This window comes from Dasypus novemcinctus, chromosome 12, assembly GCF_030445035.2.
Source record: "Dasypus novemcinctus isolate mDasNov1 chromosome 12, mDasNov1.1.hap2, whole genome shotgun sequence".
NCBI classification, from domain to species: Eukaryota; Metazoa; Chordata; class Mammalia; order Cingulata; family Dasypodidae; genus Dasypus; species Dasypus novemcinctus.
In genome coordinates, this window is record NC_080684.1 from 14,521,588 (window position 1) to 14,665,766 (window position 144,179).

Here is a 144,179-nt window from a genome sequence, read left to right on the forward strand (position 1 = left end):
AGCTGGGTGTGCAGACTCCAGTCATCGAGACCATGGTTGTGAGCGAAAAGGAGTGGATTCCCCTGCAAAGGAAGATTTGTTAGGAGGAAATAACAAACGACCCTTGGAGTGGTGATGGCTGAGAAGAGTGAAGAACTCATGCAAGGTGGTTTCGAGATTAAACGTTTAAAACATTCAGCATAGGAAAAATGGGAATGCTAGAAAACTGGAAATGAGAGGCCAAGCTGGAAGCATTCCTTCCTCCCCCAAGCAAACTGAGCTGCTTTCTCTTCTGTGCTCCCGCAAAATTTACTCACTTCTCTCTTTCAGCTACTACTCCCAGGTGTTAAGTATTGCTTCCTTTACATCTGAGAACTCAGCTTAACCCTCCAAGTCAAGATCCACCAACCCAAGGTCTGAATCCTGGCTCTATCCTGGAGGCGCAGTGTAAACTTAGGTAAGTCAGTTACTCCTTTATGCACCTCAACTTTCTCAACAGCAGAAAAAGATAATAGAATTGGTTTTAGAGACTGAGGTCATATGCATAAAATGCTTGGCAGAATGTGTGGGACATATTACTGTACTACTCCTCAGAAGACTGTAGTAAGATTAAATCTGATAATGTGAAGAATTTAAGAATGTCTGACATAATAGGCAAGTATTATTTGAGAAATGATTGAACGGAAGTTTATTACCTTATGAAAAAAACTGAATGTGAAATCAGTAATTAAAGGAAGATTCAAGTGCTGTGGTAGGAATACAAATTAAAATACTTAAAAAAATGTGGTAAGATATACTGTAAAAACTAACATATAGCCATTAAGTGGCATTAATTTATGTTAAGCAACCATTATCACTCTTCCCAAAATTTTAACACCTTGAATTCTGTACCCATTAATCAATAACTCTCCACTCACTCTTCCCCTATGAATGTGCCTATTCTAGATAATTCATGTGAGTGGACTCATACAGTATTTTGTGTCACTTATTTTACACAACATATCTTCAGGGTTCTTTCATGTTGTAGCATGTATCCATCAGAACTTGATTCCTTTTTACGGAGGAAGTTGTATGTATATATATGTGGTATATATATATCACATTTTGTTTATCCATTATCTGTTTTTTTAAAGATTTATTTATTTATCCCCCCCCCCCCCAGTTGTCTGTTCTGTGTCCCTTCGCTGCGTGTTCTTCTTTGTCCACTTCTGTTGTTGTCAGCGGAACGGAAATCTGTGTTTCTTTTTGTTGCGTCATCTTGTTGTGTCAGCTCTCGTGTGTGCAGCACCACTCTGGGACAGGCTGCACTTTTTTCGCGCTGGGCGGCTCTCCTTATGGGGCACACTCCTTGCGCGTGGGGCTCCCCTACGCGGGGGACACCCCTGCGTGGCAGGGCACTCCTTGCGCGCATCAGCACTGCACGTGGGCCAGCTCCACACTGGTCAAGGAGGCCCGGGGTTTGAACCGCGGACCTCCCATGTGGTAGACGGACGCTCTAACCACTGGGCCAAGTCTGCTTCCCTATCCATTATCTGTTGATGGACTCTTGTCAGTATACTTTTACTTAGAGAAGTTGTCGGTTGACAAAACAATCAAGCTTAAAATACACGATTTCCAGGGAAGCGGACTTGGCCCAATGGATAGGGCGTCCACCTACCACATGGGAGATCCAGGGTACAAACCCAGGGCCTCCTGACCAATGTGGTGAGCTGGCCCATGTGCAGTGCTGATGTGTGCCAGGAGTGCCCTGCTATACAGGGCCCCCCGTGTGGGGGAGCCTCACACGCAAGGAGTGCGCACCGTAAGGAGAGCCACCCAATGTGAAAAAAGTGCAGCCTGCCCAGGAGTGGCGCTGCACATAGAGAGCTGATGCAGTAAGATGACGCACAACAGAGAGACACAGATTCTGACAAGAATACAAGCGGGCACAGAAGAACACACAGCAAATGGACTCAGCAGACAACTGGGGGGCGCGGGGAAGGGGAGAGGAAAAAAAAATCTTAAAAAAAAAAAATACATGATTCCCATACATGAGCCCACCACCAACACATTGCATTGGTGTAGAAAGTATGTTCAAATGATGATAGCACATTTTAATAATTGTACTATTAATTAAAATTCATGGTTTAACTTAGGGTTCACTGTGTACTGTAGTTCCACGGATTTTTTAACGTTTTTTATTGTTACCATACAATCTAACATTTTCCCTGGAATATACATTCAGATACATAGTTCAGTGTTGTTAACTGCCTTCACAATGTTGTGCTACCATTACCAAAACTCTTCCATCATTCCAGACAGGAAACCTGTATATTAGGATAATGAAATGTGGTTTATACATACAACAGAATACTACCCAGTCATAAAGGGAATGAAGTCCCAATACGTGAAAACAGGGATGAACCATGAAGACATCATATTGAGTGAAATAAGCCAGATACAAAATGGCAAATATTGCATTTTTGACTTCACTGATTTGAAACAATTAGAATAAGCAAACTCACAGAGTCAGAATCTAGGCTACAGGTTATCAGGGCACAGGGTGGGGATGGGGAATGGGAAGTTAAAGCTTAAAATGTATATACTGAAGTTCAGTGCAATCTAGTATACAAAAATCAGAGGTTCTTGAGACAGTCACAAACGGTGCTCATTATAGCATTGTTTTTAATAGCAAAAATCTGCACATAACTTAAATGTCTATCAACAGTGAAACACACTACAGCCATTTCCCTGTCGTATACTAATGGACGAATGTTGGAAGGTACGTTCGATTTATTAAGGGGGGTGTGGCAGTAATAGCTTAGAGTATAATTCCTGTGCTGGAGAACAACATCTGTGAGACCTACATTTATTTCCCTGGAAACTCACAACAGTTTTGTAAATGCATTGGCGTTTGGAAAGACACACACACACATTTTTCTGGTAGAGTTCTCTGGACAAAGAAATCAGCTAAGGAATATAAAGGGAGTCTTATACTAAATATGACTGAATTTTAAAAAATTATAGAAGTGTGTGTACATAATTACATTTAAAAAATGTTTATGGGAAAAGAAACTGACCAAGAAATTATACTTCTAGGAATTCATCCCAAGTAAACAATCTTAAATGGGCACAAAAATACATGGGCATACCTTGCTTTGCTTTATTGTGCTTTGCAGATAACTCATTTCTTTACAAATTTTTGTAACTCATTTCTTTACAAGTTTTGTGTCTCTAAGTGCCATTTTCCCAATTTTTATTATCACTGAAAATGCTCAATATACTATTTCTCTCCCCTTCCCCTCCCCCCGCCCCAGTTGTCTGTTCTGTGTCTATTTGCTGTTATCATCTTCTCTGTCCGCTTCTGTTTTTGTCAGCGGCACGGGAATCTGTGTCTCTTTTTGTTGCGTCATCTTGCTGCGTCAGCTCTCCGTGTGTGCGGCACCATTTCTGGGCAGGCTGCACTTTCTTTCGCGCTGGGCGGCTCTCCTTACGGGGCGCACTCCTTGCGCGTGGGGCTCCCCTACGCGGGGGACAGCTCCACGTGGCAGGGCACTCCTTGCGCGCATCAGCACTGCGCATGGCCAGCTCCACACGGGTCAAGGAGGCCCGGGGTTTGAACCATGGACCTCCTATGTGGTAGGCGGACCCGCTATCTGTTGAGCCAAGTCTGCTTCCCAATATACTTTAAAAAAAAATCAATTACATTGCTTTACATTTGCAATGAATAGTATGAAAATGAAATTAAACAATTCCACTTATATTCTGATCAAAAAGAATAGAAAACTTGGTAATAAAAGTACAAAACATATCTGAAAATTATAAAACATTGCTCAAAAAAAGATATAAATGGAAAAACATCCCATGTGCATTGATCAGAAGACTTAATATTGTTAAGACTGCTATCCTCATAAAATTGATCTACAGATTCAACATCCCAGCTGGCTTTTCCCCCCATATAACCCAAACCCTCAACCCCCTACATCATTTTTGTAAATTGTATTTTTTTGAAGATATATACATCACATAAAAAATGTTACATTAAAAAATATGAGGTTCCTGTATCCTCCTCCCCCCCCCCCCCCAGCCCACTCCTCCCACACCAACAACCTCCCCCCTCATTGTGGCACACTCACCGCACTCAGCGAACACATTTTGGGGCACTGATGCACCACATAGATAAGTTTGCCCTGTAATTGGCACTCTCCCGCAGGACATTCAGTGAGTTATGGCCGGCTATATGAAGTCCTCAACACACTATTAAGTGAAAAGGATGTTATAAAATAGTTAAGTACGTTTGATCAGTGTTGTTTCCCTCGAATGACAGAATTATAGGTGATTTTTATCCTTTTTTTCAATCTCTTCCCCCCACAAACTTTATTTACTGAAATTTTTCTACTTTCTTACAATGACTGTGCTTTAAGGCAACATGGCTATAGCTAACTCTGAGCTTGCTTCAGAGCTTGAGCATTAACGGTAACCACAATCCTACTAACTGGTACAAATGCAAGAAAAACTTCAACATACATGTTTGTGAAAAGTTAAGAGCTTCCCAAAGATTCATAATTTCTTTGGGAAAGGTAAGATCCATAATTTCTCAGCAATCTTAAGAATAAAATGCCAGGAACTACTTTTGTTTATCAAAAGAATTTATTAGAAAATATTACACACTACACATTTAAGAGTATTGTTTCAGTAGACAGCACTTCATCCTCATACTACAAACAACGGTTCATGAAGCGGGGGCAACCACTGTGATACTGAAGCTACATCTTTTGGATGGTACATTCAAGTAGTACACACTGTGGCCATTTAAAGGAGAATAATGGAGAAAATACGGTAATCATCAGAAAAGAAAACGAAACGTTTGAGTCTTATTAGTCTTAATTCTAGGCATCTCCATAGCCTAAAACACCAGTCAATGTGACTGGTAAGTTAAAGGGACCAAGGTTTCAAAGGTTAAGTTAATACTGGATCTTTATAAATAGCAAGAGAAACTTGTAACCCCACAAAATGTTTGTGATCAAGTCTGTGCACATGCAAAATTAAAGTGAATTCTGAAAAAATCAAGAATGGGGAATGTTAAAGAAATGTATTTTATTAACATAAAGCATGCATTTCCTGGTAACATTCTTAGATATTTCATTTTAAAAAGCTGTTTGAATTCTAATCCAGTAACATTCTTACAACTACTTTAAATGCAGCTATCTAACCAGTACTCCAACCAGATATTGAACAAATGCTTATTGTTTCCAAGAAAGCTGGAAATAATTTATTGGACTACTATCAAATATAAATAGGACTTTTTGACTTTTGACCACACCATCTTGTTTGATTCTTCAACTTTAAGCTTGCTTGTAAAAATTAAATGGTATAAAAGCAGAACTTAATGTCACCTAATTCTCAAATGCCACTGAAAGAATGCAGGAAAAGTATGTGATGCATGATTAGGCACAGCAAATTGCTACAAATTTTTCAAAGTGTGAACCAGCATTAACTCAAAATAGACTGAAAGTTCACACAATTGTTTCTAGAGTTCAAAATAAACAACTGAAGAGGTGTGGGTTGATATTAGAAACACTGTCTTAATATTTTGTTAGAATATATTTCCAAACTTCTTTCCCCATCATAATCTAAACACAAGTTTAATAAAAATATATATAAATCAGTAGAATACCATATTACAAATGCCGAGAAATACAGAATAAAGATCAAACTGCTTGGAAATAGTTTTTTTAGGATTATATACTCATAACCTGACAATGATTATGAACTAGAACAATCATTGGGGCCAGCATTTCAAAAATATTTTGTCTATCAAAGCTAGCACCAGGAAAATATTATGCACATAAAATTGAGAACAGATCACCTCTACTTCAGGAAATATGGTCCTATAGAGTATTGCTTTCACTAAATAGTTCAACTAGTAAAAGGGTCAGTCTGTTTCCTTGAGGCATATATCTACCTTTGAGCCATTAATATCTTAACAGTTTCCAGGTTATTTGGCTTCTATTCAAAATTGTTATTCGATTGAAAAAAAGTTTATCATGAAGAGAACCCATTTTTTCTTTCAATATGCCAATTAAAATAATAGCACTGTAAAACTTTCTAACTTACCTTTTATAAAAATTAACATTCTCTAGTACTTAAAAAATAACCAAATCCCTTACTCCTGACAGCCTGAGATTCCATTATTTAAAGCCTCTCCCTTTCCAAAAACAGGTTTGAATGTCTGGAATTTTGCAACATGGTTAATTGGTTGCCATATGGTCATCAAATTAACACTTTATTCATTGTAAAGCATTTGGGGATTTCTGAAGTGTGAGAAGAATTCCATTAGCGATTAGATAGATGAGCAGTACCATGAAAGCCAGTGAAGTGGGTCTCTCAACTCTATCTCAGTCCCTAGGAAGGGAGGGGCTGTCATTTAACAGCAGTTATCCAGCTGGCACAAATAATTTATCTTTGGGTAGAAGGCATGAAAAAGCCTAATTTCTACAAAGTCAATACTTGGTCCAAATTGGTCTTCTAAATTCAGCAAAGACTTTACTCTGCCAAAGTGTAATCTAGCAAATCAAACGGCTTCATCTCAACTGGGTTTATTATTAAAAAAAAAAAAAAAAAAAAAGGCACAAAAGAAAAACAAGCAGCATAACCTTTATTTGGTGATACAATAGGTGAAGAGTTTTGAACACTAAATTTTACTAATGTATAATTTTAATCTAAGCAGATGTGTGCTTCTTTAAAAATACACATTAGAAACCCTGTAATTGATATGTTCTGTTAATATTAGAAATATGTTCCCTGGTAATACATTATTTAATTTTCTATAATTAGAGGGAAAAACCATACAGATATTTTATTTTTTAGCCTGACAGAATAAATGTATTATATATATCTTCCAAAACCAGCGCACTTAGAAGTTTCTAACTTATGCACTCCACTGTTGAAATCAAAGCTATACATCTTCCAGTATCCACACTATAGCACAGTTGTAGTAAAAATGCATTCCTTTAAACCCTTCACTTTCCCTTGATTTTTTTTTTTGGGAAAAAAAGGATATAGAAGTTGCAGTGCAGACTATATTTATTTAGAACAAAACATATCCTACATTAAAAAAAATAATTTTATCAAAACCAGATATCAATCACAGTTGTTTATGATTTTCAGTTAATGGTAAATCTTGAAATTGCACTTTGCAGAAATCTTGATAGCGTCCTTTTAATGCTCCCTATTTCAGACTATGTTTTTTTCAGTAGACACAGGTTCCTCCAGATTTTTCTTTTGGCTCCCCTTCCGTGAATATTTGTATTTGTCTACATAGGCTTTAACAAGATTTGCCACTTTAGTAGAATTTACTTCGCCACTCTTACTATGACAAACCTATGAAAGAAGGGGAAAAAACGTTTTTCATACTTTTCAGGCATAAAAATCAAAGTAGAAAGCTCTGTGAAAAGTTACCCCAAAGAGATGACCAGAGTTATTTTTACTTATTTGACTTTCACACCTCATATATTAACTAATTCAAAAGTAAAAAAAAAAAAAAAACAACAAAAACAAAAACAGACAAAAATTAGGAGCAAGCTTTTATTATTAATTTTTAAATAAGGGAAGGGGATTTGGCTCAACTGATACAGCATCCGCCTATCATATGGGAGGTCCAGGGTTCAAACCCAGGGCTTCCAAACCCGTGTGGAGCTGGCCCACGTGCAGTGCTGATGCGTGCAAGGAGTGCTGTACCACGCAGGGGTGTTCCCTGTGTAGGAGGGCCCCACACGCAAGGAGAGCTGCCCTATGAGAAAAATGCACAGCCTACCCAGGAGTGGCGCCACATACACGGAGAGCAGACGCAGCAAGATGACACAAAAAAGAGACACACAGATTCCTGGTGCTGCTGACAAGAATACAAGCAGACACAGAAGAACACACAGTGAAAGGACACAGAGAGCAGACAACTGGGGGGGTGGGGGGGAGAGAAGGAGAGAAATAAATAAATCTTAGAAAATAAAATTTTAAAAATTAAAACTTACTTTATCTACTGCTTTCCGTACAATCTCCTTATATTCTTCCTTTGTGATATCTTTATTTTGGTAAAATGGCTTAATGGCCAGTTTTACCTCCTGTGCTGCTTTTTCTTGAATTTGCAATTTCTGGTAAGAGGAAAAATGTATAATTATTATTTGTCAATCATGTACTTTTCAAAAAGTGTCTTTATAAATATGAAATTGAAAACAATGCACATTTACATTATTGCAAGGAACATGACTAAGCATTCGTGTGGCAAATAGAAAATATTTACTAACATATAAAACATTAAAAAAAATAATTATGCAATAATACCAGTAGCTCATTGCACATCAACATATCTAGATGGAACCCTTCAAGTAATAATGGAATTTACAACTCTCAACAATAATTTCCCTTCACTAGTCACAAAACAGAAAGCTGATCATTTTTAATCTTTGTTTTTATCACATACAGAATTATGTAGGTTGCTCTCAACTTTGAACTTGCCTTGTCTGTCTTCGAGCTATCTGCGCTGGCTTCCACTGTAACACTTACTTTGCTTTCTGCCAATTTTATAGCAGCATTAGAGGCTTTGCTGTGACTTGATGACGAAGTGTTACCAGAACTTGGTCCCTGAACTGTTCCCGTATTTCCTGGGGCTGCTGTCGGAGCAGGCAGGACTGGTGTACCCATGTTATTACTCACATGAGAAGCACCAGGAATACCCTGTTTTAAAGAGTTGCCATCAATTAATTTATTACTTATGTATGTCTTTTAGTCACATATTAAAAATACCATTAAAAACTACAGTGATTTAACTTTAGCATTTGAGAAAAATACAAATAGCAGGTCATTTATATATAACGGCTTTTTGAAGAAAATGATTTAAAATTTTAAACAGCCCTATTTAAAATATGTCAAAATGACTTTTAAATTATACATGTGTATTGTAATGTTCTGACAGTAACATCGAAAAAAAAAATAGAATTTTAAAAATATCTTGCCTGCAAGTCTCTTTATGAATATTAAAGTAAGTATCCCCCTTTTAAAGAAATGAGGCAGTGAATTCAAATGGCTTGAAGAAAAAAGATACAAGATCCCAAATTCTGGAATCCCATTGTCTTGGTCTTCCCATATATCTTAGCTATTGGTATTTTAGAATTTCTGAAATGTAGACATAAACTATCAGCAGCACTATGATTTGCAAATTATTATTCAAACTTCCTATATGTTCTTAATATACTTCTTTTTGGCATGGTAAATTAATGAAAATGAAATACAGAAAGTAATGGAAAACAAGCAGTCTTATCTAGCAGTTGTCCAAAAGAGACAATTACAAGTTTAGTACTTAATGGCTAGTTCCCACTCTCCCCATATTCCATTAAAATAGGGAAAAATCTTGAAGTGCCCACTACTGGATTCTAGTTTGGCTCATAATCTAATTTTAAAAACTCATATGGATATAAGTAACAGCAACTTTGTACCTTAGGTTTGGCAACTGTTCATTTTATTTTACTGGGGAGAGGGACTGGGGGAGGATAACCAAATAATTGTTTTTGGATCCCAGGAAGCCCTTTTAAATGTATGTCAGTAATAGCTAAATTTTTACAATGGCTATGTAGATTTAATTTCAGTTGCTAAAAACCTACCTGCAATTGCTTTCCATCTGGCTGTGCAGCAATGTAGTTGACTTGCTGGGATGGGGGGGGCGGGGGTGGTGGCGGGGGCAGTCCCTGAGATACACTGGTAGGAGCCGCTACCTGCATGAGAGGCACTCCAGTATGGACGTGCAAGGGGAGCTGAGGATGAACGTTAAAGGGATTGCGCTGGATGTTCACGAAAGGAGCATGAACACCCACTGGAAAGGGGAAAATATTCATAGGCTGGTGTTGTGCATTCATTTGTTGCTGCATTACATTCATTTGTGGTTGCATCATATTTACAGGTAGCTGAGAACCATCACCTTGTTGGTTTGTTTGGTCTTTTAGGTTAGAATCTATCAAAAGAAAAAAGGCTGGTGAAAAAAATCATGTTACAAATCTCTTCAGACAGAGAAGCAAAGAACCACTGGTTAAGAGAATTAAAAATCAATAATAGACTAAATGCGCCATTTCTAAATAATGGCCTGATTTTCTCAAATAAAACGTTCAACTAAAACTATTTAAGACTAGGTCACATGATAACATATGTCAACATTAGCAATGAATCCGTAAAGAAATACTGACTAAAAAAACAAACCTATAAAACTTAAAATTAAGCTACTAATTTGGAAGTCAAGTTAATCAATTTTTATCTTAAACAGTTTGTTCCTTGCAATGTTCTTAACAAGATAAATCTTTAAGAGTGACTTATTTGTCTAAGAATAATTATCAAAAAAATTCTCAAGTGCATACATCTGAAATAAATGAAATATAAGTTAAATCCTCAGAGGAACATCCTAAACTTGTCTATGATAGCAAATAGTACTTTAAATATTTACAACTTTGGCAAGATTGGCACAGGGGTGAGGTGAAAAAATAATAAATAAATATATGTTCATATGTGTATGTGCATTTATGTAATGCAAAGTGATTGTAAACACCTGGGGTTCAATTTAACATTACAAAAACGAAGGCAGGGATTTCAATTTATACAAATAAGACATTAAATTTATAATCTTCAAAAAAAAGAAGAGTGTCAGTAAATGAAGGCAAAGCGCGTTACCCTGCTCGGCTGCCTCCTCTTCCTGCCTCATCCATCCAGACTGCGGGCCTGACGAGTCCCTCCCTCGGCGGGAGTAGTAGTTTTGCACGTCTGCTGGCAGAGTCTTTCTCACAGCCCAGCTAGATGCAGAGGTCCATCCCGACCTATCTGCTGGCGTATCAAATGAGAACTCCTGCTCACTTTTCCGTCTGTAGGGTTGCTGCTCCACAAACTTGAAAGACTCATTCCCTGAACTATTTGAATTCCCTGAGAGGGGTTTTCGGTTTTGCCACCGATTTTCATTCTGATCTGCATAGGCAAAACCACCTCTGTAAGTGCCTCTGCCACGGCTACCTCTACCACGGTTAGACATCCAACCTGATCCTATGTTTTTATTCCAAGAATTCCCTGAATTTTCATTTCTGTTTTCTTCCCAGTGGGAATCTTTTAACTTTTCTGGATTCCTGGTCCTTGGGTCAAGTCCAGAATTTATTTTTTCTGTTACCCAACTGGGACAGTCATTTCTTTGTTTGTCAGCAGAATTAGGATCATCAGTACCTGCATCGATGTTATTTTTTTCTTTTCTTGTATTTTCATTCTGTTTCTCTGGGTCATTCTTTCTGTACCGATCATTTCCTCGTGGACACCTCCAACCGTCATTTGTCCATCTTTCTTTCCACCGGGGAGAGCAACTGTCTCTATCATTTCTACCAAACAATGAACTCTTGCTTTTCGTTCTAGATCTTGATGGTGACCTAGAACGAGATCTGGACCTAGACCACCTTCTGGTTCTCCTTTCTCTATCTCGATCTCTTCTCTGCCCATCTCTATCACTTTCTCTTTCTCTGCTCTGGGACTTGGATTCTTCTCTTGAAGAGGAATCTTTTATTCTTGACTGAGATCTTCTGCTTTCTCTAGATGTGTCTCTTCTTGGGGAGAGTGATTCAGATCTTTTGCCTTCCCTAGTATTCTCTCTTTTTGGAGACCGAGACTGAGATTGCCTCCTTTCTCTTGCAATATCCTTTTTTGGGGACTGGGAACGTGAGTTCCTCCGTCCTCTTGCAGATTCTTTCTTAGGAGATGGTGATCCAGACTTCCTGCTTTCTTTTCCAGTGGCTCTTTTGGGAGATGGAGACTGAGATCGCTTCTTTTCTTGTGCTGTGTCTTTATTGGGAGACCAAGTTGTAGATGGGGAATGAAATCTAGATCTTCGAGTACGAGGCTTTTTGGCTTTATCTATTGTATCGTTTGAGCTTTCCGATGGTTGAGACACAGTTTCAACCTTCTCACTTGAAGGATCAGGTGCTGGCATATTATTTTCAGAACTGTGCTCTATGGAATTTTCATTCCATTGTTTTGCATCAGAATTTAGAGACGATTCAATTTCAGATTCATTCTGGTCATCGCAAAGTGAATCACACTCCATAGGTATCATCTCATTATTGTCCTCACTAAAATGCTTCTGAATCTGTTCAATGTGTTTATTAGGCAACTCTGTAGATCTCAGATTTTCAACCAGAGATACAGTTTTTTCTTCTAAAGATTTGCCTAATTTGGTATTGTCAAGATCATTTTTTAATAAGTTATTTTCAGAATCTTGAATACTACTGAACTTTTCAGTCCCTACACTATCACATGTTGCAATTATTTTGGCATCTTCAATTTCAACATGCCCAAGCAACTGGACTTCTGAGTTTTCAATAGATTTTTTGTCCACTGTTTGCATAATTCCACCCTCAGAAGATTCTAACATGGGGCTCTCTACAGGCTGTTCTATTTTTACTGTATCATCTTTATGATCAATAATTTCTACTATGGGATTCTCTATATCTTTTCCTTCATTAACCAATGACTCTGCATTCCCAGGTAACTCACCTACGGGACTAGATACAGGTCGGGGTATTTCAATTTCAGATACTGAACATTTAAGAAAATCACTTGGAGGGTTATCTGGGCCGATATCTGCTTTTACCTGTGATTCTGAAGGTCCAGATATCTGGTCTTGATTTTCTAATGAGTTGTCCCCTTTTTCAGAAATATTTTTAGAAACCTCACTTTCTAAACACAAAACATCAGCCTCAAAACCAGTATTCTCAGCTCTTTGAGTTTCTTCCTTCTTGCCATCAGGTACAGGAGGATCTTGGGTACAAGACTCAGAATTTGAAGTTTCCACTGTTTCTCCTCTATCATGGTTTTCAGTATGTTCCTCACTTTCTTCTATTTTCTCACTGCAACTTGTCAAGCCATTAGCAGAGTCATTTTCTGTATATCTTGTTGCAGTACAAGTGTTACTTTCTATATCTGATTGGTGCTCTTTCTCTAACACAGGCGGTGTGTCAGATTCTGCTGTTTCTTCATCTACTGAATCACTGGAAGATGATTTTTCAGGGGGAGGTACAGAGCTCCGAAGTTTCTTTTTCAGCAAAGGTGGTTTTCTTCCTCTTCTTACAGACTTCCGTTTTGGAGCCTGTCTCGTGCGCTTTTCTGACTCAGCTGAAGAGGAAACACTCACAGATGGATTGCTGTTATCTGGTGCACCACATCCAGAATTATTTGATACCGGGGACCTCTGAGACTGACTGGCAGTTTCAGCTCTTGTGTTGCGGGTAGATCTCCTTGTAGGAGTGGTTGCTGCAGGCTTTCGCCGTGATCCTCTGGTGCTTGATGTACCAGAAGTTTGCTTCTTCTCTTCTCCTTCTTGGGTATGTGCTAATGCATATCCCTTGCAAGAAGTATCTAATAATAATAATTAAAAAAAAAAAAAGTTAAAATTGAATGATTCAATAAATGAAAAAAGGTTTGGCTTCAGTTAATTTTAGTGTAAAATAGACTGAAACAAAATACACTAAAGAACCAAATTATGAACAAATGCATAGATACACTTCATATGAGGTATAATACGAGGTGTTTATCAGTTACTTTTAATGCTACTGACATGAATAATTACCAGATTTCCATCCATGTGGGCAATTTTATTACTATAAGAAAAAAACAAAGGAAAATATGTTCGGTCTGTTAAAGGCCATTTGCTTTAGTCAGACAAAAGGCAGAAGGAAACGGAAAAGTTACTCACAAATAAAGACCCAAGCTATTTGTTCATAAATAATTAATAGGGGATATTATTTCTAAAGTTCTGTGGTTTGGAAACTGAAGCCTTAAACAAAAGGGAGACTTCTAATCAGTTATGTGAAGACTTGAAGCAGTAATTTTTTAAGGTAAAGGGGTTGTTGGAAAGATTTTAAAGTCAAGTCACTGTTCAAACACATATAAATGTCTAGAACTTTCTACACTATTTTTAAAAGTTTTTCTAAAATACTTTTTAAGAGTTAAGGGAGCTAATAATAATAAAAACTATAAAAACACTTACCAAAATTATCTAAAGATATGGTACTTGTTGGAAAAATAGCTCTTGGCAACACAGAAGAGATGAGAGGAAGAACATCAGTTTCAATATTCCATGGTATAAAACCAAATCTGAAAATTCAAAACAAAATTAAGACTTTTTTAAAAAGCTGGTCTAAAAGGATAAACCAATAATTTATAATTATTAATTCTCCAAATCGGGTTTGCAATTTAGAAATACAGTGCTTAAACTCTTTTTTTTGTCCAAGTAACTAAAAATTCAAGATTACTTATTGTTCAAAGATGGCTAACAACTAGCTACAAAGGATAACTTTTGACCAATGTATATATCTGTGTAACTACCACCTCAATCAAGAATAAAGCATTTCCGTCATCCCAGAAAGCTCCCTCATGTCCCTTTGTGATCCCCCACCCCACTCTAGGTAACTAATGAATGGATTTCTATTGCATATGAAACTCTGAAATTCCTCAACCTGAGGAGGACGGATCTTTATAGTACCTAGCACATCTTGCTCACCCTCCAAGTCACCTAAATGTTTTTTTTGCAGCCAAACTCAATCCACTCTCAGCCTCCCCTTTTTCTGATTCATCTTTGTTTAATTCAGGTCTCCTAACACAAGATTATGTTTACAAACTATAAGGTATGTTCATCCACTACAAGATGACATTCTGAAATAGGAGAAAAGCTTGGAAAACAATGTCCAACTTGTATATGTATAAAAATATGTAATTGTAAGGAAAAGTTTCATATTATTCATATCTGGACTTCCTAATTTTACTTCTATTGACGTTACATTATTCTTCCTAGTGCATGAAGGCCTTATGCAGAACTATATTATAATGACATAAAAAATAAAGCCATAGCATGTTACAGAATGAATACAAAACTCAGGCAGGGGCCTCAATATTTACCTGGGAGCTTGATTAAGTATATACTGCGTCCCTAGCTTTGCACTATGAGCTTCAGGACTTGAAAGAGTAGAGGTAGGATGACAGGTCTGAATGCCATTCCTGATAATGACTCTTACCATTCAGTTGCTCTCCCTTTTAAATGAATCTAGCACATAATTATCTACTTTTATTAAATAGATAAATTAAGGATTCTTTACTTGTCAAGGGGTCCTTTAAATAGCAATCTTTGTTAGGCATTTGAAAATACCAAACTTTGATTTCATAACTCCCTTAGGAATATACCTATTGAATAAAGTATATATGTGCTTATGTATTAATGATTTCCTGTGTTCATGTTAGCATGTTTTAGTAGCTTTTTTTTTTTTACCTTCCGATTCCAGGTAATGTATCAGGAAACCATGACAATTCCAGTTCCTGTCTCTTCTGTCTAATCACTGCACTGATTTCATTGACTTCTACAAATTCTGTACTAAAAGATAAATTTTAGATTTCCATCAGAATTTTAAAAATCTAAGTTCAGAGGAACAACTGGATTATTTCAAGAATAGTATAAATTTTTGTACCTAGCATTATGAATCACATTTGAGAGAGTAATGTTTTTCCATTTAATTACTTTCAAAATGAACTTGTACTTAAAGTTTATAAGAATTTATATTACAAATCAAAATTATATTTATCTGATGGTTCATAAATATAATGCCTTAATTTCCACCTTAATTGACAAATTAAAAAAAAAAAGTTAATTCAGACTAATACCCTCATTATTGAGGGAGAAAAGCAACACTTTTTCTATGCCATGTACCAAAGCTACAGCAAGCAGTGCAGGCAGAAAGTTCAGGTGCAGAGGTCTCCCACCTGAAACTAAGCATAAGGCAAAAGAAAAAGGTACAGGAGGGAATGGTTACTGTCACTGAAATGGGGTAGTTCAGCTTTTCAAAAGTCTACTTATATGGCTGTTTTCTTTAGTTCCCTGCCAAGCTCTAAAATTAAATCATATAATCATATTCTGTGTTAGTGGTTTAACCCATTCTGTATGATTTGAAAACTCCAATTTAATTTCAAATTTCACATATCTACTTAGTGTCTACATGCTAGTCATTACGGATTCAGAGATGAATAGAATCTGCTTTGCTACAGTAAGTACTAGTCCCCTCAATTTAGCAAGGAGCCTACTTCTCTATCATAAAAAGCTTGTACCAAACATCTTATTAAAACAAAGCCCATAAGCAAAGGCAGTCACTGCATAATAGAGAGGCTCCCAAAATAACAGGCTTTCTCCTTGTTAGAGCTAATTTATTTTCTAATTTAGAAACAAAACAAAAAAAACAAGGTGGGCCTTGTTTAGAACCCAGAGTTTAAATTTCTCTCAAAAGTTAATCATAATGATTAAGAGCATAAATTAAAAAGCAGAAAATACTAACCAGTAAGCTCTATAGGTATAAGAAGATTCTCCAGTGTGACTATTAGAAGAAACCATATTGGAGAAAACATTTCTGAAGCACTGATTTGTACAGTGTGATCCTCGAGGCTAGAAAAGTAACAAGTGGTTAGTGAAACAGCAAACAGAAAACCCTCCATAACAGATAATTCATAGTACAATATCTGGATATACCTGAGGCACTCACTAGAGTTATGTCCTAAATAACCACGAAGTGTTATCTGAAAAAAAAAAAAAGATTTTTTCCCAACAAACCTTATTAATCTTTATTGCTGTATTTTTCTTTTCCCCTATTTCACTATATGAAGAGTTTCCTGTACAAAGACAGAAAAGGATACAGTTATCATGTCTTAATTTTTATTTTAAAATATTATAAACCAATACTGATTCTAGCATATTGGCAAGAGAAAAATTAAAATATGTAGAAAAGCTGCATTTCAAAACATAGTCCCTTCATTTATACACTTTTCCAAAACGTTAAATTTACCTTATCTTGTTAAACAGCAGCTAGATGGAAATATGAGGCAGTAGGAGAGAAAACTAGCAAAGCATGTAAAACTGCTATGCTCAGAGCATGAGTATTACATTCTAGTCAACATTTTCTGCCACCTTTTGCAAACTTACGCTACCTTGTAACAAAAGGCACATACAAGTCAAACTATTTAGTATTAGTAATGCAGCTAATATTTCCTTTCCAGCTATTACCAGAAAAAGTTACTATTAATTCTTCTCAGGAGGAAGCTGAGCAGGTGTAGCTTTTTCATGGTCCAGCCCATGAGATATGAAGGGGAACGAGGGCCATCAACTCTTGACAACCATAATCACCATTTAGTCCCCGCCAGCTGGCACTCACTTCAAGTAAGTACCCTACTTCCCCTCAAACTTTAGGAGAGGGGAAAGTAGGTGTGTTGTTTGAAACAGCTTTCTGTTACACAGCAGTGCTTTTGGCTGCAGTGCTTATGATTTTTTTGTTTTAACTTTCCCATTTGGAGATTTATTTCTATCGGTTCTTCCAGATTAAGGAAAATGAAGGATAATTTCTGCTAACCACCAAAACCGTGTTGGCATCTTCACAGATTTTTGCTGTTTTTCTTTACCATTAGGTCTTTGTTAGTCATCTTTACCTGTCGATATATTTGTGGTTTGCAATAAACTGCACTGCTGGTCTCTGGGAAAAGTTTACAGTGCAAATAGTCTTCAACGCTGCCTACCTCACAAAGTGCCTATGGTTCAAGTCAATTACCGTGACTAGCAGGCCTGTTTCCTACTAATGCAGACAACAAGAACTTGGGGTTTCTTCTGTCGGTCCAACTAGTGATAGACTACTTTTTACCTAATTTCAAGTTACTATACACCAACTATTGGTTTTGTACTTATATCCATTATTCATGTGTCCCAGCCCAAACTGCTAACAATGTAACTGCAATATTGCAGGAGAGGAGGGAAGCGAGGAATTCACTAAAATTTTTTTTAAAAAGATTGATTTCATTTTTATTTCTCCCCGTTCCCTAGTTGTTGGCATTTGCTGTATCTGTTTGTTGTGTGCTGGTCTTCTCTTTCGGACTCAAACCCCAGGACTGCCCATGTGGAAGGGAGGTGCTAACTGCCTGAGCCACTTCCACTTCCTGCGTTGTTGCATCTCTCATTGTGTTTCTTTGCTGTCTCTCTGTTGCATCATCTCATTGTTTCATCTTGTTGCATTACCTCTCTGTGCCAGCCTGTTGTGCCAGCTTGCAATCTTGTGCATCTTCTCTGGGAGACACCAGGAACTAAATCCAGACCTCCCATGTGGTAGGCAGGAACTCAGTTGCCTGAGCCACATCCACTTCCCCTGAATAACTTTTGATGTATACTTAAATATTAAAAATACTGATATTTAAAATTGTTTGCGAATCAGGAATGAAAATGTGTGGAAGCCATATTCTTAGAAATCATCAATACTTAATGACTATGAGTGGTTTACATAATGCGCTTTTACTTGGAAGCCAGTGTCAGGACACCAACATTAGAAAGGATGCACTCCCTATCAGAACTACTAAGTTTTCTGGCCAGTGCTAAGTGTGGAAATCTGATCTTAAACCTATCTTACATATTTCTGGGATAACTCTCAGGCAGCATTGATGACAATCTCCGAAGTATTCAATATTTGTGGTTTTGTCTAAATTGTGGATTCCTATAGACTGTTCACAAATCCATCCTATGATTCTTATTTGGACAGTAGTGATACACTTTTGGTTTCATTTAATTTTTATCAAAATAAAGCATGTATGTATTTTAATAAGCTGAAGATCACTTCTAGGCTTACAAAGAAAAACTGGAGTCCCCATACCAACAAATCCCACTCCAGATTTCTGGTCCCCAAATGTATTCATCAAATCTTCTAGCTGTTTCTTCTCAGTTATGCCTTTATTCCTAAACAACATCTGTATACTACTCTCTCTCTTTTTCTTAGGTACTGGAGCTGGGAATTGAACTCAGGAACTTGTACATGGGAAGCCAGCACTCAACCACACTGCCTCCTCTGAGTTCGCTTTTGCTTTTTTTTTTTTTTTTTTAATGGTGCACTGGGAACAGAACCTGTGACCTCCCATGAGGGAGCCATATCTGCTCCTCTACTCTATCATGATTAGGTATTTTGTAATGATATTTTTTTTTTAACATCGGAAGATAAAGATTCTCCTAACCCCTCTGCCACCTCCATTGCAATGTCTATATTGGCCTTTTTTGAGATATCATTGTTTGATATAATATTTTAACTATATAAACATTATTCCCAGCTGAACCACACACTGAATTATTTGATTACTTGTTCTGTATACCTTCTTGCTTGGGTTAGTAACTGCTTTGTTTTCTCTTTTCCTTTTATTCTATTTATCTACCATTAATCACACTAACTCTACAGGAAAAGTTTAAGTCTTACTACACCCAAACACTCAACTCACCCATCAAGTTTGTTCCCCACTTTCTTGAAAATATTCTTCCTTTGTCCTGCTCCAATCTGAACTGGTAACTCTCTAGAGTTCAGCTGTCATTCTGGGACTCTCTTCCATCATTTTGATATGCCTTTTTTCTTTTCTGAGTTGGAACTCATTTTTTGAATCTCAAATTGCTCCTTCATTTACTTTCTCCTTTTAGTGAAGAATACACATTCTCCAGCAGAATTCTAAGGATGGGTGGGTAAGTATTAACTTGTGAAGTTTTATGTGTTTGAGAATGTTTTTATACTACCCTAACACTTGCTTGATAGTTTGGCAAGGTAAAGAGGTTTCTAGGTTAGAAATTATTTTTTACAGAATTTTCAAGGCATTGCTCCACTGTCTTCTAGATTTCATTGTTATTGCTGAGACTTCTGATGTCATTCTCTGATTCCTGATCCTTTGTAATGTGACCCGTCTTTTCTCTAGAGGCTCTTAGGATAATTGTTATCCTCATATTTCTAGAAGTTTATTGTTTTGTATATTCTTTCCTATTCACTAGAAATGAGGTTGGTCAATTTAAATGGACACTCATGCTTTTCTATTCTGAGAAATTTCCCTTGGTATTACTTTTTGGAATAACTTTCCACCTTCTGTTTCCTTTTTGTCCAAATCCCTGGCCAAACCCAGGGAGAGCAAACTGGCGGCACTTGCTTACTGCCCCTATGGCGCTAACAATTCCCTTCTGAGGGGCTGAATTTTAAAAATTTCTACTATAGTATTTTTCATTTCTTTTTGCTTATTCTTTTTTTTGCTGTTATTGGTATAATATTTTCAATTTCCAGGAGATTTCTCTTTTTCTTGATAGGTTTTTTCTTGTTTCTTTGATGAACCACCCCTTCTCGTATCTCTGAGGATACTCATTTTAAAAAGTTGTTTCCAGCGCTGGGTCTGTTCTATCAGGTTCCTTTTGTCTCTTTTTGATTTCTATCATGTTGGACATTTTCTGTAAGTGTCTGATGATCCTTGGGTGTTTGTGGGACACTAAAAGATTGAATGAAGATGGTATAGGACAGGCAGACACAGATCACTACAGAGTGATAAAGCACAGACTTGGCTAATTTAGTGGGATATTCCCAAATGTCATTATCTCAAATTCTTTTTTCTTGGGCAAAGCAGTACCACCAGAGAAGAGACCTTCCATTTTCTGCTTGGGAGAATATAAGCAAGACTATCAGTGCTCTGGGAAATGATCACAGGTAGAGAACTAGATATCTTACCAAATAATTTTCCTCACTTTTAATTTGTTGTCCCCCCACCCTCATTTGTGCTAGAATTTAATCAGGTTAAACTACTCACTATAAGTAGTAAACTTCCAGTCTTTGCCGGGGTCCCCCTAACTTGTTCAGTGAGCAATCTATAGGATAAACTGCTCCTTTAAAAATTTCAACCAATTTTGTTTTTCAGCACCACCACATATCCCTGCACTTCAGAGAAAAGAAGCCTCCAATCTTTCTAAAGTGTTATAATACGTAAACTGACTGGATTCCAGTTAACTTCCCTCTCTGAGTGAAAGGCTTTTTGTTTCATCATTCTGCTAAGGCAGTTTACCATTTCCCTCATACAATCACTTTCAAGCATCTAGCATTTTGTGGGTATTTTTATTTGCTGTCCTCTTTCTCTGGTTTTTCTTGTCTTTGTGGTTTTCAATCTTTCTTTCATTTTTGTTCCTTTATTGTCATTTTAGTGGGTTTCTGAGAAGGGTCAGAGAATTTAACAAGTGTTCAATAGGCTATGCGTAACTGGAAGCATCTCTTACTCAATTCAGCATATCTCAAAACATATTTCATGAAACAATGATCCCAAAAGATGTTCTGTAAAAATATCTCTTTATAACTGTAGTAGTTTGGTACTGTTTATGAATTCCAAAAATAGATAATAGGAGATAGTGTTTGAAAGTGGCCTGTTCCTCTTGGGCATATTAGGTTATATTATCTTCAGAGGTTTCACTTTTACTTGATTAAATAATGATTAGGGCTTTGATTGGACCACATCAGCAGGAGTTGAGTTCCTGCCCCCTTGTGGGGGGTGAGGACTCACAGAGAAAACTACATGGCAGAGGAGGAGCAAGGAGTTTTAATGCTGGAGCCCCAGAAGTAAATACACAGAGAAGGCTCCAAAAGACATGGCAGAAGCCCCAGGAAGAGAGATGAGCCATTTGCCTGATAGTTTACAACTGGCCTTGTGGAAAGAGCAGAGCAGCTGAGCCCAGAGAGCAATGAGCCCCGGGAGAAAGATGAGACTTATCCCAGCCTACAGCCAATACTGGAAGAAGCTGTGACCATGGAGCCTGCAGAGGAAGAGGAAGCCCGAACCCTCGTAGAAGTCGGCAGTCATCTTGCTCCAACACTTGGCAACAGACTTTGGTGAGGGAAGTAACGTATGCTTTATGGCCTGTTAACTGTAAGCTTCTATCCCAAATATACTTTTATAAAAGCCAACAGATTGCTGGTATTTTGTATCAGCATCCCTTTGGCTAACTAATACAATAATACAAACCAGGATAATAAAGGCTCTGAGCTTAGAGGCATTCAATTTAAGTTTAATCAATTGTACAATAAAATTTTCTATTAGGCCTGTTGGAATTTTAAAATGAAATGTTATATATTAATTTCCAATCCAGATATAAGAAAACTTAGGCAATTAAAAAAGCTAAACTAGAAAGCGAAAATGGCCCAATGGATAGGGTGTCTGCCTACCACATGGAGGTCTGCAGTTCAAACCCTGGGCCTCCTTGACCCGGGTGGAGCTGGCCATGCACAGTGCTGATGTGCGCAGGGAGTGCCGTGCCACGTAGGAGTGCCCCCGCATAGGGGAACCCCATGCTCAAGGAGTGCACCCTGTAAGGAGAGCCGCCCAGCACAAAAGAAGTGCGGCCTGCCCAAGAATGGCACTGCACACACGGAAAGCTGACACAACAAGATGACGCAACAAAAAGAAACACAGATTCCCAGTGTTGGTGATAAGCGGTCACAGAAGATCACACAGTTAATGGACACAGAGAGCAGTTAACTGGGGGGGGGGGGGGGGGGGGGGGGGGGAGGATAAATAAATAAATCTTAAAAAAAAAATGAAGAAGTTAAACAGAGTTGCTTCTAAAATCTAGCTAAATAATTGTAGGTAACAAGACAGATAAAATTTTCACAAGAAATTCTTTTGTAAAAAATAATAAAAGTTATCCTTAGAATACCATGGTTTCTGTTCAGTATAAATAAAAAAGTTCTCAATTTGTACTCTCCCTCACTAACTCTACCTCCACCATAGGTTTCTCTCTCAGTTCCTTGCTGAGAGGTATCCAGTTTCAATACCCAACCGTCGAAGATTTGTTATCTACTGCATGATAGGTTCTGACCCTGAACTTTTTTTTTTTTTGAGGTACTGGGAATGGCAATTGAACCCCAGACCTCATATGTGGGAAGCTAGCACTCAACCACTGAGCCACATCCGCTCCCCTGAATATTTTTTAGTTTGTTTGCTTGTTGTTTGTGTGTTTTTGTTTTTAGGAGGCACCAAGGACTGAACCCAGGACCTCCCATGTGGGAAACAGGTGCCCAACTGCTTGAGCCACAACTGCTCCCCTGATCCTACTGAGACAATTCCAAGTAACATTTAGGGGTTCTCTTAGTGTCTCCTAATGGGGCACTCTATTAATAAACAATATCTAAGAAACCTCATTAGGAATGTAAACATTAAAGGTTAAAACTCTTAAAGGTTCTATTAATGTAGCTGTGATTTATGTTCTTCAGTCTGGAGGAAAAAAAAAAGACTGATACAATAGCTGTCACATTTCAAAAGGTAAAGCATGGTAACCATGGTTTAATTGGCCTATTGAGAAGCAGATATTATACTAACAAAAATAACAAAATGGTAATTTTACATCCAGAATTATTTCTGAATTTAAAAGTGCATTGAAACAAAAGTCATCAGAGTAAGGCAATAATTTGAATTATAAAGTTATGGTTGTTTGCATACAACCAAAAAATGAGGCTTAAGATGGGCAATATTAATAATGCCAGGCTTTATTCTGTACTAGAAAGAGACATTTGATGCAGAGTGAGAAGACTGTATCAAATTCTACTGTCACAAATATTACCTGGGTGACTTTGGCCAAGCTAATTTACAAGTATTCTAAAGTTTTAAATTATGAATGATTTAAAAAGTCTCCAAATGCGCAAAGAATGATGTCCGTAAAGCAGATTTAACATTTAGCCATTTTTGCTTTACATTTTCCATTCGAGATAACAGCTAAAGTTTGCTGCCACCAATCCCAAACTTCTACCTTCACCAGAGGAAATTACTGTCCTCAAGTTGGTGGTATCATGCCCATTTTTTTTTTTAATTACTTAAGTTTTTGGATTCTCAGTTTCCTGTTTGTTACATCTTTAGACCAGTTACTTTATTATCAGGTAGCTGTGGCCAAGGTCAATCAAATTATAAGTACTTAAATGACCATTACCACATTATATGATACCCGGGAAGTGTTATATAGAAAACATTCACCTCCTTAAGCAACTTAAAAGCTTATTGGGAAAAAAGCACACACAGACAAAATGACAAAATGCTATATTTCACTGAAGATAAAGACCTATAATTATTTTATGTATGGGGGAAAACTGTCAATTAAATTCTCAATGTATCCTTTTTTTAATTACAGAAAAGTTCAACTAAATATAAAAGTAGTGAAAATAGCATAATGAAACCTCATATACTCATATCCTAGCCTCCGCAATTATTAATTCATGTCTAATTTTATCTATTTTCCTGCCCTCCAAGATCATTTGAAACAAATCCTGGATATCATTTCATGTGTAAATAGTTCAGTATATAATATAACTCTAAAAGATAAGTACTCCTTGAGGAAAAGGTAATACCTTAATACCATTCTCATACATGAAAACAACAATTGCCTAATATCAAAGAGCCATTCAGTGTTCAATTTTTCCCAATTGAGTCATATAAATTTTTTTCTTTTCTTTTTACAATATGTTAGAATGGGGATTCAAATAAGATCCAAACCTTGTCACTGCCTGAAGGTTTGTCTTTCTTTTAATCTACAGATTCTACCCCTCCCCCTTTTTATAATCCTTGCAATTTTTTGAAGAAACCAAGTCATTTGGTCTTGTGGATCTGGGTTTTGCTAACTGGACCCTTTTGGTGTTATTTAACATTCATCTTTGTCCTCTGTATATACTGTAAATCAGTAGCTATTAACTTTTGACCAGATGATGGACTTTTTTGGCAACAATACTGCATAACTGGTATTGTATATTTCCATAAGGAAATATTTAATATGTTTGATTGTCTCTCCTTTTTGTGATGCTAACAGCCATTGCTGATGACTGCAAACCACTGAAAATCATTAAATACATTAATTAATTAAGGGTTGCAAAGTGGTGATATTCAGATTCTATAATTCCTTCAATTATGTGCTGAAATACTTCTAAAAAACACAAAATTCCCTTTATCATTTGTTTGACTATCCTGAAGTATAAAGTTTACTTAGGGAAGGCAAGATAGATGCCTGCCCTTTTTATTTACTAGTTTTCAAAATGAGTTAGTTTCCTGGCATCCTCCAAAGGTAAACAATTTGTGTGTTTATTTATAAAGTATTATGGTGAACTACAGATTTAAAATAAATGTGATAGGTTTCAATAATTGCAGTATCTTTCTTGATGCTCAAACTGTACCATTTTAAGCTAGTGGGAGCCTAATTAAGTTGATTTCTGAGGCTTTCTGTTACAAAAGTCATAGACTCTGATAGCTTCCTTACTTTGTTATGAAATAATGTCTGGGTGCATCTTGTTACCTCAAATCTGGAATCAGCTATATTTTCCAATAAGCTCTGGTTTCTTTACTGGAGATGGAATTTAGAGAATACTACCTGGGCACCAGGCATGGATGACAGTGCCTTCTTATCACTTATAAGTTTTATTTTATAACTACTGAAAGATCTCTTCTAGAGCTTATAGTGGGTTGAATGGTGTGTCCTGCCCCCCCCCCCCAATTCATGTCTACCTGAAACCTCAGAATGTGACCTTATTTGGAAATAGGGTCTGTGCAGATGTAATTAAGGTAAGGATGGGTATGAGATCATTCTGGATTAGGGTGGACCCTAAATCCAATGTCAGTGTCCTTGTGAGAGAGAAAAGGACAGAGAAGGACAAAGAAGGACAGGTAAAGACAGAGCCAAAGACATTCAACTATAAGCCAAGGAACATCAAATACTGCCAGCAACTGCCAGAGCAGCTAGGAAGAGTAAGACAGGATTCCTCCCAGGGCCTTCAGAGAATGTATGTAGCCCTGCCAAAACCCTGATTTCAGGATTGTAGCCTTCAAATGTGTAAGCAAATAAATATGTTTTTAAGCCACTAAATTATTATTATTTTTCTCTCCCCTTTCCCTCCCCACCCCAGTTGTCTGTTCTCTGTGTCTATTTGCTGCGTCGTCTTCTTTGTCCGCTTCTGTTGTTGTCAGCGGCATGGGAATCTGTTTCTTTTTGTTGCGTCATCTTGCTGTGTCAGCTCTCCATGTGTGCGGCACCATTCCTGGGCAGGCTGCACTTTCTTTCACACTGGGTGGCTCTCCTTACGGGGCGCACTCCTTGCCCGTGGGGTCCCCTACGCGGGGGACACCCCTGCGTTAAAGCCACTAAATTTGAAGTAATTTGTTATGATAAAACTAGGAAATGAATACATAGCTTTTTCTGTTTTTAAATCAAATCATAAATATAAATGAATATACAAGCAAAATAAATTGGTTAAGGTATTCCTAAAATTATTTTAAATGTAGAATTCAACTTTTTGGAATTACTTTTTAATTCAAAGTTTGTCAATGTTCATCTTTTTACACATCACATTCTGTGCTACCAAGAAAAGTAGTGACTCAGATTTTCTTCATTAGTCCATTAAAGAACTAAATTATTGGTTCGGGACTCTTAAACTGATTTTGCAATTAATTATTTCAGAATAAGCTAACTTTTGGCTCTTACTTTACCTTCCCTACTCCTGATCAACTTCCTTTACCTCCCCTACTCCCAATCTGGGGACGGCGGTTAAGAAAATTCTATTATTTTCTTCTAAAATTTATTGATAGCACTCTTTATGTTCATGTATTCCCAAGCAGTGACAGTGACTGCTGCTGTTTAGTCAACAGTAATCATATGGGGCAAATGGGAATCCTCTTTCAGAGATGTCAAAATGCGATAAAGTGGGTTTATCAGAACTGCTCAAATTAGAGATGTGCTAAAAGGGCCACAAAGACAAAAGGCAACACACTCTCATGACAGAGAGAGCATATTTCTTCCTATTTTGACAGCTGTAGAAATGTTCTAACAAGTTACCTGGATTTCCACCCTTTTGGAATACCTCTACCTGATTATTTTTCCTAAAATGGGTTGACTCCATTGTACCCCAATGAAAAGACCTTTAATGGTGTCTTCTTGCATCGCATTCATCCTTATAAGATGTTGAAATTTTAGCTTTGTTCATTAAAGCCCTCTATGATCACCTGAACCTTCCTTTCCAGTTTTATTTCTTATCATCATGATCTTAAACTTTGTTTTTAGCATCACCTCAGAGTAGAGAAACAAATGATATCTCAAACACAGATCAACATAAACTGATCACCACCAAAATAACCTAAAGATGAACAGAATCTCATTTGTATTTGAAAGGACATGCAAGCATCTATAATATATTTCTTCAGATGCTATTTGATTGCTTAGTAGACACCTTACATGTCCAAAACAGAATTCTTGATTATATCCTCCCAAACCTGTTCCTCTCAGTCTTCTCAACTCAGTAGTTAACTCCACTTAACCAGTTGTTCAAGTCAAGACCTTGGTGTTACCCTTGAATTTAAAATCAGCAGTGTGGCTAGAAGTCAAAGTGTAACTCCATCTAGGAATTATGAATTAACTTCTTGATTATTACAGGCTTCCCTTGCTACTACTTACAGTTACTGGCCCATAAAGTATTTTATCTCTTTTCCCCTAAGGACTTCTGTACGAATGAGTGGAGTAAGACCACAATGTAGGATGCTAAATGCCATGCAACTGGGAAACACTCTACTTCTTTTCCTTCCCCAACACTTCCCTCCTTCCCAAGCAGAAATATAGGACAGGAAACAGCAAAAATGACTCCATGAAAGCAAAGTTTATATATGAGTTAATACAATAAACATAAAGAGCTCAGGAGATTTCTATGCACGACTGTTTTCCAAACCAAAATGCTACTAATGAGAACTCTGGCACAAGCATTACATTTAAAAACAAAGTAGAATACATAAGCAAAAAGTCACTTACTATGTATTATCTTCAAGTCACAAAATTTTGCACTTAATATACCTTCTCTCATAATGGCTTTGTTTCTGTAAACATCAACAAAGAGGTAAAAGAATTAAGAGAAAATTGTTAAGCTGCTTATTTTCAATTCACTAACCTATCAAAATGAAATCCATTATGCAGAGTTTTATGAACTATCCCAAACGTCTGGTAAATGGTTTAAATATGGTTTTCAGATTCCTAGGACATATTAAAATGTCAAGCTACATATTTTAATACACAGCACGTTGTAGCTTTTCAGTCTTTAAGCCATAATCTTATTGGTTAATCATGACTGGTTGGCTAACAAAGAGGTGAACATATATATATATATATATTTTAAAGATAAACAGATCACACAAAATAATTTGTTCTTAAAGGCACAATCCCTTCCCTGGAACTCGTAGAAAGTATCAGTGGATGAGGGTGAGGGTGAGAGTTTACTGCTTTAGAATGGAGAGGCAAAACTGAATAGATTTTGTTTACATGCTAGAGAGACTGGCATTAAGACATAAACGAAAGACAAAGACAAGAAATGCTAAAAGACGTTCAAAAGACTCCAAAGAAGAATGTACTGTAAATATCCAATAATTGACAAATAATTTTCTACCTTGGAAGTTTGGTGGGCAAAAGCAAATTATTATTTTGTACTTGTTATTTTCTCACTTAATCCCCCTACCATAAATCCTTGAGAAAAAGCAGTCAAGCATGTGGACAATCTCAGCTGCACTAGACCCAGAAAGATATATGAGCCTTATAGGTCCTACAATAAGGACCAATGCACTCTCAGTAAGAGCCAAGAGAATTGGAATAATTCTGAGAGAGCACAAAAATACATATCTGTGACTGCCCATGATAGGAGCTGTATCGAGAAAGAAGCAAGAAAAGTATTTCTTCATTATGCCTGGGAAAAGACTGCTACTATTTACTGTGGAAGCATAAAAAGAACAATCAGATCTGATTCAGAAATAGTTACAGGAAAATTCCAAAAAAATGTGTTCTAAGTCAGGTTTTATTAACTTTGGGGCTCATGGGTAGACTTTTGGAGTAGGTATTCCATGAATCCCTTGAAATCATAACTAAAATTTTGTGTCTATGAACATGTGTATTTTTCTAGCAGAAGGGGTCTATCTATTGCTTTCTTCAGATTCTCAAAGAAGCCCATAACTCCTCAAAAGTTAAGATCTAAAGAGTTACAGTGTTAAGAATTAATAGCAGGATTCATTAAAACTTAGACTATTATCAACTCTTTTAGTAATTTATTCTCCTAAAAGATTAGTATTCTGATGAAATGAACTAATGAATCATAAATAATTATAAATTAGACAATATATGGCTTAAAAATTCAACTTTAGGACAACTCTAAATACACATCAGATCAAATTGAGCTTAAGTTTTAAATGTATGAGAACAGTAAAGTATTTTAAATGTATTTTAAGCACTAATTTCTAGGACACTATTAACATTCATCAGCTCAACAAATTTTTAAATAGCTATTAAATTTGAGTATAAGCACTGTATCACTGGTAATTATGTTAAAACCAAGCAGTAGTTTTAACAGCATCAGTTAAAGTAGCATATCCAAAAAAATTACATTTTTTAAAAACATAAACATTTGCTACAGTAGGTGGTAAGTGCCTGATACAACACAAGGAAGCAAAATGTGAGAAGCCGTTAAGTAGTTTCAATCATAATTGCCTCATGAAGAATGTTGTACTGTATGCTTTGATACTGTCCAGTTTTTGTCCACAAATAACTAGAGCAGTGCAACTCAAAACTAGTCTGAGGACTAGTACTTCTCCATTAACTGGTTTGCTATTAGTTTGTGATAAGTACAAAAATGAGAGTAAGTACAAGAAATTTTCATAGAAATCTTATACTGTGTAATATTTTCACTGTATTTTCAAATGAAATGGTCCAAAAATCAGATTAGGGAAAAAAAACAAAACAAAATTTAGTTCTTCATACCAAGGATATAGAGTTCAAATTATGTTCTTAGATTTCAGTGGGTCCTTCCTTAAATTACCAAGTGTGTGCTTTCCAAGAAGTAATTAAATACGTTTAAACCCCACTTCATTAGAAAAAAAGAATACCTTTCCAACTGGCTAAATTCTGGTTCTATTCATTTAGATTCCACTTCTAAAGTCCATCACTAACCTTATACGGCTTTTAGAATTTTCATGACAGGAGAGCTGTTTCTTAAAAGAGTTTTCAATTTCCTTGTCTTTTGTTTCTCTCAACTGTCTTTTGACTTGAACCTATGAGAAAAGCAAAATCAACTATTTAAAGCTAGAATCCAGCATCACAAAAAACCTTTCATTCTCTTGAATGATAAAATATTAAAGAAAAAAAGCTAACTGAATGAAAAGTGTAGTCCAAATACATATGCTTATTCATTCAAGCACATTAAACCGTAGTATGCTAAGCACTGAGGAAACAAAATAGCAAGAGGCATGTAAATAGACTAAGTGCTTACAAAAGAGATGTGACTACAGATTTGTATGTACATGCAGAACAAGAGAGTATATAAGAATGTTAGAGAAGATGTGATTGTGTAGATGATTTATGAGTTGTTCTTAAAGTATAAGTGGGAATTTGTCTAAGGAAAAAAATATTCTGGATAGAAGAAAGAACACTGAATTATGAAATAATATTGTGTGACTGAGGAACAATGAGAAGCTGATGTAGGTGGAAAAGAGTAGCAGGATATATTAGGTTGGTGAAATGTATTAAGACGAGCTTGTGAGGGGCTTTGAATTAAAAAAATAATTCTGTAGGGATCAGAGTAAATTTTTCTTTTTTGAAACAAGTGAATGAGATGATAAAATTTGATTTTTAGGAAGACCATTTTGACGATGTGGAGACTAAATCAGTAAAGGAAAGACGACACAAACTAGGAAATCAGAAAGATAGCTAGATCTGTGCTGTCCAAGACCACAGTCATCATGGCCGCTGAGCACTTGAAACATAGCTTGTCTGAACTGACACAACCAGACTAGCACTGCACCAAACTATTAATTTAAATAAAACACCAACCCTGTTAAATAAAACAAATGTTTATTCCAAGCAACAGAACAAAATCTGACAAGAAAATATCTTTGGAAGCTAGTTGGTGCTAATGAACTTTAGTAACATAATAATATATTATTGATAGAGAATAATACATCTTTCAGAGAAGCTATGCTTTAGTGTTTATTACAATAAAAATTACACACATATACAATGTTTTATCTTTTCTCTAAAATATATAACTGAGTAGTAGATGGCCAATTACAAAAAGAAAGTCATTTAAAAAGTGTCCTTTTACTTAAATTGCAGTCTTGTCTATAACTTACTTCATCCAGAATTCAACTAGTAAAAATGTATCAAAAATCATAAATACATACACTGTTAATGTCTAACACACAGATTGTTGTACATTGCTTTCATCCCCTTTCCTATTCACACAGACCGCAACCAAGTTGTCATGGACTAACAGTGCTGACAAGAGTTTGTTTCTGCCATCAATGTCATCAGATATGTATATATTGAAGTCTTATTTTTAGCTATTTATCATTTATGACCTGTTAATGATATCTCAAGAAACCTCTTTTTCATACAACGTATATAACCAATGTTCCCCTTTTCTTTTAATTTTTACTAATTAACTCAGAAATGTTTAATTTTTTTAAGCAAAAATTAAACCTTAATACTAATCATAACCATGGCTCATAAAGTAACATTAATGAGATGTGTGTATATGCACCTCAACTATGCTACAGAATTAAACATTACAATAAAACTGTACTTAATCAAAGACCAGTCGTCTACCCATGTCACCCTTGAAACCGTGAGAAGTCTCTCTTAAGGTCTCCAGAAACCCCCGCATCCTTCTCCAATTAAACTCACTCTCCTTTGAGCACCAGCATTTAAAAAGCAAAAACACCATTTTACATTTTTTTCTTTTTGGCCTAATCTTCTCAACATTATATGTTTTTCATAAAAACATAATTTTCAGGTATTTTGTACTTAACTAAGTTTTTGTGGAAGTTGTCCTTTGAATCTAAGCTTTCATTTTAAATACTGTTTCAATGAAAAAATGAATTCCAAGTGCCACCCATCTGAATAAAAAATGTTTCTGAAATAGAGTAAGTTCTCAAGCTAAGGGTATTTTAAAAATTTAGGTATTCTGTAATAAGGTAATGTAAAACTTCTCTTAGAGCATCAGAGATCTAATATGCTTTGTGAAAAATCATAGGGTGATCACTACTTCTTTGTGGGGCAAAGGAAAAAAGGTTCAGAGTTTCTGCACTCTTGTTGAAAGGTTGGGGCTTGGTCACACTGAGGAGGAAAGATAATCACACATTAAACTTAAACTGAACAATTTTAAATTAAAATATACTCAAATGGAAATCTAGCAAAACAAAATCACCTCAATTAAGTTTATACAGTTCATGTTGTAAAATAAAACCAAAGGCTTACCTTAATGCAACCTTCCAATGCACTGAATTTAAACACAGCCTGAAAAGGTTTTCGATCAATAGGACATGAAGCCAGAGTCTGAAAAAGGATTAACATATTATAAATTTACATTTCTTTAGACTAGATAAAAATTAAACTAACCAAACACTGTGATGGTACGTTTTCCATAGTAACAGGAAAAAAAGAAAAATAATGCTTTTTCTTCTTTCAAATGTAAAGGAGATGAAATCCTTTCAGCTTGTATCAAGTTCCAGAAAAATAAATACCTTAAATATTTGTTTCATTCATTGATTTATTTAAACATTTACTGAGCACCTACTATAGACAACTGGAAAACAATGATGAACAAGACCTCTGTTATCAATATCTTATACCATCTATCCAGATTTGCTGCCAGGTTGAGAATAAGTGGTAGAATGGAAGGAGGGCTGGGCTAAAAGCAGCGGCTCTGATCCCGACGCTGGCTTTTGGGAAACTCTACATCAGCTGTAAAAGGAATGGTCTGGACAGGGTTCCTTAAAGATTTTAATACTCAATGACTTATTATTTTGAACAGGCAGTATATGACCATGATAAAAAAAAATTAGAAAATCATAAATATATTAAGGATTCCTCATATCCTTTTCCTCAGCCACCTAGATCCTCTCCAGGGGCAGTTTCTTATATATCCTTTCAGAGATATCTAATGCATACAAGCATATAAATATGTATATATCTTTTAAATACAATATAAATTTATATTTTGCTTTTCCCTTAATTATGTATATCAAATTGGTTAATACTACTAATTCAGAACTACCTTGTTCTTAACAGCATGGTATATCAATAGTTTTAATTTACATTTCCATTTTAATGAGTAAATTTGAACATATTTTTAAAGGCTAGTCAAAGTTCCTTTTCTTTAAACTGTCTAGACATGCCTCCTGCCTTTTTTTTTTTTAGGTTGATGGTTTTGATTTGTAGGCATTTTTATATATCAAGGAAATTTGTTCCCTTTGCTCACTTTATGATTTTAAATCAACTATTTATTTTGATATAAATATATTTCATAATATATAAATATATTACATTAAAATTAATGTAACTCAACTGTAAGAGCTTCTCTGATGATGCTATTAAATATTTTAAGGAGAATGGGTACATAGTATTTAAATAATTTAAGATGGAGTATATTTTCTACTAGGAGAGGAGAGAAAACACTCCAGCCTAGAAACGAAATACCACAAGGTAATATTAATACCTACAGTTAAAAAAAGTAAAATAGGATTTTAACAATTTAAGAGCAACAGTCTCAAAGATCAAAAGGTAGTAACTGCTACTAAATAATACCTCATGAGTCTTTTCTTTGTGAAATGAGAAGCAAGTCTTTTCCTAAAACAAAAGTTAGGATTTAAAGATGAACAAAATTAAACATTATAAAAAAAAATCTATACCTTTATCCTCATAACAACTTCCTTCTAAGGGAATCTAGATGTTGCCTTATTTCTTCACTAAAAATGTTGTCATCTTTGACTATCTGGGTTTTGGCACATAAGATAATGCTTATACAAATACAAATAGAACAGATTGTGTGGTTCTTGATCATATACTACATTTTCACAAAGCTCAAGAATCATTATAGGAGAACCCAAAACATAAATGGAGATCCCTTTTACTACACAAAAGTTAAGTGGGCCTTGATAGAAAAATGCTTTACCACATCTGAATTAGGAAATGTGACCTTACAATATTAAATCGGTTCAGAATGGTAGAAACCAGCTCAACTTACTTCCAAGTAATATAGATTTAACATGTTATTATTTCCCTACAGAAAGCTGACCTTAAGAAGCTTTGCTTTAAGTAGTGACAAAGCTGTCCACATCTTTTTATTAATGCATTGCAAAAAAGCAATTCTAGTTCAAAAGATTCAATATCATAACTATCTCTGTAATTGTTGTTTATCACATTAGCATTTACTGTATGAAATTTCTTAGGCTAGGGGGTTATGTCAACACTATTTTAAATTTTTAAAAATATTTAAAGTAAAAACTTTCAAATTCTCATTTTCACTGAAGTTTCAAAAATATTTTATTTTCCACTTTTAAATGTAAATTTAGATTAATATTCATAAAAAGATAAAAGAGATGAAACTTTCTTTCAATACTTTCATAAAAACTATTAAGACAGGTGTGTAGAGATTCTGAATTTACTGACTAGTATCAAATCACGTCCTTGTGTAATCCAGAGGAAATGAGTCTCTCTGTACCTCAGTTATCTCATTTGTGAAAATGGGAGTAATACTAACTCTAAGGTTTTTATGTGCATTAACTGAAATATTAAGTGTAAAGCACTTAGAAGAACGTATGGTATATACTTAGTATTGTGTAAGGTCTTATAAACTTTAACTAGTTTAAATATACTAACGATAAAAGAGCTTAGCTCATGAACAAAAAGATAACCTACAACATGATGAGAGACGTGATGGACATGTAAGAAATGAGTCCTTGATTTTTTTATTGGTATTTGTAAACTTCATGACATAGGTAGAAATTAAATATTTCATTTTATTGTTATATCTATTTCAATATGTAACACTTACTAAGATCCAAAGAAAGTCACTGTGTTCAAGAAATTTATATCAGATGTATCAAATCTTTCAAAGACTCTGAAATTACAAATCTCATTTTCTTCTTTATTAAATTTCCTCTGTTGATATCAGCTAAAAGGCACGTTTTCCTCTACAATTTTCAAACTGACATGGTTTTAATCGAAGCCATTCCATTTTGATCTGTTTCAAATAATGTGGTTCTGAGTAAGATTTCATTTTCACTTTTCTTTAAGCATAGCTGCCATGGATTTATCTAAGATTTCATTTGAAGAAAGGATTCCACTACTATTATAAAAACAAAAAGAAAGAAAACAGAAGGAAAAAAGTACTCTGAAAACCACTGCTATATATTATCACATCTGTATTTACTTAAATTTCTAATATGAGATTTTCTTTGGCTGAGGCTCAGCCATGAGAAAATTTCTTAAAACCAAATTATCATCCTCAGTTAAGGAAAGCACAGATCAGGAAAGTATTTGTAGACAAAATACCTTTGCTATGGCTACTGAGAAGTGATGCTATCCATTGCTGACATTAGAAAGAACAGTTTAGCAAAGCAATTCAAAGGAAAAACAGAAATTTCAATTATTCTGAGTTAAGAATTCATAGCAAACTTCAATAAATTAAGAGTGATTAAAAGAATAATTTAATGAAAATTAAATAAAAACACTTAAAAAAATTTCATGGACCCTTAGTTTTTTTTTGGTCAATGTATAAACACCAGAAGAAAATTTATAAGACTACTATAACACCTGCCAAAGACATCATCACTCATAGGTATTAAAGCATCAAATTACACACAATATGATAATTAAATAACTTTAATAGAAAAGTTTTACAATAGGTTAAAAAGAAAAAGGGTTCAGTTGGCCTATTTTGAGGAATTCCCTAGGGCAACCTCACCTTTACACCCAGCAGATATCCATCCAGAATATCTCAAAGGTATTTTAATTTTCCAAAAAAGAGTTTGTCAGTAGAATAATTTATAAGTTATGAGGTTTAAAAATTTCACATTTAATATATGAATGCAGAAAAATTTTAACATATTCTATTTTAAAAAAGTGATTTTAGTTTTGAAGACAATGATTTCAAATTTTGTTTTCCTTTATATACTCAACAAAAATACCCTTCAATTATCCACCTGTTTAAATTAATATAGCTTTCACCTCAATAACTTTTAAAGTATCTAATTCAAATAATTTCATAAAGTAGATGAATAAGACCATTCAACTTTGTGATACAAAGTCGACAGGATTAAAAGAATCTGATCGCTGCTTTACGGTGTTATGTGTATTAAAAAGCAGAGCAAACATAATACCGTGAATATTCTGTACTAAGTTATATCAGTTTAGGAGGCAATTCTGAGATTAACAAAAAATCTTCCTGATGATTTCAGTAAAACATACCCTAGTATTCTGAAGCGTTGTAAATTCCCAGTTCTGACAAACCCATATTTAAATGTAAAACAGGAAACCTTCCTTATTTGGGAATTCAGGATTCTTGATTCCTAATATTTCTTGCTTCCTGCTGCTGCTCTATCCTCAATCACATAGGCTGCCTACAGATAGCCCTCCTAGAGAGAGAGAAGCAAGCGTTAAAGGTAAGTGCTTAAAGACTAAATCTCAATACTAATGCTTATAAGCAGGTTTGTCTGTTCATGGGAATCTCTAGAATATCTATCTTTCCTATTAACAAACAGGTATATTATATAAAATTGCAGTTCAAAATCAAATATAAATGATTTAGGAATGCATACCATTAGAGCTGATGCTTATTTTAAAACTATTTACCAGGTTCTATCCTTTCTCATTGCTCATGGTTCCAAGACACCAAGCTTGGATCATTAACATAAAAAACTGTAAAGCTATGGTTTTTATACCAGCTTTAAAGAGTGTATTCTAAAGGACAAATGGTTGTCAATGATAAAATTAACACCAGGTAAGGATGTATTTCATCCAGCTTCTCAAAAGGAACACTTACTTCTTCAAGGTATTTTCTAAGTTGGGTAGAATTACTTTATTTAAAGCATTTTTTTTTCAATTTTATTGATACATATTATAAAGCATAAATCCATCCAAAGAGTACAGTCAATGGTATTTGGTGTCAAAATTACTTTTAATCTTAAATTTTTGGTACTTTATTAAGACTTAAAACTTTCTTGTTCTAATATAAAAACAGAAAATGCAGTAAATTACTTGTAGAGAACACTTCACAAATTTTGACATTTAAAACCAGGCTTCACAGAAATACCTATTAATTTACCCAACTGGCAAGTAGAGTTGATAAATGAAAATCAAAATTTATTACATATATGCTTTAGGTAGTGTAAAAATATTCTTTGCTTTATCAAAGGATTAAATTATAGGGTGAAAATAGCTGGGGATCTGGAATAATTAGCCCCAAATTTAAATTCTGGAACAGAACTAGCAATCATTCTAACTCACCTTAAAGTTGAAGACACAGAGTCCTGATCACCTTTTGCACATGTTGTAACAACTCAATGAAATATCTATTTGACTATGCTTTATAAATTATAAAGATAAGGACTAATATTAGTAGTGCTCCACAGATATGTTTAAATTATTGCTCACAGACTTAACTATTAAACAGAGAGGTTTGGTTTAGTATGGGAGTTAAAAAAAAAAAAGTTAATTTTAGGAAAAACCCAAAAATAAATCTTAGCTGAACCATTAGGTAATTAAAAAGTCATCTGTTCACCATAATGATGTGCAAACTTATACTCATTGCATAAAGAGAACCTGTACATAAAACACATCAGTAGTCAGGGCTTAAGCAAACCAGTCATATCTTCTTTTGCATGTATTAATTCAAACATGTACTCTTTACCTATCTGCACCGAACATCTTAATTTCAACACTCTTACTTAACTTCAAGAACTTTGTCTCTCTGCAAGATCCTCTCAAACTCCATTACTAGTCTCATAAGAGAAAACATGACTTTGTTAACTAAATTTTGATTTCATTATTTTACCTTCTCAAATTGAAGCTGTAAGCAAGCATCTGATACAAAACAAAAGATTCTGATAAGTTGAGGGAGGATAATTTGCTTATGGTAGGAAAGTTAATTCACATTAAAAATAATAATTTGAAAGATAAGGGCAATATTTTTTTTACTTAAAAGACAAGGGAAAAGATCCCTGGTGGGTATCAAGAACCTCAATCACATTCATCAAATGTCCCTTTATGTTAGGGGTTCTTAACCAGGTCCACGGACCCCCAAGGGGTCCATGGAAAGATTACAGGGGATCCTTGCACTTGAATTTTGAAAAAAAAAAATCAATTTATTTTCTTTTATTTTCTCCAACTTCTAACTGAAATCTAGCGTTTTTTTCTTTTATGAATGTACACAATAAATAAATTACAATGGTATTCATTTCACCTGATTGGCAAAGGAGACCTTGGAACAAAAAAGGTTAAGAACCCCTGCTTTAAATACAATAAGCTGAACTTAAAAGTTTCAAATACAAAATGTTTCTAAGTCCCCAAACCATAATCCTTTTAAGTGCCAAAATTTTAACTACTAACTGGCAACTATGCCAAATTATAGATTCATCTATTAACCAATGTGTGTGTGTTTGTTGGGGGGAGGGGCATGGGATAGGGGAGTCTTGCTGTAGGGCATAATTAGTATCACCTGTCACTACTACCATTCATGTATCAGACATCTCTAGTCTTTACCCTTCAAATTACTTTAAATATGCAAACTCAGAAAGTAAAAGTTTAAAAAATGGTTTTAGATTGTGTTCTTGCTCACAAAATGGGTAAAATAAATAACTTTCTAATTGAATGTCTGATATAATTTAGTATACTGGTTCCTTGAAACTAAACATAATCATTGCTGACATAATTTATTTGTTCTCAAACTGAATGTCCCCACATACAGATAATTGGACTGTGGGCCATGAAGACCATCAGAGGTCCCATTATCCTGAACCCTTCCATGCCAGGTAAAGTAGAATCTATGAAATACCTAGAGATTACAGAAGTTCAGTTACTCAGTCACTGTAAAGTTCTCATGCAACTTTTATTTCAAGCAGCCACAGGACCAACATTTTAGAGCTTGAAGACAGAAACTGATTTTGATTTTGGGTATAGCTATATTATGAAAGCAAAAGAAATTCAAAATCTATCCAAAATAAATATATTACACTCCTATACATCTCAACTTTTCTAAATATTGGTTCCTTATAAAGCACAAGTTCTTCAATGCCTAAAATATTAAGGTGAAAGTTAAAAAATTTTGAGTCCTCTTTTCTGATGCTTGATATCCATTCTGAATCATATTTCAGTGAACCTTGAGTACAAATTCCAGAAAATTCAGCTGAATCTTCTCTCTGAAAGACATAGAAGTCTAGGAAGATGACCCTGAATACTTTATATATTTTCTTTTCATGTAGATTTACAACCATTGCAAATCTCACTTTGATTTCTACCCTCCTTGGAGAAGTGAAACATTAGTAATTTAAACAATAAATAAATTTTAAAAAATAATTTTTAATTTCAGGTCATACATGGAGATATTTGGAAACAAATTACCAGAGCTGAGAATCTTTGCCTATAAATCAAATAAACATTAATATAGTGAATTTTAAAAACTTTAGCGTAGGACTTTGCCCATTAGAAAATTTTGATTACCAATACTTATTCATAATCCTGAACTCAAATTAAATTGCATGCTTCTTTTTAAAAACAGGAGGTTGAGGAGAATGAGAGGAGACATATTAATCACTAAAATGACCATGCAAAAAGCACTAGTGAATTTGAAATCTGAAACTATTTGACAAAGTGCTTAGGTATTTCAAAACATGCCTAATTTTTGTCATAGCAATAAAAGATTCAAACTGAAAATTTAGTTCAAAACCTAAATAATTTTGTTAACCACTACTCATTTATAATTTATAATGAGCAATATATTAGTATATTATGCTCTTGCTACTTCTCAGCCTAAAGGTTATTTAATGGATGGCTGCAATCCTCATTAGGAACAATGAAAAAAATTAGACTATTTTCCTTATTCTCCACTTTCAAAGTTAATTTTTTTGTGTGTAAACAACATCACAACTCCCTCCTGCATCAAATTTATGATAGTGGTACAGCTGATAGTATTTTCATTTGGAAAGCAATCTGATGTCAACAAAATGTTTATATCCAAGGGAGTAACACAAAAGGAAAATAGTACATGCCAGAAAGTTGCTGACTGCATACTATGTATGTTATCAAGAATTTTCAACTTGAAAATATCCAACAGTGGTTAAAAATAAAGGAAGTCTGGTACTGCCAGTAGAGTTGAACATATGCATACTCTAAAACCTAGCCATTTTCTCTTTTAGATATATACCCTAGAGAAACCTAGCACTTGTGACACCAGAAGATGGACAAGAATGTTCGTAACAGCATAAGAGCCAAAAACATACGAAGAACCCAAATGTCTAACAGAATGGATATGCTGATTATGATCTAGCCATATATGAATATGTATGAATAGCTTAATGAGCTACATGCATTAAAATGAATAGGACTTCAAAAACATATTCAGCAAAAAGAGCAACTAAATAGACAATGACAATTAATGCCATATATAAGCTTGTACTGGATCTAATAACGGAGAATAAAAGGCCAAAAGGGTATTATTGGGACATATGAAAAAATTGGAATGTAGATTTAAAGTTTTATGACAATGCTAAAGTTCTTGCAGTTGATAATTGTACTTAAGGTGGTTACATAAGTAAATGTACATGGTAGCACATGTTTAAGAAGCATGATGTATACAACCTACTCACTAATGTTTAGAAATCTGATAACCTGATAGACAAATACAGAGATAGTTGGATTACAGATGGATGGATGGATGGATGGAAGGAAGGATGGATGGATGGATGAAGATACTGCAAATGTGGCAAATGTGGTGGATCTGGGTATCTTGGGTGCGGGTATGTTGGAGTTCTCTGAATGGGTTTTAAATTATTTTTGCAAATACAGTTTAAATTATTTCAAATAAAAAATTTTGGGAGAAAAATATTTTGAGCAAAAGAAGCAGGTTTCTAAAAGAATATTTATTATTCAGTTTGTATAAAATTTGAAAACAAACAAAATTAAATATATCATTTAAGAATACATTCTTAGGAGGCAAAATTAAAATTAGAGATTAACACAAAATGGAAGTCTATACTCTAGTGAGGAGGGCATATAGAGGGCTTCCAAGGTATGGCAATGTTCATGCTACTCTTCTCAAAACTGCAATATAAGGTTTTATATACTCTTCTATACATGACAATTTCATAATAAAACAAAAAACATAAAAAATGTGGAAAACAGTGCTTTGGTTCCACAAACAAAATAGCATGAAATAGTAAAAAGTCAAAATAAAAACGTATTCTCACAGTCCACATATATACACAGAGACGAGGGAAAATAAAAGCAAATTTATTCTCAAAATTAATTTTAAAAGATATCTTCCATAAACGGTTTAAAAAACGGGGCACATGTATTTAATAATACCCTACTACAAGTGCCATTTTGCTGGGGTTTTTTTCTTACAGCATTTCTTAAAAGCCTAGGTCAAAATCCATTCATGCACTCAGTAAAAGTAATTTGGTAGGGGGTATGGGGAGAAGCAAGATAATGTGGCACAAGAATAGACATATAATATCTAGGAATGTATAAACTGTACCTTTTAAAAATAATTTCCCATAATAATCCCTTTTCTCAGTTGGGCTTTGGACAAAATATGTAAATTAAAATTAATCAACCCTGGAATAAATTGCAGCCATTAATAAGTTTATTAGCTTGAAAAGACTTATAATGTAGTATTACATATAAAAAAAGAAATAACCAATTTTAACAACTGCATCTAAAGATTACACAGCATGTAAACAAGGACTGGAAAGAAAAAAGTAAAAGAAAACTGGTTAATACAAGGACAGCTGAACAGTGAATAATTTTTTTGGTATTTTGTTATTTGAACAAGAATTGAACATTTTTTACAAACTGTTTTTTGTTATGCTAAGTTCCTATGAAGGCAAGCTCATTAATTTAAAAAGCCATTAGATTAAGGGCAGAATTATCAATATAATACTTGTAATTTATTATGCTATATACTAATTGCTAGATAACAATTATGTATTTAAGGAATTCTTATATAAAACATATACTTAAGTCAATATAGTCCAGGCACTGTAAATAAAGAGATGAGAGACTCAGACCCTCAAAGATCCTATAGGCCAGTGGAGGAGAGAATGAAGTACCAGTTAAAATAAACCATTATTTTACGTGCTATTAAAAGCAGTTTTGATAAATGAAAGAATACATGTCACTTGTACTTTACACTGTATGTGCTAAAGTATAGACAACCACATATTAACTCAAATAATAATGTAAATATACTATATTCTCCTATATAAGGACCATGAGAGCTTGTCTGGAGGTTCTAGAAGAGTATATAATTACTTCTATATCATTGGTTTGCCCCTATCTAGGGAAGTCATCTTTTTTTGATGAAACTTATAGTTGCGTAAATAATGCATGTGGTGTATAAGGAAAGTTGAAGATCATGTCTATTTTACAAATTCTAATCCTCTTAGAGAAAAACGTGCATAGATCATGTTGTTGAACCTCACAATTATGTGGTCACTAAATACAATATTATGAAAAGCAATGAATTAAAGCATCCCACCCAACCAGTGGTTCTCTACCAGAAGCAAAATCTCTGTTTTTAAAAAAAAATTAACCACAAAGCAAACCAAGGTATACCAAATTCAAAGCAGATGAAATCTTTAACTGGGTGCCAGACAAAAATTTGCATTCCTATTTCATTAGTAAATACTCCTTCAAACACAAAGATTTACCAATCATGTTAACTCGGCAAAACTCAAAATACTTTTCCCCAAAATACATTTTCATCTATCCTTAGTCCCTTCTCGCCAAAAATCAGTTTAGGTGTTTAATCTAAATTAAAACTGTTTCCATATAGACATACTATCAAGAATTCCAAGGCTTAACAAAATTTTTTCCCTCTTCCCAGAATTCAGCCACAGTTACTATAAAGATATTTTCAGGAGAAAAAACATTACAGAAAATACAAGTAAAACATCAATCCAAAAAAACCTCAATTTATGTAAGATGCAATTCCAAAGTGCTTCATAACCTTGAACAATTTAAATGTACCTAATGTCAAAAATATTTTTGAAATGTATCTCTTTTACTGAGTTTTACTCAAGGACAAAATACTAACTCAGAAATACAGCAAGATGGATATGCAGAACAATTAATTATTTCAAAATTCGTAACATGGGGCTTTTAATTAATTAATATTCACTTCAAAGTATCAGAACCACAATTTACTTGGCCCAAATTGAATCAAAATATATTAAAAGTCCAAAATATCCTGTTTCTTAATAATTTACTATCTTGGAAGAACCTCTTTAATATCTTTTACTCAGATGCTAAAATTAGTTCATTCTAAATTAAAAACAGGAACTCCAAATTCACTTCTGCCACTTAAAATTATGGGACCTTGGCCAAGTTATAGAACATTAAATCCAAGTCTCCTCATCTGTAAAATGGAAGGAAGAACATGATTGTACCTGCTCTTGTTATCCCACAAGGCTGACATAAAGAAGAAGTCAAATAACCTGTGTGAAAATCCTCTGGAAACTCTAAAATGCAAAGCAGATGGAAGGTGGTGGTAGTAGTATTAAACAGAGAAGGTCAAGTACAGTGAAGATGAATTTATTGCATTTCTACCAAAAAAGATTGATCTGTAATTCCTATAAGGTTATTAAGTTAAAAAAAAAAAAAGTATTCATTAAAATTTTTTAATTATAAAAGAAAAAAATGAATGAAAGAAAATTAGAAGGAAATATACTGTTAGAATTTGGATAATACAGGGACCTTTTTTTGGTCCAAAGTAGGGAGGAAATACATTACTGTGAAATGTTGTATAAGGCATTATCAAGTCTTTAGACTAGGTGGAATTAAAGCATGCTAGGGAATTAAAATATAGTAATATATCACTTAAGTCGAAAGAATAAAAAATATGATTATAAAATATCAAACTTTAATACACTAACAATTATGGTTAATTATTCTCAGACTTACCTCTGCCCATTTAAGAATACAGGTCATGCAGAAGATATGATTACAGTTTTCTGGAAAAGCAACTTCCTTCTCTAATAGATAATTAAGACATATTGGACATCTGTCAACTTCACTGTACAATAGCACAGTAATAGCAGTATTATCTCTGTTTTCTTCACCTGTAAATTGAAAGAGCCAGATGCTTTCAAGTTCTCTAGACCAAAATTTTACTAGCCAAGATTGCATGACTTATGTTTCTGGTAGTATGATAGGCTAGATAGATACTCTAAAGGGCCCTCCTACGACAAAGCAGTTAGATCTTGGGAAAAATGTCATGAATATACTCCTTTAGCTCAACCTTCCAACCCCAATATTGACTATGTTATATTCTGGGAGATGGGGTGGGAAGTGAGAACCTCTCATTAATTTAAATGTCAAAGTAAGCAAAACACATGGTTCAAAATGAAAAACTAAAAAAAACTAAAAAGAAAAAAAAAGTTATAGTGAAGTCTTGCACTTAAATCTACTCCCATCTATCCAATTTCACCCAATCCAACAATAAGTAACAACTGTTAGCTTCTTCTGTGCTCCTCCAGAGATTGAAAAAAAAGGCATAGAGAAGCAAATCCCATGTGTATGTGTGTGTGTGTATTTATTTCTGTACTTTTTACTTCACACAAATGCTAGAATGCTCTGCCCCGTTTTTTCAGAAACCTATTGATGCATAGTTACTTGCTTTCAAACTTTCACTATTACAAAAAATGCTGCAATGAATAATTTTGTCAATTCATATTTTTAAAGTATATATAGGATAAATTCTTAAAAACAGGATTGCTAAATCAATGTGTATGTACACGTGTAATATGAATATATACTGCCAAATTACTCTCGATAGAGTTTGTATCACCACCAACAAAACAAACACATAAAAAGTATGCATTGTTGGCTCATAAGTAAATAAAAGAAACTCCAAGTTCAACATAAATATAAAACCAAATAAAGGAATGCTCAGCGGAAATACACAGAATATACAGCAAACAAATGGAAATGCTGGGTTGTCCTGGGCGCAAATGTCAATACTAATGCTCGGATCTGGAGATTAATAGGAATACAGGTAGGGAAGAATGATCCCGATAAGCTCCAGTACTAAGTCAAGACCCTCAGTCTGGTCTAAAGTGGTCCCAGCATGTGGGTCCAGGAATGAGCAAATCCAAATACTCTGGAGGAAAAAAATCCCCAATTTAGGTCATCAGGATTCATGAGGGATTAAATTTAATGAAATATAAACTCATAAATCAAATGTTATCAAGGCTGAAAATATAAACCACCTTTGGGTAAGAACCAAGAGATTTAGACACCCACTGGCTTTTCAGAATTTCCAAATACTACAGAAAGATTAAAGAGCGGATTAGATCCAGAAAAGAATGTGTGTAAACTACAAGACAGATTTAAAGAAACTACCTAGATACCGTAGGAAAGGCAAACAACCTCTGCAAAAGAAGGTTGAGAAATGAGGTCAGAAAAAGGTCTAACATACTCATCAGAGTCCAGAGGAAGTGAATAAAGGAGAGGCAACATTTAAGAGGTAAAGCATGGGAAACGACAGATAAACAAACAAACCATGAACCAACAAATAAAGGAAACTCAGTTGTATACTAAATAGGAGAAATTTTAAAAACCCATGCCTAGAAACAATGCAGCAAAATTGCCTAACGTCAAAGATTAAAATAAGATCTCCAAAAGCAGAAAGAGAGAAAAGACAGATCATCTATGAGGGAATCACAGTTAGATTTATATTTCTTGACAGCAACAACAGAACCCAGAAAAATGGTCAAATATCTTCAAGGTGCTAAGATAAAAAAAAACAATTATCAGTTCGGAATTAAATAACCAGTAAAACTATATCTGATAGTTTTGAAGAAGATAAAACAAAGAGAAAAAGTTAGAGTTTCCCACAAACAGACCTACACCAAAGAAAAAAAAATTTTAAACATACAATATGTTACACATTATATTTGGTTCATAGTAATGCAATCATACAGTATCCTTTTGTGTCTGGCTTGCTAAAGAAACTTTTTAAATTTTTTTTTTTTAGTAAGAAGAAAAACATCTTCAGAAAAAAAGACATGAGATATAAGATGGATGGGTGGTTGACCAAAGAAACCCAAACCCTATATAAAGTATCATCTAATTTGTAGTGTTTGGGAAAAAAAAGGGGGGGGGGGGGACGAAAATAATAGATCACCGGTACCTAAAAGTAGAGAGTAGGATGATCAGAGTTAAAGGTTCTATCTAATATTCTTTTTTTGTCTTTATTTTTTAAATATTACATTAAAAAAATATGAGGTCCCCATATACCCCCACCCTCCTCCTCCCCCCATCTATCTAATATTCTTGATGGTGAAGATTGAAATATTAATTTTAGATCTTAAGTAAGCATTTAAATCAATGCGAACTATTGGGGGGGGAAAAAAAAAAACCTTTCCCTGCCCCGCAAAAAAAAAAAAAACAAAAAAAAAACACATAGAATGAGTAAACCAGTAGAGGGTAAAAGTCAAAAAAGAAAAAGAAAACAGCTCAACAAGTCAAAAACTTCAACCAACTGAAAATAATACATGAGGGGAAAAAAAAAACCCTGTGCCCTTTTTAGGTAGTTTATTTTAGAATTTAAGAACAACAAAAATAAGTGAAACAGAAAAACCTGTGTATTTTGAAATTATACAAATTAACCGTTTAGAAACACCAACTTTTGCTTTCAACACATAATCTGTATAAAAATGAAGTTACCTTCCATATCTTCATACTCTTGGTCTCCTGCATTTAGGGTATGTACAGTTTTCTTCTCCATTTTTCCTTGGAAAAATGTTTCCTACAGGATGAATTATAAAAGAATTTTTATGTTTGCCTTCTTCCAATGACACTAATTTAAAAAATACCTTGTATGGTACATTATTTTACACATAAAAGAACAAAGCCAAATCTATCACTCTTATAGATAATCCAGTTCTCTTTTGTACTCCCATCAAGTAGCACACAGTCATACTGAAAAGAAAAGGCTTATATAAACATTAAACAATAAAGACTAAATGATAAACTTTGTGATACCGACATAAATACAATGGCAGCTTAGGGAAAAGAAATCAACTTGAACTGGAACTGGAATTGTTAGAGAAGGTGACCCAAACAAGATAGCCTAAGTTTGTATTGAGATGATTAGGACATTAAAAGAGCAACATAGTATGAAGGAGTAAAAGTGCATTTAGGTGGGCCAATCTGAAAAGAACAAGAATACTGAGAGAGATGGGGGGAGGGAAGGAGGGAAGGAGGAATGGGCATGTAAGCAAGAACTTCATCTGAAAGATTACAATGACGGGTAAAGAGAGCAATAAGTAGAGCTAAGTAAATCAAGCAGGGCTAGATTACAGATGGCTCTCTAAAGAATAACTGAGAAACAGATTCAGTCTTACGGTTTCCTCTGAATGACAGCGACATGGTAAAAGAGATTTAAGTGGATTTTCAAAAAAATGATAGACTTGCCAGCAGAGCACAGAATAGATTACGTGGAGAGACATTAGAAGCAGAGAGATTGACACAGTCAGCTAGAGTAACTGGTAGTGAAGTAAAATAGGGAAGTGAGAAATTTAAGAGTTGAAGAAATTGGGGAATGAACATAAGGGAAGACTCCAACTATGGACTAAAGTAGATATATTATTTTAGTAATGGAGAAACTTGTAACACTGATATAAAGACAGTGGTCACCAGAGGTTTCTGAGGGGAGAGAGAGGGATGAGTGGATGTGATGTGGGCATTTTGAGGAAACTAGAATTGTTCTGCATGGTATTGCAATGATGGATACAAGTTGTTACACATTCTGTCAAAACACATCAAACTGTGTGGTGCAAAGTGTAAACTATTATGTAACCTATACACTATACTTAGTAGCAATGCTTCAGTATGTGTCCATCAATTGAAACAAATGCACCACACTAACAAAAGAGGTTATCAAGGGGGGGAAAGTGTGGGGAGTGAGACATATGGGAATCCCCTGTTATTTTCAATGTAACATTTGTGTAATCTAGAGATCCTTTGAAAATAAAGGGGAAAAAAGTATATAGCAACCAATGAACATGGAATCAAGAAAAAGGATACCAAAAAAATGGTATGAAAGTTGACTAGAGTTTTTCCTTGCACTGGCCCCAACCCCTCCCTCTCTCAGATGCTGTCTGTGGGATGGTGGCCTGCACTGACAGTATTTGGCCTGCACTGACAGTATTGGTCTCTGGTATCTGGTTATGGAAGGAGAAACAGAGTACACCCAATGCACAAAATTACAGTGTCTGTATCTGTTGCAACCCATCTGGAGTTTCCCTGAAAGACTAACTCAAGGTGTGCTTCTGCGTGCAGAAGACTGTGGTTAAGACATACAATAAAGTGCCTGTGGCCCAGGAGGAAAGATGGGGAGAGAAGTTTTTCGTGAGATTAAGACATCCAGGAATATTACCCATGCTCAAAAAGACCTGAGAAGAATCTAGGTATTCACCTTGGGCTGATCTACTGACTCAGTATAAGCTGGGGTATTAAAAGAGAGCCTCAATACAGAGGCAAAGTGCAAACATGTTAGAAATTTTTGTCTGTACTTTTGTGGCTGTTGTTTTTTGGAGCTCAAGAATTTATCTGTTGGGAATGGATGTGGCTAAGTGGTTGAGTGCCAGCTTCCCACATACAAGATTTCGGGTTCAATCCCTGGCCCAGTATCTAAAAAAAAAAAAAAAAAGTATCTGTTGAAATACTAGACACTAGTTGAACATAGGCTAAAGGGAACAGAGGCTTCAGTGAACACATCCAACAAGGAATAGAAACTACGTAAAACAGTTTGGAACAATCACTAAAAAGATTACTGCAGTCTTAAATGATCAAAACAAAACAGCAAACCCTGGAAAAAGGGGAGAGTCTGACTGGCAGACTTACATTATAATATTAAAAGGTCCAGGTTTCAACAAAAATATTACAAGGCATACACAGAAACAGAATAGGATGGCCCATTCAAAGGAACAGAGTAAAGCAAAACAAAAACGAAACAGGAACAATAACCCTGAGGAATCCCAGGCATGGAATTACTCATCAGAGAATTAAGAAAACTCTCCTAAATAAATTCAGTGACCCAAAGGAAATCATAAGCAAAGAACTGGAGGAAATCAGGAAAATGACAGAAGAACAGAAGGAGGAATTTTAAAAAGATAGAATTCTTAAGAAGGAATCAAATGAATTCTAAAAGAACTGAAAAGCACAATAACAAAATTTCACCATGGGGGGGGGCAGCTGATGTGGCTCAAGCAATAGAGTGCCTGCCTCCCACATGGGAGGTCCCAGGTTCAGTTTCCAGTGCCTCTTAAAAAAGACAAACAGTGAGCAGACATCGAGCAAAAACAAGCAAGCAACAAGCAGACAATGAGCAGAAACAAAAAAAACGAATAAGGAGTGGATGTGGCTCAAGCAGCTGAGTGCTTGCCTCCCACATGGGAGGTCCCAGGTTCGGTTCCCAGTGCCTCCTAAATAAAAAACAGACAGACAATGAGAAAGAAAAATAGCAGACAATAAGCAAAAAAACAATGAAAACAATGAGCAAAAAAGACAAGGAACTCTTGGGGGGCAGGAAATTCATCACAGGGGTTCTACAGCAGATTTGAACAGAGAGAAGATCAGCAAACTTGCTGCTAGAAAAAAATGAAGTTATTCAGTTAGGGAAACAAGAAGAAAATAAAAAGTGAACAAGGCCAAAGAGATCAGTGGGACACTGTAAAGTGTACCAACAACATACACATTACAGTGTCCCAGGAGACAAGAAAGGGGCAGGAAGAATATTTGAAGAAATAATGGCTGAAAAGTACACAAACATGATGAAAGACAAGAACATGCACACTGAAGAATCTCAAAGAACTCCAAATAGGATAAACTCAAACAGATCCAAATTGAGAAGCATTACAAATGGTCAATGAACAAAGAGAACCCTAATAGCAGCAAAAGGGAAGCAACTCATTATGTACAAGGGATCCTCCTTAAATTAAGTACTAAATTCTCATCAGAAACCACAGTCCAGAAGGCAGTGGGATGACATATTTAAATTTCTGAAAGGAAAAAAAAAAAAAAACACCCAATAACCTGTCAACAAAGAATTCCATAAGCCAGCAAAACTGCCTTTAACATAAGGGAGTAATCAAGACAGTCTCAGAAAAAAATCTCGAGGGAGTGTGTTACCACTAGACCTACCCTATTCACTAAATTGAGTCCTTCTGGATTAAAGGAAAGGACACTCCAGTAACTTGAAGCTGTGTGAAGAAATATCCATGGTAAATCCCAGTCCTATTAATATTTTCAGTTTGTAGCTCCAACTTTTATTTCTTATATGATTTAAAATTTAAATGTATAAAGAGTAATTATAAATATATATTTAGGGGCAAGCAAGGTATAAAGACATAACTTGTAACAAGAACAACATAAGGGTGGGGAGACAGAGGGGTAAAGGAGTAAAGATTGGGTTAAGTTCACATGAACCCAAACTAGATTGTGATAGACTAAAGATATTAAATGTAAACCTGATGGTAGCCACAAAGTAAATTTATAAAAAATACAAAAAAGGAAATGGTTCACTACAAAATATCAATTAAATACAAGACAGTAATGGAGGAAAGCGGACTTGGCCCAGTGCTTAGGGTGCCTGCCTACCACATGGGAGGTCTGCGGTTCAAACCCGGGGCCTCCTTGATCTGTGTGGAGCTGGCCCATGCGCAGTGCTGATGTGCGCAAGGAGTGCCATGCCATCCAGGGGTGCCCCCTGCATAGGCGAGCTCCATGCTCAATGATTGTGCCCCATAAGGAGAGCCGCCCAGCGCAAAAGAAAGTGTAGCCTGCCCAGGAATGGCGCCTCACACACCGAGAGCTGACGCAGTAAGATGATGCAGCAAACAGAACCATAGTTTCCCGTGCCGCAGACAACAACAGAGTGGACAAAAAGAATAACACACAGCAAATGGACCCAGAGAACAGACAACTGGGGCGGGGGGCAGGGGGGAATGAGAGAGAAATAAATAAAATAAATCTTAAAAAAAAAAAAAAAAAAAAGGCAGTAATGGAGAAAACTAGGAACAAAAAAGGTATAAGACATACAAAAAAAATGGCAAAAGAGTTGAAGTTCTGTTTTATCAGCAACTTCTTTAAATGTAAATGAACTAAACTCTCCAAAAAGCAGAAATTGGCAGAAGAGATAAAAGAGCATGATTTGACTACATGCTGTTCACAAAGTCACCTTAAATCAAAAGACATATAGTTTGAAAGTGGAAGGATGAAAAAATAGTCCATGTCAACAATAACAAAAGAGACCTAGAATGGCCATACTATTACCAGACAAAATAGACTTATAGATATTGCTCAATATCTCTGTTTCCTTTTTGACCATTTGTCTAGTTGGTCTATCCAATGATTTGAGTAGTATGTTAAAGTCTCCAAGTGTTATTGTAGAATGACAACAACAAAAAAGTGAGAAGATGCAAATAAGTAATATCAGAAATGAAAGAGGTGAAGTTGCTACTGACCCTACAGAAACAAAAAGGATAAGAAGATACTAAAAGATATTGTATGCCACAAACTAGACAACCTAGATGAAGTGGAAAAATTCCTAGAAACGCACAACCTACACTGATGCTACAAGAAATACACGAACTTAAAAATAATCACATTTAAAGAGATTGAATCAGTTATCAAAAACCTCCCAATGTAGGAAAGTCCAGACCCCATGGCTTCATGGGTGAATTCTACCAAGCATTTCGAGAAGAATTAACAACAATCCTGTTTAAACACTTCCAAAAAATTGAAGAGAAGGGAAAATTATCCAACACATCTTATTAAGTCAATATGACCCTAATACCAAACTCAGATAAAAACACTACAATTACAGACCAATCTCTCTAAGGAACATAGGTACAAAAATTCTCAACAAAATACCTGCAAATTGAATCCAACAGCATATAGAGACTGATACATCACAACCAAGAGGAATTTGTTCCTAGTAGCAAGGCTGAGTCAACATAAGAAAATTAATTAACTTAATACACCACATTAAAAAACTGGGGGGGAAAATCACAAGATTGTCTCAAATGATACAGAATAGGCATTCAATGAAATCCAACATCCCTTCTTGATTGATAAAAACACTTCAAAAGATAGGGATAAAGGGAAAATTGCTCAATATGATAAAAGGCATAGATGAAATACCCACAGCCAACATCGTACTCAATGAAGAAAGGTTGAAAATTTTCCCTTTAGATCAGGAACAAGACAAGAATGCCCACTGTTACCACTGTTATTCAACCTAAGTTCTCGCTAGAGCAATTAGACAAGAAATAAATAAATAAATAAATAAAAGGCACCCAAATAGGAAAAGAAGTAAAACTCTATTTGTGGATGACAGGATCCCAGATTAAGAAAATTCTGAAATGTATACCACAAAACTACTTCAACTAATAAACGAGTTCAGCAAAGTGGTAGGTATAGAAGATAAACACACAAAAATCAGTGATATTTCTGCACACTAGGATTGAACCATTTGAAGAGGAAATTAGGGGAAAATATTGAAGACTCAAATACCTAAGAATCAATTTAACTAAATAAGTACAGGACCTATATGCAGAAAACTACAAAACAATGCTAAAAGAAATCAAAGAAGACCTAAACAAATGGAAAGAGGTTCCATGTTTATGGACTGGAAGACTAAATATCATGAAGATGTCAATCCTACCCAAATTGATTTATAGATTCAATGCAATACCAATTAAAATTCCAACAGCATCCTTTTCAGAAAAAGGAAAGGCAATTACCAAATTCATTTGGAAGGGGAAATGCTCCCAAGTAGCCAAAAGCATTCTAAAAAGAAGAGCAGGGAAGCGGACTTGGCCCAGTGGTTAGGGTGTCCGTCTACCACATGGGAGGTCCGCAGTTCAAACCCCGGGCCTCCTTGACCCGTGTGGAGGTGGCCCATTCTCAGTGCTGATGTGCGCAAGGAGTGCCCTGCCACACAGGGGTGTTCCCCGCGTAGGGGAGCCCCACACGCAAGTGTAAGGAGTGCCGCCCAGTGTGTAAGAAAGTGCAGCCTGCCCAAGAATGGCGCCACACACACGGAGAGCTGACACAACAAAAAGAAACACAGATTCCCGTGCTGCTGACAACAACAGAAGCGGACAAAGAAGAACATGCAGCAAATAGACACAGAGAACAGACAACTGGGGCAGTGTAGAGGGGTGAGGGGGTAGGGGGTAGGGGAGAGAAATAAAATAAATCTTTTTAAAAAAAAAAAAAAAAGAAGAGCAAAGTGGGAGGAATTTCACTGCCTGACCTTGAAACCTATTACAAAGCTACAGTGGTCAAAACAGCATGGCATCAGCACAAAGACAGACACTGATCAATGGAATAGAACCGAGAATCCAGAAATAAAACCTCACCTCTATGGCCAACTGGTTTTCAAAAAAACTGACCAAAGCCATGTTAATGGGACAGTCTCTTCAACACATGGTGTCAAAAGAAATGGATATCCATAACCAAAAGAATGAAAGAACACCCCTATCTCACACCCCATACAAAAAAAAAACTCAAAATGGATCAAAGATCTAAATGCTTTAAGAGCCAGGACCTCAGAAATACTAGGAAAAAAAAATGTAGGGAAACATCTTAAAGATCGTATGGTAGGTAGATGGTGGTTTCTTGGACCTAACATCTAAGCACAAGAAACAAAAGAAAAAAATAGATAAATGGGACCTCCTCAAAATTAAACAATTTTGCACCTCAAAGGATTCTGTCAAAAGGATGAAAAGGCACCAACTCAGTGGAAGAAAATATTTGGAAATCACATATCCGATAATGGCTTAGTAGCCATGATATATAAAGATATGCTACAACTAACAACAAAAAGACAAATATCCTGATTAAAAAATGGATACAAGACTTGAACAGACATTTGTCCAAAGAAGAAATACAAATGGCAAAAAAAACAACTGCATGAAAAAATGTTCACTGTCACTGGCAATTAGGGAAATACAAAACAAAACTAAAACGAGATATCATTTCATACCTAATACAACAGCCACTATTAAAAAGACAGAGAATTAGAGAGGATGTGAAGCGAAAGGAATACTTATTCACTGTTGGTGGGAATGCAGAATGGCACAGGCACTGTGGAGGACTTTTTGGCAGTTCCTAAAGAAGTTGATTATAGACTTGCCATGTGACCTGGCAATCTGTATATATACCCAGAACTGAGAGCAGTGACATGAACAAACACCTGCACACCAATGTTCACAGTGGTGTTAATCACGATTGTCAAAAGATGGAAACCACCCAGGTATGATGGTTAGGCTATTATGTCAACTCAGCCAGGTAACTGGGGCCAGTTGTTTCTTCAAGCAAGCACTGGGCTAACTGTAATACAAGGGCATTTATGGACTTTAGTCACCATTGACTTGACCGCAGTGGTAGATCACAGATAGCTGGTTATAATTACATCAATCATTGCCATCAGCAATGAGTGATGCTTAACCCAATCAGCTGAATTCATTAAAAGGAAAAGTGATTCCAGCATTGAGAGAGAATTTCCCAGCTCGTCTTTGGACAAACATCTCCCAGAGTCGTCAAGAATCTTCATTGGACTTTCATTGGAGCTCCTGGTTGCAGGCTGCCTGTGGAACCTGGACTTGTGCATCCTCACAGCTGTGCGAGAGACTGATAAAGCTCTTGTACTATCAACAGATATCCCTTGTTGATTGTTTCCCTATAGAACCCTGGTTCTCTACGAATCCTGCTTGGTACCGGGAGTGGTTCTTAAGGAACAGAGTCTTAAACATGCGGTGTCTGAGGTGGTTCTGGGAGTTTTGCAATAGTCTCTCTACCCTAATTGGACTCCAGGGTACTCATGACTTCCTTTCCAATAATGAAGAGGCTGCTAAGAGGTCAATGGCGCGAAGTGGCAACCGAGATATGAAAAAGAGCATCACTGGATACCCCTACTTTCAAGCTCATAAGCAGCAGGATCTGGGTGAAAGTGCTTTCAACACCTTAACAACTCTGTGGAGTCAAACGGTATAATAATGTTGACTGGCTCCTCCTAGATACTCTGGATACCGTTTTAAAAAGAAAGAGATGAGTTTAAGGCTTCAAAATTGAAACTTAAACACCAAATGGATGATGCAAAAGTTTCCATGTGTGCTCTTAAAGAAAATCTTGTCTCCTGTTGCCACAGGCTTGAAATATCTGAGAACCAAACTCAGACTCTCATTGTTCGAGGAGCAGTTACAAAGGAAACTAAAATCTCAACTCTGCAGGGTTTCTGCAGTTAAACTGAAGGCACTGATTGGAAGAGTGGAATCCAGAGAATTGGGTTGGTGACATATGGGATGCTGATGATATGGATGGAGACACTGGAACCCTGAATTCTGCTGAGACTTTACCAGATAAGCCTGCCATGGCCTGCCCTGTCCAGACCACACCTTGTCAATCCTGTTTCATCTAGTTTCCAGTCTGCCCCAGTGAGTATGAAACAACTTTCAGCCTGGAGATGGGTACCAGCCAAACTGAAGTCTGTCCTGCCCAGCCTCTGGCCTGCCCCAGGGAGTCTGGATCTCCTCCCAGCCCTGAGATATGTACCAGCCAAATTCCAGCACAGCACTGCCCAGGCTCTGTCTGCCTTGAGGAAACTGCCTTCCAACCCCTGCCTGAAGAAATTAATCCTATCTCACCAGAAGAAAATGCAAGGGAACACCCTGAGGCCATGAGCTTGCAAGGCATTTCTAATTCTTCTCTTTACCCACCCCCACCACCTCGCTTGTCTTCGTGACCTGTTACTAGACTAAAATCACAACAAGCCCCAAAAGGTGAAATACAAAGTGTGACCCATGAGGAAGTTAAGGTATACTCAGAAAAAAACTGAGTTTTCCAACTTATATAGGCAGAAATCAGGGGAATATGTGTCTGAATGGATACTAAGGGTATGGGGAGGGGGGGTAGCAGACTTGGCCCAATGGACAGGGCATCCGACTACCACATGGCCCAATGGATAGGGCATCCGACTACCACATAGGAGGTTCGCAGTTCAAACCCGGGCCTCCTTGACCCATGTGGAGCTGGCCCACGCGCAGTGCTGATGCACGCAAGGAGTGCCGTGCCACACAGGGGTGTCCCCCATGTAGGGGAGCCCCACGCGCAAGGAGTGCGCCCTGTAAGGAGAGCTGCCCAGCGCGAAAGGAAGTGCAGCCTGACCAGGAATGGCGCTGCACACATGGAGAGCTGACACAGCAAGATGACGCAACAAAAAGAAATGGATTCCAGGTGCCACTGATAAGGATAGAGGCGGTCACAGAAGAACATACAGCGAAATGGACACAGAGAGTAGACAACTTGGGGGGGGGGCAGGGAAAGGGAGAGAAATAAATAAATCTTAAAAAAAAAAAAGGTATGGGATAATGGTGGCAGGAATATTAAGTTGGATTGGGCTGAATTTATTGGGATAGGCCCACTAAGCAGAAATTCTGGATTCAATGCTGTAGCTCAAGGGGTTAGAAAGGATCTAACAGTTTGTATGGGTGGCTGATGGAAACATGGGCCAAAAGATGGCCTAGCATGTCTGAGGTTGAGATGCCCAATTTGCCCTGGTATACAGGAGAAGAGGGAATTCAAAGGCTTAGGGAGATCGGAATGCTAGAATGGATTTACCATTTGAGAGCTGCCCACCCACCCCAGGAATGTCCAGAGGACACACCTTTAACCAGCACTTTCAGAAATAAATTTGTAAGACTAACTCCATCTTCCCTGAAGAACTCTATGGCTGCTCTTCTCTGTAGTCCACAAATTACTGTAGGGAGGGCTGTGATGGAATTAGAATCCTTAAATATTATGGGGATAATCTGATGTCAGTCTGGTAAAAGTGAAAGAATCAGAAGTTAATCGCCAAAGTCAAGGTGGGCGTGGCTACTGCAATGAAAGGCAGATTCAAAAAAGCACTCAAAATAGTCTGAGTCATGCAGAGTTATGGCGTTGGTTAATACATTGTGGGCTACCTAGCAGTGAAGTAGACGGGCAGTCAACTAAACTTCAGGATCTGTATAAACAGAATAATTCTGGGTTGAGTGAATGAAACCCTAATTCAAATTACAGACCCAGATAATCACAGCCCCTTAAACAATTCCCAGACTTGAGACAGTTTACAGACCCAGAGCCCCCTGAATGAGGAGGAGGCCAGGTCTCCTTGGAGAAGGATCCTCTTAAACTGCCCAAAATTTATACTCTTAATCTTCCTCCTACCTTTCTCCAAGGACATCTACAGCCTTTTACCAGAGTAACTGCATTAGGGAAAAGGAAATGATTAGACATTTTGGGATTAGACACTGGCTCAGCAATGACATTAATTCCAGGAAACCCAAAACGTCACTATGGTCCAACAGTCAGAGATGGGGCTTATGGCAGCCAGGTGATTAAGGGAGTTTTAGCTCAGGTCCATCTCACAGTCCAGTGGGTCCCTGGACTCATTCTGTGATTATTTTCCCAGTTCCATAATGCATAATTGGAAAAGACATATTCAAGTAACTGGCAGAATCCCCACACTGGATCCCTGACTTGTGGAGTGAGGGCTATTATGGTTAGAAAGACCAAGTGGAAGCCACTAGCACTGCCCCTACATAGCAAAATAGTCAACCAAAAGCAATACCAGATTTCCTGGAGGGATTGCAGAAATTAGTGCCACCATCAAGGATTTGAAGAATGCAGGAGTGATGATTCTTAACACATCCCCAATCAACTCTCCCATTTAGCCTTGACAGAAAACAGATGGATCTTGGAGGATGACAGTGGATTATCGTAAACTTAACCAGGTGGTGACTCCAACTGCAGCTGCTGTCCCAAATGTGGCACCAGTACTTGAGCAAATCAACACATCCTCTGGTACCTGGTATGCAGATGTTGATTTGGCTAATACTTTTTTCTGAGTTGCTATTAGTAAAGACCACCAGAAACAGTTTGCTTTCAGCTGGCAAGGTCAGCAGTATACCTTCACTGCCCTGCCCTCAGGGGTAAATCAACTCTTCAGCCCTATGTCATAATATTGTCTGTAGATTTCTGGATCGTCTCTCTCTCCCACACGACATCATACTGGTCCATTATATTGGTGATATCATGTTGATAGGACCTAGTGAGCAAGAAATAGCTAAGACTCTAGACTTATTTGTAAGGCATTTGTGTGAAAGGGGATGGGAGATAAATCCAACTAAAATACAAGGTCCTTCCACCTCAGTGAAATTTCTAGGTGTCCAGTCATGTGGGGCATGTCGGAATATTCCTTCTCAAGTGAAGGATAAGCTGTTGCATCTGGCTCCTCCTATGACCAAAAAAGAGGCACAACGCTTAGTTGGTCTCCTTGGATTTTGGAGACAACACATTCCTCATTTGGGTGTGCTACTCCAGCCCATTTATCCCATGACCAGAAAAGCTGCTAGTTTTGAATGGGGACTGGAACAAGAAGAGGCTCTGAGTCAGGTCCAGGCTGCCGTGCAAGCTGCACTAACACTTGGGCCATATGATGCAGCAGAACCAATGGTGCTGAAAGTTTCCAAGGCAAATAGAGATGCTGTCTGGAGCCTTTGGCAGGCCCCTGTAGGAGAATCACAACAAAGACCCTTAGGACTTTGGAGCAAAACGCTGCCATCCTCTGCAGATAAATACTCCCCTTTTGAGAAACAGCTTTTGGTCTGCTACTGGGCCTTAGTAGAGACTGAACGCTAAACCACGGGCCATGAAGTTACCATGAGACCTGAGTTGTCTATCATGAGCTGGGTATTGTCTGACCCATCAAACCATAAAGTTGGGTGTGCACAGCAGCACTCCATAATAAAGTGGAAGTGGTATATACAAGACAGGGCTCAAGCACGTCCTGAAGGCACAAGTAAGTTACATGAGGACGTAGCCCAAATGCTCATGGTCACCACCCCTGCCATGTTACCTTCTCTTTCCCAGTCCACAGCCTTGGCCTTTTGGGGAGTCCCTTACAATCAGTTCACTGAGGAAGAGAAAACTTGGGCCTGGTTCACAGATGGTCCTCCATGATATGCAAGTACCACCCGAAAGTGGACAGCTGCAGCACTGCAGCCCCTTTCTGGAACATCCCTGAAGGACAGTGGTGAGGGTAAATCCTCCCAGTGGGCAGAACTTCAGCAGTGCACCTGGCTGTTCATTTTGCTTGGAAGAAGAAATGGCCAGAGGTGCATCTGTACACTGATTCATGGGCTGTTGCCAATGGTTTGGCTGGATGGTCAGAGGCTTGGAAGGAACATGATTTGGAAAATTGGTGACAAAGAGGTCTAGGGAAGAGGTATGTGGATTGACCTTTCCGAGTGGGCAAAAAACATGAAAATTTTTGTGTCCCACGTGAATGCTCACCAGAGCATAACTTCATCAGAGGAAGATTTTAATAAGTGGATAAGATGATTCGCTATGTGGTTAATGATCAGCCTCTTTCCCCAGCCGGCTCATGAACAAAGTGGCCATGAAGGTAGGGATGGAGGTTATGCATAGGCTCAGCAACACAGACTTCCCCTTACCAAGGTGGACTTGCCTTCAGCCACTGCTGAGTGCCCAATCTGCCAGCAGCAGAACCACACCCAGCCCCCGATACGGCACCATTCCTCAATGTGACCAGCCTGCTACCTGGTGACAGGTTGACAACAATGGACCACTTCCACCACGGAAGGGGCAGTGATTTGTTTTAATTAGAATAGGCACATACTCTGGATATGGGTTTGCACTTCTTGCATGCAATGCTTCTTCCAAAACTACCATCTGTGGGCTTACCGAATGTCTTATCTATCACTACGGCATTCCACACAGCATTGCTTCTGATAAAGGAACCCATTTCGGAGCAAATGATGTGTAGGAATGGGCATATGCTCATGGAATTCACTCATCTTACATGTTCCCCATCACCCTGAAGCAGCTGGATTGATAGAACAGTGGAATGGCCTTTTGAAGACTCAATTACAGTGCCAACTAGGTGGCAATACCTTGCAGGCTCGGGAAATGTTCTCCAGGAGGCTGTGTATGCTCTAAATCAGCGTCCATTCTATCATGCTGTTTCTCCCATAACCAGGATCCAGGGGTCCAGGAATCAAGGGGTGGAAATGGGAGTGGCACCACTCACTATTACCCCTAGTGACCCACTATGAAAATTTTTGCTTCCTGTTCCTGCAACCTCAAACTCTGCTGGTCTACAGGTTTTAGTCCCAAAGGAGGAGTGCTGTCACCAGGGAACAAAGCAATGATTCCACTGAACTGGAAGTTAAAACTGCCACCTGGCCACTTTGGGCTCCTCTTACCTCTGAAGCAACAGTCAAAGAAGGGAATTACTGTACTGCTGGGGTGATCGAGCCTGACTATCAAGGGGAAATAGGATTGCATCTACATAATGGGGATAAAGAAGAGTTTGCCTGGAATACAGGAGATCCTCTAGGGCATCTCTTAGTACTGCCATGTTCTATGATTAAAGTCAATGGAAAATTGCGACAACCCAATCCAAGCAGAACTAACAATGGCCCAGAATCTTCAGGAATGAAAGTTTGGGTCAACCCACCAGGCAAAGAACCACAGCCAGCTGAATTGCTTGCTGAGGGTAGTGGAAACACGGAATGAGTAGTGGAAGAAGGTAGTGATACATATGAACTTCGAACACATGATCAGTTACAGAAACGAGGACTATAAAAGTCATCAATATTTCTTCCTTGTTTCATTATGATAACTGTATATGTAGACAAAACAAATTTGCCTTCTTCCCCACACCTTCCCCTTATCATATAATAAGCTGTATCCGTTTCATGTCATAATATTTGAGGATGTCAAGTTTGAGAGTGAATATTACCCAAGAACTTACACCCTACTTTGTATAGAATTAATGTGTTTCCGGTTGTACGCAGGAGAGTTGAACACTGTTAGGCAGAAATATATATACACACATGCCTGTTACTGTTTTTACTTAGAGACTAAGTATGGTTTAAGGTAATGTGCATGGATGCCGAGTTGACAAGGGGTGAACTGTGATGGTTAGGCTATTGTGTCAACTCTGCCGGGTAAATGTGCCCAGTTGTTTGGTCAAGCAAGCACTGGGCTAACTGTAATACAAGGGCATTTATGGATTTTAGACACCACTGACTTTACTGCAGTGGCAGATCACAGATAGCTCGTTATAATTACACCAATCAGGGAGATTGCCATCAGTAATGAGTGATGCTTAACACAATCAGTTGAATTCCTTAAAAGGGGAAGTTATTCCAGCACTGAGAATTTCCCAACTCATCTTTGGACAGCCATCATCTCCCAGAACTCATCAAGAATCTTCATTGGACTTTCATTGGAGCTCCTGGTTGCAGGCTACCTGTGGACCCGGCCTTGTGCATCCCCACAGCTAAGTGAGAGACTCTGATAAATCTCTTACTATTGGCAGATATCCCTTGTTGATTCTGTTTCCCTAGAGAACCGTAATACACCAGGCGTCCATCAACCGATGAAATGATAAACTATGTATACATGCATGATGAAATATTATGCCACAGTAAGAAGAAATGAAGTCACAAAGTGTATGACAACATGGATGAACATGGAGGGTATTATGTTGAGTGAAGCAAGCCACACACAAAAGGACAAATACTGTATGATTGTGCTATTATGAACTAAATATATTGTGTAATTTCATGGAGTTAGTAACTTGATTATGTGTGTTAATCTTTGGAAATGAACAGAAAAGGTGAAAACCCAACAAAATGTAACTGGAAGTACTATTATGTGGATATCAAAAGGATTTAAAGGGAATGTCTAATGTTATGTATATTACTAAAAGGAAAGCTAAAAAATGTAACATGGAATTGTACAGCATATAAAAGCACCTGTGAAATATGAATATGGGTAAAAGTGCATATAAAAGAAAGTTTTTCTCGGAAACTGAATAAATGCATGTAACACTATATAATGTTAATACCAGACCAAAAAAAAACAACAAAACATGCTAAGTGAAAGACACCAGACACAAAATACTACATATTTTTTTATTCCATTTATATAAAATGTAAATATAAAACAATTTATAAAGGTGCAATTAGATTAGTGGTTATGGAGGGCTGAGAAAGGACTGCTTTCCATACTGGTGAAATTGTTCAAAAATTTTTTGTTATGAATGCACAACATTGTGATTATAATAAAAATTTATTGATTATACACTTTGACTAAATCATATGGCTTACTGATATATCTCAAAAAATTGGTTAGTTAAAAAAGTAATTGCGCAAGAATAGTCAGAAATAGCAGCTATGTACAGTGGGGGGAAACAGATTGAGGGTTGAAGAATTTTCATGTTTGTTTTGTATTTATTGTTATTGAAAAATGAAAATGATCTGATGATTGAGGCGATGAGTGCACAACTATGTAACTGTATCAAATACCACTGATTGTATACTTTGGATGAACTGTATGCTTTATTAATATGTATCAATAAAATTTGTTAAAAGAAATTAAGTGTCAATTTCTCATCGGAAACCTTGGAGGCAAGAAGGTACAGTGGCATAACATTTATTAAAGTGCTTAAAGGGGAAAATGCCAACCAAGAATTCTACAGCTGGCAAAACTGTCTTTTAAAAATAAAGCAGAGATTACGATATTCCCTGATAAACAAAGGCTGAGGAAGTTCATCGCCACTAGACCTGCTCTACAAGCAATGCTAAAGGAAGTTCTTTAGACTGAAAGGGAACAAAAAGACATTAGGTTGGATCCACATAAAGAAATAAAGACTTCCACTGAGAATAACAACATGGGTAAATACAAATGCCAGTGCTATTGTATTTTGGTTTGTAATTTTGCTTTTTTTTTTTTCAGTACTGGGGCTGAGGATTGAACCAGGGACTTCATATGTGGGAAGCCAGTGGTCAAACACTGAGCCACTTCCACTCCTCTGAGTTGATTTTGTTTGTTTGTTTGTTTGTTTTTGTTTTGTTTTTAGGATGCACCAGGGACTGAACGAAGGAACTTACATGTGGGAAGCAGGCGCTCAACTACTTGAGCTACATCTGCTCCTTGTAATTTTACTTTTTACTACCCACAGGATCTAAAAGGCAAATGCATAAAAATGTAATGATAAATCAGTGGTTTGGGACTCAATGCATAAACAGGTAATTTGTGACAAGAACTATATAAAGGTGGAGGGGAAGGGTGTAAGAACAGAGTTTTTGTATCTTTTGAAGTTATGTTGTTCTCAAAATAAACAAGAGCACTATAAATTTAGGATTTAAAATTTAAGCTCCATTGTAACTACAAAGAAAATATCATAGAATATGCAAGCTAACAGAGACAGTAATTAGAGTACAGATTGTCATGGATGGTGGGAGGGGAAATGGGGAATTAATGCATAATGGGTACCGGGTTTCTGTTTGGGGAAATGGAAAAGTTTATTAGTAAGAGAAAGCGGTGAGAGTATCATAATACTGTGAATGTGATTCAATCCTCTAAATCATATCCTTGGAATACCACTGAAAATGAGAAAGTTTATATTGATATAAGTGTACACATGAACGTGGGCCAGGTGTACATTTACACTTCCACAAGGCTGCCACTTTTCTTGGTACCTCAAAGCATCAGAGTGGGTAATCAAACTAGACATGGGCAGGGAAAGCACTGCTTATCTACCCCTGCTGGGGCAGGGTTTCCTGAAACTTGGGTTAATTATTCTTTATAGAAATGTGAACACTGAATTAATTTTTAAAAATAATAAAAATAAAATAAAAGTATATACAGGAAAAAAAAAAAAGGAAAAGCAACCAAAGAAACAACGACAATTAAAGGCAATACACACAATGAGATGGGATCTAGGAAGGGAGGGGAAAAGATTCAAAGAGACACTACTGGGGTATACGAAAAACTTGATATATATATTATAAACTTTGTACCTGTGATAAATTGCTTCAACTTGGTAACTACACTTAAGGTGGTTACATAAGTGAATATCCTTGCTCTTAGGAAATGTACATGGCCTATTAAATATTAAAAAAGCATGATGTGCAGAACCTACATTCAAGCATTCAGAAAACAGACTGAACTGACAGACTGATAGAATGACACAGTAAAGGAGGCAAAAAGTTAAATTTGGAGGAACTGGGTATCTGAGGAAGTAGAGGTATGTTAAACTTCTCTGCTGACGGCACTCTCTTTAGTTGACTGTAGATGTAACCAGCCATCTATTCAGTCAACTCACTGATGATTAAAGTCCATGAGATGCCCTTTTACTACAATTAGCCCAGTGCTTGCTTGACCCAACAACTGGGCACCATTATCTGGCCGAGTTGACATGTTAGTCTAAACATCACACCTGGCAATCCCACTTCTAGGTATATACTCCAAAGAAGGGGAAGCAGGGACTTTAACATTTTCACAACAATATTTATAGCAGCATTGTTCACAATTGCCAAAAGATGGAAAAAACTCGTGTCCATCAACCGATGAATTGGTAACAAAATGGTATACATACACAAACTGAATATTATTCAGTCATTAAAAGGAATTAATTCTGATACATGTGACAACATGAATGAACTGTGAAGATATCATGTTGAGCAAAATAAGCCTAACACAAAACAACACATATTGTATGACCTCACTAACAGGAAATAATCAGAATAAGCAAACGCAGAGAGTCAGAATCTAGATACACGTTACAAGGGGCTGGGGTCAGGGTAGGTAATGGGAAGTTAACGCTAAATTGTAAAGTTTCTACTTGGGCTGGTAGTAAAGTTTTGGTAATGGATGGTGGTGATGTTAGTACAACATTGTGAACATAATTAAAAGCAATGAATTATATATTTGAATATGGTTAAAAGGGGAAATTTTAAATTGTGTATGTTACTGGAATAATATTTTAAAAAGAAACAGGGCTATATGACACAGTGAATCCTACTGTAAATGGTGGACTATAGTTATCAGTACAATTACAAATATGTTCTTTCATGAATTTCAACAAATATATCACAGTAATATAACATGTTAATAGGGTGGTATATGGGAATAGTATTTTATACATGATTTTTCTATAAACCTACAGCTTAATGAGAATATGTCTTCAAATATGAATACACACATAGGTTCTTAAGTCAAACAAACAAAGGAAACATTCTGTTCAATGAGACAGAAGCACAAGAAAATCATATTTCAGCATATGGAGAAAAAAATTGAAAACACAGTAACAGAGAATTAGAAAAAGTCAATTCCAACAAATAAACTGATTACATCACCTAAGAAGGCAATTTTTAAAAAGATATATACAAAAAAGATGTTTAAACACCCTAGAAATTCAACAATCTACCAGTACTTAAATTACTTCTTGAACCCCAGTTCTTAAGTATCTGTACCCAGTCATCAATTTCTTTTATTTTTTCGTCTCTCTTCAAATAGGCCCTACACGATATATGATATCCTTACCTTCTGTAGACTTTGTTTATCTATTGATTTATTCATTCAATAAATATTTATTCTACTTCTTATTCCAGGCACTGCTAGGTGCTAGGCACTGACATACCTGACAAAAAAAATGAATAATACAATACAGTATAGTGAGTGCTATAATGAGGGCAAGCAGAGCATGTGTTGAGCACCAAATCCTTTATATATGTGTGTGTGTGTGTGTGTATGTGTAAAAGGCTTCCCAAGGGAGAGTAAACATATTAAAATATATTTTTATAACCCCTTGACCATTCAGCACCACCATTTCCTCAACAAAGCTTGCACTGTTGCACTTAGGACTATAGGTATGTTTAATAAAATGATAGACTATAACTGACAAACCATATTTAACTATGAACATAAAGAAGTTTAAATTGCCATTATGTTCACGGCATCACATACATACACTGGAGAGTTCTGGTTCTGGGTAAAATGGAGCAAGCACATTCTACTTTATTAATCTCACTAAACTCAACTATAAAACCTAGACAGAATGGATGAAATGGATATGTGAAGACTCTAAGCAGTAAACAGTAGCAGGTGATTTGGGAACAAGACCAGAATCTAAAATATTATCAAAATGACAGTGACTCTTATCACTTTTTCCCATCTGGCATTTCCAGGCTGGGCTCAATGGAGCCTGAAACCTCCATGGACACTGACTATAACAGAGAGAAGCCCTCTAACTCTGTTCTAAAGGAATAGGAAAGGGGTCTTCTAATGCTCAGAAAGAATTAGGGAAATTTCTCATTTATTTCCCCGTTCTTTATTTCTCAAGCTTCTGCTCTGAGGTAATCTTATGGTTGTGGATGGCTGCAACAGGGTCACCATGAACCTAAAACTCTAAGGGAAAAGGATCATACTCAGTAACTGCAGCAACGCCAATTTCTCTGTTGCTTTATCTCTTCTCTGTCTCCCGTCACTTGGCCTCAGAACCAACCATGGGAAGTACACACCACAGTGGAATAAAGACCAAGCTTTCTGGGGGTTCCCAGGAACCTAGAAAATGCCAGGGATATAAGAGACAGAAGAACATGACAAAGAACCCCCTATGTTGTCTTTGATTCCCTATGCATACCCCCAAGCTGCACATGCATGAATCTAACCCTAAATAGCATACCATAGACTCTGAAAACTAAAATATGGGATAAACTCCCACACAGTTCACAAACTAGCTAATGGGATGTGCACACATGAGAAAGAACAAAATAGCACTGCAAAATTTGAAAACATATATTGAAACGACAATCCACAGAAAGATTATAGAAACTTGCAATCTGAACTAAACAGAGTCAACTGTCTGAAAAGACCAAAACACCAACATTCTCCATATTATTTAAACAAGATGCAAAATTTTGTAACATAATACTCAAAATGTCCAGAACACAATCCCAAATTACTTGGCATACAAACAATCAGAAAAATCTCAAACTTTCATGGGAAAATAAACAGACACTAACACCAAGATGGCATAGATGCTGGAGCACTAGATGAATTATTTGACAAAGACTTTTTAAAAGCAGGTGTAAAAATGCCTCAACAAATAAGAGCAAATAGTCTTGAACAAATGGAAAGCTAGAAAATCAAGAAATAGAAAATATAAAGAACCACCAAATAGAAATTTTAGAGCTAAAAATCACAATAAACGAAATTTTAAAAATTCAATGGGTAGACGTAAAAGCAGATAAAAATGAAAGGGAAAAGAGATAGTGAAATTGAAGATAAATCAACAGAAATTATCCCATCTAAATGATAGAGAAAAAATATTGAGAAGGCTAAATAATATCATCTATCCTTACTGAATGAAAATTTGGGGTATGTTCTTCATGGTCAAGCAATCTTCAAATTTCTGAAGTTTTATAAATGTCTGATTTAAATTTTATCTTCAGATGTATTTTTAGATTCTGGCCAAGATGGAGGAGGCCCTCTATAGTCTTTCTCTCTCTCACCAATTACACTAAAAATTCTGGACAAAATACTAAAAGCAAGTATCTGAACACTCTAAAAAGTTAAGTAAAAGTAAGTGGAATACAGAGGGGAGTAAAAACTTGGAAGAAGTGACTTGTACTGAATGAATTTTCCTGTTAGCTTGTTTTCTTTCATTTTTTTCATTTTTGTCCCGAGTGTGGCTGCATAATGCAGATGGCACAGGTGGCACAATGTCAGAGAAACCCCATTTTTCTAGGGGTTTCTAGCCAAAGTAACTAGGAAAAAGGGTGCCTGAATGAGGGAGAATATGGGGGAAATCCTGGAAATGTGGAAATTTGGACAGCAGGATTCTCTAATTCTATGTATGAACTTACAAAAGTCCTAGGCTCACCCCTGGGCTACGCATGCACAGGGCAGACCCACATCATCATAGCAAAAAGCTTTTGAAACTAGCTTTTGAAAACTGAACTATGTTGGAATTGTCACCCACAAAAGGGGGAAAAAAAAGCAGTTGTCTGAACTTGACCTGGGCTGTGTGCTAAAACAAAACAAAGGCTATAATTCAAAATTACCTGACATACAAAAAAAAACCAGGAAAATGTGCCCAGTTTTTTAAGGGAAAAGCCAGTAACTGCCAAAACCAAGGTAACCTAGATATAGGTATTATAAAATATATATATTTTTTTACTTCATGAAGTAAAAATACTCCTGAAATAAAAGGAAAAAATAGAAGTTTTCAGTAGAGAAATAGTAACTATAAAAACAGAAAGAAATGGAAACTTTAGAATTAAAAAATACAATATCTGAAATAAGGGCCCAATAACAGAATGGAACTGCAAAAGAAAGAGTCAGTAGATGTGAATATAGATCAATATAAATTATCTAATCTGAAGAATGGAGAAATAAAATATTGAGAGAAAAGACAAAGAGCCTCAGGGTCCTGTGGACAACAGCAAAAGGTCTGTTCATGTCACTGCAGTCCCAGAAAGAGGAAAAAAATATATATTTGAAAGAATAGCATCCAAAAATCCCTCCAACTTGGTAAAGACAAACATTTACAAAATCAAAAAGCTCAGTGAACTGCAAATAGAATAAGCTCAAAAGAAAACCATGACCAGACTTCATAATCAAACTGCAAAAATGCAAAGATAAAATTATACCTAAACTTTCATTGTTTACTTGGAGAAATTTGGGATAATTTGAATCATTAATTCCCCTTGTGCGTCATGTTTCCCTGGCTACTTTAAAGGGTTTTTTTTTTTTTTTTTTTACACTTATGACATATCTCAAGTCAAACTAGCTGCTTTTCAAGTATTTGTTAACTACCTATGTGGCTACTGGCTATTCTACTGGACTTCACAGCACTAGAGCAACCACTAAAACTAACAGAGAGATACAGCCCAAAGCCAATAGATAGATAACTTAAAAATGAAATACCAAAATATATTCACATAATCCAGAAGAGAGCAGGGAAGGAGCAGAGAGGAGCATATCATAACAATTACATCAAATGTAAATAATATAAACACATTAATTAAAAGGGAGATTATCAGTTTGGATCAAAAAAGACCCAACTACATGCTGTCTACAAGAAACTCACTTTAAATATAAAGACAAAGATAGGCTAAAACAAAAGCATGAAAAAACATATGTCATGCAAACAAAAATCAAAGGAAGTTGGAGTGGTTGTATTAATATCAAATATATTTTAAGCTTCTTTTAAGAATTTAATTGGATATGTTTCCCCTTCACATTCAGTTTTAATGTTATCTAGTGTTGTGGCAGTTTTGAAACAAGAAGGCTATATTCTGTTCCATGCATCTCCCCCATATTATTCATCTTTCTGTCTAAAAAACTGTACATGTACAACGGTTCCTAAAAAAAATATGGCCTATTGCATTAATGCTGTCCTATCTAAAGGCTTTTCTATAATAAAGTTTTCAGATAAATGAATTTACAAATGTTTTGAAACTATTACTATTTTATTCCCCATTAGAACAATTTTCTTGACAAGCCATGCAAGCGTACGAAACAGCGATACAAGTATTTGTACAAGATCGTATATTATTTGTAAGCTGTTTTTCAACAATGCCAGACAATTTTCAAAGCAGTGTTGCCATAACTGCTATCTTTTATGTCTATATTTCTGTTTTTGTTTACTTTAAGCTACTGAACAACTACTGTGATCGGGATACTGAGTTTGGCACTGGAATACAAAGACAGACTAACATACTATACCGTTCCTGGTACAAAGAGTACAGGTGGAGAAATAGGATAAAAAAGATGAACAACGAGATAGCATATGCATAGCATATGCTAAGTGCCAAATGTGAAGTATAGCTAGAAGTTCCTAAGAAATTCAAAGGCAAGCAACTGCTTAGTAATGACAGTAAGGAAAAAAATTAAAGTGCAAATAGGTAATACACGCAGATTGAGGAATCTTTCAGGACTATTTAGTCAGAAAATTCATTTAGGAAAGAAATCATCATTAAGGGCAGAGAAATAAATATGGGCAGAATGTGAAGGTTCATGGATTCCGAACTAAGACATAAATTCTATTTAATAAAAAGAGAGTCAATAAGGAGAAGTCCATCTCTCCCATTCAACTATTTTGAAAAAGTGGTTTCTGGGATTTTTCAACTACGAGTTTGGAGGTTAATGTAGTAGCAAAAAGGGGTGAAAAGAAAGGAAAGCATGGAAAACTAGTTAGGAGAAACTGGAAAGAACACTGGGAACAACAAAGAAGGCCTGATTTGGACTAGGCTCCCCAAGGGTAGGGACCATGCTTCATGACCAGATGAAAAAGAGGTATCAAAAAAGCTATCTAACAGGCACATAGCTATCAACAAACCTGCAGCATAGGACTGTGCCTACTTTGTATCAGGCAATACACTAAATACTTTGCTATGTCTTTCCACACTCAATCTTCACAATAACACACCATGGCACATTATAAAAATTAAAGTAAGTGAGGAAATATATACCAATTATGCAACCAGTAAAAGTGACAATCAGTATATCAGACAACCGGAATTCAAAGCCAGGTATGATCAACTTCAAAGCATACATAGCCTGAACTAACTTTTACCTTGAGGTCAAAATTTTAGACACTCCTTAAAAAATGTCTGAGAACTCTAGGGCAAAAGGGAAAATGAGGAAAATTAGTCTTATCTCTAATGAGATATCAGAGTCTTAGGAAGATTTAAAATAAAAAATTGAGAACATTTGATCAAATTTTTTGGTGAAATAATCTTTTATAAAAATGTTAACTGCAGTCTTTAAAAGAACATGCCTATATGTTGTTATTGTTTGTACTCTCCTAAAATGAAATCTAACAAGTTACTAGAAGAAATGGTAAAATTTCCTATGAGTGATGCAAAAGCCTCAAGAGGTTTAAAAAACAAAGGTATTCAATGATAGTTCAAATGAGATGAGGACAACATCCCTGTAGAGACAGCCCGGCAAGGGGTCCAAGTGGGGTGAGAAAAGTGTCCATTTAAGAGACTGTGGGAGGTAGTGAGGGGGGGATCACAGTGAAATATTAGGGCCCAAGCAGAATGGTGAGAGCATCCCTGCATGGGATATGTGAGCAGTGTAAAGTGAGAAGTGAGTTCAGGTACAAGGTGCCAGAAACTAAACAGGGTGAAAAAGGTACCTATGTTGGAGTGGGAACAGCAGTGGTAAAGGGAAAATGGCTAGATACAGGAAGGTTGGTCAAATTAATATATTAAGGATAAGGGGAGCCAGATTTCTCACTGTAAGAGTTATAAATGTAGAAAGGGAGCAACTAGAACAACCTTGTGGACTGAAATTGGATAAATTAGTATGAACTCATGGGTTTAGATAGAAAGATCTACTACAGACTTCCTGGGCTTCTGACTATGGAAGAACTTTTATCATTGATATGGAGGCAGTGGCCACCAGAGGTTCTGAGTGCAGCGAGAAGGAAAAATAAGTTTATTTTGGGGGCATTTTTGGGACATGGGAATTGTCCTGAATGATATTCCACTGACAGACACAGGCCGTTATATATCTTGTCATAACTTACAAAATTGTGGGGGAGAGAGTGTAAACGACAATGTAAACTATAATCCATACTTAGTGGAAGTGCTCCAAAATATGTTCATCAATTTTAACAAACATACCACACTAATGAAGGACATTGTTAATGTGGGAAATTGTGTGAGGAATAGGGAGTGGGTATCCCCCATATTTTTTATATAACATTTATGTAATCTAAGTATCTTAAAAAAAAAAAATTAAAAAGCATATTACATATATATATATATATATAAAAGAAAGATACAGAGAGAAATATATTGCCCAAATTTTGATTTCTATATACCCTTCTCCACTAAAAGAAACAACTCCTTGGAAGAATGGGTGATTCCAGGGCTGTGGCAGGGAAGGTATAAGGTGAGCCTGGAACTTTTTCTCAGGCCAAAAAGCAAGCAAGAGCTGAAAATAAGTAAAAAGAACACAGAAAACTAGCTTGAAGGGGGCTTCTCTGGGACAATATGAGCAAGTTTGACAAGGAATGGGCTATTTACAGAGTCTCAAAAATAACTCTCCATAAAATACTTATTAATTACTAAAGGAAAAAGAATAACTTTACAGTAAAGAGATCTGGGAGACAGCTCCTTAATCAAGTGATCAAAGAACAGATCATCAGTAATAAGACTAACTGAAACTGTATGCCACTTGACAGAGGACACAAAGAGAAGAATCCAGCATCATTCTGACAGTCCTATCAAAAATGCACAACTCTAACCATGAGGAAATAATAGGTAAACCCAAATTGAGAAACATTTTACAAAAAAACTAACCCATAATTTTCTTAAGTGTCAAAGTCAAGAAAAGAAAGGAGAGACAGAGAAAGTATTCTAGATTGAAAGAATCTAAAAGACATAACAACTAAAGGCAACACTTAATTCTGAAATGGATCCTTTTGTTACAAAGGAAATTATAGGAGAAACTGGCAAAACTTGAATAAGATTTGAGGATTAAACGGCAGTAATATAGCAACGTTAATTTCTTAATTTTCATGGTTATATCATAAATATGCAGAAGAAAGCCCTTATTTGGGGTGATGAGACATGTCTGCCACTTATTCTCAAATGGTTCAGTGAAAAAAAAGTTCTCTGAATTGTACTTTGTCTTTTTTCTAAAGTTTGAGATCATTTAAAATAAAATTTTAAAATCATCTGCAAAATTCATTTACAGCATCTAAAACTGGCAGATAAGCCAAACAGTATGCCTTTCATATATAAAACAACATGCGCTTCCACTTCTTTTCATAATACTGTGCTTTATTATTTATGGAATTCTTAGTGACTCAGTTGCACTGGCCACATATTTAAAATGCTCAACAGTCACATGTTGCTAGCAGCTACTGTACTGAGCAGCACAAAATCAAAACATTCCCATCATCACAGAAGGTTCTACTGCACAGCACTCCTCTAGAGCTTGGGAGGCCAAGTGACATAATGAATCACTGAAGACCAAGGATGGATCCAGGTACAGATACTTAGCAAGTGCTCTGACACTTAGTAAGTCATTTAACTTCTCTTGAGGCTTGCATTCATTTTCTGTAAAATGGACACAGTATGCACTCAATATTTATTTAATGAATTAACATGATTTCAGCTAGAAAGTACCTACTATGCTGCCAGGCATGATTCTGATGTTTGGGGATAAAATAGTAACCTAAACTGGCAAACCCTGTTCTCATGCAACTTGCATTAGAGTGGGAGAGAAACAAGATAAACGTTAGTGTATTATACAAAATGCTAGAAAACGACAAGGGCTGTAAAGAAAAATCCAGCAGAGTAAAAAGGGATAGGAAATGTGGAGGGAGGGACTGATACAGAATAGTCAGGGAACACCTCAGAACCAGAGTAGAGTAGCTGGAGAAAGGAAAGGGTAAGGAGATGAAGTCAGACAGGAAGAAGAGACTCAAATCATTCAGGTTCTTGTAGACCATTGTAAGGACTATGGATTTCACTAAGAACAGAAGGGAAGCCATTTGAAAAAGAAGTAACATGAGTTGAAATGTTTTATCAGGATCACTCTGGCTGTTAAGCGTTGAAGACCAGCTGGGCAAAAGGTCAAATTAGTGAGATATGTTAAGAACTATCTTGCAAGTGAGAGATGATGGTGGTGTTTTACATTTTATATTGAATTTGTGTCTAAATACTAGGAATTCATAAAGCCACAATTGAAAAAAAAAAAAAAAAGACGACAATGAAAGATGAGTTTTGGAAATAGCAACACAGAGTGATGCCAGATATTTAAACTCTAGGCTCTTCTTAGTGCTACTAACAGTTATTGTCTTTCAGAGGCAAGACAAGGATATTAAGAATTTTGTTTTTAAGTTTATGTCACTTGGCAAGGTAAGTTAAGAACCAATTTAATACAGGAGCAAATGATGGCAGAGCTTGCTAAAGTGAAGTTACAATAACTTCTAGGGTTGACTTTCTTTTTTATTTTACGTCCACAGCCCTCTTTAAGGTTTTACAACTAATTCTCACTGATGAAATAAAAAGTTCAGTATTAAGTAGTAGTAGATTTAGTATTAAGTAGATAGGTAGATGTGCTTTCTTATTACAAGATGCATCAACAGCATCATAAATATAATTACACTGATTCATCCTATCTCCGCTGACTAACAGCATAGCTTTTCAAGAAAATTACTTAAGGATTTGTTAGTGCCCAAAGGATGATGGGAAAGCTGAGGGACCCCTGCAGTGTTCCAATTTTAATCCAAGGGCCCCATTACCACCACACAAAGATATTACAGAAAAATATTCTCCTTAAAAAATTTTCCCTTGACACAAGTTTTCAGGCAGCCTATTTAGCAGCAATTTTCAATTTTTATCTACAGTTTTCTTCCCTCTTGATACAATGAAGAATGTCACTGAAGTAGGTGAGTGCATTTAAGAGTGAGCATACATTCAAATGTAATCCCACCGAAGCCTTAAAATATACTCAGATTCTCAGGCAAAGAAAGTCACTTTCTGAATGTAAAACTGAAAAACTGTTAACTTATTTGCAAACCTTGGTGAAAAATATTACAGCTAAGGTACAATTACAATAAGAATTGCTATTTTTATTAAAAAACTCATATTGCATATACATTTCACAAAGTAAATTCAGATTATCTTTGATAGAAATCCAAACATAAAAAAATTTTATTTCTTCTGCCTACTCAGTTAAAACAACAACAATAAAAACAAAAGCCCCAAACTTTTTACTGCGGCCTTTAACCAACCGAAAATAGCGAGATGATTGAGACAACTGCCAAAGCAGGAAAAAGAAAGCACTGGTCAGGAAAGAGATTTGACTACAACCCCAAATTTTAGCACAATTATCAGTAATATACAAAAAACGCCAGTTATTTAAGAATGTTTTGCCTTCAACATTCTGCTTGGTGAAGTAGTCAAGCGAATGAACTTTTCTTTTAAAATGAGAAAATAAGGCATCTATTAATATGCTCGTCCCCCAAATTCGCAACGCAAAGTGATAAGATCTTAACAGCATTGGGGAAAATTTAAGGACAGCATCCACCAGCCAAAACAATGTTAAAAACTTTTTAGCCAGCTTTGTTTACATATCCTGGTTTACTGGTAGGATGAGGGTGTTAGACAAAACGTACGCCAAAATGAATGAAAACCGCTTAGCTCGCAGACACTAGGTAACACGGTATAGAATATACTGGGGGAGGTTTATAATCCCCCATTCGAATCCGAGACTGTTTTATCAACTACTCTAAACCAGGCGTTTACTTTCAAAACAATTTTTCAAAATAACGTGTGGGTGGCAAGACCGCCAGCCATCTGAAAGAAACCTCCCGAACGGTTCAAGATTCCTAGGTCTGAGGAAGGACCAACTGAAGATTTAAATGCAGTTTAAATCGCCTGGCCCTTTTGTTGTCAACCCCAGGCGGCGGGCTGGGAAGCCCGGGGGTGGGAGCACAGTCTGAAATGCAGGGCAAGGGGTAGACGCCGACGCGGAGCCGCGCCAGCCCTTCCCTATCCTCGCTCCCGAGAGGTCACGGCGTAGTAAAGTTTGGTTTCACAAACGAGGTTGGTCGCCACCGACAAAAGCGAAGTCTCCCAAGTGAAGCAGACGTGGGGGTCGGGGAGCGCCCGGAAGCCCAGCGGGACACGTTTCCACTGCAGGGAGGCGGGCGTCTGCGGGGATCCTGGCGCGGGGCCCCACGCCTCCCCCTCGGACCCCGCGCCCGGGCGGCGGCAGGCGGATAGGCCCCGGGGAGGAAACGGGACCGGGTCGCGACCGAGCGGCGGCGGCCGGAGCGGGGCCTCCCTCGAGGGAAAGGGCCGCGGCGGGGCGCAGCCTCCCCCCGCCTCGAGGGGCTGCTCCAACTTTCCGGCGCGGGGCGCCGCCTGGGCCGCGCGAGATTCCGAAACTTTGCCCGCCCTCCCGCGGCGCCGGGCCGGCTCCCCGCTCTGCGCCGGCCCCTCACCGCCGTCGCGCCCCGACGGCCGCCCGGGCACATCCGCCCCCCGGTGTTCGCCCGTGTTTACCTAAGGCCGAGGTCGAGGCGCGCGCTCCGGCGGCGGCCCCGCCGCAGGTCCCTGGGTCCTAGTCACTCCAAGTTGCCCAACATGGACTCCCTCGTCCGCCTCGGGGTGTTCCGGGTCGCCGGCTCTGCCCACCCAGGTCGAGAAGCGGCGGCGGGGCAAAGACCGGACCCGGGCCGCGCTCCTCCGCGCGGCTTGCGCCACCGCCGCTCTCCCTCCCCCCGCCTTGTCTGGCCTCCTCCCTCCCCTCCCCGCACGTCTCCTCTCCTCCCCTCCTCTCCGCTTCGCTCAGCAGCGTGGCCACAGGTCGGCGCGCTACGGTGACGACGGCGGTGGCAGCACCCACCGCGCTCTGCCTCCTCGCTCGTTTTCCGGCCCTGCCTGCACGGCCGCAGCTGCCCGCAGGACCGTAGGGGGGCGCTGGTAAACCACCGCTTGCGACGGAGGAACGTGGCGGGCGGGGTCACGTCGAGCGGCGCCTGTGCGGGAGGGAGGACGGCAGCGGGTTGCGGAGGCTTCTGGGAAACCTCGTCTCAGCCTTCGCCAACGTTGGCGGGTGTGCGCATGCGCTCCTGGTGGAGCGCTGGAACTCGGTGCTTTGGCAACCTTCAGGCCTGCTTCCCGCGGACCGGAAAGGAAGCTCTGAGAGGACTGAACCTCAGAGGGTTTGCGTGATATTTATTGTCCTATCTTCATGGTAACCTGGTCTTAAAAAGAGGGCTAGCGTGTTGTTTGGCGGTGGACTGAGTTTTCCCTCAGCTGAGCTGCCCATTCACACCTGAAATACACCCTGCGGGGAAGCTGAAGTGTCAGCAACTTGTGAACGCAGTTCTTTCTTCCCTGCTGGTGGGCATCTTAAAAATTCTGAAGGGAGAGGATTCCCACGAGACGCCTGAGCCAAGGCAGTGTCCCCATGTCTTAATTCCCACATCAGAAAATTAAACGGCATCACCGTTAACTTGGAGAACCTCCGCTCTGTCGTCAGATAGTGACTGGCGATTATTCCTTCGGTCGTTTGTGGGAGCCTGCCCTCTGCAACGTGTGTGCCATTCTCGAATCCTACCCCCGTCGTGCGGTCGGATCTTTTGTTTTATCTCAGGAGTATCTTTCCAGACTGTTTCTCGAAGTCAGAGTCTTTAAACTCGCAGTTTCTCCGTGTCAGCAAGCTCCTTCCGGCCCTGCTGCTCCGACTCTCCCTTCTGTCTCCTCCTCCCAGGCCTTCTCCTACGGGGTCGTCCTTTCAGGCGCCCCCGCCCACCCCATTGGCCCGTTTACAGCTCCCGGGGGTGAAGCTCTGCCCCCAGGTCATCCAGCGGACGCGGCTCGCCCAGGGCTCCGTGGAGGTCGCCTCGCCGCTCGCACGTTTCCCCCCCTTGGTCCCCTGGGGCACTTCGCACGCGCTCTGCGCTCCTCCAGGCCCGCCCACCCCTGCCCGGGTAACTACCGCCCCTCCCCTCCGGGCCGACCCGCGCGCTGCCGCTGCTCGCCGCGGCTCCGCGTTCTCCTGGTTAGGCTGCTGGCCGCGTCGCCTGCTGCCTGCCGTGTTTGCACAGCTGCTCTACTCTCTTATCCTTTGCATTGTGTTTGGTCGGCTCCTGCGGCTCTCACGCTGGAAGGGCTGGGGCAATGTTGGCTCACTTTTGTAACAACAGCACCTGACACAACGCCTGGCACGCAGTGAATAAATAGTTGCCGAAGTAACGACTGCATGGCAGCCTTGCCTCTTTCAGTCTTTGGGGTTTTACAACGTATTGTTTTGAAGTTTGGGAATTTAGGTGAATTTTACTGCACGTGGGATATTTGAAAGAACAATGATCTAGAGGAGTAAAGATGTTTTCTGATGGAGGAACAAAATTCTTGTGAAGGGCTTTTCTCGACTATCAGAGCAAACAGCAAATTGTAAAGAACACTATAAAGGGTAATTGTTTAGAGAAACAGTGAAAAATTTGTTGAAAGAATTATGTGATAAAACCAGATGAACAAGCACTGTGATTCTGAGCCTCGCAACAGAAAGGGTGTAGCTTTGTTATTACTATTTATACATGCACGACTTCACCCTAACAGATTTGTACAGTTCCAGACATTCTAATGTGTGTGTTTTATATAAAAATCTCCATTTTGTTTTTGGGAAAATGTTCTTCACAGAATGTAATTAAGGGCCAAATGATAGCATTTGCCAATGAAAAACTATATTTAATTTTCACCTTGCCATAAACAATATGCTGTTTCAGCAAAATTAATACTGAATTTTTTGCTGTATTTTTCACTTGTAACTAATTAAATTTTCCCCCTTTTTTCAGTTAGCTTCCTAGATACTGTGTGAGCATGCTTTAAGAGAAACTGGCTTCTACTTTCACATGCAAATAGGAACCTGGTGGTTTGTAATCTGGCATCTTTTGCCTCCCCAGGGAAAAGACCATGTATATTCCTGTACACATATAGCATCCTCCTCATTATGTTTGCATCGTGAAGAGTTACTAGGCGCTGTATGGTTTAATATTTTTATTTACAATATAATAAAGAGGCACAGAGTTTTAAATAAATAAAAGATGAACTCTAAAATGTAGATGTAAAGATTGATGTACCAACCCATCATTGTCAATATCCTAGATTTGATTATAATCATAAAAACAAATGATATGCATCATAAAACAACATTCACTGAATTGGCAGGTTGCACTTTACCAGGATCTTAAAATACCAGTCACTACAGAGCAAAAGAAACCCACAGTGGCATCTTTAAAAATGAAGAGTAATCAATATATTGATTTAGCAGAGCTTTAGCAGAAATAACTGCTTTAACTCATTTAACTATTATGAATAAAATACAAAATAAAGTTCAAATTAAGAAAGGAAATCATGGTATAAAGACACTGGATTGAAGGGGAAACATGATTCCCATACTGACTCTGTCACTTTAAGTCTAGTTTTGAACAAATCTAATTTTTCATCCTCAGTTTCCATATCTATAAAGTAGGAAGTTTTATTTTAATGTTTTGTGGCATTTTTATGGTAATAAAAGTGTATGAGCTCAAAGGGTGTCCAGTTTAAAACTTATAAGCAAAATCTGTCTAAATATATCATGTTCTTGTAAGGAATGGAAAATAAATACTATGAGGAAAAGTTAGTTTAAAGGAATTTTTTTTAAAAACCCAAAGGTTTATTTCTGTTTTCACAACTATGAAGAGTTTTAATCAGGATGATACCATCAAATTTTTCCTATGTGGATTAAATTTATTTCAGCAACAGTTGGCAGTCTTATCTGGGATGTGCTGTGTATATATAGGTGAATGAGCAGTGTCTCAACTGTCAAGAAAATGACAGTTTAGTGGGTGCAAATAAGGCAAGTACAGAGACATACAGGTTCTGCAGTCATGGCAAATGGCTCTGGAGTTCAGTGCCTTGTCAGTTGGCCGTGCTTTGGAATGTGTGCTCCTGAGTGTGACGGAGTTGGACTCAGATGTGACCTCTCTACACATGCCTCTTCTGTTACTATTACTGAACCTGTGGTTGGTGCTGGGGTTGGTGTATACTCAGGAGACTTGAAGCTCTGGACTGGCCATGTGCCAGCTGGGCCCTGAGCCTCAGCAGAGTTGCAACTTCTGCTCTCTGGTTCATTGGACTTGCACAGGTCAGCTAACAGGGAGGTGAAGATGGTCAACCACCACACCAGGGAACTGACGGTGCCTACAACTGCAAGCAAGAGAATCACATCCATCAACCATGTGGGATCTAAGCCCCTTCTCAGTTTAGAGGTGGAGTGGACATCACCATCCCAGGATCCACAGAGTAGAGGAATAAAATATGAATTAGAGTGGACTTACTGGTATTCTACTACAGAGCTATTGTGACTCTAGCAATGGAAGAAATTGTATGATTGATGTAGAGACAGTGGCCACAGTAGTTCTTGAGGGCAGGGAGAGGGAAGAAGAGATGTGATGTGGGGGCATTTTCAGGACTTGGAATTGCCATAAATGATATTGCAGGGACAGATGCTGGACATTATGTGTCCTGCCATAACCTACTGAATGTACTGGGGAGAGTGTAAACTACACTGTAAATTATAATCCCTGTGGTGCAGCAGTGCTCCAAAATGTATTCACCAAATGCAATGAATGTGCCACAGTGATGAAAGAGGTTGTTGATGTGGGAGGAGTGGGGAGGTGAGGGTGGGGATGTATGGGAACCTCTTATATTTTTTAATGTAACATTTTTGGTGATCTATGTATCTTTTTTAAAAAAAATAATTTAAAAAAAAACTAAGGAAGCATATAAATACCATGAAAGTGTGAAAACAGCGCTGTGGGGAAGGTATTAAAAGAGGAAGAGAATATGAAGTAGCCAAGGACAACATAAACAGCTGGTGCTCTGAACAAACCACAGGAATTATTCCAAATTTGGAGGCTCCAGGACACTCTCAGGTTGGTCTCCCATTTCCCCTCAAGGCTTGTTCCACATTCTCACCTCTCCCCTCAAGTCTCCAACCTCACAATCACTCCTAGTGAGCCCCTCAACCCCAGGCCCAGCGAAAGACCTCACCGTAGGCTTTATAGGAAATTCATTTCCCCAGTGTCTTTCCCTACACCTGCAAAGTCGTCTATAACTGTCTGCACCCACTCAGAAACGTTTTTCTCCGCCAGAGAGAAAGAACTCTCTCCTCTCATTTAAGGCTCACCTTTCCACTTGTGCTGCCAGTCTGTCCTTTCCACACTCAGGGATTTTATAGACCATTAAAATTTCTAACAACTCTGGAACAGACATTGGCTGGTAACTGTTTAATCTTGACAAATAACTATATATAGAGAGAAAATTCTCCCATTTATTATCACTACAATTTCCTAAAAGAAATGAATTTTCAACACCAGAAAAAGTAAATTGTTTGGAAAGCTTACTGCTTTGTTGGTTGGTTTGGTTTGTACTTCCCTGTGGATCAGGGGAGCCATCACAGCCCTTCTGCATTTGGGACTCTGCTCTGAAACAGCCCCCACCATCCCCTCCTGGCCCTGCAGATGGGTTGATCTGTCTCCAGTATTCTCAATCTCTCCTTTGCTTCCTTATAAATCTGAAAATAGTCTACATCTGAGAGTCTACTTCCTCATTTCACTTTCTGTTCACTTTTTTAAAGGTAATCAGCATTCATTTTAATAAGCCAAACAGTACAGAAATATATTGTTTACTCAGGAATATATAAAGAAAAAGGTAGTTTTCCTCTCCCCACCCCAATCCTAGAAAAAAATCAGTGTTAAAAGACTGACGTGTCTCTCCATATATTTTTCTATGTTTATAGAAACACATACATAAAAACAGAGGGGCTTGGGAAGCGGACTTGGCCCAGTGGTTAGGGCGTCCATCTACCACATGGGAGGTCCACGGTTCAAATCCCAGGCCTCCTTGACCCGTGTGGAGCTGGCCCATGCGCAGTGCTGATGCGCGCAAGGAGTGCCCTGCCACGCAAGGGTGTCCCCCACGTAGGGGAGCCCCATGCGCAAGGAGTGCACCCATAAGGAGAGCCGCCTAGCGCGAAGGAGGGAGCAGCCTGCCCAGGAATGGCGCCGCCCACATGGAGAGCTGACACAAGACAGCGCAACAAAAAGAAACACAGATTCCCATGCCGCTGATAAGGATAGAAGCAGACAAAGAAGAAGACACAGCAAATAGACACAGAGAACAGACAACTGGGGTCGGGGGGAGAAATTTTAAAAAAAAATAGAGGGGCTTATATTTATTTTTCCAAATAAAGACTCAGATCATATGTATTTTTCTGCAACTTTCTTTTTCACCCTTAACAGTTTGTCATTGATACCCGTTTATCTAGCTCATTCTTTTACCTAACTGCACAATATTACATAGTATTAATGTACCATAATTTGTTGAAGCCATTCCTTTATTGATAGATAATACAGGTTGTCAGATTTTTGCCATTATAAATACGGTGCAGTTAAGTATCCTTATACATGTCTCTTTTTAAAACTGCAAATTTTTTTTCTGTGGAATTGATTTCTAAAAGTGCGATTGTTAAGACAAAGGATATGTGCATTTTTTATTTTAATAGCTACTTCCTGTAGAGGATATCTATTGTTTTTTTTGCCATCCAACATCCATTTCCCATTTTGTGGTAGCAGCACTCCAGTTTTCCTTAAATGAATTAGTCCCTCTCTTTTCTCAATCTGTGGGATTACAAATGGCTTTGACTCCTCCACTGGCTTCCACATTGGACTTTGTCTCAGAACTGACCAGTGAAAGTATAGTATCTCAGTAGTTACAATGTTCTGGAGTTTAGGGACAGATACATGACCCAACTAATGCCTATAAGATTAGATCTAGGACTTTTGTGCACTGAGGAAGGCAGAACTACGTTAAAGAGACGAGATTCTAATGATGTCATTTGCATAGGCTTACCCAGTTGTGTCTGGAGTTTCAGTTATGTGCCTCAATAACTTTTTTTTTTTTTAGTTTAAGTTTGTTTTCTGTCCCTGTGACCAAAGGTGTCCCAACTGATACACTGCCAGATGACTTCTAGAACTATAGCAGTTCACACTCTAATCAAAATGTAGAGGAATTATCTATTTCCTTACACCCTTGCCAGGACTTGCCTTGTCAGTCTGATGGGTATTAAATGCTATCTCACTGTTGTTTTAATTAGCATTTCCCTGACCACTTGTGAGATTAAACTTCTTTTCATATATTTTTGGCCTGATATAACCTCTGTGTGTTTTTTATTTGAATTGTTTGTCATCATCTTTTTCTGATCTTTCTATAGGATCCCTTTTGTATTAGCATCCTTAACTCTTGGCCTTTCATTTCTGTAACTACTGTTCCCAGCGCCCCCCCCCCCCCCCCCCCCGCCAATATTCTTTCATCCTTTGACATATCTTATAGTGGCTTTTGTCAAAGTTTTACTTTTTCTATTGTGAAATCTCTCCAGTCACTCCTAATCATTCTATAATTAGGATTATGTCCCCACCACTCCATTGAAACAGGTCCTGGAAAAGTCACTAGTATCCTCATACTTGCCAAATATAATGAACTCTTTAAAGCCCTCAACAAGCAATTGTCTTTTATTGCATGCCTACTATGTGACAGGCTTTGTGCTAGGCCTGGTATGAAGATAAAGACATTGTCCCTGGCCTTAAGGAATTAGTGAAACAGACAGATGAACATAATTTCAATAAATAATGGATGCTGATGCTGGATTTGCATCCCCAACATCCATTCTATCTCTCCCCCTTGTGTAGTTCCATGTGATTTATGGAGAGAAAGACAGATCTTATGGTAATGAAAGACAAAAATTTTTTTTAAATTTTATTATGTTTTTAATTTTTATTTTTGTATTTCATTTGTTATTTATTATTTTATTATTTTTATTTATTTTTTTGGCTTTGTGTTTTTGGGAGGTTTTGGATCACAGAAGGGTTACAACTGTGTCAGGGGAGGATCACTGATGTGGGTATCAGTATTGGGGGGATATGTGGGGGTGGGTGCACCTGGGGCATACCTCTGTGGCATATGAAATGTTCAAGTGGTCATAGGACATTGTCTTGGTGGGTAGAGACCCACACAGAAACCAAAAGAATATTGAATTCCCATCCTAGGGAGTTCTGCTACATTCTCTAATAGAATGGCAAGAATCCCCCAAATACAAGGGCAGTGTCTAGAGAAGGAGGACAGACCATTATTGATGGTTTTACTTATGAACCTTTTCTTGTGAAATTGAAACTTAAGCCTAGTATTATATATTGCTTAAGAGTTACCTCCTGAAAACCTCCTTGTTGCTCAAATGTGGCCTCTCTCTAAGCCAAACTCAGCATAAAAAGTCACAACTCCATGCCCCCCAGCGAGCCTAGGACATGACTTCGGGGATGAGTCTCTCGGCACTAATGGTTTATTGCTGAGTCCCTACTAGCAGTGCATCTGGAAAGAGAGCTTAACCAAAAAGGGGATATATTAAATATAAATGAGTTTTTATGGCTAAGAAATTTCAAAGTGAATCAGGAGGTCATTCCAGAGGTTACGCTTATGCATGTCTTAGCAGGATCTCACTGACTGCCACAATAAACAGTGCCTCAAACAACAGGACACCTGAGGGCTCTAGAGACATCCAGACACTATAGTCAGGGCAGACAATCTCAGGAATTCAGCACCCTATCAGTGGGCCCTACTTTGGAATATGTGCTCCTTAAAGTAACAGAGTTAGACTCAATTTTAATTCCCCTACACATGGCTCTTCTACCCCTTTTAATTGAACCTATAATTAGCACTATACTTATTAAATATGTGTCCCAGAGACTTAAATCTTCAATCTGTTCATATTCCAGTTGAGTCCTGAAGCTCATCAGAGTTGCAACACGCACTCTCCAGTTCATTAGACTCACCCAGGACAACAAACAAAAGGATGATGATAGACTACACCTATCCCAGAAAAAGAGTATCTACAGCTGCAAGCAAGACAGTTCCATCCATCTGCCCCATGGCTTCTAAGTCCCCTCTCAATTGAAAGCAGAGTGGGCATCACTGCCCCCAATCCTCAAGATTGAAGAATGAACAAACATAAGGGGGGGGGGGGGATGCAATTATGGACTAAAGTAGACTTATTGTTATTCTAGCAATGGAAGAACATGTAGTGTTGATATAAAGGCAGTGGCCACCAGAGGTTCTGAGGAAAGAATAGGTATAACAGGGGGGCATTTTCTGGACATTGGAATTGTCCTGCATGACACCGCAATGATGAATACAGGCCATTATACATTTTGTCAAAGCCTATAAAATTGGGTCAAAGTGTAAACCATAATGTAAATTGTATCCATGGTTAATAGCAATGCTTCAGTGTATGTTCATCAGTTGTAACAAATGTACTGCACTAATGAAGATGTTGCCAATGGTGGGAGAGGGAGGTGGTGGGGTATATGGAAATACCCTATTTTTTTTTATGTATCATTTTTATAATCTAAAGCTTCTTTAAAAAATAAAATTAAAAAATACATTTATAAACTATGCACTTCTATTTAATGGCTTTTAATTTCTTATTCTTAATACCATTTGATTAATCAGTCTTAAACAATTAAAAAAAAAACTGAATGAGCCCTGATTATTCTAAATTTTTAAAGGTAATCCCATAACTTTTGCTACAGTGAGTGTTTAGGAAACCCAAATATTCATTTGGCCAATTTGGTTCAATGAAACTTGAAGAACTGATGATTCTGATGAAGACTTTTTCTTGTCCTTCAGATGAAGCTATTAAAAGCTTTCTCTCTTTCTATCTGAATGGTGAGGTGTGAGGATGTAAACCCTGGAACTATTGCAACTATTTTGTCATCATGAACAGAGCTAGCTTTAGAATAATGCTGCATCTGTGGAAGCAGAGCAGAGTGGTGGAGCAAAACTGAATCCTTGTTGACATCATTAAGCCATTGGATCATCAACCCTGATGCCTGAACCATGCCTAGTTATGTGAGCCAATAAATCCCCTTCATTGTTTAAGCCATTTTTATAATTCTTAAAACCTAGAATCCAAAGAGTCCCAACAGTTAGAGGCTACAGAAGGGAAACTGTAGTAGACTGAATTATGTAACCCCTCAAAAGACATGTCCTTAATCTTCATTCTCATTTCTGTGAGTGTGACACCAATTGTAAATAGGACCTTATGAAGATGTCATCCTTAGTTAAGGTGTGACCCAACTGAATATGGGTGGGTCTTAATCCATATTACTGGAGGTCTTACAAAGAGAAGAAACCTGAAGCTAGAAGTCGGTAAAGTGGTAGTAGTTTGATATTATTGATGAATTCCAAAAAGAAATATTGGATTATGTTTGTAAACTGATCTTTTCTTCTGGGCACATTAGATTATATTGGATTCATAGATTTAGTTGATTAAGTACTTATGTAAACCTCTTGTGCCAGTAGTGGGTGGGGACTCACAGATAGAAGGCATGGTAAAGAACAGAGTTGAGGATTTCTGATGTTGGAGTATTGATGTTAGAGTTTGATGCTGAAGACTTAAGCTGGAGCTCCAGGAAGTAGGCTCACAGAGGAAAGAGAAGCCAGCCCCAGGAAGAAAGGAACCTTGAATCCAGAGAAAAGCAAACCCCAGGAACGTAGGAACACAGGAAGCCTGAACCCTCACAGACATCAGCAGCCTTCTTGCTCCAAATAGACTTTGATGAGGGAAGTAACTTATGCTTTATGGCCTGGTATCTGTAAACTCCTACCCAAATAAATACCCTTTATGAAAACCAACCAAATTCTGGTATTTTGTATCAGCACCCCTTTGGCTGACTAATACAGAAGGCTAGAGGGAGAAGCTGGAAGTCAATAGAAATTGGAAGAGCAAGCACAGGAGGAGATCAAGGACATTGCCTTGTGACAGGAGGCAGAGATGTAAACCAAGAAACCCCAAGGATTGCAGCAAGCCAACATTGGAATGGTACAGACTTTGGGGAGAAAGCATTACCTTGGTTTTGGACTTCTAGCCTCTGAAACTGTGCACCAATGAATTCTGTTGGTTAAGCCAATCCATTGTGTGGTATTTGTGATACAGCCTGGCAAACTAAGATAGGAACCTGTCACAGGTCAAGTTCCTGGAAAAACAGACTTTGAGGTGAAGATAAGGGTGCATAAATTTCAACTGGGAAGTGCTTTTGGGATCCACCTTTTGAGAACTTAAAGGAAACAGGACTGGGCAGAGGAAGAAGTTGAACTGCAATGTAGTCCAACAAAAGCCTCAGCCATTCCTGTAGGAAACTGAAGACTTTATGCTCTCTCACTTGCCAGTCATTTTGGCTGCACCCAGTAAGGTGAGGTGGCTCTCTTAAGCCAAGGGTAAATTCCGGAAAAGGACATAGTTTGGAGCTGTCAGCTTCCAACACTTCCAGAGTTGGTAGAATGACTTTCATTCCTGGATGGAGTGAATTCTGCAGTACACCATGTGATATCCATTACTGCCCACCCCTTTGCATATAATAAGTTCTAGGAGCAGCTCCTGTGGAATTCTTTTCCTGGGGAAACTTACCAAAAGAAGATTGGTTGGATGAACTGCAGTTGCTCTTGGAGCCATAATTGAGACTGATCATCTTTCTGCCACTCATTCTAGATTCCCCTTACCCTCTCCTGGTCTAGGTAGCTTACCTCTCTTCACTGAGAGGTTTGAGCCCCTCATCACCATTCCCTTCTCAGGTTGTGGCTGCTACACTTGTCTATGTACAACCTAAATTGCTCAAGAAAAAACCAAGAGGCACACAACTGGATCACCTAGGTGTTCAACACACTCTTCTTTCCCCATTGTGTAACAGCTGCCTTACTGAAGATCAGGGTTGATTACCCTTGCCAGGAGGGTGACTTGCCACCTTGCCTATAGGTCTCTTGGCATGAGGATCCTGAAGTGACTGGGCAGCACTTGTAACTTAGGATTTAATGGGATTCTTGCTGTGTTCCCTAGTGGAAATACTTTCCCTCTGGTGGTCAAAACTCTTACCTGTGGGAAAAGTAAGTACAAGTTCCCTAAGTGGATCACAAGGAATCTTAGTATTTAGAGATACTCCTATTTCAATCTTTGGTTCTTGGGCGCATGCATTCTCCCTATTTGTGATGGTTTGGCTAATGCGTCAGCTTGACCAGGTAATTGTGCCCAGTTGTTTGGTCAAACAAGCACTGGGCTAATTGTAATACAATGACATTTATGGACTTTAGTCACCAGTGCGTTTACTGCATATATAGCTGATTACATCTTCATCAATCAAGGAGATGGCTATGAGCAATGAGTGATGCTTTATCCAATCAGTTAAATGGAAGTGATTTCAGCATTCAGAGAGAATTGCCCAGCTCATCTTTGGACAGCCAAAGTCTTCAGGAAACTGAAGGATTTTCCAAGGAAAATCATTGGATTTTCATTGGAGTCCCTGGTTTGCAGCCCCACAGTCACATGAGAGATTCATAAAATCTCATACTATTGACAGATATCTTCTGCTGATTCTGTTTCCTTAGAGAACCCTGACTAATACACTACTGAAGCTCCAACATCATATAATTATTATCAATTTAATGCATACTGAATCCTGAAAGATGGTATACCCCCCTTGCAAGATATCTTCTGCAAGCTACACTTCAGCTGCATCTTCAACAGGCCATTCCAATATTCTATCGGTCTGGCAGTTTGTAGTTGCTATAGTATATGACAGGACCTCGGATCCCATGGTCATGCACTCATCGTTGCATCCCATGGTTGGTGGATCAAACACTTTAAACCCTCAGTGCTGGGTGAGACCCTTCCGGTATGAGATGCAAATTTAGAATATGTGTTAATTATAGTCAAGACACATCAAAACCCCTTCCAGGATGGAATAGATCCAGTGTAGACAACTTGCCACCAGTATCTGACAGGTCTTCTAAAGGGATGGTGCCATACTGGGAACCAGGCATTGGTCTCTGTGCTGGAAGGTTGGACATTTGGCAGTGGCAATACCTAGAACAGCCTTGGTAAGTGGAAGTCCATGATATTGGGCCCATGTACCAACTTCATTCCTGTATCACATGCTAGCACTGGAGTAGCCAAAGGCAGAGATGGAATGATGTCATCTGGCCAAGGCATTCTGCCTTAGGGTTGTTTAGTGCCTCTTTGGTGGATGCTATCGTTGTATTAATACATTAACATGCAAAGCAATGATCTGCACATTTCATCCCACTCTTATAGGTTCGTTTGCATGCCTCTTTCCCAGATCTCTTTGTCGCTGGTCTCTCTCCTTCCAAATCACTACCAAGCAACCAAGACTTTTACCAGTGCACACGAGTTCACATACAATCTTAATTTAGTCCACTTCTTCCACACAGAGTAACTGACCACATGCACCAGCCAAAGGTCCACCCACTTGGAGGTATTTCTCTTATTGCTCTCTTTCCTAAATGGGGCTGTAGAGCACTTTTGGCTTACTCTCATATACTGACTCAATCTAGCTGAGAGCCGAGCTTGTCCCTTTTCTTCCTTATCAGCTGGTCATAAGAGACCTCTCAAAGGACCATTGAAATGAGGAGTGTTGCTGGGGCAACAGTGGTAAATGACTTGGGAGTCCAGGCCACTTGCTCGTGCAGCTTACTTGTGAACTCTGGCCCTGTTCCCTGTCGCCCTAATGACAAATGAACCACTTTCATCTTACGATGGATTGCTGCTGGGGCTTCCTGACCTTATGACTTGATGGGTCTGACATGGATCTGACAGAACCCAATTCATACCTGGTAGTTTTGGCTACTTGGTCACTTGATGTCCCAAGGTCAGGCACTTGATCTCGACCAGGACCTAGTAACACACCAGGAACTATTTTACAAAAGGTATCTATCTCCGCTGGATCCTACTCCACGACCCTAGGTATGTTTTTATTCTCTTATTGGGGTTTACCACAAACTTTTTCAATTTTTACGAAGACAAGAAAATTCGATCAATATAGAAATACATACAGGAAAAAAGCAAAAATCTTTCCAAATATCATCTTTAGGGACACTTCCTCTCAACTCATCAACATTCTAGAGAGCATCTTTTTGGATCTTTTTCTATATAATTACAAAAATAGAACTAACTACATAAACAGTACTACCAGAATGTTTCACAATCTGCTTTTTTATTCAATAATATGCCAGTGAATCTAGATATACATCATTCTTTTGTTTGTATATATCATGTTATTTAAAAAGTTTGCTATAGATAAGGAATTCTTAACTGGGTGGTACTGCCCTCTAGAGTACGTTTTGTGTCTGGAGTATTTACATATTGAAATGCATATTATTTCGTTATGTTACTTTTATTTTCCTATATATTAATTAGGTATATTCTATGACTTTCATCTCAGAGTTGAAAAGGGGTTTTTCAAAATATAAAAAGGAGACAGGGTTGAGAAGCACTCCTTGTAAATGGGCATAATAGTATTTCAAAATTTCAATATTACAAAAATACTCCTATTAATATCTTTGCACATTAGTATTTTTAGAATGTGTCTAAATCAAAGGATATGCATGTTTAAAAATCTGACACATTGTACCAATTTACCCATTTACTAACAAGGCACAAGAGCATCCGTTCCTTCATGTACTCATCAACAATAACGTATTCCTGTTATCCATAGCGGTCACTCTTCCCTGAAGAGTAATGTAACATTTTCTAAAAACTCAATTCTATGTCCTGGGATAAATCTCAATTATTCCCCAAAATTCTGGAAGTTGCAGGAATTTTCTTCATTTTTAGTTACTGCTGGGTTTAATTTCTGGCTTCAAATGATTTCTCTTTCTTTTCTGTTTCCCTTTTTTAATAATAGCTATACTGAAATTTACTCCGCATAACCATGCAATTCACCCATTACAAGTATATAATTTAATGGATTTTAGTATTTTCATGGAGTTCTGAAACCATCACCATAATCAATTTTAGAACATTTTCATTCTGCCACCCAAGACCCCATACCTACCAACAGTCACTCTCTATTCCTCCCAAACTTTCAGCTCTAGACAATCATTAATGTACTTTCTATTTCAAGATTTGCCCTATTCTGGACATTTCATATACAGGGAGTAATATAATATGTGGAGTTCTGTGATTGGCTTTTTTCACTTAACATAATGTTTTCAAGTTTCATCCATGTTCATTCCTTTTTATGGCTAAATAATATTCCATTATATAGACATACCACATTTTGTTTATCCATCAATTGATAGATTTTTTGGGTTGCTTACATTTGGGGGCTATTGTGAATAATACAGTTATGAATATTCTTGTACAAGTTTCTGTATGAACATATGTTTTCATTTCCCTTGGTTACATACCTAAGTAGAATTGCTGGGTCATATGGTAACTCTGTGTTATAACCTTTTGAGGAACTGTTAGACTATTTTCCAAAGCAATAGCCATCTTAGTGGATGTAATATGGTATCTCATTGTGGTTTTGATTTGCATTTCCCTACGGCTAATGATATTGAGCATCTTTTCATGTGTTTATTGGTCATTTACATCTCTTATTTGGAGAAATGTCTATTCAAGTCCTTTGTCCATTTTTAAATTGGGATATTTGCTTTTTATGATTGATTTGTTAAGAGTCCTTTATATATTCTAAATGCCAGTCTCTTATTAAAGATAGAGTTTGCAGATATTTTCAACTGTATGAGTTACCTTTTTACATTCTTTTTTTTTTTTTAAAGATTTATTTATTTATTTAATTCCCCCCCCTTCCCCCGGTTGTCTGTTCTCTGTGTCTGTTTGCCGCGTCTTGGTTCTTTGTCCGTTTCTGTTGTCGTCAGCGGCACGGGAAGTGTGGGCAGCGCCATTCCTGGGCAGGCTGCACTTTCTTTCACGCTGGGTGGCTCTCCTAACGGGGTGCACTCCTTGAGCGTGGGGCTCCCCTACGCGGGGGACACCCCTGCGTGGCGCGGCACTCCTTGCGCGCATCAGCACTGCGCATGGGCCAGCTCCACACGGGTCAAGGAGGCCTGGGGTTTGAGCCGCGGACCTCCCATGTGGTAGACGGACACCCTAACCACTGGGTCAAGTCCGTTTCCCCCTTTTTACATTCTTGATGTTGTCCTTTGATGCACAAAAGTTTTTAATTTTGATGAAGTCTGATTTATCTATTTTTTCTTTTATTGCTTTTGCTTCTTGTGTCATATTTAAGAAATCATTACACAAGGTCACAAGGATTTACACCTATGTTTCTTCCAAGAGCTTAATGGTTTTGGTCGTGCATTTTGGTATTTGAACCATTGATTTCTGTACATGTGTGAGGTAGAGGTCTAACTTCATTTTTTTACACCTCAATATCCAGTTGTCCCAACACCATTTGTTGAAAAGGCTATCCTTTTCCCATTGGATTGTCTTGGCACTGTAGTTAAAAAATCAGGTGACCATATGTCAATTGCCAAAAGATGGAAACAACCCAAGTGTCCATCAGCCAATGAATGGAAAAGCAAAATGTGGTATATACATATGATGGAATACTATTCTGTAATAACAAGAAATGAAATTGGGACACAAATGATAACATGAATGAATCTTGAAGACATTATGCTAAATGAAATAAGCCAGACACAAAAGGACAAATATTGCATGGTCTCATTAATATGAACTAAATGCAAGGAATAAACACATGGAGTTAAAACCTAGAGTATATGTTATTCGGAGATAAGAGGAGGGCTGTGAAGGAGTACTGATGATTAATGTATGTAGAAGTTTTAATTGACTGTAAAAGTGTGGAAATGGATAGAGTTGATGGTAACACATTATAATGAGTAGCAGCTGATTTATAAAATGGGATCATGGCTGAAAAGAGTAGTCTAGAGATGTGATGTCAATTGAAAGAAAGCTAGAGAATAATCTAGGAATTGCACAACACAGTGAACCCAGAGGTGAATGAGAATGTTCTTCTGTGAACTAGAATGGATATACATCGCTGTTGCAGGGTGGTGGGAAGGTGGAGAAGCATGGGGAAAATATGATTAATGTAACCTATGGACTATAGTTAACAGCAATACTGTAGTATTCTTTTTTTTTTTTTTTTAAAGATTTATTTATTTATTTAATCCCCCCCCCTCCCCTGGTTGTCTGTTCTCTGTGTCTATTTGCTGCGTCTTGTTTCTTTGTCCGCTTCTGTTGTCGTCAGCGGCACGGGAAGTGTGGGCGGCGCCATTCCTGGGCAGGCTGCTCTTTCTTTTCACGCTGGGCGGCTTTCCTCACAGGCGCACTCCTTGCGCGTGGGGCTCCCCCACGCGGGGGACACCCCTGCGTGGCAGGGCACTCCTTGCGCGCATCAGCGCTGCGCATGGCCAGCTCCACACGGGTCAAGGAGGCCCGGGGTTTGAACCGCGGACCTCCCATATGGTAGACGGATGCCCCAACCACTGGGCCAAAGTCCGTTTCCCTATACTGTAGTATTCTTGCATCAATGCCAAAGATGTCCTGTGTTAATAATAGAAATGTGTAGAAAAAACATGCTAAATGTATGTATGCTATGGACCGTGGTTGGTAGTAATAGTCTGATGATATTATCTCACAATCTGTAACAAACGTTCCACAGCAATGTAGTGTCTCGGTGAAGGGTTGTTGTGTGGGAATTCTACACATGTGCATGGTTGTTTTGTAAGTTCACAACTTCTGTAATAAAAATATATTTTAAAAAAATCCAAATGGGATAACATAATGGAAGTATTAAATAAGGAAGAATTAAAGTTAAAAATATAAATTTTAGGATTCTTATAATATGTTTTTTTGTTGTTGTTTTTTGTTTTTCAGGTACCAGGGGCAGGGGATTGAATCCAAGACCTTGTATGAGGGAAGGTGGTGCTCAACCACTCAGCCGCATCTGCTTCCCTGATTTGGTTTTTTCATTTGTTTCGCTTGTTGTTTGTTTTCTTTTTTCCAAGAAGCCCAGAAACGGAACCTGGGACCTGCCATGTGGGAGGTGGGCGCTCAACTGCTTGAGGCACATTCACTCCCTATAATATGTAGTTTAATACCTTTCAGTCTTAGCTTAAATTCAAAACGTATTATAATAAAACAGCTTTCAAAAAGAAAAAATAGTTGACGGTAAGTGTGAGTTTATTTCTAGAACTCAATTCTATTCCGTTGATCTTTATGTTAATTCCTTATGCCAGTACCACACAGGATTGATTAACTGTAGAGTTGTAGTAAGTTTTGAAATTATGAAGTTTGGGTCCTCCAACTTTATTCTTTTTTTCCAGGATTGTTCTGTTTCGGATTCCTTGAATTTCCATATGAATTTTAGGATCGACCTGTCAATTTCTTAAAATTAGCATCTTCTTGATTTTTCCCCAAACTCCAGAGACCTGGAAATTTCTTCCATTCTGTGCCTGGAATCTAAACTCCTTATGAGTCTGGGTAGTCAGCAAAGTCTACTTCTCATTATTGAAAATCAAAACAATTCACTCTTGCAACTTCCCTTGCTGCTAGGGCAGAGACATATAACCAATCAGATAGACCTTAGTTGGCATTTATTTTCAGAGATAGTGACACAAAAAGGAAGATAAAGGCTCTGACTCTCCCTCCCGCTCTCTCTGCATGGCGATGAGGATTTCCAGACCAGAACCAGGCTTAAAGCATGAGCTGAGCTCTTTTTCTCAGCAACTTAGTCATAAGCTCTTCTTGTGATTTGTTGTGCTGCCCCATATCCTTTTAAAAAAGGATTTATTTTTAGAGTGGTTTTAGGTTTACAGAAATATTGAGTAGATAATACAGAGAGTTCCCCTCTCCCCTGCATGCAGTTTCCTTATTTTTAACATCATGCATCAGTGTGGTACCTATGAACTAATATTGATACATAATTATTAACTAAAGTCCATAATTTACATTCGGGTTCACTCTTTGTGTTGCATAGTTCTATTGGTTTTGACAAATGTGTAATATCGTGTATTCACCATTATACAATACAGTTTCACCACCCTAATTATCCCCTGCTCCACCCATTCATTCCTCCTTCCCTCCACTTGAGCCTTTGGCAACCACTGATCTTTCTACTGTTTCTATGCTTTTGCCTTTTCCAAGATGTCATAATAGTTGGAATCACACATATACACCCTTTTCAGACTGGCTCCTTTCACTTAGCAACATGCATTTAAGATTCCTTCATGTATTTTTTTTTTTTTTTGGCTTGATATTTTTTTCTTATTGCTGAATAAAATTTATTGCTCCATTATATGGATGTACCACAGTTTATCTATTCACCTACGGAAAGACATCTTGGTTGCTTCCAGTTTTGGGCAAACATGAATAAAATTGCTATACAGGAGCATGGTTGCTGGATCACATGGTATACCTGTGTTGATTTGTAAGAAACTGCCAAACTTGGTTCCAAAGTGGCTCTACTATTTTGTATTACCACCAACAATGAATGAGAGTTCCTGTTGCTTCAAATTAAAAAAAAATTTTTTTTGCCATTCTAAGAAGTATAGAGTAGCATCTGATTTTGTTTTAATTTGCAATTCTCTCACGATATATAATGTTGTCCGAAGAGGTGTTTGTTCAGATCTTTTGCTAATTACAATAATTGGGTTGGTGTTTTTTTCCTTATTCTCCCATTTTTTAAAGGAGATCCCAGAGACTGAACTCAATACATTGTATGTGGGAAGCAGATGCTCAACCACTAAGCTACATCTGCTCCCCTTATTCTTGCATTTAAGAGTTCTTTGTATATTTTGGATAAAAGTCCTTTACAGATATATATTTTGCAAATATTTTCTCCCAGTCTGTGGTTTGGGGCTTTCATTTTCTTGAACCAATATCCTTTCAATATTTTCCTTTTTTTTTTTTTTTCTCATCTCAGCCAGATTCCACTTTAAAAAATACATATATTGCTTCATTTATAAACAATCCTCACATATGCCAAAATGGGATCAATGTTTTGCCTCCATCAGATTCCACTTTTAACAATAGCAACTAGTAGCCTTTCAAGACACAACACTCACACAAGGCATTTCTATTAGTTGACTTATACTGGTAATTCAGGAGATGGTGTTAGAGATCACATCAAAGGACTGTATGGAAAATAATTTAAGATTGAATACTTGACTTTCTGTTTTTAAGGAAGAACGTTAGTCATTTTTTCCAAATACAAACTCTAGCCTACTTCAAGGTGCTTTTTGCTTTATTTTCTTTAAATTTTCTTTTCCTTGCTCCTCCCAAAATTCCTGTACATTTCTCACATAGAGGGCTTTATCTAACTCTCTGTTTTTTCCTGCCAATGCCAAATAAATTATCAAGATCTTTTCACAAAAACAAAGTGGCCACAAAGTTTCTTTATCCAGCTACATTTAGCTGTGTGCTGTTGTTTTGTCATTGCCAATCTGACAGGTAACAAAGGTTATCACAATTTTAAAAACTTGCATTTGTTCGGTTATTCATCTTTAAAAAAAAAGGGTCATGAACATTTCTTTTGTGAGTTGCTTATGATTTTACCTTTTAAATAAACCATTAGAATATTTGTCCTTTTCTTATTATGTTGTGTAGATTCTTTTCTTTTCTTTTTTGATGATTTATTTTATTTATTTCTCTCCCCTTACCCCCCTCATTGTCTGCTCTCTGCGTCCATTTGCTGTGTGTCCTTCTGTGTCGGCTTGCATTCTTGTCACGCAGCATTGGGAAACTGTGTCGCTTTTTTTGTTGCGTCATCTTGCTGTGTCAGCTCTCCGTGTGTGTGTGGCACCACTCCTGGGCAGGCTGCACTTTTTTCGTGCTGGGCGGCTCTCCTTATGGGGCCCACTCCTTGTGCATGGGGCTCCCCTATGCGGGAGACACCCCTGTGTCACGGCACTTGTTGCGTGCATCAGCACTGCACATGGGCCAGCTCACCACGTGGGTCAGGAGGCCCTGGGGATCGAACCCTGGACCTCCCATATGGTAGGCAGATGCTCTATCAGTTGAGCCACAGCTGCTTTCTGTGTAGATTCTTTTAAGCTCTTAATATGTGTGCAGTATGAATACATGGTCCTGTATGTTAACAAATAATTTCCCTAGGTTGTCATTTGACATTTGACATTGTTTATCATGGGTTTTGTTTGTTTTACCAAACAGAAGATTTGGTTTTGGTTTTTAGAAATAAAAGCTTTCAGTCTTTCCCTTTATGGCTTCCAGATTTTGTGTCATTCTTAGAAAAGTCTCCCTCCCGCTGCCTGTGGCATCAAGATCATATAAATGGTTATTTATCTTTTCTTCTTTACTTCTAGTTTATTAAAAATGAAGAATCTGAAGTCCAGATTGATAAAATGACTTGCCCAATGCCATATAACCAGTTAAAGCTGGAAACGATCCACAGAAAAGATGGCAATTCTTCCTAAAGCAGTCTAATTAATGGTACTTTATTTAATTAACAATTTTTTTTCTTTAATGTTAAGTGAGATTTTTCACCCTTAAAAAAATTGTGGCTGTTTCTGGGAAGCTCTTTTAGAAAATAAAAAGAAAATGCTCTCTCGAACGCTGATAGTTCAAATATATCACGGGGTTTATGAGACAAATTTATACTCACCCTTGAGAAACTCCTTTATTAAAATACAGGAAAATTTGTATCAGTTTAAATAACCAGGACTTCATTTAGGTCCTGTTACCCTAGAGCTACACTGTAACAGTCAGAACCAACAGAACCCAGAATATTCAAAAGAGCTGCTATAGTCTTTCTTAAAATGGAATTCCACACTTAAAAATCACTTATATATTTACTCATTTTCATCTGACAGCAATAGTTGGGCCTGTTTCATAAATTATTTTTCTTACTAGTCATTAGAAATGTTAGGAATTTTTTCATCTTGTTGTTAACAAGTATATTTACGTATTTTTCAAGGCAGCAGCAGATTAGCAAATGTACATTTGCATATCTTCAGAATTCAATATGAGTTTCACTGATTTCTGTTTCTATTATAAATTAATTTTTAAAGTAATATAATTTAAAAATCTGGGGGATGAAGTCATTCTCAGAAACATCAGTGTTAGAAGCAATAATTAATTATTTAATTTTAAATTAAATCTTCTCAGATGGATACAATTTCAGAGTAATTTTTTCTATATATATTCTATATATATTGTTATATTCTATAACAATAAAAAACTTCTTTTGAATATGATGTTTGCTTCAATTCAGCTCTAACATCCAAGAAATATCTTCAGAACCTACCATCTCTTTAGCATTTTTCAATAAATGTACAGTGAAGTGTGTTTTTAATTTGTTTTCTTCTAATGGTTATGGTGACCATTCAACAACAGAAAAGCAAGTCTGGAGTATAAAGGGTGAAATATCATCAATCACCATCACACACATACAGTCATTTTCATTATGCATACTTTCTTTCAGACTTTGTATAATGCACATATCACATAGGTACAATTCAAGTGTTCATACATTTTGTATTTTTTTTGTATTTTTCTGTTATTTCCATTAAATTTCTGGTGTTGCCATTTAATTGACATGAATTCCCATTACTCTTTTTGGGATGTTTCACAATTCAGTTAATTATTATTTTTCCTTCCAGAAGTTAGAATTTCATATAGTTTCATATATTTCTTGGTAGTTCATATTTCATATACATCTAAAAAGATTTGAGGCAGTATATCAACAACAAAAATTATCAAAATAGAAATAAAGAATCCAAAGCTTTGTACAAGATTAAATAAATAACTACGCTGGGAAGCGGATGTGGCTCAAGCGGTTGGGCTTCCGTCTACCATATGGGAGGACCCAGGTTCAATCCCCGGGGCCTCCTGGTAAAGGTGCGCCCACGCGGTGAGTCAGCGCCCGCATGACGAGCCCTGCAGCAAGATGATGACTCAACAAAAAAAGGGGAGAGTCAAGGCAAGAGGCCACAGAAACCAGGAACCGAGGTGGCCCAAGTGACAGGGATCTTCTCTCCACATTGAAGATCCCCAGGACTGAATCCTGGTGAATCCTAGAGTAGAAAATGAGAAGACAAAAAGAGAAATAGACACAGAAGCTCACACAGTGAATGGACAGACAGCAAAAACAGCAGGGGGCACAGGAAAAATATGCTAAAAGTAAGTCCTAATTTAAAATGTTTTATTGTAAGATAGTTATAACATAAAATTTGCCATTTTAACCATTTTTATTTTGAAAGATTTACTTATTCATATTTGTTTCTCCCCTCTTGCCTGCCCTCCCCCCGCCAGTTGTCTGCTCTGTGTCCCTTCACTGTGTGTTCTTCTGTGTCCGCTTATATTCTTGTCAGCGGCACCCAGAATCTGTGTCTCTTTTTGTTGTGTCATCTTGTTGTATCAGCTCTCTGTGTATGCAGTGCTACTCCTGGGCAGGTTGCACTTTTTTTGCTCTGGGCGGCTCTCCTTACAGGACACACTCCCTGTGTGGGACTCCCCTATGCGGGGGACACCCCTGCATGGCAGGGCACTCCTTGCACGCATCAGCACTGCGCATGGGCCAGCTGCACATGGGTCAAGGAGGTCTGGGGTTTGAACTCTGGACCTCGCATGTGGTAGGCAGACACCCTATCTGTTGGGCCAAATCCACTTCCCTTAACCATTTTTAAAGTGCACAGTTTAAGGTCTTAATTGCACTTACAATGCTGTGCTACCATCACCACTGTCTATTACCAAAACGTTTTCATCACCCAAAACAGAACTCCCCATTCCCTATCTCCCTGGTAACCTCTAATCTACTTTCTGTCTCTACAAATTTGCTTATTCTAATATTTCATATAAGTGGAATCATACAATATTTGTCTTTTTGTGTCTGAGTTTGAGTCCCTGCTTTCAAATATTTTGGTATATACCCAGGAGTAGAATTGCCTAATCATAGGTAATTCTATGTTTAACTTTTCAAGAACCTCTGAAGAAATCAGTGTTAATTTAATTGATGGTTGTAAATTTCATTCCACAATATTTTTTCAGGCAGCTGTGTCTATTGAAAGACCATCAGGGAAGCAGACTTGGCCCGGTGGTTGGGGCGTCCGTTCACCACACGGGAGGTCCATCTACCTTGACCCGTGTGGAGCTGGCCCACGCGCAGTGCTGATGTGTGCAAGGAGTGCCGTGCCACGCAGGGGTGTCCCCCGTGTAGGGGAGCCCCACGCGCAAGGAGTGCGCCACGTAAGGAGAGCCCCCCTGCGCGAAAGAAAGTGCAGCCTGCCCAGGAATGGCGCCGCTCACATGGAGAGCTGATAAACAAGATGACGCAACAAAAAGAAATACAGATTCCCGTGCCGCTGACAACAACAGAAGCAGACAAAGAAGAACGAGCAGCGAACAGACACAGAGAACAGACAACTGGGGCAGGGAGAGGGGAGAGAAATAGATAAGTAAATCTTTAAAAAAAAAAAAAAGAAAGACAATCAGGGTGCAAGAGTATGAGTCTACCTACATTTCGGGGCTTTTTGTTTACAGAAATATTCATTTCCAGCTTCTTTAAAGAGAAAACTTTTCCTATTTCATTTAATACTGTTTTTGTCAGATTTTGATATTTAGGTAATGCTGGCCTCATAAAATGAGTTAGGAACTGTTGTCTCATTCTCTAATTTCTGAAAGTTTGTGTAATGTTGGTATTATTCTTCAAATATTTGCTTGAATTCACCAATGAGTCCATCTGAGCCTGGAGTTTCATTGAAGGAAGGTTTTGGATAACAGAATAACAATTCCTTTTGTCATGTAGCAAACTTATTTCTCCAGGAATTTTTCATTTCATCAAAGCTGTCAAAATTGCTGGCTGTCCTTTTAATATGAAGGCCCCTTTTTTGTGCCAGATAATAATTTGTTCTTGGGAAACGGACTTTGGCCCAGTGGTTAGGGCGTCCGTCTACCATATGGGAGGTCCGCGGTTCAAACCCCGGGACTCCTTGACCCGTGTGGAGCTGCCCATACGCAGTGCTGATGCGTGCAAGGAGTGCCGTGCCACGCAAGGGTGTCCCCCGCGTGCGGGAGCCCCACGCGCAAGGAGTGCGCCCGTGAGGAGAGCCGCCCAGCGTGAAAAGAAAGTGCAGCCTGCCCAGGAATGGCGCCGCCCACACTTCCCATGCCGCTGACAACAGAAGCGGACAAAGAAACAAGACGCACCAAATAGACACCGAGAACAGACAACCAGGGGAGGGGGGGGAATTAAATAAATAAATAAATATTTAAAAAAAATAAAATAAAAAAAAAAAATTTGTTCTCACTCTTCTTTTTTCAGTCTGTCTAGGGGTTTGTCAATTTAATTGATCTTTTGAAGAACCAGCTTTTGGCTCCACTAATTTTCTCAATTGCTTGTTTTCTATTTTGCTTTCATTTTTATTATTTTCTTCCTTTTACTTTAGGTTTAATTGGCTCTTCTTTTTCTAACGTCTTAAGATGACATTTCCATAATTCATTTTAGACATTTTTAAAGTTATAAACTTCATTCTAAGCACTGCTTTAGCAGGGTCCCACAAAATTTGATTTGTTGTGTTTTCATTTTTATTTAGTTCTGAAATTTTCTCGTTTCTTCTGTGACCATGGCTATTTATAGGTGTATTGTTTAATTTCTAAATATTTGAGGATCTCTGCAATAAGATAAATAGGTTATTATTATTGATTTCTAATTTAAATATATTCTTTTCTTAAGAACATACATTTGAATGATTTTACCCATTTTAAATTTATCGAGACTTGTTTACGGCCATGTGTTTTGTTTTTTTTTTAAGATTTATTTATTTATTTCTCCCCCTCCCTCCACTGTGTTCTTCTGTGTCTGCTTGTATTCTCATCAGGCACCTCCAGGAACTGATCCTAGGACTTTCCGTAGGGGGAGAGAGGCGATCACTCTCTTGCACCACCTCAGCACCCCTGTTCTGCTACGTCTTCTTATTTTCTCTCCTCTGTGTCTCTTGTTGTGTCACATTGCTGCGCCAGCTCTCCGCATTGACTGGCATTCCTGCACGGGGTGATTTTTTCTGAGCAAGACGGCATTCCCATGCAGGGCAGCTCTCCTGCATGGGCTGGCACTCCACGTGCGCCAACTTGCCCTCACAGGAGGCCCTCGGCATCGAACCCTGGATCTCCTATATGGTAGACAGGAGCCCAACTGGTTGAGCCACATCCATTTCCCCTATGGCCATGTATTTTGGTATATCTTGGTAAAAGTACCAAGTGCACTTGAAAATAATGTCTATTCTGTTGTTGTGTAGTGTTCTATAAGTATCAATTAGACCAAGATGGCTGTTATCTATGCCCTTACTGTTTTTTGCCTAATTGTTCCATCAATTGGTGGGAGAGAACTATGAATATCTCAAATATTTTTTGTGAAACTATCTTTTTCTCCCTTTAATTATGTCATTTTTTGCTTTGTATGTTTGGAAACTCTTTTTCTAGGTTGTTTGTTTTGTCTTCCTGTGAATTGACCCTTTTATCAGTATGAAATATCCTTCTTTGTCTCTGGTAATACTTTGTAGTGAAGCTATTTTATATATTGATATAGTAACTCCATCCTTCTTAAGTCTACACTTCTCATGATTATTTATTTTTTACCCACTTACAAAGCTCCCCAAACAGAATAAATCTGAATAGACCTACCCCAAGACACCTACTATTCAAATGACAAATAGCAGAGATAAAGAAAGGATTCTGAAAGCAGCAAGAGAGAAGGAAAGCATCACATACGAGGCAAGCTTAATAACATTAAGTGACAACCTCGTATCAGAAACCATGGAGGTGAGAGGGAAGTGGTATGATGTATTCAAGGTACTAGAAGAGAAAAACTACCAGCCAAGAATTCTGTACCCGGCAAGACTGTCCTTCAGAAATGAGGGTGTGTTCAACTTCTTCATAGACAGACAAAAACAGAGTATGTTACCGAATAACAGAATTACAAGAGATACTGGGAGCATATGTGGCTCAAGCATTTGAGAACGTGCCTCCCACATGGGAAGTACCAGGTTTGGTTCCTGGTGCCTCCTAAAGAAAACAGACTGACAATGAGCAGACAATGAGCAAAAACAATAAGCAAAAACAATGAGCAAACGAGGGAGCCAACTCAGGAGAGTCGATGTGGTCAGTGGTTGAGTGCTGGCCTCCTGCATATGAGGTCCTGGGTTCAAACCCTGGTCCTGGTACCTCAAAACAAAACAAAACAGTCACTACAAAACAATGAAAAAAATAAAATATATGAGTAACAAAACACAGGCAAATAAAAAAATGTAAATGTGACATAGTTCATTTACACAATAGATGTCTGTGCAGCAGTTGGTTTAAATAAATAAATTTTTAAAAACAGAGAAAGATAAAAAGGGCATGCTGCAGCCTGAAAGGAAAAAACAAGGCTGAGAGACTTGAAGAAGAGTGTAGAAATGAAGATTATTAGGATGGGTAAATTAAAGGGTATAAAAAGGCAGACAATAGTAAGATATGACAACAGAACGCCACAGGACAAAATGGATGAAGTAATGCCTTTACAGTAATAACATTGAATATTAATGGCTTGAACTCCCCAATTAAAAGACACAGACTGAAAGAAGAGATTAAAAAAAATATGAGCCATCCATATGCTATCTACAAGAGACCACCTCAGATGTAAGGACATAACCAGGTTGAGAGTGGAAGGTTGGAAAAAGACTTTCCATGCAAATATTAATCAAAAAAGAACCGGAGTAATGATACTAATATCGGACAAAATAGATATTAAATGCAAAACTGTTATAAGAGATGAAGAAGTTCATTATATATTAAAAAAGGGGCAATTCACCAAGAAGAATCAGCTATAATAAAAATTTATTTACCTAACCTGGGTGTCCCGAGATACATGAGGCATACACTGGCAAAACTGAAGGGAGAATAGATTTTTCTACAATAACAGTTAGAAATTTCAATATACCATGCTCAGTATTGGATGAACGTCTGGACAGAGGATAAATAAAGAAAAAGAGAGCATGAATAATATGGTAATTAAAATACATCTAACTGACATCTATAGAGCATTGTACTCCAAAACAGCTGGATATACATTCTTTTCAGGCACTCATGGATCCTTCTCCAGGATAGACCATATGTTGGGTCACAAGACAGGTCTCAATAAATTTAAAAAGTTTGAAATTATACAAAACATAATGGAATGAAGCTGGAAATCAATATTGGACAGAAAAAGAGAAAATTCCTAAATATGTGGAGATTAAACTACATCCTCTTAATCAGTGAATCAAAGAAATTGCAAGAGAATTCAGCAAGTATCTTAGATGAATGAATGTTAGAACACAACGTTTCAAAACCTATGGAACACCACAAAGGCAGTGCTGAGTGGGCAATTTTTGGCCCTCAATGCTTACATTAAAAAAGAAGAAAGAGCTAAAATTAAAGCTGTAACTGCACACCTGGCAAAACTAGAAAGGGAACAGCAAACTAATCTCAATCCAAGCCAAAGGAAAGAATTACTAAAGATGAGAGCAGAAATAAATGAAATTGAGAACAACAATAACAACAACAAAAACAAAAACAAACAATAGAGTGGATCAACAAAACCAAAAGTTGGTTCTTCAAGAAGATCAATAAAATCAACAAACCCTTAGATAGACAAAGAAAAAAAGAGAGAAGGCACAAATAAATAAAATCAGAAATAAGAGAGGGGTCATTATCACTGACCTGCAGAAATAAGAGGGATCCTAAGAGGATACTATGAGCAACTGTATTCTAAAAACCTACGCAATGTAGATGAAATGGACGAATTCAGAAGACCTCAACAAACCAATCACAAGCAAAGAGATCAAAACAGCCATCAAAAACCTCCCAAAGATGAAAAGCCTGGGACCAGATGGCTTCGCAGCTGAATTCTACCAACATTCGAAGATGGTCTAACACCTGTCTTGTTCAAGCGTTACAGGAAAGTTAAACGGGAAGGAACACTACCAAACTCATACTATGAAGCCAACATCGCCTTAATATAAAAACAGATAAAGATACTACAAACAAAGAAAATTACAAACCATTACACCGAATGAATACAGATGCAAGAATCCTCACCAGAATACTTACAAACCAAATCCAAAAGCACATTACAGGAATAATACACTACAATTAAGTGTTTTATCCCACGTATGCAAGGGTGGCTCAACACAAGTAAATCAATTAGTGTAATAAACCACATTGATAAATTGAAGGAAAAAACCCATATGATCCTCTCAAATGATGCCGAAAAGGGATTTGACAAAATACAGTATACTTTCTTGATAAAAACACTAAATATGGGAATAAAAGGAGGATTTCTTCATATGATAAAGTGCATATATGAAAAGTCTACAGCTAGCATTCTACTCAATGGCAAAAGACTGAAGGCTTTCCTGCTGAGATCATGAACAAGACGGGGATGCCCGCTGCCACCACTGTTACTCAACATTGTGCTGGATGTTCTAGCTAGAGCAATTAGGCTAGATAAAGAAATAAAATACACCCAAACAGGAAAGAAAGAAGCAAAACTTTCACTGTTTGCTAATGATAAGATCCTATATCTTGGAAAATCCACAACAGAACTCCTAGAACCTAATATATGAGTTCAGGAAAGTGGTGGGTTACAAGATTCATATGCAAAAATCAGTATCATTTCTATACTCTGCTAATGTGCAATCTGAGGAGGAAATCAGAAAAAAATTCCATTTATAATAGTGACCAAAGAATAAAATATTTAGGAATAAATGTAACAAAGGACATAAAGGACCTGTATTCAGAAAACTACATGGGAAGCGGACTTGGCCCAAAGGATAAGGCATCTGCCTACCACATGGGAGGTCCGTGGTTCAAACCCCGGGCCTCCTTGACCCATGTGGAGCTGGCCCATGCGCAGTGCTGATGCACGCAAGAAGTGCCCTGCCACGCAGGGGTGTCCCCCGTGCAGGGGAGCCCCACGTGCAAGGAGTGCGCCCCGTAAGGAGAGCCGCCCAGTGCAAAAGAAAGTGCAACCTGCCCAACAATGGTGCCACACACACGGAGAGCTGACACAACAAGATGACGCAACAAAAAGAGACACAGATTCCCGGTGCCGCTGATAAGGATAGAAGTGGTCACAGAAGAACACACAGAAGTGGACACAGAGAGCAGACAACTGGGGTGTGGGAGATGGGGGTGGAAGGAGGGAGAAATAAATAAAAAATAAATCTTTAAAACAACAACAACAACAACAACAAAAACTAGAAAGCATTGCTAAAAGAAACCAAAGAGACTTAAAGAAATGGAAGGACATTCCATGTTCATGAACTGGAAGACTAAATATCGTCAAGATATCAATTCTACCCAAACTGATTTACAGATTCAATGCACTCCCAATAAAAACCCCAACTGCCATTTTTTGCAGAAATAGAAATGCCAATTATCAAATTTATTTGGAAGGAAAAGGGACCCTGAATAGACAAAAATGTCTTAAAAAGGAAGAACAAAGTTGGAGGACTCTCACTTCCAGACTTTAAAGCACATTACTTAGCTACAGTGGTGAAAACAGCATGGTACTGGCATAGACAGACAGATTGACCAATGGAGCTGAGTTGAGAACTCATAAATAGACCCTCACATCTACGGTCAAGTCATTTTTCACAAGGCTGTCAAGTCCTCCAGATGGGCCAGAATAGTTTATTCAACAAATGGTGCTGGGAGAACTGGATAGCCATATCTTAAAGAAAGAAGGAGGACCTCTATCTCATACCTTATACAAAAATTAAATAAAAATTAAAGTATTTGGAAATCACATGTCCAATAAGGGTTTAATGTCCATGATATATAAAAAGATACTACAACTCAACAATGAAAAGACAAACTACCTGATTAAAAAATGGGCAAAAAACTTGAACAGACATTTGTCCAAAGAAGAAATACAAATGGCAAAAAAACACATGAAAAAATGTTCAACATCACTAGCTATTAGAGAAATGCACATCAAAACTCCAGTGAGATATCATATCACACCTATTCAAATGGCCACTATTAAAAAGTTGTAAAACAGTTGGAGAGGATGTGGAAAGATGGGAAAGATTATCCACTGTTGGTGGGAATGTAGAATGGTACAGCCACTGTGGAGGAGTCTTTGGCATTTCCAAAGGAAGTTGAATATAGACTTGCCATGGGACCCAGCAATACCATTGCTAGGTATATACCCAGGAGAACTGAGAGCAGTAACATGAACAGACATCTACACACAGACATTCCTAGCGGCATTATTCATGATTGCCAGGAGATGGAAATACCCCAGATGCCCATCACAATGAATCGATACACAAATCGTGGTGTGTACACACAGTGGAATATTATGTAGCAGTAAGAAGAAATGAAATCATGAAGCATATGACAACATGTATGAACCTGGAGGACATTATGTTGAGTGAAACAAACCAGACACAAAAGGACAAATACTATATGATTATGCTATTGTGAACTAAATATATTGTGTAAACTCACAGAGTTAAAAATTAAAATATAGGTCACAAGAAAATAGAATGAAGATAGAGAAAGGAAAGTTGAGGGTTAATCTGTGCAGAATTGGGGGAAAAAAAAAGATTGTAAGTCTTTGGAAATGAGTAGAAATGGTGAAAGCACATCACAGTGTTTGTAACTAGCAGAGCTATTATGTGGGTGTGACACTGATCAAAAGGATAAGTCTAAAGTCTTGTATATTACAAGAAGGAAAGCTGAAAAATGTAACATGGGACCTTATAAATAACAAAACCACTTGTAAAATACGAATATGGGTGATATTGCACATATAAAAGTATTTTTACAAAATATAAATACAAATAAACTAGAGACAGAAACAATAGCAGCTATGCATAGCAGGGGAGGCTTGAGGTTGCTCTAAAAATGATTGAAATGATGAATGCACAACTACGTGATTATACAAAATACCATTGACTGTATACTTTGGATGGATTTTTGCTTTATTAATATGTATCAATAAAATCAATTTATTAAAAAGTACCCCCAATAAATGGGAAAAACACATAGACATAGGAAAAGAAAAAAATTATTACTCCTTTCCCTTCTCCATGTCTGTTCTTACCCACTAGTGGCATATATTATTAACAATATAGTCTATAGCCCTCCTTACCAGTTTTCCAGGCTCCAACACAATTATATTAAAGATAAAGGATTTTGGTTTTTTAAAAATGGCATCGATCTGTGGCCATTGCTCTTCAACTTTCTTTTCTTTTTTAATGTGTCAAGGACAAAATTCTAGGTTAACATATATAAATCAAATTAATTTTTAATAACTTCATACCTCTTTAGTATCTCAATTTCTTTTGCCTTTTTACCTCTTGATAGAAAGGTTGTTACTAGTTTTTTGTTGTTGTTATTGTTGATATTTTTAACAGTTGTGCAAAAATATTTTTGTATTTATTTTTTCTCTAATTCCCTACAGGATAGAGTCCTAAAACCAGGATTGCCAAGATAAAAGGATACTAATTTTTCATGTTCATAGAAATTACTTTCCAAAATTGTAGCAAATTACATTTCCATCAGTAATGTCTGAGAGTATCCATTTCATGTGAACTCATTTATTATTGTCTCATTTAAAATTTTTCCTAATATGATGATAGAAATTTCCTCCCACTGTAGCCATAATTTGTATTTGATTTAATTGTATTTAATGAGGTTGAGCACTTTTAGAAAAAACTTAAAAGAAAAAATGGTTGTCTCCTGCTCCTATCTCCCTAGGACTCCTATCTGACTCCTGCAACCCCTTTTCAGTTCTTTATTATTTCTTTCATTATTTAACTCTATTTTCTGAATAACATGATTCTAATTTTCTTTCCTTTTCTTTTATAGACACCATCTATTGACTTTCTATCATGGAAGATGAGGATTTAACTCTCATATACCATCCTCTCTAAACAAAATTTCTCCTTTTCTCTCCTCCCAATATTTATATCACAGTTTTTGGTTAAATTATTATTCAGTTTGTACATTAACATGGCTATGTAAACATTGTTCACTGCTAGCTATGTCATATCCTGTGATCAAATTTCCTTGTACAATATTTCTCCATGGAGTTAATAATAGTCTTTTAAATTTGCTTATTTTATTATGGATTTATCACTAATTCTTCCCCAGCTTTTCCAACAGAACTCTAAAGTTTCTCTCAAAACATTGAAATATACTAGACAAACAGCTTGTTCCATTTTTTCCTTGGCAATCTTCTCTTCCATGTGAAATGGTTGTTCCCTAGGTCTGCTGAATAACTGTTGGCTCAGGATTTTCCATCACTACTATTTTAGACCTTGCTTTAGCCTCTCTCTTCATGTCAGATCTTCTGTTTCCTGGATCCCATGCTTTTCTCTTCCATGGTAAAGTAGATTGAGTTAAATACCCCAGAAAAAAAAAACATGTTCTTAATTTCAGTCCATTCCTGTGGGTGTGAAGCCATTGTAAACAGGACTTTTGAAGATGTTGTTTTTTGTTAAGATGTAGCCATCTGAATCAGGATGGGTCTTAATCCTTTCAATGGAGTTCTTAGAGAAAGCCACAGAGAGAAGGTCACGAGAAGCAGCTGGAAGGCAGCATCACCACGTGCATTGCCAAGGGCCAGGATCACGGGCAGCCAGCCTTGGAATGCCAGTCTTCAAGAAGAAACCATCACCTTGCCAGCACCTTGATTTTGGACTTCTCCCAGTCTCAAAATCACGAGCCAGTAAATTCCCATTGTTTAAGCCAATCCATTGTATGGTCTTTATTTTAGCAATGAGAAACTAAGACACAGCGTTTACCCTCTTGTTTTGGTGGCGCACATACTTTAGTAGCTTCTAGAGAGAGAGTTTCTTGAGAGCTTCAGAGTGGCAATTTGTCGTTCTTTATGGTGGTCCAGGAATTGAAGATTTTCTCTTTCCTTTTGTTTATGAGGGAGAACCCATCCACCCACTATAAAACCTGAAAATGTTAAGTATTCAAGTTCTCAGATTACTAGGCACCCAGGGAATTGGCTCGTTGCAACCTCTTAGAGCTTTAAATCAGAAACTGGTGATCCAAAGAAGTAGGAACTACATGAATACTTTTTGGTGAAGGTGGCAACAGTAGCAGGAGCATGAACTGCATCCAATTTCCAGGGACAGTTAGTTGCAACAAATTATAGCGGTAGAGACCAGTGTCAGTACTTTCAGTAGTGCAAGCTGCAGTTTCTGTGCCCAGCATGAAGGCAATGGAATGTGCTTGGAAAAGCACCACCGTGTAGTTATCGTCTTTGTTATTGGTTGTAGAGAGCTGGTTCTTGGCCCTCTTGTAGTCTGTGAGCTACCCCAATATACTGCTGCTGTTGTTGTTGGGTGTATATATATATTTTAAACAAATCAATTTTATTGGTACATTTTAATAAAGCATACAATTTAATGGTTTAATAAAGCATACAATTCATCCAAAGGGTGACTATCAATGAAATAGCAATGATATTTGTTATAATCACTTAATTGCACATCCATCACTTCAATAATTGTTAGAGCATTTTCATTATTTCAATAATAATAAAAACAGAGATGTAAACAAGATAATTCTTCACCTCTCAGTCTCTCTATTTTTTCCCCTGCTGTCCATAGCTGGTATTTCTGGCTATTCTTGCACAGTTATTTTATTTATCTATTTATTCATCAGTTTTATTGAGATATAATTCACATACCATATGATCTATCCAAAGTAAATAATAACAACGTTGTGCATTCATCACCACAAAAAATGTTAGAACCATTTCATTACTCCTTAAAAAAAAAGTCCACAATCCTTAGCATGGCCTCCCCAGACCTACATACTAATAACTAATCTAATTTCATCTTTATAAATTGATTTATATTTACATTTTATATAAATGGAATCATACAATATGTTGCACAATATATTTAGTTCATTATAGCACAATCATACAATATTTGTCCTTTTGTGTCTGGCTTGCTTCACTCAACATAATGTTCTCCAGGTTCATCCATGCCATCATATGCTTTGCAACTTCATTTTTCCTTAGAGCTGCACAATAGTCCATCGTGTGAATACGCCACAGCTTGCTTATCCTTTCATTGGTTGGTGGACACCTGGCTTGTTTCCATCTTTCGGCAATTGTGAATAACACCACTGTGAACGCCTATGCAGATGTCTGTTCATGTCACTGCTCTTTGTTCTGGGTATATACCCAGTAGAGGTATTGCAGGGTCATGTGGCAAATCTCTATTCAACTTCTTCAGGAACTGCCAAATAGTCCTCCATAGTGGCTGTACCATTCCACATTCCCACTAACAGTGAATAAGTGTTCCTATCTCTCCATATCCTCTCCATCACTTGTAATTCTCTGTCTTTTAATAGTGGCCATTCTGATAGGTATGAAATGATACCTCATTGTAATTTTGATTTGCATTTCCCTAATCATCAGTGATGTTTCTTCATGTGCTTTTTTTTGCAATTTGTATTTCTCCTTTTGACAAATGTCTGTTCAAGTCTTTTGCCCATTTTTTAATTGGGTCATTTACTTTTTTATTACTGGGTGATAACATGTCTTTATATATTAAGGATATTAAACCCTTATCAGACATGTGGTTTCCTAATATTTTCTCCCATTAAGTCAACTGCATTTTCACTCTTTTGACAAAGTCCTTTGAGGTGCAAAAGTATTTAATTTTGAGAAGGTCCCATTTATCAATTATTTCTTTTGTTGTGTGTGCTTTGGGTGTAAGGTCCAAGAAACCACCACCTACCACAAGGTCTTTAAGATGTTTACCTACATTTTCTTCTAGTAGTTTTATGGTCCAGACTTTTATATTTAGGTCTTTGATTCATTTTGAATTGATTCTAGTATAGGGAGTGAGATAGGAGTCCTCTTTCATTCTTTTGGTTATAGATATCCTGTTCCCCCAGCACCATTTGCTGAACAAACTGTTTTCTCTTGTTAACATGGTGTGGCAGTTTGATATTATTTATGAATTCCCAAAAGAGATATAGAGTATGTTTGTGAACTGGTCTGTACTGCTGGCGTGATACCCTTTGATTGTGTTAGACTCAGCTGAGATGCCTTTGATTAAATTATGTTAAGATTAGGGGTTTGATTCGACCATGTGATTAGGGAGACTCAGTTTGAGTCCCTGCTCCTTTGTGGGCTATATAAATGTATACTCAATCAAGGAGACACACAGATGTAGAAACACAGAAAAGATACACAGAAGAATAGCAAGAGTCTGATATACATGGAAGAGGAGAGAACTTGATTATGGGGCCCCAGAGCGAGATGAGCCATTTGCCTGATAGCTGGCAGCTGAGAAAGAGCAGCTGAGCCCTATGCCAGCCAACCATGGAGATCAGAAGCAACTGGGCCCACAGAACCTTAAGAGGAAGAAGGAAGGTGGACCAGGCAGACGTTGCCCACCATCTTGCTTCAACATGTGGCAACAGACTTTGGTGAGGAAGTACATCTTATGGTACCTTGAGTTGGACTCTCTAGGGCCTTGTAACTGTAAACCTTTGCCCCAAATAAATACCCTTTATAAAACCAACAGATTTCTGGTAGTTTATATCAGCACCCCTTTGGCTGACTAATACACATGGATTTGGACGATTTTTCAAAAACTAGTTGACGCTAGAGGTGCGGGTTCACTTCTAGACTCTCAATTCTATTCCACTGATTGATGGGTCTATCTTCATGCCAGTACCATGCTGTTTTGACCACTGTAGCTTTGTAATATGTTTCAAGGTCAGGCAGTGAAATTCCTCCCATGTTGCTTTTCTTTTTTAGAATGCTTTTGGCTATTTGGGTGCACTTCCACTTCCAAATGAATTTGGTAATTGCCTTTTCTACTTCTATAAAGCAGTCTGTTGGAATTTTGATTGGTAGTGCATTGACTCTATAAATCAGTTTGGGTAGGATTGACATCTTCATGATATTTAGTCATCCAATTCATGAAGACAGAATATCTTTCAGTTTGCTTAGGTCTTCATTGATTTCTTTTAGCATTGTTTTCTAGTGTTCTGCATATAAGTCCTATACTTCTTTGGTTATATTGATTTTTAGGTATTTGAGTCTTTTTGTTGTTATTGTGAATGGAATTTTTTCCCCTGCTTTCCTCCTCAGATGGTTCAATACTAGTACAAAAACACTACTGATTTTTGCATGTTAATCTTGTGTCCTGCCAATTTGCTGAACTCATTTATTAGCTCAAGTAGCTCTGTGGAAGATATTTCAGAATTTTCTAAATATAGGATCATGTCATCTACAAATAGAGTTATTTCCTCTTTTCCTATTTGGATGCCTTTAGTTTTTTCCCTTGCCTAATTGCTCATAACAATGATGACAGTGGGCGTCCTTGTCTTGTTCCCAATCTTAGGGGGAAAGCTTGCAACCTTTCCCCACCGTGAATGATGCTGGCTGTTGGTTTTTCATATATGCCTTTTATCATATTGAGGAAGTTTCCTTTTATTCCTGTCTTTCAATGTGTTTTTATGAAGAAAGGAAGCTGAATTTTGTCAGATGTCTTTTCTGCATCGATTGAGGTGATCATGTGGGGTTTCTTCCCTTCAGTTTGTTAACGTGGTGTTTTATGTTGATTGATTTTCTTATGTTGAACCAGCCTTGCATACCAGGAATAAATCCTACTGGTCTTGATATGTCAGTCTTTTTATATGCTGGTGGATTCGATTTGCAAGTATTTTGTTGAGAATTTTTGCATCTATATTCATTAGAGGGAAGCGGACTTGGCCCAATGGATACGGTGTCTGCCTACCACATGGGAGGTTCACGGTTCAAACCCCAGGCCTCCTTGACCCGTGCGGAGCTGGCCCATGCGCAGTGCTGATGCACGCAAGGAGTGCCCTGCCACGCAGGGGTGTCCCCCACATAGGGGAGCCCCATGCACAAGGAATGCACCCTGTAAGGAGAGCCGCCCAGCATGAAAGAAAGTGCAGCCTGCCCAAGAATGGCGCTGCACACACGGAGAGCTGACACAAGATGACGCAACAAAAAGAGATACAGATTCCCAGTGCTGCTGATAAGGATAGAAACGGTCACAGAAGAACACACAGCAAATGGACACAGAGAGCAGACACCTGGGGGTGGGGGGGGGGAGAGGAGAGAAATAAAGAAATAAATCTTTTATATTCATTAGAGAGAATGGTCTGTAATTTTCTTTTCTTGTAGTGTCTTTATCTGGCTTTGGTGTTAGGGTGATGTTGGCTTCATAAAATGTTTTGGGTAATTTTCCCACCTCTTCAATTTTTTGGAGAATTTAAACAGTATTGGTGTTAAGTCTTTCTGAAGTGCTTGGTAGACTTCACCTGTGAGGCTATCGGGTCCTGGACTTTTCTTTGATGGGATTTTTGATGACGGAGTCAATCTCTTTTAATGTGACTGATTTTTTGGTAGTGTCAGTGTAGGTTGTTTGTCCATTTCTAGGAATTTGTCCATTTCATCTAGGTTATCTAGTTTGATGGAATAGAGTTTCTATAATATCCGCTTACAATCCTTTTTATTTCTGTGGCGTCAGTCATAACTTCTTCCCTTTCATTTCTGATTGTGTTTATTAGCATCTTCTCTCTTTTTTACTTTGTTATTTTAGCTAGGGGTTTGTCAATTTTATTGATCTTCTCAAAGAAGATTTATTTTATTTATTTGTCCCTGCCCCTACCCCTTGTTGTTTGTACTCACTCTCTGCTCTCTGTTTCTATTCACTGCATGCTCTCTGTGTCAGCTTGTCTTCTCTTTAGGAAGCACTGGGGACTGAACCTGGGACTTCCTACATGGGAGAGAGGTACTCAGTCACTTGAGCTACTTCCATTCCCTGCTTTGTTGTCTCTCTCATTGTGTTTCCTCTTTCTGTCTCCTTGTTGCGTCATCTTGTTGCATCATCTCTCCACAACAGCCTGTCGTGTCAGTTAACTGTCTTACTCATGTTCCCCAGTAGGAGCTAGGAAATGAATCCTGGACCTCCCGTGTGGTAGGCAGGAGCTCAATTGCCTGAGCAACTTCTGTTTCCCAAAACCAGCTTTTGGGTTTGTTAATATTCTCTATGTTCTTTAGTTCTAATTTCATTTATTTCTGTTTAATCTTCATTAGTTCTTTCCTTCTGCTTGCTTTGGGAATGGTTTGCTCTTCTTTTTCTAGTTTCTCCAGTTATTCAGTTAGAGCTTGGATTTTAGTTCGTTCTTGTTTTTTTTAAAAATGTAGATGTTTAGGGCTATAAATTTCCTCTCAAGACCGCCTTCACTGTATCCCATTCATTTTGATAGGTTGTGCTCTCATTTTCATTTGTCTCAACACATTTATTGATTTTCACGGGCAATTTCTTCTCTGACCACTGCTTATTTAGGAGTGTGTTGTTTTGCCTTCACACACTGGTGAATTTACCTCGTTCCTGTCTACTATTGATTTCCAGTTTCATTCCATTATGGTCTATGAAGGTGCTTTGTATAATTTCAGTCTTTTTAAATTTATTGAGACCTGCCTTGTAACCTAACATGAAAGATCCATGAGGTCTTGAGGAGAATATATAACCTGCTGATTTGAGATGGAACATTCTGTATATGCCTGTTAAGTCTAGCCTGATTATCATATTGTGCAAGTTCTCTGTTTTCTTGTTGATCTGCTGTCTAGCTGTTCTATCTAATGATGTGAGTGGTATGTTAAAGTCTCCACCTATTGTAGAAATGTCTTTTTCTCCCTTCAGTGTTGCCAGAGTTTGCCTCATGTGTTTTGGGGTACCCGAGTTACATGCATAGACATGACTGTTATTACATCCTGGTGGATTTTCCCTTTTATTAATATATAATGGCCTTCTGTATCTCTTGTATTTAAGTCTATTTTTGCATTTAAAAATCTAATTTTGTCTGATATTAGTATAGCTACCCTTGCTTTTATTTAGTTACTATTTACTTAAAAATTTTTTAATATCATATTTTAACAATTATTTGAGAAGGAGATTTATACTATATACTATTTAGTTACTTTTTCTAACCTTTTACTTTCAGCTGGTTTGTATCCCTGAGTCTAAGGTGAGTCTGTTGTAAGCAGTGTATGGATGGCTTATTTTTTTTTTTCTATGCAATATTTTTAAAAATTAAAGTTAATAGATCACAAGGACTGTTACATTAAAAACATAACAAAAAACATGAGGTTCCTATATAATCCACTCCCCACCCCCACCACATCATTTTTGTAAATTGTATTTTTTTGAAGATATATATATCACACAAAAAAAGTGACACTAAATATATAAGAGGTTCCTGTATAACCCTCACCCCCCCACCCCACTCCTCCCACACCAACAACCTCCCTCATCATTGTGGCACACTCATCGCACTCGGTGAACACATTTTGGGGCACTGCTGCACTACACAGATAATAGTTATCCCTGTAGTTCGCACTCTGCCCCAGTACATTCAGGGTTATGGCAGGAGATATAAAGTCCAGCATCTGACCCTGCAATATCATTAAGGACAATTCAAAATCCCAAAAATGCCCCCACATCACATCTCTTCTACCCTCTCCCTGCCCTCAGCAACTACTGTGGCCACTTTCTCCACCTCAATGCTAGAATTCCTTCTATTACTCTCATGTTTTTTTATCCAATCTGTCAGCCTGTATCTTTTTTTTTTTTTAAGAATTTATTTATTTTTATTATTTCTCTCCCCTTCCCCCTCCCCCTGGTTGTCTGTTCTCCATGTCTATTTTGCTGTGTGTTCTTCTTTGTCCGCTTCTGTTGTTGTCAGCAGCACGGGAATCTGTTTCTTTTTGTTGTGTCATCTTGTTGTGTCAGCTCTCCGTGTGTGTGGTGCCATTCCTGGGCAGGCTGTACTTTTTTCGTGCTGGGTGGCCCTTCCCACGGGGGATACTCCTTGCACGTGGGGCTCTCCCACATGGGGGACACCCCTGCGTGGCAGGGCACTCCTTGTGCGTATCAGCGCTGCGTGTGGGCCAGCTCCACACGGGTCAAGGAGGCCCGGGGTTTGAACCGCGGACCTCCCGTGTGGTAAACGGATGCCCTAACCACTGGGCCAAGCCCGCTTCTCAGCCTGTATCTTTTGACTGGGGAGTTTAATCCATTCACATTTGATGATATTACTGTAAACGCATTGTTTACTTCACCATGTTATTCTTTGGTTTTCATATGTCATATCTTATTTTTTTACTCTTGGTTATCCTTTTGTTATTCTTTCTTCTATATGCTTCTCCAAGTCTCTTTCTCCTGTCTTTTTCTTTCAGGCTCTCAGGCTTCCTTTAATATTTCCAGCAAAGGTGGATTCTTTTTACCAATGCTGTTAGTTTGTTTGTGAATATTTTATACTCACCTTCATATTTGAAGGACAATTTTGCTGGATAAAGAATTCTCGGCTGGCCCTTTTTCTTTTTCAGTATCCTAATTGTATCATATCCCTGTTTTCTTGTCTCCATGGTCACTCTTGAGAAGTCCACACTAAGTCTTACTGGCTGTCCCTTGGATGTGATGGTTTGCTTCTCTCTTGCTGCTCTCTGAATTTTCTCTTTATCTTTGACGTTTGACATTCTGAGTAGCATATATCTTGAAGTACGCTTATTCAGATATATTCTGATTGGGGTACGCTGTGTTTCTTGGACATGTAAGTTCATTTCTTTCATGAGAGTAGGGAAACTTTCGACGGTTACTTCCTTATCATTTCCTACTCTTTCTGTCCCTTCTCCCTTCTTTTTCTTCTGGAACCCCAGGACACGCATGCCATTGCATTTCATGTTGTCATTCAACAAGCTGAGCCCCTGCTCAATTTTTCCCACTCTTTTCTTTCTCTGTTCCTTTCTCCCTTCAATTTCAGCTGTTCTGCCTTTGGTATCTGTAGTAGTTTGATATGGTTATGAATTCCAAAACTAGATATTGGATTATGTCTGTAATCTGCTCTGTACCTGGGTGTGGTTGATCATGATTAGGGCTTTGATTGGGCCATATCATTAGGGCATGGCAAAGGACAGAGTTGAGACTTTTAATGTTGGAGTTTTGATGTAGGAGTTTGATGCTGAAGCTGGAGCCCCATGGAGAGACAGAGCCGTTCACCTGATGGTCTACAGCTGACCTTGTGGAGGAAACAGAGGAGCTGAGCCCAGAGGAGCCCGGGAAGCCTGAACCCTCGCAGATGTTGGCAATCATCTTGCTCTACGTGAAAATAGACTCTGATGAGGGAAGTAACTTAAGCTTATGGCCTGGTATCTGTAAGCTCCTACCCCAAATAAATACCCTTTATAAAAACCAACTGATTTTTGGTATTTTGCATCAGCACCCTTTTGGCTGACTAATACAGTATCATTTATTTTTTCTTCTATCATTTCAAGTGTGTTGTTAAATGCCTGTCATGTGTTTATGGACTCACCTATGCATCTTTCATTCCCATGAGCTCTGTTACTTTTCTATTCAGGTTTTCAAATTCTTCTTTGTGCTCACTCAATTTCTTCTTGTTGTCATTTATCTCTTTAGCCATATTGCCTTTCAAAACATTAATTTGATTTTGGAAATTTTTGGGCATCTCATTAATTCGTCATCTCCAATCCAGCATCTCTTCTAGGGCTTTGAATATTCCTTTTCTTGGGTCATGTCTTCCATTTTCTTAGTATGGCTAATAATTTTTGGCTGATGTCTAGACATCTGATTAGACTGATGAGTTTACTCAGGTGCCCAATTTCTCCCTCTTTCCTAGGGATTTGGTGGTGGGAGGCTATGTGTTACCGCTGTTCTTTGATTCTTGGTTCAACCTGGGTCTTTAGGATTGTCCTTGTTAGTTGCTCAAAACTGGGCTCTGGACCTAGTAAAGGGTTGCAGACCCACTTTGTAGGGCTTTGGAAGGGAGGATAGAAAGGCAGAAAAATCCTCTTTATTTACTTTTAATTTCCTTAGTGCACTTCTTTGGTCTGCCAGAAGATGGCATGCTTTAGCAGTTCTTTCCATTTAATGCCTGGTGGGAGTGTGTTTGCTGCAACACCAACTGGATCAATGTTATGTAGGTTCTTCCTGCAGGCTAAGAGCGTTCTGATTCAAACTTTCTCAAAGACAGGTCTCCTGCATTCACCAGCAGCCTCCTCCATGTTCCCAGGTAGGAAATAATTCCACTCCCCTTTGTGTTCTCAACAATCAGTCCTGGTTAGTAGAGGAGATTGAGAGGGTTGGGTCTCTTTGGTCCCATGCTCACTCCAAAGCAACAGTGTGTGGCCCCACCGGGCCTGGAAGGGCTCCTGGGACACAGCAGACCAAATTTATGGGTCAAAAGCTGAGTCAGCCTTAGGCTGTGCCCCTCTCTCTCCTCTTTCCTGGGGAGGTGGGTCCCTGGGGCCCCTTCAGGCCCAAAGGCTTGAGTATTCAGAAGTGTCTTAGTGTGGAGGAGGGTGCCAGCAGTAGCAGCTGTGGCTTTTAATTCAGAGATTTGCTGTCGTGATCCTTTTCCTTTGCCCCTCTCCCTTCTGGGTGTTGTCCAGCTTTCCCCCAGTGTTCTAAACCCCAGAAGATTTTTTTCCAGGCCATTTCTGCCTGTCCTCTAGCTATTTTTCTGGGAGAGAAGAGAGTCCTGTGTCTTTCTATTCCACCATCTTCCCGGAAGTCCCCAGTCTCCTTTTAATAATTCTTGTCTCTGCTTAAAATAGCCAGTTGGTTTCTGTAGCTTACACATAAGAACACTAACTGAAACAGAGATTTGTACCTGAAACGCTTTCAGGCAATTGAACCTCAGGGAGATGTGGGGTTTTGGACGGGTTACTTGATTTGATGGGACTTGTGGCCAATAAAAAGGTAGCTCTTATGAAGGCTTGGGACTCTGGAGCCAGGGCTACTCAATGGTAAAACAGTTAACCAAATGACCCTTTGCTGTCACTCGGGATGGGTTCACACACTGAAGGAATGGTTTTGGAGGATGGGCTCACCATTTCCAAACAAATTACGAAGGGCATTAGAAGTTCAAGAGCTGTCGTGGGGGTAGTTGCTTCTAATGGTAGCGGGCCACTGAAAGAACGATAAGGTCAAAATCCTTAATCCTTGGTACAAGGCAGAGAGTGAAAACAATAGACTGTGCTAAAAGAATCTCTTTTCTTACAGTAAGATTGCAATAGTCAAAAATCAAACTCAAAATTTGATCCTGGAGATTGCTAATTTACAATGTTAGTTGAATTTATAGCTTCCCCTGGAGGAAGTTAGCATCAAAAGTGACAGCCGTCATTATGGAGACTGAGTTTTCTTGCCAAAATAACAATGGAGATGTGCAGAGGTTCTATTCTCTTGTTCCTTTCATCAGAGATCTAGTGGAATGGGTGGTGGCAGAAGTGGGGTTTAAGCTAGAAAAGTCCTATAGTGTAGTTAGACATTGTCCCTGGCTGCACTGTCTTTGGTTGTCCAGCATCAGGCTTGTTTCCCTGATCCTCATTACAATTTTATAAGCTACTTAATACTGTTTAATCAATTCCTAAAACAGCAAGGGCAGAATCTGCTCACTGATATAGTAATTGTTATCAGAAGTCATTGAATGTCACACACCCATATGGAAATGGAAATTTGGTATATTTTGGTTTCATTTGCAAGTACAGGACCTGGATATGATTAAGCAACTGTTTATGGGCCCACAGATTGGGAAAGCCATGGCTTGAACTCAAGGGACCTGGGCTGGTTATGATTAGAAGATAGGATGCTCAAGTTTATGGCACGTAATAGGGAAAGATGTTGACATTAGCACTTGTGGCCCTGTGACATGATGTTCCTATTGAAGCAAGATTTTAGTGGATCAAGTGTCTGCAGCAGTAGACCATTATGAAAGGCATGAGAAAATTAAAGACTGCGGAAGTGTTTTGCAACTGACTATAACTCCAAAGATCGTAATTCTAAGTTTGATGACTTGAGATCTGATTTGAGTCACCACAATGGAAAGAATCACAGTTTCCTCATCCGATTTCCAGACCTGAGTCAGTTCATGGGCACAGAGCCCCAGGAATGAAGGAAGCTTTAAAGGAAAGAGTCTGTGATAACAGTACATACACATTTCATAATTTTCTCTTAGCTACTCTCCAAAGGGTCTGCAGTCATTTACTAGGATAATAGTGCACTGGAAAAGGAAAATATCCCAACATTTTTTGGTTATTGACTCACTCTGACCTAACACTAATCTTTGGAAACTTAGAAAGCCACTATGATCCTTTGACAAAATTGGGGTTTAGGGAGTGAGGTGATATATAAAGTTTTGACATGGCTCTCTCTCATATGGGGGCCAGGGAATCCAATAATCCCATCCTGTAGTTATTTTCCAAGTTTTGGGGTGGACATTTGCAATCTCACTAGGGAGTTACTGGTAGATTCCTGATAAAGACTCATAGACTGTGGTTAAGGGCTATTAGCATAGGAAATCCGAGTAGAAATACCTGAAGCTCCCCTACCCCACCCTGAAAAACAGTGCTACAAAGTTGGGAGAGCTTCAGGGATCAGTGCTATTCTCAAAGACTTGAAAGATTCTTTCTAATCCATGTATTAGGGAACACCATAAATAGCTTGATTTCATCTTGCATGGTCGTTTATCTTTACTTTCTATTAAAAAAATTTTTAAAGATGTATTTTATTTATTAATGATTCCCCCACCCCACCCCCTGCCCTTGTTTGCAGTTGCTGTGTCTGTTCATTGTGTGCATACCTACCAGGAGAAGAAAACAGAGGAACAGAGACAGCTCCTTAGACACAGCAGAAGCTCCGGGGAGAGAGACAGAGCCGTTTGCCTGATAGTCTACAGCTGGCCTTGTGGAGAGAGCACAGCAGTTGAGCACAGAGAGAAACAGCACTGAGAAGAACCCAAGAGGCCTGAACTCTCGGCAAATGTCGACAGCCTTCTTTCCCCAACACGTGGCAACAGATTTTGGTGAGGGAAGTCACTTATGCTTTATGGCCTGGTAACTGTAAGCTTCTACTGCAAATAAATACCCTTTATAAAAGCCAACAGATTTTTGGTACTTCACATCAACTCCCCTTTGGCTGATCAATACATTGTTCTCTCATTATGATATTCCTCCTTGTGCCTCTTGTTGTGTCATCTTGTTGCATCAGCTCATCACACCAGCCGATTGCCTCACCTCACCATCTTGCTTGTTTTCTTTAGGAGACACCAGGAACTGAACCCGGGACCTCCCATGTGGTAGGCAGAAGCTCAGTTGTTTGAGCCACATCTTCCCTACCTTTACTTTCATGCCTCAAAACTATAGCAACTCAGAGACGACATTTTCCCACCTCCCTGCATGCAACTGTGCCCTCAAGATTAGCTTTCATCAATGGAATGTGAGTGGAAGTGATATGTGTCACTTCTGGGCTAGGCTTTTAAAATGGTAGGTATACCTTTTCTAGTAAGAAGCAAAGGACTGAGACACTGGGGTTAGAAAAACCTGTGTCCCCAAATCACCTTGTGGAAGAAAGCCATTGTGGCAGTAAGATATTATTTATGAATTTCAAAAAGAGATATTGATTATGTTTGTAAACTGGTCTGTTCCTCTGGGTGTGATACCCTTTGATTGTATTAGATTCAGCTGAGATGTCCTTGTTTAAATTATGTAAAGATTAGGGTTCTGATTTGACTATATCATTAAGGCATGCACGGTTGAGTTCCCACCCCCTTGGTGGGTAGATAAAATACTCTCACAAAGAAGAAGATACACTGAAGATATACAGAGGAAAAGAGACAGCTCATTAGACATGGCAGAGGCCCTGGGAAGAGAGATGAGCCTGATAGTCTACAGGTGACCTTGTGGAGAGACCAAAGCAGCTGAGCCCAGAAAAAAAATAAGCCCCAGGTAGAGAGACAAGACTTACGCCAACCTAGAGCTGAGATTGGAAGAAGCTGGGACCATGGAGCCTTAAGAGGAAAGGAAGGCTGAACCCTTGCAGACATCACCTGCCATCTTGCTTCAACAAGTGGCAAATGCGCAGGGAAGTCCCCCGCGTAGGGGAGCCCCACGCACAAGGAGTGCCCCCCTTAAGGAGAGCCACCCAATATGAAAGAAAGTGCAGCCTGCCCAGGAATGGCGCCGCACACACGGAGACCTGACACAGCAAGATGATGCAACCAAAAGAGTTACAGATTCCTGGTGCCGCTGATAAGGATAGAAGCGGTCACAGAAGAACACACAGCGAGTGGACACTGAGAGCAGACAACTGGGGGGAGGGGAAAAAGGGAGAGAAATAAATAAAAAATGAATCTTTAAAAAAAACCCAAACAAGTGGCAAATGACTTTGAGTGAGAAAGTACCTCTTATGATACCTTGAGTTGGACCCTTTAGGGCCTTGTGGCTATAAGTTTCTACCCCAAATAAACACCCTTTATAAAAACCAAAAGAATTCTGGTACTTTGCATCAACACCGCTTTGGCTGATTAATACAGTCACAGATTGATCTGTACTTGTCTTAATGTCTATTAAACCACTGAAATATTTATGGTTGCTAGAGCAGCAAGCATTATCTTAATTAAAACTCTTGCATGATGAAAGCCATGTTTTAGTAATATTAATACTATAGCTTTCCATGCTGTATTGGATTGATGGGGAGGGAAATAGGCAGGGAGAATAAGTCAGGAAAGATCAATCATGGCTTAAATGGGGGAGGTGATGATGAGAATGGAGAGTAAGGATTAATGCAAGACAAAGATAAAAAGAGGAAGTTATGTGGAATATATGTTTAAAGAAACAGATGAGACAAAGATGATTTCAAGGATTCTACTAAAAAAAACTGGAATTGGGTATCATCAACAGGAAGGGAGGAAGGGAGGAATTGGGGAAAGGAATTTGGGGGAAAAAATGATGTTGAAGTCTAATGTCCAGGTGGAGATTTTCTGTACGCAACAAGAGATAGTCACAAATTTTGGTAAGCATTTGTTATCTAAATTTCAAAAATGAATTTATTATTTCTGGATGAAGGCTGTCCTTGAAGAGCAGGGGGAGATAATTCTTGAGACAAGGAGTGACATTTCCCCTCAGTTCTGGCCACTTGAGACCCAGCCCAGCCTGAATTAGCAGAGAGAAACAGGAGCCTCAGTACTGGTTTTGGAGCCTACTAGATTAGAAGACCAGAGGCCTCTTTCTACAAAAGGTTAGAGCCACTACTACTGGAAATTGTACAGTGTCTTTGTACAGTGCAGAAAGAATTTCCTGAGAGCACTATAAGTAATCAGAGCAAGACACAGAAGATAATTTTCTATCACTAAAATATGCTATGAAGTGATTTTATAATACTAAATCCTTGTATAACTGATTTGTCTTCTTTGTATGGTGGGTCCTTAGAGTGAACTGGAAGTAGTTCAGTGATAAAATATGAAGCTAAGGATAATAGGATTGGACTTTGAAAAAGATTAATGGTTTTATGATCATTTATGGAATCTTTAGCTATAAAATAGGTTTATCTGATACTTATCTATTTCATTATAAAATAGGTTTATGTTAACTGATACTTATCTAATCATGTTATCACTTGAAGAGCAAAGGAATATATTTTCCTAAATTTAATACCAGTTGAGATCTTTAAAACCCATTTAAACTATTTTTTTTTCTTTTGATCTTATAAAGCTTTAGCTTAAGATGTTAGTCTGAGAGGGCTGTATGATTCAGCCCATTTCAACACAGTGCCAGAACATTCATTCAGTACAGTAAAATATTTAGATGATTGTCCGGACGCTCTATCACTGTATGTGTGTATATGTATGTATGTATGTATGTAGGTAGGTAGGTAGGTATTGCCAGTTACCCACATTGACAGTTTTGTGCTTATACAATTGCATGGACTAAAAGGTGCTCTCTTGGTCAGTAGTCTTGGTGGTTACATCAGAATCTACTCTAAGTAGTTTAAACATTCATTTATTGCCCACATTGACAGTTTGGTGGAATTAAGAATGTATTATGATATTAATGTAATTTAATTAATGTCCTTCCCTCAACAAGATTCAAGGGCCTCTCCCTGCTCATTGGTTTCTCTAAACCACAATTTGCCCTGCTCAGGGTCTCAGGAAGTTTTCAGATGCTCTCTGTCGATCCTCTGGGGTCCTCGGAGCCTGGGGACGCTCTCAGGCCCTCCCTCCCTGGACGTGCTGTGACTGCAATCTCAGTATGCTGTACAGAAGACCTCTCCATCAGGCTTGTTTGCTGCCTCATGGGAAGCAAGGTTCAGATTCCTTCTCCTCCCCAAACCCTCAAAACTTACTTGAGGTTTCTCTGGTTCCCAATCCAGAACTCATCCCAGGATGAGGGAAAGGTATACGTTCCCTTCTCAGAGACTCTCATTGTGGCTGTTTCTTTCCTCTTTGTCTCTTTTCTCTCTCTCTCACGAGATAAACCATTGTCAACTTTTGGGTGGAATTACAGAATTTTACATCATCCCCAATTCTCCCTACTTCTGTTGTTTAAGCATAAAGTTTCACAGCCTTTGGGAACTTAAAACTATTCTTTCTGTCTCAAAAGTTTGGCTCTTGTGATCTCTGAAATCCTTGAATCTTAAAAAGATTCAAGACTTTTGACTCTGTTAGGAATTTTAAAAGCCCACTCAGAAGTATTTGACTCTTCATTTAGGCAATAAGCATCAGCCTGATGCCATCATTTTAATAATGAAAAACTGGAAGAGTAACAAAGAATTATTGAATAAAAAAGAATGTTAAAAGTTCAAGTATCATCTCTCTGTACACTGTATACTCAGTAAGAAAAAATAACCTATTAAGGTTTCTAATTGAGCTTAGAAGATTCTCACCCTGAGATGTGCCATATTTTCTGCTGGGGGAATAAGGATTCTGAGTACGGCTTGGTGGTGGTTACTTAATTGGTTCTGGGTCCAGCAACCTGGACATGTTTCTTGGTCCCAGGGAAAGAAAGACCAAATGTCTAGAAGTAAAAACTGAAAGAGCTATTTTGCCAACTCTGTAACTCACTGGGCCTCAGACATTGTACTTTGGCACTGCACTCCAGGAGTGTTATAAAACTGAGGGAGTACTGCTGTGTATAAACCCAGAAGAATTGAAAATAAGGACACAGAATGATATATGCACACCAATATTCATAGCAGCATTACTCACTAGTGCCAAAAGTTGGAATCAACCCAAATGCCCATCAACAGATGAATGGATAAATGAAGTGTTGTATATACATACAATGGAATACTACTCAGCTGTAAGAAGGAATACAACATAAACACATGTGATGAATCTTGAGGACCTTATGTTGAGTGAAGCAAGCTAGGCATTGAAGGACAAATACTACATGACCTCTTTGATACGAAACAAGCAAACCAAGCTGTCTCAGAGAGCTAGAGACTAGAAGATAGGCTTAAAGGAGCTTTGTGGGGGGGAGAGGAAGGTTGCAAGCTGATGCCTACATGGGTGAAGTCTATGATAAGCTGGAGGTAAGTATTTGTACAGGGAAGAGATGAGATGGGGGCATAGGGATACCTTTGGGTGGAGCTTTGTGGGCTTGAGGTCGACTAGGGTTGGGAGGATGGGTCAGATGGCCCAAGGAATCGGGGGCAGGGCCTGGGGGAACAGCTGAATATGGTATATGGTATATGGTATATGGTTAAAACTATAAGGTTGAGAAAATTCTTTAGAAAATATAATAAGGAAGGAGTACATGTTTAAGGTGCTTAAGGGGGGGCATCTGGCACAGGGGCAGCCTGCTAGGGAGTGTGTGAGTGCTCAGTTTGTCATAGTGTGTTAAATCATTGGAGGCCATACAATGAGTGTGAAGGTGTACCCATGTCCGTTTGATGTTCTCAAACGGAGAGAATTGTGTCCCTTGAGATAATCGGTGGCTCGCAATTGGTTAGGGCAGTCTAGTGTGTCAAGCCCTCAGCATTGTTGCAAGTATCTGTGACTCTGGCCCCTCAGGTAGTGAAGATTGTCACTGTGGGCCCTGAGGGGAGGGGAGAGAGGTAAAGAATAGATGGAAGCAGGGCAACTGGGGGACAATGGCATGCTCCACAAGATCATGTAACAATGGATACAGGACGAGTTAACGTACACCAAAAATGTATACAAGTCTATAAGCTAAAATGTAAACCATAATGGAAAACATCAGGAAACTAAAAATTTAGAAAATTGTACAGTCTAAAATATAAACCATAATGTAAACCAAAATGGAACCATGTTTGAAAGCTATGTTTCAAAGCCTGTACATCAGCTGCAGCAAATGTAACATGGACATGTGAAAAGATCCTCACTGGGGAAGGGAGAAAGGGTTTAATATTGGATATATGGGAATCCCTTATATTGTATATGTAAATTACTGTGATCTAAAACTTTTCTGAAGACAAGATTAAAAATTAGAAAAAAATTTTTTAAAAGGAATGGATGTAGACACAGGAAGAAATGAAAGAAAGTGTCTTGACACTGTACTTATAGGGCAACACCAATTACAGTGATGAAAGGCAAAACATTAAAAACAAATCTTTATAATACTGTTCATTTTTATTAATACACCAATTTATTTTTATTTTATCTTAGTATTTCCAAATTAGTATGTATACTTCTAATCTTTAAACCCATCACTATATTTCATTTTCCTATTAATTGAATTTGGCAATATATTAGGCTTCATTGTTGAAGAAGTTTTGGACCACAGAGAGGTTCAACAATGGCAGGGGAGGAACACTGGTGTGGGGTGTTATTGATCGGGGGCAGGCAGATGGTTGGGAAGGAGTTCTCCAGGGCAGGTATATGGGGACATAAAAATGTTTGGATAACAGTTACAAATAACAACTGAGGGAGTGCTGAGTTCCAAGCCAGGGGAGCTCTATCACATTCCCCAATGGAACAGCAACAATTGACCAAGTGCAATGGCAAAGACCAACGAAGGATTTTCCAAAAATGAACCCTTGATGCTAATGACTATGCTTATGAGTCTGTGTGCCTGAAATATGAACTAGGCCTAGAGCTGCAGGGTGCCTAAGAGTTACCTCCTGAGAGCCTCCACGTTGCTCCAATGTGGCCACTCTCTAAGCCAAACCCAGCATGTAAATGCATTCCCTTCCCCCCAGCATGGGACATGACTCCTGGGGATGAGCGTCCCTGGCTACTACCAAGCACCAGATGGTGATGTAAATAGAAAAAGACCTTGAATAAAAGGGTCAACTTAGACCAGCAGAATATCTCATCCCACATGTAGGATCATGTGTTAAAAATTGCTTTTTGACCTTGAATAAAAGGGGGAAATGGCAAAGGAAGTTATCAGAAGGGTCACGCTTACGCACTCCTCAGGAGGACCCGAGAAACAGCAAAAGTGGATACAACCCCAGGTACTGGTTCTCTTGAGGGCTACGGAGGCCCATAGGGATATATGGTCATGGCAGATGGCTCTGGAGCTCAGTGCCGTGTCAGTGGGCCCTACTTTGGAATTTGTGTCCCTGAGTGTGATGGAGTTGGACTCAGCTGTGACCTTTCTACACATGCCTCTTCTGTCACTTTTACTGAACCTTTGGTTGGTGTTGGGGTTGGTGTATACTCAGGAGACTTGAATCTCTGGATTGTCCATGTGCCAGCTGGGCTCTGAGCCTCAGCAGACTTGCAACTCCTACTCTCCGGTTCACTGGACTTATGCAGGTCAGCTAACAGGGAGGTGAAGATGGTCAATCACCATACTAGGGAACTGAGGGTGCCTACAACTGCAAGCAGGAGAATTGCATCCACCATTCATGTGGAATCTAGGCCCCCTCTTGATATAGAGGTGGAGAGGACATCACCATCCCAGGGCCCACAGAATGGAAGAATAAAATATGGATTAGAGTGGACTTACTGATATTCTACTATAAAACTTTTGTGACTACTAATAGAAGAAATTGTATCATTGACGGGGAGAAAGTGGCCACAATAGTTAAGTTACTGAGGGTAGGGAATGGGAAGAAGAGGTGTGATGAGGGGGCATTTTTGGGACTTTGGAGTTGTCCTAAATGATATTGCAAGGTCAGATGCTGGACATTATATATCCTGCCATAACCCACTGAATGTACCAGGGGAGAGTGTGACCTACAGAGGAAACTATTATCCACGTGGAGCAGCAGTGCTCCAAAATCTTTTTGCCGAGTGCGATGAGTGTGCCACAGTGATGGGGGTGGTTGCCAGTGTGGGAGGAGTGGGGTGGAGGGATGGGGGTATATGGGAACCTCTTATGTTTTTTATAATGTAACCTTTTTTGTGATGTATGTACCTTCAGAAAATACAATTTACAAACATGATGGGGGTGGGGGTATGGTGTATGGGTTATATGGGAACCTCATTTTTAAAAAATGTAACATTCTATGTGATCTATTAACTTTAATAAAAATAAAAATTAAAAGAAAAAAAAATACTGCATTAAAACAAAACAAAACAAAACAAAAAGCCGAGGGAGTGGTCCCTCGCTCCTCGCTATGGAGAGCAGTGTGGTTTGGACACCTTGAGGGCTAACTGTGGTTGTCTCTGGACAACTATGCACCTGGCAAAGCAGAAGGAGGGACTACAGAATGCAGGGCGATAGCATGTGACGGGTTAAGTTCCCACCAGTGCCGATGGAACAGTAGTAATCATCAGCAGAGAACTGCTTTGCTGGATGGAACAGTGGGAGAGTTTTCTTTCTGGGAGTCTGGGAGTCAAAATAGAACAAATTCGGCAGGAGTTTAAGACAAGCGGGACCCTTTGCAAAGGATCAGAGGCCCTACATTAGCAGTGGGGAATAACTAAGAAATAAAATTAGGGCTTTACAGTGCAGCGCTGATGCGTGCAAGGAGTGCTATGCCACGCAGGGGTGCCCCGGTGTAGGGGAGCCCCACGCGCAAGGAGTGAGCCCGGTCAGGAGAGCTACCCAGCGCGAAAGAAAGTACAACCCACCACCCAGGAGTGGTGCCACACACACCGAGAACTGACGCAGCAAGATGATACAACAAAAAGAGACACAGATTCCCAGTGCCACTGACAAGAATACAAACGGACACAGAACACACAGCGAATGGACACAGAGAGCAGACAATGGTGGGGGTGGGGGGAGGTGTAATAAATTAAAAAAAAAATCTTAAAGAGAATTTGGGCTTTAATAGTAATAGTAATTTGTGATTCCAAATAAAATTTAGGCAATATCATATTAATATCCATTCAATAGCTTGGCAGATGAGGTCTTTTTATTCTTGTTGCTATTAGTAAGAAACGGCAGATTTTTTTTCTTGACCTAAAGTGGTTATCAGTGAGTGAATGAGGCAAATAAGGTAAAAGAACCTCTGCTAAATGGCACTTCTTCAGTTTGCTGAGAGGATAAAGTAAAATTCGCGCTGGCTTACACATAGTGTCAAAGGGTTAAAGCAAACCATTATTTCTTATCCTCAAGTCATAGTATACCACTTTAAAATGAGTTTTGTATTAATTGCTATTGAAGAAAAAGGACTCATTCTAATCTCTTTTAAGGAAATTGAAAAATGACTCGCTCTACCCCAAACACATTTTCAAGTGAAATGCAACCCTAATTTAGAGACCACCAACTTTGACACTATTCCTTCCAAATTAAAACTCACAAAGGAAATTTTAATAGCATCCAACAGAAAAAAAGTTGTCTCATTATAAAGCCCATAGGAAAGAGTTCCTGTGTTTTGGATTAATGAGGAAATGAGATGTTAGATAATTGACCATATAATGTTAGTTTGCCATATTGTCTCTGGAGGAAGATATAGGGTAGATGGTTTCCCTTAAGGAGAGACCAAGTTATTTCAAGCGGAATCCCCACTGATTATTTTAATATCATATTGTTTTAGTTCTAATACAACATTTCCTAAAAATTCTGAAACATTTAGTACTAAAGAAAAAATACTCAAATTTATATTACCCAAGGGAAGACATGAACATTAAGTTTCTTTTTAAATGGTGATAAAAATAAAATTCCCTGAGCTTTCCTGCATGTTTGAAAATCCATCATTCTGAGCACCTTGACTAATGTGGAACCAGGGACATTAATTCTGTGGCTGCTTTGAATTGCCCACGAAGCTGAGAGGATTTATAGTCCTTTAGAAGAATTTATGAGCACGATGACTATTTTTCTCAGATTTACTCAAGTTTTCCAGAGACACCAAGAATAAGTATAGGACACTGGTTCATCTTAACAACAAATTCATTTTTAAAATTTCCTTATTGGCAAAACTAGTGTGTAGTGTGATAGACTACTGCTTAATAGTTTTTTATACAGACTGGACTTTTTGATAAAAATCCCATGACTTTTAATTAATTCTATTTTTAAAACATAGGTTTGGGAGCAGATGCAGCTCAAGTGGTTGAGCACCTGCTTGCCATGTAATCCCCGGTTTAAAAAAAACACCCAAGAACAAAACATAAGGCTTAGTTGGAAGACTTTGTGTATTAATTCTAGTAAAATTAGAGCTTTGTTACAATTAAGTTGTTATGAGTGGTTTTGGTGACAGTGTTAGATCTACAAACTCAAACACGGACGTGACTAAATTTTGAAATGGGAATGCTATATGGGACCTGTGGATTCAAGGATGGTACTGTCAGTAATGCCACATTTTCACGGTGTTTAGAGTAGCAAGTTTCATAGATTTTCTGCCCTTCCTTATGTCTTTTCAACAAATTGTCTTATTGCTTTTCATGCTTGCTTAGCAAGGGGGACGTTGGTACACCTTGTTCCTCTTTTGCAAACACGTTTACTGAACATGCATACTTAAAGTTCACCATGCTTAGCAGTTATCCTGTTAAAAAGATAATCAATGTCGAAAGATATAAATCTGGACCTAGAAGATCCAACACAATCCTGAAAAAGAAGAACAAAATTGGAAAATCACACAATCCAATTTGAACTACTACAGAGAGACAATAATCAAGAGAGAGTGGTATTGGTGAAAGAGCAGGTACACAGACCAAGGTAACAGAAGAGAGAGCCCCAAAATAACCCAACATAAATGTAATCAACTTGTTTTTGACGAAGATGTGAGGACACTCAATGGAGAAAGAATAGCTTTTTCAAAAATGGTACTGGAACAGTTGGATATCCATACGCAAATGAATGAACCTAGACACAGACCTTTTACCTCGTACTACAATTCTCTCTAAATGTATCATAGACCTCAATGTAAGATGAAAAACTACAAAACTTCTAGAAGAAAACTTGAGAAAACCTACATGACCTTATGTTTGGTGATGAGGTTTTAGGCACAATACTAAACACACAATCCATGAAAAAAAACATTGATAAGTTAAACTTAATTGAAATTTAAAAACTTTTGTTCTGCCAAAGATACTTTTAAGAAAATGAAAGACAAGTCACTGATTAGGTGAAATTATTTGCAAATCATATTGGATAAAGCGCCTGTATCTAAAATATACACATAATTCTTAAAATTCAACATTAAGGGAAAAAAACAGTTTAAAAATGGGTCTGAGCAAGCAGATGTGGCTCAAGCTGTTGAGCATCCACCTCCCACATGGGAGGTCCCAGGTTGGGTTCCTTGTGCCTCCTAAAGACAACAAACAAAACAACAAGCAGAAAATAAGCAGACATCAACAAAACATTAAGCAGACAACAAGCAAACAATGAGCAGACAAGGAGAAAGACAATGAGCAAAAACAAGTAGGGAGCAGATGTGGCTCCAGCAGCTGAGTGCCTACTTTCCACATGGGAGGTCCTGGATTTGGTTCCCGATGCCTCCTAAAGAAAAAAAGAGCAGACAAATGGCAAAAACAACAAGCAAAAACAGAGCAGACAACAAGTGCAAACAATGAGTGCAAACAAGAGCAAAAACACCAAACAGACAAGGGAGTCATCTGGGGTGGGTGGGGGGGAGGAAATGGATCTGAGCAGACACCTCACCAGAGAAGATATGTAGACAGCAAATAAGCATATGAAAAGATGCTCAATGTCATTTGTCATTAGGCAAATACAAACTGAAATAATGAGATGTTACTACACACCTATTACAATGGCTAAAATAAAAGAAAACTTATTTACATACCACTTGCTGGTGAGGATGCAGAGCAACAGGAAGGTTTATTCATTGCTAGGGGGAGGGCAAAATGGTCCAGCCACTTTGGAAGAGTTTGGCAATTTCATAAAGCTAAACACAGCTTTCCAGGTGATCCAGCGATCGCACTCCTATTTACCCAGATTAGTTGAAAACTTAACATCCACCCACAAAAACCTGCACCCAAATATTTATAGCAGCTTTAATCAGAATTGCCCCAAACTGGAAACAACCAAAGTGTGCTTCAATAGGTAAAGGGATAAACAAACTAGTAAACTAACAATGGGAAACCACTCAGCAATAAAAAGGAAGGAGCCATCAAGGCGTGCAAAAACAGGGAAGAATCTTAAATGCATGTTGCTAAGTAAAAGAAGCTAGTCTGAAAAGGCTTCATAATGGATGATTCCATTGATCTGATATTCTGGAAAAGGCAAACCTATAGAGATGGTAAAGAGACTAGTGGTTGCCAGGGGTTTCAGGAAGGGGGAGGGTGGAACAGGTGAAGCACAGGGGATTTTTTGGGATGGTGAATGTTCTGTATGGCATTGTAATGGTGAATATATGACACTATGTATTTGCCAAAATGCATAGAACAAAAAATGAACATTATTAAAAAAAATAACCTTGGAGGTGGGTGTCTTAGTTTGCTGAAGACTGCCAATGCGAAGTGCCAGAAATGGGTTGGCTTTTATAACGGCTATTTCTAGGGTTGGGACAGGGAATGTACAAGATGAGCCTGGAACATCTTGTAATACCAGAAAGTAAGGAAATGCTCAAAACAACAACAACAACAGCAAACCCACAACGATGCCAAAGGGACTTAGGAACCAGCGGAAAAGAGGTCCCTCTGGTCAAAGCTGGAGCGATTTCAGCAACAAAATAAACAGTGTATTAATAGCATTGAATTATAATCCAAGTATAAAATAAATATTCATGAATCTATACTGATAGAAATGAAGGACTGAATAAATAAAGAAATAAGGAAGAAGAGACAAATCTCCTGTGCAGAAGAATTTCAAGTAATTTTTGTAGTTACTCCTTGCTTAAGGTGGTGGGACATGACTCCCCAAGACTTATGGTCTACATAGAGTGACTTCCTTCCAAAGAACTCAGGACAGAACAGCAGAAAAAGGAACAACTTTAAAGTGGAAAGACCTGACAAACAGTACCTCCGCTAAGCGATCGAGGTCAACCTCAGCGGTGGTGAATCATATTGCCAGTATGTTCCCTTGACCTGGTGTGATGAAAATGGCACTTCACCTCTGTGATCTTCCTCTCCCAAATCTATAACCCCAGCCTAATCATGACAAAAGCATCGGACGATCCCCAGCTGAGCAACACTCTACAGCACACTTGACCTGTATTGACCAGAACTGTCAGAGTCATCGAAAACAAGGAAAGCCTGAGAAGCTCACAGTTTAGAGGAGCCTAAGGAAACATGATGACTAAATGTAATGTGGTATCCTGGATGGGCTCCTGGAACAGAAAAGGGACGTAAGGTAAAAACTAAGGAAATCCAATCAACTATGGACTTCAGTTAATAATAATATGTCGGAAACGGACTTTGGCCCAGTGGTTAGGGCGTCCGTCTACCATATGGGAGGTCCGCGGTTCAAACCCCGGGCCTCCTTGACCCGTGTGGAGCTGGCCATGCGCAGTGCTGATGAGCGCAAGGAGTGCCGTGCCACGCAAGGGTGTCCCCCGCGTGGGGGAGCCCCACGCGCAAGGAGTGCGCCCGTGAGGAAAGCCGCCCAGCGTGAAAAGAAAGAGCAGCCTGCCCAGGAATGGCGCCGCCCACACTTCCCGTGCCGCTGACGACAACAGAAGCACACAAAGAAACAAGACGCAGCAAATAGACACCAAGAACAGACAACCAGGGGAGGGGGGGAAATTAAATAAATAAATAAATCTTTAAAAAAAAAAAAAATAATAATAATATGTCAGTGTTCATTCATTAGTTGTGGCAAATGTTAACAAGATGTTAACAATAGAGAAACCGCATGTGGGGTATGTGGAAACTGCACTATATTTGCAACTCTTCTATAAATCTGAAGCTATTCTGAGAGGCAAAGCTTATTTTAAAAACAGGCAGAACTTGCCTAGCACGTGAGGACACATGTGGGGATGAGGACGGCAGGTGAGCTCTTCCAGCCAGCTCCTGGTGGACCCAGGCGTCAGCGGTTCACGTGAGACGGCACCCACTGAGTCAGAGGAGAGTCCACGGTGGTGGCGGGCTCTGGTTGGCAGTTCCCCTCGGCAGCTGTGGTAGACTTTGTTACTCCAGACAAAACCAGGAAACAACTGTGACCAAAGACCCTCACCCAAAGGCACTCACGTGACTTTCAGGCACAGCTGCTCAGCTCTCCTTTGCTTTCTCTCCAGCCACATCTCACCCCACTCTTTCCTTGGTGGCTACATTCTAACCCTACTGGATTTCCTTTAGTTCCTCAGAGATGTCATACTCTCTCTCATCTCTGGACCTGTTCCCTCTGCCTGGAATTCTCTCCCTGCCCCAAACTCTACCTAACCCGGTTTGTCCAGTTGAGTCTACTCAGACTTCAAGGGTCACTCTAAAGCCATTTTCTCAGGAAGGTCTGCCCTGGCATCCTCGACCACACATGACACCTCTCCCTTTGTGGCACTCGTCCTATTTGCACATGCTTGCTAAAGCCTGACTTTCTCACCAGACTGCAAGCTGTACTAAGGGCAGGACTGCCATATCTGGGTACCTAGCACAGGGCCTGCATCATCACAGATGTTCCTTTTCCATGGAGGCTCATTTCACCTCAGTTTCTGGCATTTCAGTGATGGGTGGGCTTCACAGCAAAGGCTGCTAGGAGGGAAATGAATGTGGCTCAGTCCCTTGGGTGCCTGCCTGCATCATGGGAAGTCCTGGGTTCTGTTCCTGGTGCCTCTTAAAGAAGATGAGCAAGACAGCAAGTTGGTGCAAGAGGCTGGCACAGTGAGATGACACAAGATGATGATGCAACAAGATTATGATATGACACAACAAGATGATGATGCAGCAAGATGATGATGCAACAAGGAAACACAACGAGAGACCCTACAAGCAGGGAGCAGAGGTGGCTCAAGTGATTGGGCGCCTCCTTCCCATGTGGGAGGTCCTGGGTTCGGTTCCTGGTGCCTCCTAAAAAAATGAAGAAGAGCAGACAGTGAGTAAAAAATAACGAGGGGTGGGAGAAGAAATAAATTAAAAAAATAAATCTTAAAAACAAACAAACAAAAGTCTCCTCCTTTACTGTGCCCTATTTCAGTAGACGATGGGTGGGACTTAGGTATTAGAAATAACAGGCTCTCTCCCTCAGCTTCTATGTCATTCCTTGTTGTAGAATTGGGTTTCTATAGGATACCATCCTTTAGTCTCATGGATGACCTAAACTGCACCCACCTTCCACATGGGAGGTCCCAGGTTCGATTTCTGATACCTCCTAAAGAAAGCAAACAAACAATGAGCAGACATTGAGCAAAAACAACAAGCAGACAACAAGCAAAAACAATAAACAGACAATGTGCAAGAAAAAATCGAGCAGGAAGCAGATGTGGCTTAAGCAGTTGTGTGCCCCCTCCCACATGGAAGGTCCTGGGTTCAGTTCCTGGTGTCTTCTAAAGAGAGAGAGAGAGAAACAGACAATGAGCAGACAAAGAAAAAGGGCAAAAACAATGAGCAAACAAGGGAGCCATCTCAGGGGGTGGTGGAATACATGTTGTATTTTTTTTTTTAAGATTTATTTTATTTATTTCTCTATTTCTCTCCCCTTCACCGCCCCCGGTTGTCTGCTCTCTGTGTCCATTTGCTGTGTGTTCTTCTGCATCTGCTTGCATTATCTGGCAGCACTGGGAAACTGCGTCTCTTTTTGTTGTGTCTTCTTGCTGCATCAGCTCTCTGCGTATGGGGTGCCACTCCTGGGCAGGCTACATTTTTTTTACGCCAGGCTGCTCTCCTTGTGGGGCGCACTCCTTGCGTGTGGGGCACCCCTATACAGGGGACACCTCTCTGCAGCACAGCACTGCCTGTGCGCATCAGCACTGCGTGGGGGCCAGCGCACCACATGGGCCAGGAGGCGCTGGGTATCGAACCCTGGGCCCTCCACATGGTGTGGATGCTCTGTCAGTTGAGCCACATCTGCTTCCCTATATGTTGTTGTTGTTTTTTTTTAATTTACTTATTTATTTCTCTCCCCTTCCCCCCCACCCCACCCCAGTTGTCTGTTCTCTGTGTCTATTTGCGTCGTCTTCTTTGTCCGCTTCTGTTGTTGTCAGTGGCACGGGAATCTGTGTCTCTTTTTGTTGCGTCATCTTGCTGTGTCAGCTCTCCATGTGTACGGCACCATTCCTGGGCAGGCTGCACTTTCTTTCATGCTGGGCGGCTCTCCTTACAGGGCGCACTCCTTGCACATGGGCTCCCCTACGTGGGGGACACTCCTGCGTGGCAGGGCACTCCTTGCGCGCATCAGCACTGCGCATGGGCCAGCTGCACACGGGTCAAGGAGGCCCGGGGTTTGAACAGCGGACCTCCCATGTGGTAGGCGGACGCCCTATCCACTGGGTCAAGTCAGTCGCCTGTATGTTGTATTTTGAATGCATGCTGGTGAACATGTTTTGAAAAAGGGAAAAAAAAATCCTTTCTGGACCTCTTTCTGGACCTTCTCTCCAGCTACTGTCCCATTTTGTTCTTTCTGTGTTCAGCAACCTCTGCAAAAGAGAAGCCTGGACCGTGGCCAGTTTCTTTCCTCCCATTTCCTCTCCTCCCCCCCCACCCCCTTTCTTCTTGTACCCCTTCCAATCAGGCTTTTGCCTTCACCGTGCCATTGAAGCTTCTCTTCTGAGTCATCAGTGGCCTCCATGTTGCTAAACGCAAGTGTCAGTCTCAGTTCTCTTCCTCCTTGACCAATCAGCAGCATCTGAAGAGGCTAAGACTTCTTTCTGTCTGAAATGATTTCTTGACTTGGCTTTCAAGGTGTGATACACTCCTAGCATCCTTCTCCTTCCTTGCTTCTTCCTCATCTCCTCAGGACCCGCTCCTGAGGAGCTCCAACCTTTCCCATGGACTCCGGTCCCATCAATCCAGATATCTAGCTGTCATTTCCCTTGGATGTAAGATAAAGTTCATGAGCTTAACATCTGCACACTGAGCTCTTATTCTTCCCCACCCACCTTCCATCCAAACCTTCTCCATCTCAGCTGCAGGCAGTACCATATTTACCCAGCCCCAAAGCCTGGGAGCCATCCTTGACTTCTCTCTCCCACCCAATCCATCAGCAAATCCCGTCAGGTCTACTGTTGAGATCAAGCCAGCTTTCAACCTTTTCTTATCTGCTTGCCTATTACCATTCTGGTTCAAGGCAGTTAGTCCTCAGAGTAACCATATGCAGCAGAAAATATATGTTATGTACTTAGATATGTATGTAAATATGTCTACAATATAATAATATTTCTATATTATTGATTTTGAGTCTGAGGCTTAGAGAGGTTAACTCACTCATTCAAGTAATAAAACCCTTTGACCCCACAGTTTGAACACTTAACCGCTTTGCTATGATAATTTGTTCTATTTAGGAGTGTCATGTTGTTCTAATAAGAGTCTAGATAAAATACTCTTTAAAGTACTCCCAAATTCTATGGATTGTCCTGGTACTTATAATTTACTTACTTTACCTGACTCCTCGTCTCCAAAGAATATAGTGCATTTTAAGCAAGAGCCACTGATGGGAGCCTGAGATTGGGTACTTCATTCACAGCCTCTGGTGAAGAAGGAGGATCAATATGAGAAGTTCAACACTGGGAGAGGCCAGGAGAGAAAACAAGAGTGGGCCAGTGTTCTCTCTTTGCCTTTTCTAAATGCATCTTGTCCTATTTTTAAGTTTCTCTCCCTCTTTAACTCCTTTAATGTGATATTTTGAACATAAAGTGTTTATGATTTTATGTTCAGAATTTCCTCAGAAAATAACGATTTTAAAAGACACTTGGGGGAAGCAGATTTGGCTCAATGGATAGGGCGTCCACCTACCACATGGGAGGTCCAGGATTCAAACCCCGGGCCTCCTGACCTATGTGGTGAGCTGGCCCATGCACAGTGCTGATGTATGCAGGGAGTGCCATGCCACACAGGGGTGTCCCCCGTGTAGGGGTGCCCCATGTGCAAGGAGTGCACCCCATAAGGAGAGCCGCCCTGCATGATAAAAGCACAGCCTGCCCAGGAGTGGTGCCGCACACACAGAGAGCTGATGCAGCAAGATGATGCAACAAAAAGAGACACAGATTCCTGGTGCCGCTGACGAAAATGACAGCGGACACAGAAGAACACACAGCAAATGGACACAGAGAGCAGGCAACTGGGGGGTGGAGGAGAAGGGGAGAGAAATAGATAAAAAAGAAACTTCTAAAAAGAAAAAAAGACATTTGGAGCCTTTCACAGCTGATGTAGTTTAGGTGTTCTTAAACGTTTTTTTTGGTAAACAGATCAATTTTATTGATATAAATTAATAAAGCATAAGTCCATCCAGTGTACAATCAGTGGTATTTGGTATATAATCACATAGTTGTTCTGTCATCACTTCAATCAATATTAGAGCATTTTCATTATTCCAGTAATAACAATAAACAAAAATCTAACAAAAAACTCATCACCTCTCAGTCTTTCTATGCTTCCCCTACCATATATAGCTGCTATCCTGTTTCCTTCTTTCTAGCGTATTTGTATTTATATTTTGTAAAAACAGTCTTATACATGTAATACCACCCATATTTGTACCTCATATGAGGTTTCACTGTGTTATACAGCCCCATGTTATGTTCCTGTCCCCCCATGGCTCCCTTGTCTGTTTGCTTGTTTTTTGCTTGTTGTTTGTGCTCATTCTGTTTTGCTTATTTTCTGCTCCTTGTTTTTTGCTCATTGTCTGTTTGTTTTTTCTTTAGGAGGCACCAGGAACCAAGTCCAGGACCTCCCATGTGGGAGGTGGGCACTCTACTGCGTGAGTCACCTCCCCTCCCTGCTCATTTGTTTTTGCGCTTGTCAGCTCGTTGTCTTGCTTATTATCTGCTCATTTTTTCTCATTGTCTACTCATTTTTTTGCTTGCTGATTGGTCATTGTCTGCTCATTGTTTGTCTTCTTTAGGAAGCATTGGGAACCGAACCTGGGACCTCCCGCATGAGAGGCGAGTGCTCAGCTGCTCGAGGCATATCTGCTCCCCCCATGTTACATTTTTTAGCTTTCCTTCTAGTAATATATACAAGACCTTAGACTTTCCCTTTCAACCACTGTCATATCCATATAATAACTCTGCTAGTTACAAATATTGTGATGTGCTTTCACCATTTCTATTCATTTCCAAAGATTTACAAACAACCTTTTTATCAATTCTGCACAGATTAAGCCTAAGCCTTCCATTCTCTTCCCTCCTATTTTCTGGTGACCTATAATTAACTCAATGAGTTTACACAATATATTTAGGCCATAATAGCTCAATCGTACAGTATTTGTCCTTTTGTATTTGGCTTGCTTCGCTCAACATAATATCCTCCAGGTTCATCCACGTTGTCATAAGCTTTATGACTTCATTTCTTCTTTTTTTTTTTAAATTTATTTTTTATTTATGTCTCTCCCTTCCCCCCTCCCCCAGCTGTCTGTTCTCTGTGTCCATTTGCTATGTGTTCTTGTCCGCTTCTGTTGTTGTCAGCGGCACCGGGAATCTGTGTTTCTTTTTGCTGCATTATCTTGCTGTGTCAGCTCTCCATGTGTGCGGCGCCATTCCTGGGCAGGCTGAAGTTTTTTTATTTTTCGCGCTGGGTGGCTCTCCTTACAGGGCACACTCCTTGTGCATAGGGCTCCACTACGTGGGGACACCCCTGCGTGGCACGGCACTCCTTGCGCGCATCAGCACTGCGCATGGGCCAGCTCCACACGGGTCAAGGAGGCCCGGGGTTTGAACCGTGGACCTCCCATGTGGTAGACGGACGCCCTAACCACTGGGCCAAGTCCGCTTCCCTTCTTCATTTCCTCTTAATGCTGCATAATAGTCCATCATGTGTGTACATCACAATTTGTTTATCCAGTCATCAGTTGATGAACATGTGGATTGTTTCCATCTTTTGGCAATTGTGAATAATGTCGCTATGAACATTTGTGTGCAGATTTCTATTCTTGTCACTGCTCTCAGTTCTTTTGGGGATATACCTAGGAATGGTATTGCCAGGTCACATGGCAAGTCTATATTCAACATCCTTAGGAACTGCCAAACAGTCCTCCACAGTGACTGTATTATTCTACATTCCCACCAACAGATAAAGCTTTCCTGTCTCTCCACATCCTCTCCAACACTTAGTTTTCCAACTTTTTAATAGGGGCTGTTCTAATAGGTGTGAAATGATACCTTATTGTAGTTTTGATTTGCATTTCCCTAATAGCTAGTGATGTTGAACATCTTTTCAAACATGTTTTTTCATTATTTTATTTCTTCTTCAGAAGTTGTCTTTTCAAGTCTTTTGCCCATTTTTTAATTGGGTAATTTGTTTTTTTAATTTTGACTTGTAGTAGCTCTTTATATATCATGGATATTAAACCCTTATTGGATATATGATTGCCAAGTATTTTCTCCCATTAAGTAGTTCACCTTTTTCCCCTTTGACAAAGTCCTTTGAGGTCCAAAAGTGTTTAATTTTGAGAAGGTCCTGCTTATCTACTTTTTCTTTTGTTGCTTGTGCTTTGGGTATAAGGTTTAAGAAATTACTGTCTACCACAAGATCTTTTTTTTTAAAGATTTATTTATCTTCCCCCAAAACCCTCCCCATCCTACTGTTTTTGCTGTCTGTGTCCATTCATTGTGTGATCTTCTGTATCTATTTCTCTTTTTGTCTTCTCATCTTTCTTCTCTAGGATTCACTGGGATTTAATCCTGGGGACCTCTGATGTGGAGAGAGGTTCCCTGTCAGCTGTGTTACCTAAGTTCCTGGTTTCTGCTGTGCTTTCCCTTCATCTCTGTTTTGTTGCATCATCATCTTGCTGCATGATTCCCTTGTGTGGGCACTGGCTCGCTGCACAGGCACTGGCTCGCTGCACAGGCACTGGCTCACTGCACAGGCATGCTTTCTCTTCTTCTTTTGAACCCAGGTCCTCCCATAGGGTAGGCAGAAGCCCTGTCATTTGAGCCTTATCCGCTTTCCCACAAGATCTTGAAGATGTTTTCCTACATTTTCTTCAAGGGGTTTTATGGTTGTTGCTTTTATATTTAGGTCCTTAATCTATTTTGAGTTAAGTTTTGAATAAGGAGTGAGGTAGGGTCCTCCTCCTTTCTTTTGTTTGTGGCTGTCCAGTTCTCCCAGCACCATTTGTTGCATGGACTGGCCTGGCCCGGGTGGGAGTCTTGGCAGCCTTGTGAAAAATCCCTTCACTGTTGATGTGAGGGTGTGTTTCTGAGTTCTCAGTTCAGTTCCATTGGTCATTCTCTGAGTTTTTGAGTGTAAAGTATCAGTGTGTTTTATTTGAGCATTAACTTACCACCGAGATAAATGGGGAGAGGCATTAGAAAAGACCCTCTGCAAAAGATGGAAGTAGCAGAGAAATTCCAGTCAGAACAGAGAATTAGGACTCGCCCGTGAAACTGCACAACTACACAACCCTCCCAATGCCACAGCAAAATTGAAGAAAAATCAAACAAGTTAAAGTCAGAATACTGGCTGTTTAAACCATATCAGGAAAAAAAATTTTAACCAAATTCTTAAATAATCTTAAGTAGTACAATAAAATGTGTCCATTTGGACACAAGAATCCTTTTCTCCTTAGATATAATAAAATAATTTAATGTGAAAATACCTTTAGTATTGTAACTTCTAAGGTTTCAAGTATTTCAGGACTCAAGTCTTTCTGTTTCTCACAGACAGAAGCTCCTTGAGGACAAAAACAATATTTTGGAACATAGAATGTTTTCAATAAATCTCTATAGAGCTGCCCTAAACTGTCCAGCCCTCATGACATTGGAAGACAGTGAATGATTATTGTCATAGGGGCAGAAGGAAAGGAGAAAGAAGCATGTGTCTTTTTATTTTCTATTCCTCCTCCTTATTGTGTGTGTGTTTGACAACTTTCCAGTATAAACTAAGGGTCAGGCAGGACCTGAAGATTTTCCTAACAAATGTTAACCACTGGATTCATTAACTGGATTAATTATCTGCTGTAAATAAACTGCTCTGGACTGGATCAACTTGCTCCATTTGATTACAAGGAAATGAAGATCTGTCATGGAGGCGTCTTCACAGCAATTCCCTTAAGTGTGGATTGTCAGATGGCAAGTAAGATAATTTCTCAGGCCAAATGATTTTCCATAATGGCCATGTTCAAAAGGTCTTTCCTTGGTATGCATTTTCTGATGTTGCAAAATGGAATCCTTCTGGCCAAAGAACTTCCCAGATATCTTATAGAAATAGGGTTTTCCTGCATTATGAATCCTTTGATGCTGAACAAGATTAGAGCTGCTGATAAAGGCCTTTCCACATTCATGGCATCCACAGGACTTCTCTCCAGTGTGAATCCTCATGAGTCGATTGAAGGAAGAGCTGTCAGGAAAGGCTTTCCCACCTTCTACACATGAATGAGATTTTGATTTAGTGTGAGTCTTTTTATGCTGAGCAAAAGTGAAGTGGAAGGGGCCCAGTGGTTAGGGCGTCCGCCTACCACGTGGGAGGTCCACGGTTCAAACCCCGGGCCTCCTTGACCCGTGTGGAGCTGGCCCATGCGCAGTGCTGATGCGCGCAAGGAGTGCCGTGCCACGCAGGGGTGTTCCCCGCGTAGGGGAACCCCATGCGCAAGGAGTGCGCCCGTGAGGAGAGCCACCCAGCGCGAAAGAAAGTGCAGCCTGCCCAGGAATGGCACCACACACAGAGGGCTGACACAACAGGATGACGCAACAAAAAGAGACATAGATTCCCATGCCGCTAACAACAACAGAAGCGGACAGAGAAGAACATGCAGCGAATGGACACAGAGAGGAGACAACTGGGGGCGGGGGAGGAAGGGGAAATAGTAAATTAAAAATAAATTTTAAAAAAACAAAAGTGAAGTGGGAGGTGAAGGTTTTTCCACAATGGATGTGCTCATAGGCATCTCTCCAGTGCGAATCCGCTGGTTTATCCGTGAGGGGAAAGCTGAGGTTGAAGGACTTCCCTCACTCAAAGCACTGAATGGCTTCTCCCCAGTAGGAATCACCACGTGTCGAATGGACACCGCCCGCAGGCAAAAGGCGTTCCCACCCTTGCTGGACTCATAGGGCTTCACCTGAGTGTGCACACAGCCACGCTGAGCGAGGAAGCAATTCTGTTCAGTCCTCTCCCATATTCCTTGCACTCAGTCGACCTTCCCAGCATGAATCAAGGTGTTTACCTGGTCTGTGTGAGTCCTGTTTGATGGAGCGTATATCTCCTGCACAGACTTGCTCCTGTAAATCATGCGAGCATGAACTATCATCTGCCTCCCAAATTTTGCACTCAGGGCTCAGTGTCCTAATGTGTAACTCTCTGCGAGCACTGTCAGTGTCCTCAAACGCTTGTTTTTCCAATGGTCCGTTCTGTTCCCTGCTTGGCATCAAGCTGGACACCCGCTGGAGACTGCTTGAGCCGGTCATTTCTTGAGTGAGCGTCCCTCCGACAAGCCCAGCTGAGCAGCCGTAGGCCCTGTGGTCGCAGGTTTTGCTTTTGATACCTGCTCCGCATCCTCAGAGCAGAGCACGAGGAGCAGCGCTGGAGTGTATTCCAAGATCTCCGCCAAAGCCTCTTCCAGCTCCAGCAGGAAACCAAACCAGGCTTAATGTTTTGAACGATCCCCGCTTCCTCTGTTAAAGCACCTGGCCTGCTATGGGCATTGTTACCTTTATGTGGCTAAAAATCTCCGAAAGTCTTTCCACCTTACAGACTCTTAGGGATAATATTATTTTTGAAACTGAAGACAGTATGTTCTGTATTAGGAAGTTGATGAACTAAGAATAGCAATAAGAGATTTTAGAGT

At 38.6% G+C, this 144,179-nt stretch overlaps 1 protein-coding gene and 1 long non-coding RNA gene across 10 annotated transcripts; one reads left to right on the forward strand and one right to left on the reverse strand.

The window, feature by feature from the left end:
• Positions 1 to 349: 349 nt before the first annotated feature.
• On the forward strand, positions 350 to 40,144 carry LOC105747278 (uncharacterized). The gene is made up of 3 exons (XR_009188180.2): positions 350 to 436; positions 38,607 to 38,670; positions 40,054 to 40,144. It is a non-coding gene; the product is annotated as an uncharacterized lncRNA (long non-coding RNA).
• On the reverse strand, positions 4,590 to 77,195 carry SCAF11 (SR-related CTD associated factor 11). 9 transcript variants are annotated; one of them, XM_071218790.1, is made up of 17 exons: positions 75,826 to 76,087; positions 46,586 to 46,667; positions 43,820 to 43,977; positions 36,110 to 36,276; positions 34,695 to 34,988; positions 32,117 to 32,194; positions 29,813 to 29,913; positions 27,638 to 27,702; positions 16,616 to 16,674; positions 16,344 to 16,450; positions 15,290 to 15,391; positions 14,015 to 14,121; positions 10,669 to 13,383; positions 9,615 to 9,979; positions 8,473 to 8,691; positions 7,989 to 8,108; positions 4,590 to 7,341 (listed from the first exon to the last, which is right to left on the reverse strand). In XM_071218790.1, exons 8-17 carry the CDS (start codon positions 27,687 to 27,689, stop codon positions 7,195 to 7,197), a joined length of 3,993 nt encoding a protein of 1,330 aa, XP_071074891.1. In that variant the 5' UTR covers positions 27,690 to 27,702; positions 29,813 to 29,913; positions 32,117 to 32,194; positions 34,695 to 34,988; positions 36,110 to 36,276; positions 43,820 to 43,977; positions 46,586 to 46,667; positions 75,826 to 76,087; the 3' UTR covers positions 4,590 to 7,194. The 9 variants fall into 9 exon arrangements, with proteins under 9 accessions (XP_071074891.1, XP_071074892.1, XP_058163841.1 ...); XM_071218791.1 differs by lacking the exon at positions 34,695 to 34,988; XM_058307858.2 differs by lacking the exons at positions 34,695 to 34,988; positions 36,110 to 36,276 and having other exon boundaries at positions 8,521 to 8,691; positions 9,615 to 9,961; positions 75,826 to 77,195.
• Positions 77,196 to 144,179: the final 66,984 nt, after the last annotated feature.

Coding starts and splice junctions, on each gene's coding strand:
- SCAF11 (XM_058307855.2), bottom strand. CDS start 46,646: ATGGAGAAGAAAACTGTACATACCCTAAATGCAGGAGACCAAGAGTAT. Junction 27,703..29,812: donor AATTCTAAAAGCCGTATAAG/GTTAGTGATGGA, acceptor TGATGTTTACAG/AAACAAAGCCATTATGAGAG. Junction 15,392..16,343: donor TATACCTATAGAGCTTACTG/GTTAGTATTTTC, acceptor TTTATCTTTTAG/TACAGAATTTGTAGAAGTCA.